This window comes from Nycticebus coucang, chromosome 2, assembly GCF_027406575.1.
Source record: "Nycticebus coucang isolate mNycCou1 chromosome 2, mNycCou1.pri, whole genome shotgun sequence".
Lineage (NCBI taxonomy): Eukaryota > Metazoa > Chordata > Mammalia > Primates > Lorisidae > Nycticebus > Nycticebus coucang.
The window spans coordinates 76,234,459-76,378,637 of NC_069781.1; the positions used below are offsets into that span (position 1 = coordinate 76,234,459).

At 40.0% G+C, this 144,179-nt stretch overlaps 2 protein-coding genes and 1 long non-coding RNA gene across 6 annotated transcripts; 2 read left to right on the forward strand and 1 right to left on the reverse strand.

Annotated features, from left to right (window-relative positions):
* Positions 1-8,935: 8,935 nt before the first annotated feature.
* Positions 8,936-41,338, reverse strand: VLDLR (very low density lipoprotein receptor). Of its 4 annotated transcripts, none has more exons than XM_053573886.1 (19): positions 40,913-41,338; positions 40,339-40,481; positions 28,390-28,509; positions 25,007-25,129; positions 23,498-23,620; positions 21,474-21,845; positions 21,251-21,373; positions 21,043-21,165; positions 19,695-19,814; positions 19,468-19,593; positions 18,831-19,002; positions 17,758-17,976; positions 16,088-16,206; positions 15,392-15,531; positions 14,926-15,067; positions 12,828-12,974; positions 11,492-11,572; positions 10,336-10,505; positions 8,936-9,576 (listed from the first exon to the last, which is right to left on the reverse strand). In XM_053573886.1, exons 2-19 carry the CDS (start codon positions 40,418-40,420, stop codon positions 9,541-9,543), a joined length of 2,538 nt encoding a protein of 845 aa, XP_053429861.1. In that variant the 5' UTR covers positions 40,421-40,481; positions 40,913-41,338; the 3' UTR covers positions 8,936-9,540. The 4 variants fall into 4 exon arrangements, with proteins under 4 accessions (XP_053429861.1, XP_053429889.1, XP_053429879.1 ...); XM_053573914.1 differs by lacking the exon at positions 40,913-41,338 and adding an exon at positions 11,897-11,980 and having other exon boundaries at positions 40,339-40,819; XM_053573904.1 differs by lacking the exon at positions 40,913-41,338 and adding an exon at positions 31,916-32,021 and having other exon boundaries at positions 40,339-40,442.
* LOC128597108 (uncharacterized) lies at positions 40,419-88,197 on the forward strand. The gene is made up of 4 exons (XM_053607168.1): positions 40,419-40,501; positions 40,691-41,343; positions 57,727-57,779; positions 88,096-88,197. Exons 1-4 carry the CDS (start codon positions 40,419-40,421, stop codon positions 88,195-88,197), a joined length of 891 nt encoding a protein of 296 aa, XP_053463143.1.
* Positions 88,198-122,106: 33,909 nt separating this feature from the next.
* LOC128573633 (uncharacterized) lies at positions 122,107-125,919 on the forward strand. Its single transcript, XR_008376503.1, has 3 exons — positions 122,107-122,797; positions 123,382-123,526; positions 125,615-125,919. It is a non-coding gene; the product is annotated as an uncharacterized LOC128573633 (long non-coding RNA).
* The last annotated feature ends 18,260 nt before the right edge of the window (positions 125,920-144,179 follow it).

Sequence of the window (144,179 nt, forward strand, 5' to 3'; positions counted from 1 at the left end):
CCAAGGCAAAAGAAGCTACATTGATTTTACCGGATATCTAAGAGGACTTGACATTGCGCACCAGTGGGTGTGCCACTTTTAGTGAATTGACGCTACTATGTGGGCTCATTGAAATCTTGGTGCTGGGAAGTTAGAACAGCAAGTAGTCTCTGTTCTTCCCAATCCTTTTTCGAGCTTAGGACCCTGAGATACAGGCAGTTAGCTGCATTCTCCCAGTGGAAACAGGTATTGGGGTTCATGACTGGGAAGAGGCTGCTTCTTCTTGAACTGTTAATATCTGGCTTCCATTGTGTGGCCCCAGGGATGCAGTTCCGCAACTCACCTTACTTCTTAGCCCACAAATTTTGGGTCTTAGAGGCTTTGTTTTCCAAAACAGTATCCATTTCTGTTTTTTTTTTTTTTTTTTTTTTTTATACTAAAGGGTCACAAGATGTTTTTGGATTTATAGGCTTACTATGAAAGTCATTTTTATTTGTAGCTGAATTAAGGCATTGTCTGGTGAATGGGGTCTCCTTACCGGGTAACCTTAGGCAGCTGTTTTCTTCTTCCTCCATGGGGACCTGTCACCTCAATAACACAGATGTTAGACTCAGTGACCTTGGGTGTCCCTTTTAACTCAGAAACACCAGGGTTCTAAAGTTTCTTAGGAAAAGCAGTTTTCATAGTTTTCCAATGTCTTCAGGGACCAGAATGGTAACCGGAAAAATATAAAGCAGATGGGTAGGCAAAATATGCTGGACCCTGTCTAAAGTCATTACATTAAAAATAAAATTGTGCCATTCATCAAGACATTCTGCCAGAGACTATTACTGGAGCTAGCATAGAAATCTATACTAAAATGTGTTTCTGGAAGGCTTTTATCTTGAAGATAGGAAAGAACTTGGTTTGAATAGTAGAAGCCCTTGTACTTTGGTGAACTGGGATATAGATTCTAGGCCAGTGATTTTCAACTGGTGTGCCATGAGAGGATCTTAGGTGTGCAGTGAAAACTTTTTAAAGACCATTCAATAAATTATTTTCAAAAGAAGTTTAAAGTATAGTAAGTATATTCTTTTTCTTTACTTTTTTTTTTTTTGATCAACATAATTTAAGTGTGCCACGAAAGTTTAACTATAGGTTCAAATGTGATGTAAGATAAAAAAGATTGAAAAACATGGCTCTAGGCCAGTGGTTCTCAACCTTCCTAATGCCACAACCCTTTAATACAGTTCCTCATGTTGTGGTGAGCCCCAACTATAAAATTATTTTCATTGCTTAGTAGCACTGAAATACAGTAGCCACAAAAATAATTTTATGGTTGGGGGTCACCACGACATGAGGAACTGTATTAAAGAGTTGAGGCATTAGGAGGATTGAGAACCACTGCTCTAGGCTCTTCTTTCCTTCTAAGAAGTTCTGCCTCTTTTGGGGCAGGGAAGAGAAGCACGGCTTTCCTTTCAGGTCGAGGGCATAGCTGAGATGAGGGGAGGCATCTCTCATCCCACCTACTCTCCTCTGGGCAGACAGCCTCTGCATATACCCACCATGCGAGAGACTGAGTGCAGAGTGGAGCCCACCTACTTCCACCCCCCAAGCCCAGCACAGCCCACGCACGGCCATCTACCTGGACCACTGCCAGAGTGTCCTAACTTGTCTTCCTGTTTCTACCCTTACCTCCCTGGAATCTATTCTCAACAAAGCAACCAGTGTGAGCCTTTTAAAATTGAGGTCATTCCCTTGCCCTCAGCCCTCTAAAGCTGTCACATGACCTAAAAGGCAACCCTGAATCCCAACATGGTTCTTGAAATCAACATCAGTCATCCTTGCTCCCTTCTCCCCTCCCACTCTGCCTTTGTTACCTCCAGCTACCAGGCCTCCCTGCTTTTCCATTGATGAATGAAGCACACTCTGGCCTCAGGACTGGCATCTCTACTGTGTAGGCTCACCCCTATCTTTCCTCCAGGTCTTCTGCTAAGTGCCCTCCTCCAGGGCTTCCGCTTTATCTAAAATAGCACCTTCTCTCCTCCTGTATTCCCTGAATGTTTGGTTTATCTTCAAGCTTTTATCACTGCTTGATTCCCAGGTGGGAGGAGCTCCAGGAAGGATGGGGCTTTGGCCTATCGTACTCTGACTGGTTCCACAGAATCCAGAACAGTGTCCAGCACATCGGAAGTGCTAAACAAATGAGTGGAGAAGATAGAGCATGTTTTGTGTGTGTGTGTAGGGCTGATCCACACATTCTTCCTCAATTTCATTAAAAGTTTAAGAAGTTTTTGCATTTTACCCTAATGCTCAGTCTAGGATATGGCAAGTATAAAACTGTTCTGGAACCTTCTGGAAACTGAGTCCCCAAGGGCTGAGGAGAAGTGCCAATTGCTCTCTAGTTATCTAAAACCATCCTCCAGTGTTTGGAAATCCCTTTTAGGAAACCACAGGGCCATGTGTTTGGGATCAGGCCAAAAGGCAAATTTGCCTTTAACTTTAAAGAACTAATCTTCAGCAAGTCTTGCATGTAAATGGGAAAATTCAAGAAAATGCAAACAATGACTAAAGGTTTAAAACCTACTCTCTGCCCTCAGTCAACTAGAGCTGCCTTTGAATTAGATGCTACAGGATCAAATGTTCAGAACCGAGATTTAGCATTCTCCCATGTTTCCCAATTATAGGCCAGTCATATTTGCTGAGCCTGGTAAATCAAAGAGCATGCTATACTTTCCCGAGGTTTAAGCTATCTTCTCAACAAAGTTTAAGTTTAAGCCATCTTCCCCCTCTGATTAAAAGATCTCTCTGAAAAAGTGGTCACCTATGCTCTTTCATCAGCAGAGGGTCACGCATGAGGTTTCCTGCAAAGCTAATAGGTACAGGACCATTAATCTTCTTGATTTTTTTTTTTTACTCAAAACAGACCTTCATATACTGGCCTTTTAAGGGGAGATTTAGCAAGCGAAACTTGCAAGTGAGATTTTTAATACTATAGTGCAGATAAAATCAGATCCCCAATGGACATAATTAAAGGACTTTAACTTTAAAAAAATTATCGGTGTTAGAGAAACAACAGCTATTATTTGAATCACTTTATATATGTTAAAAGAATCCTATGAAGGGGCAGCACCTGTAGCTGAGTTAGGTAGGAGGCTGGCCACATATATCAAGGCTGGTGGGTTAGAACCCAGCCCAGACCAGCTAAACAACGACAACTGTAACAAAAAAAAATAGCCAGGTGTTGTGGCAGGGTCCTGTAGTCCCAGCTAGTTGGGAGGCTAAGGCAAGAGAATAGCTTAAGCCCAAGAGTTTGAGGTTGCTGTGAGCTGTGACACCATGGCACTCTACCGAGGGCAGTATATTGAGACTGTCTCAAAAAGAAAACAAAACAAAAAACCCTGCGAAGGTAGGTGTTGTGTTTTTTCAGGACAGAACAGAAACTTGCTTGATTGTAAGCAGCATACATGCTCTCACAGCTAAGCAGTGGAAGAACATGCAAACTTACCCTCCCTCTGCAAAGCTGGTGAGGCCAACATCTCAATACCTCTCATTCATTAAGACCCACTGTTGCACTTTGGAAGTTTTTTTTGACAGTTTCTCTTTCCTTCAATTTACTTATATTCCTCCCACAATTTTGTTGGATCCTCTGAGTCCATTTCAAGGTTTAGCATGCAATATGAGTGAAACAACTGGGTGCTGTAACTTGGGGAAGTTTTAGGTGGAATATTTCTAAGTCTCACGAAGACTTTTAGCCTTATCGTGAGTTTCAGGCCTGTCTTGTCCTGCCACCCCGAGGCATCCTCCCTTTGGCCAGATAGTGCATGTTCTCAGTCTCCCACAGGGAGGGAGCTCTGGGCTGAACTAACATTCCTGGGTAATAGTAGTTTTGCTCCTTGTGTGGGAGGGTTAGAAAGGGGGAGTTTGGGAGGATGACATACTGTCTGCCTATGGCAAGGCACTAACTGTACTTCTAAGAATGGCAAGAAAGTGGATCTCTCTCATTCTTTCAGCCTGAAGAGTCCAGACCTGGGCGGCCCTAGTTCCTTCTCAAAAAGGGGTGACAGTCATCTTTAATGATTCAGTTGAAAGATCTGCATAAAAGCTTTTATTAAAGGTCTCTAGAAAAAGGAAAAGCTTGCAACAGTTATCTGAAAAATAAACTTTTATTTTAAGTGCAACGTACAGTTCATTAATAAAAGAAAAATATCTACAGTCAGCAGGGAGTAGATGTGTTCCAACATGTACCTTTAGAATTTTGAAGATGCTGAGAATGATAATTTGGCTGTATGCACTGGACTCCTGAGGCGAGATGTGCTCTTAAATCACATTTTAGCATGAAGTGACATTTAAAGAGGGCAAGATAGTTTTCTCAAGACGGTCATGTTCAAAATATTCATTACCCCTTGTGCATGTGTGTAAATGGAGAAATATCCAGGTCTCAGGGATAGATTTCAGAATACCTAAGTACGAATCCTGGAGTTACAGCATCATCGTTCAACTGGCAAGCCACAGTTCTTCCTGTATGAGAGCCTTAAAAAGTAAGAGTGATTGTGTTGCAGCTTGCTTTCCCCCAACATCTTATATACAGGAATGATGTTGCCTGTAAGTTCCTTTAGGGAATCTTTATCTTTTTCTTTGCAATCCAGTAAGCTACTTGTACCTCACTAGGATGGCTAAGGAAAATAATTCTGGAATGTCTAGAAGGCATGACAGCTAAGTTACTCTGTGCTGACCTGATGTAGCAGTGCTCTTGGCATGTACTTCCAGTACACAGCCATATTGGAAGCTGGCCACAATGGGCACTGAGCCAGCTGAGAAACTGCTGAAGCACCTGAAAATTGGTATTAAAGGGAACTCAGCTAACATGCCACGTCACGTCCTGCTTAACCTTCGTATAGTCCTGTATTCTCTTCTGAGAAGAGATGACAATCAACATGCGTGGTTTGTAGCCTCAGATATTACATATGTAAAATGGAGATAATACCTATTAGGGCTGTTGTAAAGATCAAATAAAAGACTCGAGAGCATTTAGCATAAAAGTAAGCATATCGTAAGAACTTAAGGGAAATTTAAAGTGCTTTGGTAGCCATCTGACGACTGTACTGGCTTCCAAATATTTGTTTCCATGTTCTAGGAAGTAAGGTGAGAAGACTGAGGCAGAAGCTATCTTTTCCTAAATTTTAGCTGGAGGTCTTATACAGGTGTAGTGAACATTTTGGTCAGGATCTAGTGCATGTTATACTTAGTGAGTAACGGTCCCCATAACTCTCACTGGTAACGTCACTTACCAGGCCCTATAGTGTGCCGAAATAAACGCTGAGGCCCAGCACTGAGCAGGACCTTCAGTAGAGACATTTGCCCTGCACATATCAAATGCCACACGCTGTGCCGAGCTCTTGGTGTGCATTTCACTGGACACTTACCACGTCACAGCGAGATAGTCCCTATCACCTTCAATTAGAGGGAATTAGTAACTTGCCCCAAGTACTACCCTTGAGACTGACACAAAGTCTGTGCCGTTAACTCCATTGCCCACTGCTTCTGAACAGAACCACCTTGCCACTCATCTGACTTCCTTAAGCACAGTTAAGAAAAAAAAAAAACACACCACATTTTTTGATGAGTCACAGGGTAACTCCCTCCCCACAGGCTATCTTAACTCCTGCCTCAATGTCCACTGATGGAAGATTTCCATAGACTCTGGTGATCCCACTTCATTCCTATTTCTCAGATGAGCCAGGCTCAAAAAATGCTAAACAGATTCTGGAGACATGATAGAGAGATGGGACGCTAACTTTATCGGGTGGTTAGTAGCTTTTCCATAGATCCCCAAATGCCAGGTCTAGCACCTTGCTGCTGATTTGTTCGCAGCTTCTCATGTGTGAAGGTAGATGTGAATGGGGTATATACAAAGTCAACTGATTATGCGTCACATGAAACTATGTTGAGCTGAGAATCTCCCATGATGGCTTTGCGAGAAGTCCCCGATGCCATTGTTTCATCTTCAAATTCATTCCTTCTATATTTGGAAACAAGTAGCTTGAAAAATTGTTTTCGACCTTTTCTGTATTCCTGAACTCTCACAGTTTGGGTCTACGACATAGCTGAAACATATCCAATTCTGTTTTAGCCTGATTCTTTGTGAAAATAGTTATAAAACTGAAGGGCTCAAATTTAGAAATTAAGATTAGCAAGTTGTATTCTTGGTTTTTAAACATAAGTTAGCAAAAAAATGTTATCTGCTCTTTTTTCAAGTTTCATCACCATGAAAAGCTAGGCATGTCAGTTTTGTTGGGATTCAGATAATAAACTGTGTCATTAGGTGAGAATTCTAGGACGTCTCTCCAGTGAGACCATATAAGAGTAAGCCTATATGTAGAATCTTTGGGTTTGGGGTGAAGAGACTTTAAGCAGGTCTCCCATACCCACCGTGTTCTTAAGAGTTAGTCCTTTCCGCTCACTGTAGTACTATGGTTTTTCATTTAAAACTCAGCTTCTCATTTTCTGGAAGGGCTGACTTCCAAAGATAGGAGCAGGTCCCAAAGTCGAAGCCTCCATGTTTTTGCCTTGTGTTCATTATGAGCCAAAGACTCAGAAACAACACCAAGGCTTTAAAATAAGTGTAAGACTGTTTTAAGGGAACTATGTGCACAACTGGTACTATTTTATGCCAAAAAGTAGATTTCAGAGGCCACGTAAACATTGGAACTCAGAGACTTGGCTGGATTTCTTTACCAAAGGCTACAAATCTGTTTATTCTTCTAGCATCATTCCTTGTAGCAATTCCTAAAGTCTCTGGAGGGCCCCGTTGTCACTGTGTGCGATAGGTTCATCTAACACCAAATATACTCCTTTAGTGTTTGATAAGCTTCACATTTTACCTCTTAATTAATTCTCTTCTACATTAAATTCCAGAGACATGGTAAACTTACAGCAACCCGTTTCACATAGGCTTCTTTGAGTTCTTGTCTGGGTGATAAAACAGATGGCTTTAGTCCTTCATGAGCTGTAATTGCATGCTAAATTGACTAGCAGTCGATTACCATGTAGCTATTCTTATCTCAATAGAAATACTTTGTTTCTTCAAATCAATTTGCACCTCTTAAGTTGAGCCCAACCTTGGTTTTTGGCAGGGAGGACAAGGTTAAAAAAGAGAGAGAGATGCTTTAGACTCTTTAAGGATTAGAAACTGGTATGCAGGTCCTAAAAGAACACACTGGGGACTGCAAAAGATGATGATGGAGAATAACGCTTTATTTGTAAAAACGGACTTTGGGCCTTATAGTTGATTAATACTGTATAATCCTTGCAATGGGACAGAAACACTGGTATCTAACTTTAAGCTTCTAAATGAGAATTTAGCCCTAATCCAACTAAAAAAGAATCAGTATTTTTTTTTGTCCCATAGCAGGGTCACAGCAGCAGCCAAATGAATGGACTTTAGAGTGTATGATGAGCGCTAACCTACTTACCAAACAGGTCCTTCAGCAAGTCCTTGCTGGCAGGCCGTGTCCTGCTCAGGGTGATGGCTGCGTGTGGAGCAAGCAAGCTGGGGGCCGGTCAGTCCACCTGAATGACCACAGCCTTTTCTTTCCATGTGCTTACCCCCACGCCTCCCATTAATAAGAAGGTCCAAGGGTATCTCTTCTGTTTCATTCATTTGACCAAAATTACAAGTAGGGGAGGGTCCATTAAGCAAGACAACAGAATCACCTTGTTCCTCACCTAGGATTATTCATTTTCTTGCTTAACCACAAAAAGCAAGATGCGAAAGACATGAGTCAGTGACTGCTCCATTCAGCTACTCAAAACATCTCTTTGCCCTCTTGCTACTGTGTCCATGAGTTGTTTAATCCCAGAGGAACTGCTGTACCATCTGCAGTCCACTCCCCACCTCACTTTGGACATATGCTCATGGTTCCAAGCCTGTGCCTTTCCTTGCTGCCTGAGACTTTAGGGAAAGAAAGGAATGGCCAACCTAGAAGAAAGCTCACTAAAGTCCTCGACTACTTTTTATTCTACTCAAACTCCTTATCTCCTCTTTACACCATAAGTTCCAAAATTTGTCCCCTGTAGGAATCTATCCTATCCCAGCTAGGCTAAAAATTTAGGAGCTATTACAATTCTCCAAGAAGTCACCTTAGAACAGTGGTTTTCAAACTTTAGTTTACATCAGTATCACCCGAAGGGCTTAAGAAAACAGATTCCTCAGCCCCTCCTCTAGGGCTTCTGATTCCACGTGCGCTTGTGGCCTGAGAACTTGCAATTCTATTAAGTTGTGGGACCACATTGAGAACCCTGCCTTAGGAATGGCACTCTCATCATCCTCAACAGCCATCTGCATGGTGAGACAGTCTAGAGTCCAGGGGTCCTCAATCTTTTTAAACAGGGGGCCAGTTCACTGTCCCTCAGACCGTTGGAGGGCCGGACTATAGTTTAAAAAAAAAAACTATGAACAAATCCCTATGCACATTGCACAGATCTTATTTTGAAGTAAAAAAACAAAACGGGACCAAATACAATCACACTGCCTCATGTGGCCCGCGGGCCACAATTTGAGGACCCCTGGAGACTTTCATAAGAAGAAAGCCCTTTCCTGTGCCTTAGAAGGCACTTGACTATACTTGTAAATGACAAAACATGGCATACAGACTTAAATATGAAGCAGCAGAAGTCACAGAAATCTTAGCACACATCTCTAGATCAGGAAGCCAGTTAACGAGGAAAGAGACTCTCCTATAAGCAAGAATTCTAGGTACAGGCTAAACTAGCTTCTTTTTACAAAATAAGAAATATTTGGGGAACAAAAGTTAAAAGGGTCTTTGTTTGTTAGTACTTGGGTACAAGAGAAACTAGCCCAATTATAGGTGTAGTTACACATCAAGAGCTGTAGCTCACATACACAGTTAGAACGCTTGATACTACTCAGACTGTTCATAAGAGTTCATCCCAGAGGAATAGGCACAAACCATGATTAAGCTGCTTGGTTTAATTATTTTAGCACTTGAAAAAAAAAATGTACAGTAGTTTGAACACTCAGTCTTTGCGAACCTCCATGGAGGTCAAAGATTTCATTCATAAGTACAAAATTAGTTTACAAATGTTTTTGGCAATTTCATCTTAGTAACCCGTTTTATCCTATTGCCATTGTCCCAACTATGGAAAAAGTTTACAATAATTTACATAGAAATATTTCAAAGTGCTTAAGAATAGTGATTGTTCTCTGGGATATTTACAGATGGCCTATACAACGTATGTACAGGTGGTATACACTATAGCACAAGTTTCATTGCTGGAATATGGCTTTCTAGGGAAAGTGCATATTTGGCCAGAGGTGGCAATACTGTCTAGAAATTTAAGGGTTACAGATACCTAGTAACCACATCCAAAGCTGAAGTAGAACATGGATAAGACTATTTACAAAAGTAATATAAAAGAGTCAAGCTTGATCCGCCCTAAGATTTCTTGATGTTCTTCCAGAAAGGAGGAAAAAAGAGACTTCAGCTGCTGGTTCAGTTACCACTGGGATGTGGGGTATTGTGGGGTTTAGACCTCAAAGGTCGAGACTTGTCTCAGAAGTCAAGCTAGATCATCATCTGTGCTTACGACTGATATCTGTGGAAAGGAAAAATATGAAATGAGTTTGGTGATAACTCACTGGTGGAAACTCTAGTCTTTAAAGCAAACCTTGCTGTTTTCATTGCCCGGTCAAAGACCCAATGCACTCAGAAAGATAGTCAGCTATAAAACAGTATTCAGTTACATCCCTCATGCATTTGATTTGAATTCAACTACATACCTGCTTGGTAGAGAGAGAAGACAGCGTGACTGATTCTGCCTATTCTAATTAATGATCATAAGCGTTGAAGAAAATGTGAGAGATGTATGTGCCAGGACTTGACCACCATTCATGTTTTGCCAGACAGCTTGAGAGGTGGGATAAGATATTTGTCTTCGTAAAGCATATTGTTACTTTGGATAAGTGAATCTTACCCAATACACTGACTTTAAGCCAATGCCTCTGTACATGAACCCTACTCATGATATGCTAATTTATTTTTGAGAATCCAGTAGGCAATGGATTTAATCATTTAAAAAAGGAACATTTATACGTCATTTCTATAACTGAAAATAGCTCCAATAATACAATGATGACCTATTTGCTATTCTGTATGGGTCAGATGCTGATCAATTGCTGGACTTATATCCCAACATGCTAAGCTATCTGATATCCAGGTAGTAGATGAGGTGTTTGGGGATTCCATGATTCTCATAACTCTTTCTAACCCAGGTAGCTCTAGCTCGAGTTAGTGGTGTCCTTTCCAGAAATTCTTACTTCAAGCCATGGTGTAGAAAGACACAAAGCTGACTTACTGCTGGGTATGTGTGTCCAACAGAAGCACTGTGTCTACCAATGTCTATCGAGAGGTCCTCTTCGGTGGTCTTCAAGTACACAGGATTGTCAAAGTTCATGCTTTTCATGTTCTTGTGTTGCCAATTGCGCCACATCAAGTAGCCACCAACTGCAGCCATCACTAAGAGCACTGAAAAAAGTTAGAGGATGCTTAAGCGACACAGATATAGTTTCATAATATGCAAAAAAGGTAATAATTAGGAATCCATGGTAATTGACAGTAATAACAATTTCATGTTTTATTATCCTATACGTAGGAGCTGGGCTAGCTACATCCAGGCAAGGGTAGAGTCCTAGGCCCCACCCCAGGCCCACTGAATTAAATGGTATAAGCTTCTGGTGAGCTACTCAAGTGTTCCTAGTGTATGTGTTAAGCTTGAAATCTAATAATTTAAGACAGAGAAGCTATTATAGCAAAGTCCCTAGAGGTCACATGTCTGATAATAGCTTTAGAGGTTCTTTCCCTTAGTTTTAAAAATTCTTAAACTCTTAACTACTTTTAATTTACTCTCTGCTAATTCTACAACTCTTCAAGAAAACATTTAAGCATTTATGCATCTCTGTAGGAAGTGTTAGACATATCTCAAAGACGAATAGAAAAGTATACTAGTTAAAGAGACTTATTATAAAAGGGGATTAAGCCAGGCTATCAAAGCTAACATAGAAAGCAATAAGCACCCTCTGTGTAACTGCAGAACATTTATCACTGCCAGTTAGCATTCCAAGGACACCACTGAAGAGTATAGTATAGACCAAGAGTGTCCAATCTACAGCTTGGGGACCATATGTTGATTTTGTGAGGGCTTTTTTTGCTTATTTGTGGCGTCAGGTATCACAAAAAGTATGCACAGATCTTTTCATTGCTAATTAGCTTTCATTAACTTTTATGTCTTGTGGCCCAAGACAACCCTTCTTCCAACATGCAGTAGAGAAAAAAAGGTTGGACACCCCAATATAGACCTTAGTGTAAACGTGGGAGAGGAAGTGAATGTAATGCAGGGTAACGACAGCCATGACAGCATGAGAGGCCATGAAAGGGGGTGGCTAGTGAACTGGCAATGCCCATCTGGCATCTAAGAAGTTTATCAAATCTAGATGTATAGGGAATCTACTTACAGAGAGGAAGAATGGCCCAGGCAGCAGAAGTCCCTTTTGGGGGCACGCTGACCTCTGATACTGCTGTGGTCACATTGATCCCTATAGAGGAATAAAAAAAAGAAAATCAGTTTAAAAGGATCTGAATTCAAATTTAGAAATTCACTCTACCTTTGTACCCAATATAGTTGTTCGGCATCTATGACAATTGTATGCCAAGAACTCTGGCCTAGAAGTATTTGAGTCCCATGCTGTAATAGCTGTTTTGCTGAGAAGTTCTCTAGTAGGTTAGATCAGGCTAAGATTTTCAGGTTACCAATCAGGGGCTGAATGAGTGGTTAAAGGCTGCATGAATTATTTAAGCTATAGTTACCAAGAGGGTAGTTGTTAGTTAAAATTAACAGTCTGCAGTACTGAACCCAATACCTCTAGGAACTAGTCCACTACTTGGTAAAATTTCTGTTGTGTTGGTATCTTTTGTCTCACTGTAAGTCACAGTAGGTGCAGTACCTGAATTATAAAAACTGAGAACCTGGTTAACCCCAAGGTTCCAGAGTGGCTAGTTGTTCAGTCCAGACAAGCTATGCAAGAGGTTATTTTAATACTGAGTGAAAGACACAAGCCACTGCTCAACTAAGTTGTATGGTTGATTGTCAAAATTTTGACAAACAGTAGTCTTCATACAAAAACAGCATTTAGAATTTGATAATTCAAACAGATGTACAGCCACACTTAAAGACCCCTCTAAACAATATCCTGGATTCTCGGGAGCTCCCAGAAATGTTCTGAAGATGCTCTGGGCCACCAGGCATACCAGTCTGTCTTGCAACTACTTTCTCTGTAGACTAAGCTATTCCCTGCCGTGACCCAAAATTAAGCTAATAAAAACCATATGGGTTCCTTGATCAAAACAAGTGAGTTTAATTTGCTACTTAATCAAAAGCTAAGAACAGAAGGCTAAAATGTAAATTTGGTTATTAGTATCCTCCACTGAGGCAATGATGTTTCTGGTAACCATGGCCTTCCTAAGCATAATTTCAGTTCTCCCTCTTTGGAGGAAAACGTGAAGACTTTGTTTAATTATCTGCAATTTGACTAGCTCAGTGCTGTTATGGGAATAATTGGTAAAAATTGGTTTGCAGTAGCTTGATATTTTAGTCACCTATAAACTCGTAGGCTGTAGAAAGGGGTTAAAACATGAACACCTGGCACATGACAACAGCAGATATGTTCTCAAGTCTACTCAAATAATTAGTGAAAACAAAATTCTTAAAAGCCAGGCCAGTTTTTGTAGCTAGTGTCTTATCATGTTGCCTGTTGTATGTCCAGCTGGTGGTTAAAATTCAAAAAGCCTTACTCTGACACTCTCGGCCATTTTCCCGAAGACTGTATCCATTGGGACAGGAGCAGGTATATTTTGGAGAGTGATCATTAATCTGTGGTGCTGGCAGGCACAGGTATTCACATCCTCCGTTCTTTGCGTCTTCTTCACACCAATTTTTACCTAGTTAGGAAAAAGCATTCTTTAAGATAGGCATTCCATATTTAGCCATTTAAAAAGATGGAGACTTTACATCTTTTGTGTTAACCTGGATGGAGGTGTAACACACTCTTTCTAGTAAAGCATCACATGAATGGAGAAGCAAGAATCCAATGTGCTCTATTCTAATATGAAGGCAGCAGACGAGCTAATACAAGGGAGGTAGGGGAATGAGCAAGTGGGGAGAGAGGAGTAGGGTGGGAGATGAGGTGTATGCACACCTCTTGGGGGCAGGACACAATTATAAGAAGGACTTTACCGAACAAATACAATCAGTGTAAACTAATTCTTTGTACCCTCAATGAATCCCAAACAAACAAACAAACAAACAAAAAAATGGTATTCCAGGGCCTGCTACATATAAACCTCATTCTAGATCAGTGATTTTCTTTAATTTTTAAAGATCATTAACTATTTTTGAAACAACATTATTTTTGAAACAAGTTCAAAGCATAGTGAGTATATTCCTTTTTACTCTTTTTTTTTGATCAACATAATTTAAGTGTGCTGTGAGATAAAAAAAAAACAAAAAAAAAAGGTTGAGAAACACTGTTCTAGATGTTGTTGACATGAATCCTTGGCCCCAGGTAGCTTAAATGTCTCGGCGCTGTCAAAACTTCATGTGAGAGCAGCATCGGTGAGGAGTAAGCATAAAGGTATAGGTAGTATGCTCTAGGGACACTCGATGTAAAGGGATTTCTTGGAGGTAAAACATTACATCTTCAACAGATGAGTGCCAAAGTACGGGAGGTGAGGGACTAGGAATGGCTCTCACTATTGGTCCAAGGTTTAGAGCAAATGCTCAAAGGAAGGAGACCAAGCCTGTTCTGGCTTTGTCTTGACTTATTCTGATAAAGCAGAAGGGAACTTGGCTATAGGGAGGGTTGAAGGTTGCACTTAGATGGAACCGTCCAAGTGTTTTGAGCATCAGGCAATATAGCCCCTTGGGTTTGCGAATCTACATAATCCTATACAAATATGTCTAAGGGGACAGGTAGGTAATATGGTTCAATTGTGTACCTACCTCCTAGTCATATGATGAGGTCCAAAGCCTCAGTACCTCAGTACCTTATCTGTGGATAGGGTATTTACAGAGAAATCAAGAAATAAAATGAGGCCATTAGCATGGGCCCTAATGCAGTATGACTGGCATCCTTATAAGAAGAGACCTAGACACAAGCAACTAGAGCAGTGGTTCTCAACCTTCCTAATGCCGCGACCTCGTGTTGTGGTGAACCCCAAACATAAAATTATTTTCGTTACTACTTCATAATTGTAATTTTGCTCCTGTTATGAATCGTAATGTAAATATATGATATGCAGGATGTATTTTCATTGTTACAAATGGGTCACGACCCACAGGTTGAGAACTGCTGACCCAGAGGGAAGATGATGTGACTAGTCACAGGGAGAAGAGAGCCACGTATAAGTCAGCAAGAGATGCCCCAAACAGCTCCTTCCTTCATAGTCCTCAGATCGTATGTTGCCAACACCTTGATTTTGGACTTGCAGTCTCCAGAATTTGAGATAATAAATTTATGTTATTTAAGAAAGACTGTGGTAGTTTACTATGGCAACCCTAGCAAACTAACAGAGAAAGTTTGTGAAACAAGAGTTACTTTGGGAGTTAGTACAGTAGTCTTAGTAAGAGACCAAGGGCACATGGAAAAAACAGAAATGGAAGTTGATCCTGGGATGGGGGAGATAGGAACTGAGGTCATGAAGCTTTTTCATAAAATGCCAGAAGTAAAAGAGATCAAACACCAAATATGCAGTATTTGAGGTAGGGTATGAGAGGGCAAATGTTCCATTATAAAGAAAGTTGAGTTGCCAAAGTAATACTGCCACCCAGCAGGGTGGTGTCATGCTGCTTCCCTTAGAAGTGGTTGTTAAAGACTGTGCTTCTCCACGGTACCTGATGGCTGTATAAGTTCATGATAGACAATGATGTCTTGGGCATCATTCAGGTTGTTGACTAGGGTGGCCAGCTCCGATCCAGTGAATTTGTTGGCACCATAGACTGCTTCATTTTCCCCATCTATCCAGTAGACGCGATCCTAAAACAGAACCACCCTAATCAGCAGGTATGCCCAGGATTAGAGCAAGTCAGTATTTAATTAGGGTCACCCCTATTTATTGGCCATTTAATGGACCAAGTTATTGAATGCTGATCCAGGACATCAGATATAAAACTGTAAAAGAGGCAAGTTCATGTTTCTTACCGTGCTTTGAGGAATTAAGACTCTAATTTGTACCAGATTTTAAGAGAAAGCAGTTTCTCAAGTTATGCTCTTTTGTTCTTCCCTCCTCTGTCTCTTCCTTTCTCCAAAGTGCTATGGTTACTCAAAGGTGTACACTTAGATGGGAGATGTAAGTATTACCTCGAATATGGTTAGTGCAAGAGGATGAGCTAGGAACTCCAGAGACTTCAGAACTATCCTACGATCTTGGCCATTCAAGTCCACGCTGGATAACATGTGCAACTTAGAATCAAGCCAATAGAGGCGGCTTTTTATAAGGTCTAGGTAGGAAAAGAACAGTCATTGTATAAGCTGTTATTGCTCCAGTTTCCATTTTAAATATCTAATGAATTCAATATTCGACTTTCATGGTTCCTTTTGCAGGGGTCCTATAAACCTTGTGTAGCAGCATGCAGAATCTGTGCCTGAATTCATTTTGGGGGGCTAAATGGGTACCTCAGAATCTCAAGGTAACTGACTTACGATATGTCACTCACATTATAGAAAATATTAAAAGAGGCTAGCATTTTGTTGTTCTTCCCTGAAGAGTCAAAAGAAAACTACAGCTTGTAATTTAGGAAGTGCTAGAAGTATCTGTGCCCAGAATATTTATATGGGAATCCCCAAGACCCACTGAATTCATGTTAAATCTATCAGGCCCTATGGACAATAGGCCAGCAAGCCTTTGTAATTGTGCTATTCCATTATTCTCATCGCAAATTCCTCCTATAGAAGGAACCAGAGAGTCGTCTTCTGCAGCCCAGAATTAACTATGGAGATAAGTTAAAGCACCATGAGGATAGCTGAATTCGTAGTTGAGAAGAAAGAAATACATACCAAGCGTTATCCCATTAGGCCACTGGATGTCTACTGTCACCAGCGGACGTCTATCAAATCCATTCATTCCTGCTTTTTCTATTTTAGCTGGTTCACCCCAGTCTGACCAGTAAACAAAGCTGGGAAGAATTAAATCAGAAATAATCCTTAGTGGTTTTGAAGGAATCAAGTGTGAAGCTTGAAACAAATGCTCATAAAGAATGAACAGAAAATTTAAGAGTTTCTCAGTGTGTGTTCTTGGGCAGCAAGCTATGCATCGCCCTGTGTGTCCCCAGGTCTAATCTGTCTCCTCCTTTCCTTCAACCTCAAGTGGAACTGCTACCAAGATGCAGATTTTCATAAGAACCCTTCACAGGGAAGACCATCACCCTTGAGGCTGAATCTTCAGATACAACAGATAACGTAAAGGCCAAGATCCAGAATAAGGAAGGAATTCCTCCTGATCAGCAGATACTCATTTTTGCTGGGAAGCACCTGGAAGATGGATGTACTTTGTCTGACTACAACATTTAAAAGCTACGCACTTTTCTGTGGTATATGTATACCATGGAATACTATTTAGCCATAAAAAAACAAACAAATCAAGTCTTTGTGGTTGTGCTAAAAAAGAAAAAAAGGAAGAAGTCTTACACCACTCCCAAGAAGAATAAATGTAAGAGAAAGAAGGTTAAGCTTGCTGTTCTAAAATTTCCCAAGGTGGATAAAAATGGCAAAATTGCCTTTGCCAAGAGTGTCCTTCAGGTGAATGTGGAGCTGGAGTTTTTATGGCCAGCCACTCTGATAGACAACATTTGCCACAATGATGTCTAACTTCCTGCCTTAATAACAGAAGATAAATAAATGTGTGTAAGTTAATGAAAGACATGAACTAAAAAAAAAAAAAAAAAGATTGATTCTCTGGAGACGAAGAGTAACACTTAACGGTATAAATTACGGGTAAATAAAATTTAACACTAAGAGAATATAAGCGCATTATTAATTGTAATCATTTATATCTGTCATCAGACAGTTATACATTTGTTTTTTAAAAGGCCAGTGCTTTCTGAAAGATGAATATCCTTTAAATTTTATGGTAGAGGCTCATTGTGTTCTAATGAGGCTCCATGGGGCCAGCTGTGATTACTACAGTCTGAGGTAGTTTAGGAAGTTGACTACGTCATTCAAATTTAGGAAAACACTTCAGTGAAATGTTTCTTAAAAGGCCTGCTTTTTTCAATGGGACTTTCAGACAGCTTGCACTTTCAGATGCGCTATGCTTACCAAAGTCCCTGCAATTCAGGCTGATACTACAGAGCTAACCCAGCAAAGTGTTCAGACAAAAATGAAAGACCACTTGCATACAAAATGGGTGGACAAAAGATTCAGATACAGCTTTTGGTGTACAGCATCAGAAATGCTATTTTGTGAATTGCTTTGTTCACAAAGCAATAATAACCAGCAGCCAAACAGGAGTCAGATGGGGGAAGATCTATCACATAGATGAGACCGTCCCAGTGTTGTTCAAGAGTATCACCACTGACATCTTGAACCAGAAATTTCTTGATTGTGGGGTGCGGGCTGTTAAGTCTTGGGATTTTAGTACCAATTCAGGTAGGAGGAAAGTTCCTAACCTATGCAGATACTATGTAGCATCCAAAAGGCTGCGGTGACAGAAAACACAGGGTACAAACCCGGACAACGGGTCCACAGCTATGGAGGCGGGCTCACGCAAGCCCGAGTTAAACAGGAACTTCCTCTTGGTTCCGTCTAGGGTGGCCACTGAAATAGTCTTAGATGCCGCATCAGTCCAGTAGATGGTCTTGTATACCCAATCAACAGCAATGGCTGCAGGATTATAGACATTGTCGATCATTTTAACATGTCTACCAACCTTGTCATCAATTGAGGCACTGAAACAGAATAGGTCACAAGAAATTTAAGAGTTTGATACCATCAGAGCTGGAGAACGGACTTTCTGCGTACATTTAACCATGCTGCTAACTGATGCTAAATTAGTAATACTGTGGGTTATGTAGTTATTGATATGCTTTTTGTATATAAGAATAACAAAATTCTAAGTGAAACTATTTGTTTCATTAGCCATCATCAGAATTTCTATAGTTTGCCTTAAGAAAAGGCTGCACTACCTTTTCTGTTTGTAGCAACAATGAACAATTCTCAGTTAACCATAGGGAAAGGGAAGAAAATATGAGAAATTAAGGTGTCATCTGTTACAGTCTTTCAGCTGTAATCATCTATTACTTCATATACAACTGTTTCTAATTAGGAACTGACAGCAATTTATATACATGTTTTTATATATAATATATATTTTATATATTATAAAAATATATATGTTTTATAATAATACCGGGTATCCCAAAGCTTGCCCATAAAGTCACCATTAAATAGGGAAAATGGGAAATTTTAGCTAAATGTTCCTTTATTTACAGTGGAGTCATTATAAAATTTTACAAAATATTTACAAAATATTCTCTGTGTTGACCACCTCTTTTTAATTTTAATAATGAACGTTTTATAAATATAGGTACATTTAGCTATAATTCCCCACTTTCCCCATGGAATGGCAACTTTAATTATGGGGTATCTCAAAGGTTGCCCGTAAAGATAGTATTAGATTTAATGTTCCCAGGGAAGTAGATGCGAGACCGGAGCTAGAGATAGGAGAAGCTCCTCCAAACCTTCCCACGGGCCAAAAGACAATGACTTAGCCAAAGACACCAAGAATGGAACTGCAAGTTACCTGAAGATGGCCTTTTGGCTTAAATCAGCCCAGAAGAGTTTCTGAGCAGCAATGTCAGCATCGAGAGCCACGGTGTTTCTCAGCTGTTCAACGAGTTGGATATATTCTTTCCTCTCTAAACCAATCTTCCTGATGTCTCTTCGATTAGTGAAGATTAGACTTGGCTCTTTGCCTGCAAGACAGAAGTTGGGTTTACTCAGTTTAGCTATAAGAAGGCAAGGCGCTTCTAAGTCACCTTTCCAACACAGGAGTAAAATAGTAAACATACTGCTGAACACCTCAGTAGTACCTGTCTCTGAGTTCCTGCCCCTGGCGCTGTGAGCACTTTCCCATTGTTTAGGGAGGCAGTCAACGATATGGGTGGCTGACAAGTTACTTATTCGAATGGCACTCAAATTTTGGAAGCAGACAGTAAGCAAACCTGGTAGGTACTCATGGTATCCTATGCAAAAGGAATGCTCAGGGCAGATGTTTGGGGGAAATACTTGCTATTTCATCTATACTGTTGCACTGAGTTTAGTAGCATTGTTCTCAAGGACTATTTATATTTACTTTGACTATTATAGTTACTGGCTGTACCTTTTATAAGCACTTACTCATAAAGGTACAAGAGCAACACCAGTCCAATTCCATTTACCTACTGCCTTGCACACGCCAGTGGCAAGATCCATTTGATAGCCACGACTACATTCACACTTGTAACCGCCTTTTAAGTTGATACAAATTTGACTGCAGATTCCTGGATTTTGGCATTCATCAATATCTAGGAGGGAAATTAGAATTAGTTTTGCTGTCCCCACACCTTACTAGATGTACGCTGCCCTTTCCCCTCCCCACAGGGCTAGGTTCCCATCTTCGACTCACCTCCACAGGTTTTCCTATCTATCAGCTCAAACCCAGCTGCACAGTCACATTCGTAGCCTATAACTAGGTCTTTGCAGATGTGGGAACATCCACCATTATTTACCAAGCATTCATTTACATCTGGAATAAAAAGGTAGCAAAGTCACTTGACAACCTATTCTCCATTGATATTTGTCTTTCACATTTATTAATTAATTAATTTTTGAGACAGAGTCTCATTCTATCACCCTGGGTAGAATGCTGTGGCATCATAGCTCACAGCAACCTCAAACTCTTGGGCTTAAGTGATTCTCTTGCCTCAGCCTTCCAAGTAGCTGGACTACAGGGCCTGCCACAAGGCCCATCTATTTTTAGAGACAGGGGTGTCACTCTTGCTCAGGCTGGTCTTGAACCCATGAGCTCAGGCAATCCACCCACCTCAGCCTCCCAGAGTGCTAGGATTATAGGCATGAGCCACCGCGGCCGGCCCCATTGGTATTTATTTTTCACATTTAAAATTCAGGCTACTTGTGATAACTTATCTAGCTGGCCTGGTCAACTAGTTAGACCTAATCATGTGTTTCATAGATATGTGTTGAGGATGGATTATCTCCTTGGCAAGTTACAGTTGGTCAAGGAGTATATAGTCAAGTTTCTCTCCTGCTGATCGATCAATGATCTTCAAAGAGGTTAAATTATGAACTAGTTTGTCACTGCTTGGGTTTTATTTATTTATTTTTATTTTTTTATTGTTAAATCATAGCTGTGTACATTAGTGCAATCAAGGGGTACAATGTGCTGGTTTCATATACAATCTGAAATATTCTCATCAAACTGTTCAATGTAGCCTTCATGGCATTTTCTTAGTTATTGTATGTAGACATTTGTATTCTGCATTTAGTAAGTTTCACCTGTACCTATTCTAAGATGCACCGTAGGTGTGGCCCTACCCATTACCCTTCACCCCCCTTCCCCTTCCTTGGGCCTTTCCCCATATTCTTGTGCTACAGTTGGGTTATAGCCTTCATGTAAAAGCTATAAATTAGCTTCATAGTAGGACTGAGTACATTGGATACTTTTTCTTCCATTCCTGAGATACTTTGCTAAGAAGAATATGTTCCAGCTCCATCCATGTAAACATGAAAGAGGTAAAGTGTAAAGTCTCCATCTTTCTTTAAGGCTGCATAATATTCTATGGTATACATGTACCACAAACTGCTTGGGTTTTAACTCGTAAGATTTTAATTCTACAATTGAACTTGAGTACATTAAAAAGTTAAACCAGGCATCATGCAGGGCCCTCTCAGCACTAGCTATGTTGGGTTGGATGAACCTTCCCATCTCTGAACTCAGCAACCCCTTCACTTACGACATTCTTTCAGGGGCTCATCACTCCAGTCCCTGCAGTCCTGCTCCTGGTTACATACTTTGCTGATATCTATGCATTCCCCACTTCTGCACTTGAATTTCCCAGGGCCTAAGCATTGATTGACTACAAAGAGAAACACAGAAGAGAGGTCCATCAGTGGGTCTGATCAGGGCAAGCTCTTGCCTAGCCACCCGGGAGAGACTCTTACCATTTTTGCAGTTGACTTCATCAGAACCATCTACACAGTCTCGGATACCATTACATTGCCTACTGCCGTGGATGCAGCTACCATCCTCACATTCAAACTGGTCGGGCCGGCAGGTTAGAGAAGCTACAAAGAAAGAGAATGCCATAGAACGAAGCCAGCCAGACTGTCCCAGCTGATACCCGGCAGAGAGCTGATGCACCTCGCTGCTAAGAAGGCTACTTACGGCAGTTGACCTCGTCACTGCCGTCCTTGCAGTCGGGATCCCCGTCGCACCGCCACTTCTTGTGTATGCATTCACCAGAGCCGCACTGGATCTCGCTGGCAGGGCACTTGGTGTGTATCACCGGCTGGCGGCCACACTGCTCAAGGGACTCATCGGACTGGTCAGAGCAGTCTGCATCATCGTCGCACACCCAGCTGATGGGAATGCAGGAGGAGGTGCTGCACTGGAACTCGTGGGCACCGCAGGTGGGTGGGGCACAGTCGAGCTCGTCGCTGCCATCGTTACAGTCATCCTGGCCATTGCATACAAAGTTCCTGGAGATGCAGCGGCCACTGGAGCAAGTGAACTCATCAGGGCTACACGTTATGTTGCCTAGTAAGAAAGAGGATGCCCCATTCAAAGTCACTGGGACTGGTCCTTGCAAGATTCTTGTCCCCAAACATAGTACACTGATATTTGATTATTAATCCTAGCTTAATTTAAAAGCTAAAATAGAGTTCAATCAAGAACAAGCTCCTGAAATATTAGGAAACTGTCTCATCATATAAAAAAATGCAGGTACACCGTGAATAAGAACATAAATAAAGGACCAAGAAAACAGTTGAAGACTAGAAATAAATTTGACATGAGAATCACACTTGACTCTTAAAGGGACAGTGATCAAAAACTTAAATTGTGACAGGGGATTTCATTTTGGAAGGCAGAGACTGAGTTATCCTTGAATCAACATTCTGCTTGTAAGGCCAGATTGCATCACTAGCTTAGAATATTATGCAACGCAAGGCTCATAGCAAACATTAAGACATTATCACCAAAAAGAAGTGAACCACATATCACTGTACATGGGTCCTTCCTTTTTGGTCCTTTAAATGAGGATCAGAATTACAAGTCTTAAACACTTTTAATATTTAAAGCCGTTGCCAGAGCTAGAATCACAAATCTAGCAACCAGTTATGCTATTAATTATAAGCTAGTCATACTAGCCAGTTTGTACTTTGACTTAAATTCCTGCCAAATGTATTAAGGCCACAATTTGGTGGTATTTAGAATAGAGACCACGACTCTCTTGGGAAGCAAAATCTAAATTTACAAGGGAAACACTTGGCAGCTCCAGGGCTTACCAATAAATACAGTTTAATTCTAGGATTGAACACTAAAACTCATTGGACTAGGTGCAGTGGTATTGACCTCAAGAGGTGACTTTTATGCACAAGACTGGTGTTAATAATGTAAGTGCCCTGGGCTCCAATATATACTGCCGTAACAGTATATAATCAGTATATAACACTCACCCTTGTCAGACCTGGGAGCTGGAGATTTTAGAGGCACCATAAAAGGGGCGGTAGCTTGAAAGAACCTTCAAAGTAATGTTTACTCAATCTAGAGATTTTCCCAAGGCTTCACCTTTAACATGGAACATTTTATTACAAATTTTCCAAGACCAGAAAGATGAAAGAATAGGAAAGAGAGTCACAGGAACTGTAACAGGAGACAAAGATATGACCAGTTGGGTAGATTTTTCTTTGGGTATCCATAAGCAAGATGTCAATCGTTCCTTCTGTGCCAGTTTCACTTTTGGAAAGGTTATGACCAAATCTAAGTTGGAAGCAAAGAAATGTGTGCAGGGTACTCGAGTAATTTATTCCAATAAGCCGATCTAGTTTAGACCTATGAATGTGTGCACGACCTTACTTCCTCGTTTTATTGAGCCCAAGTGAGGAAGGCCCTAACATAGTCCACAGAATTGCTGCTTCACTGAGCTACTTTTAAATATGATGCCTTGAAGGACTTACCTTCTTATTTCTACATGTCTAAAAGAAACACCAAGCAATGGTCAATTGCCAAGTGAATGTCTTGCAGAGTTTTAGGGCAGTTAAGAAGCTACAAGGAATTGAGCAGATAGTGAAGTCTCTGAAAAGTGAGTCGATGTAAGTTCAGCTTCATGCCTAGGTTAGCTGCCCCTACCCACCCTTCCTCGAGGAAAAGGGTCTTTGGGTTACGCCACTCAACACTGATCTTCTTACCACAGTTTTCTTCATCTTCGCCACTGTCACAATCATTTTCACCATCACATCTCCAGGACACTGGGATACACTGAGTGGAACGGGCGCCACAGCTGATTTCATTTATGCGGCATGTTCTCATATCTGTTGACGATATACAGTCTCAAAAGAGCCTCAGAATGGAGCAATGCAACGGTGCTGCGCCTGTGCTGCCTGGAAGTTGTAACACCTGCAACTCAGTGGCCTGGCATACCACCGAAACTGAACTTACTAGCTGCAGCCTGGGGAGCTCTTTCGCCAACTCCATTCCTTAGAAGCCATGCCAACCTGGCAGTGCACGTGAAGGCCTTGACCACGTCACTCCCTCAAGGTCCCATGGCCTGCTCAGCTCTTGCTTTTGTTTTACTTGGCATAGTTTATTGGCTGGCCTGTCCTAGATCACTATTTATCTGTTGGATATCAAGTGGGCACAGTGAAATTTGTCACCAAATTCCAACTTCAATAAAGGCCAGATGGTCGAACAGTTATGAAATCTTCCATTGTTTAGATTCCTTTATAGGCTATTTTCATGATCTTTTTTAGATTTACATCTCACAAAATAGGGGCATAATCTAATTATAGACTTTATGAGGTTATTTTCCACTAAAATGTGGGGCTGAATCTTTATAATATTGGTCAAGGTGAAGTATATTAATTACACTCCTCACTTCTTGCCTAGAAGATAAGAACATGCTTATCTTCCTTGCTGTTTGGTTTTCTTTTATAATCACATTTCGGACCTAATTTTCATTTACATTAAACCTTTTTTAGTATGTCAGCAAGCCTCTACTCCCTCGAAATGAACTCATGAACTCCAAGACTTTCTTCACCTTGACAATTGAAACAATCTCAGTTTATATGACCCCAAAACATCACCCACTATGGTCTCAGACTTTTTCCTGAAAATCAGCCTAAGAACACAGATATACACCTACCAACCTATGAAGTTTCTCTTATTTAAGAACAAGCTATCAGCTCACTGCTTTGGTAACTGTAGGTTGCATGTTTGTTAAAAGTCACTCTATATAGATCACCAAATACTAGCCACCATATGCCTTCAGTAATAGATTTTTAATAATATGAGAAAGTGTGCATCTAAAAGCTTATACTTGGCCTATAGGGAACCTCACATCTTGACTTAGCTTCCAGGACCAGAGTACCATCTGCTCACATTCATCATTATCAAACATTTGAAGTCTATGCACCTAGTCAAGGAGTTCTTAATCAAATCTGCTGGCTTCAGTCTTACGTATTCAACATTGAAGCTACCCAAGAGAATGTCAGTCTTGTTAGACCAGGGAGTATATTTGTTCAAGGAGACTGATCAACTGTTAATAACTTGACTGACCATGGAGTCAATTGGCCTACAGTTTCAGAATTTCAGAAGGCAGGCAAAGAAAAACAAAACCAAGTAGTAGATTAAGCAGTACTTAGAATGACGAGACACAGAACAGCTTGGAAAAGTTCAAGTCCAAAGCAAGTCACACTCACGGCACTGTTCTGGGCTTTCATCAGAACCATCTTCACAGTCAGGATCCCCATCACACTGCCACCGGTTGGGAATACACTGGCCATTGTTGCACACGAAGTCAGACTCAGCACATGTCTTCTTTACTACAAAAGTTTATTTGAAGCGTTAAAGTTGAAGGCACTTAGCCAAAACCCTTACCTTTGCATTAGGGCTAAAACTGCATTTTTGAGTTTAAAGCTGAGTCAATTGGCACTCAATTGCCAACATCCCGGAGAACTTGAGAAAAATCATTTTTGTTTTTCAGAGGAAGGTGCTTAATTGAGAGACGCGGAGGATACTGAAGTCATCAAGGGAAAGGAAAGGTGCCCACTGTTTTACAACCCAGAGATACCTCATATCTAACTTCCTGCCTGATTACCATGTTGGGATTAAGTAACGCTTTCATTTTCTTCAAAGGTTTTTTCTAATAGTTATTTAACTATTTTCTAAGCTTGACAACCAGGCATTACATTCTGTGACTGGATCATGGTGTACCTGTTTGTTATGGTCTGAATATTTTTATTTCCCCCCAAATTGTGTTGAAATCCCAACCCTCAATGGATGGTATTAAGAAGTGAGGCCTTTGGGAGGTCATTATGACACAAGGGTGGAGCCCTGTGAATGGGATGAATGTCCTTATAAAAAGTGAGAGAGTTTTCTCTATGTTCTCTACCACCTGAGGACAGTGAGAAGATGGCCATCTGCACACCAGAAACTTCAGGTCTGCCGGCACCTTGATCTCAACCTTCTCAGCCTCCAGAATTCTGAGAGATGAATTCCTGTTGTTTAAGCCACCCAGTCTACAGTATTTTGTTATAGCACTATGAACTAAGACACTGATTCAGGGGTATCTCTTAACAACACATGATAGAAGGTGCCAAACCCCAGGACTGGATATTGGCACCGCTACTGGTCTTCGGGGGCAAAGGAACTTATCTAGCAGGAAGGGAAAAAAACTCAAACAGTATAACAAGAGAGATCATATTTAGAATTCAAGAAGAGAAGATTTTAGCTGTTGGAGCCAAGGGGTAGGCTAACATCACCCAGCTAAAAGTCACTGAAGCTGCCAGTGCTCATATGCCAGACACTCTCTCCATTCTGATCATAGACTAGGAGGGTAAAGAAAGGATACTGGAGCTGGTCCTTGAAGGAGAGAGAGAAATTTAGATGTGACACAGAGGAAGTGAATTAGTAGGGTATTTAAGTTACCGATTACCTCAGACTAGCACTTAGTAGAGAATGGGTTGATGGGACCAACAGAAGCACGTGGCTTCTAGAATCTAAGGCCAAGTTGACACAATATCCCAGTTGGCATGTTTGACATAAAAAACCCTACTGAAAATTATATCCCAAGTTCCATATCAAGAGATGAGACAGGAAAAAAAAGGAGGTGGTGTTGGAAGTTTTAAGTAATTGTATAGCTTTTCTCGTCCACCAAGGAACATCTCCAAGTAAATATTCAGATCTTCCCTGAGTCATGCTTCTACCTTCTTTCTCTGCTTTCACACCTGGGAGACAGAGACAAATTCTGGCCAAGAATATGCTTAATTTTTCCCACCTCAAATGATCTCAAATATACATTTACCTCCTTCCCTCTTCCAAACCCTCATACCATCTGGCTAGCAGAGGGTATTTATGAAAAACTCTTTTAGGGGCTTGGTGCCTGTAACTCAGTGGTTACGGTGCTGGCCACATGCGCCAGGGCTGGAGAGTTCAAACCCTGCCTGGGCCCAGTAAATAATGACAACTACAACAATAACTAAAAACAGCCGGGCGCTGTGGTCCTGTAGTCCCAGCTACTTGGAAGGATGAGGCAAGACAATCACTTAAGCCCAAGACTTTAAAGTTTGTGTGAGCTGTGACTCCATGGCACTCTAGCCAGAGGAACATGGTGACACTCTGTCTCAAAGAAAACAAACAAAAAAAAAAACCCAACTCTTTTAGGAAAACCCAGTCCTTATACCCCAAGATAACACAGGTCAATTTCTACTGATTTAGTCAGATGATAAAAGAAGACTTCAATATAAAGAGAATTATTACTTTTTAAGGAAAAGTAATGTTTTGCCTAATATGATTTTTATAATAGGGTAAAAAGCTACTTACACCAAGACAACACTAGACAGGAGAAAGGACCTTCCAGGGAGATATTTAGTGAAAGAACTATATTACCTAGGTAACCCAGAAATAGCATGGAGCTCCATGTCTTGTGTAGTAGATGAAAATCTTAAGAGTTAAAATACAAATGATGGGAAAGTGTTACACAGGAAAACTACTCTTGGTCCTGAGATTAGAGATAAGTTTCTTCTCTGGGGCTGAAGAATGGACTTTCTATATATCCGAGGAAGCTACTAACCTGCACGTTGGCATAAAGACACTTGTGATGTTGTTCAAGAGATAGCAAGCAGAGGACCCTGTGTGCCACGATGTTGTATCCCAGTAAGGCCGTGACAAGATGGCAGTGATGAAACTTTCATTTAGCTCCTTACTTTTTTTCTGTATTTCTAGTTTGTGTAGTGAACATCTTCTTATAACATCTTTTAAAAGGTAAATAACAATGCTAACACCAATATTCATACACAATGTTGTTTCTGGATTTTTCAACATTGAACAAGGACCATAGAGCAAACTTCATCCTGTATCAAGGTACCAAAACGTGAGCTTGGTAAGTACTTCTCAGCTGTTCTGGCTTGATGTGACAAATGCATGCAGAGGCCTTTCTCACAAATGATCTTTTGATGGATGCTGACTGATGAGTCTGATGTTATACCCCATTCTCTTGGGGGAGAGAATGTCTTCCGCCCTGCTAATGCTTTTGAATTAGCAACTATTATAGCCAGAGAATTAGAAAAGAATCCTTATCTCGTCTTTGATCTGTGCTGGCTTATAGTTTCCATGTCAGGGGTTAATTAACCCCCTGAAACTTTATGGGATTTTCCTCATGTTCATGGCTTACTTGCTTTTCTGGGATCAGAGCCATTTGAGCATAACAGTAACAAAAAAAAAAAAATAACTTCTAAGCATTCTTCATCTTTATTTCTGGTCCACTTTTCCCTTCTCCCAGCCTCCTATAACCCATGTTTGCCTTATCTAAGATATACTGGGTCCTGTCATTTAAGAGAAAATCCACTTTATCGTCCATATTTTATACGCAAGTTGATAACCCCATGTTAAATTTTCAATTAATATATTCCTTTAAATAGGGAAGTACAGATTCTTTGGGTCCTGGTTCAAAGCAAATGCTAGGAATGGATTTTATTTTCCAAATATCAATACACTGGTAGGAACTAAGATAATATCATCCATTTTAATAGAATGCGTAAGTCCACATGAGATGGCAAGTGAGATCATCAAACTCTTTACTCACCACAGTTCTTTTCATCACTGCCATCAGCACAGTCTTCGTCCCCATCACATTTCCATAGGAGAGTAATACACCGGCCGTTGGTGCACTGGAATTGGGAGGGTTCGCATTTGGCTTTTCTCCCTAGAATCAGAAGGAAACACTAAGCAAGGCAAGGACAGAAAGGTGATAGTCAGAGATGCAAGTTACCCAAAACCCACGGACAGGGCCTCTTAGAGGACAGCTGCAGACTCATCAGGCTGTAACATTTTAGGGGCAGAGCTGGCTAGGTCTTGGGACAGTGACTGACAGCAACCGAGTTCTTTGCTGGGCACATGCTCAGACAAAATACTAGATTTCCAACCTTTCTTGTGGTGAGGCATAGCCCAGGGACTAAGTTCTGACTAATGGAATATAAACAGAAATGGTATATACAGCTTTTATAAAACATCCTTAAAAGGATAGAGGATCCGTTTTCCTTCCCTTTATTCCTTTCTGGTTCCTGAAAATTGGGCACAGTGGCTAGAATAATGATCTTGGGCAAATGAAACCAGATTAAGATAGAAGGAACCTGGATTGTCTAGAGACCACAGGGCATCACATCTGCTTCTGGGATCATTTCTCTCATTTGTTTAAGCCGTTTGTGTGGCTACAGTCACACAGTCAAATCCTAATCCTTTAATGGCATTTCTTGTCCATATCTCTACTTTTATTGATGGAGGATGTTCCTATTATAAACAAAGTAAAGGAGATTTCGAAAGGGCAGCAAGATGAGGGTAAAATAGAGGCTTCATACATGGTTCCTCATCTTAGAAACTGAGGTCTAACTGTAAAAAACATATTTACAAAATAGCTTCAAGATAAGATAAAAGGAACCAAGTATAGCTAAGAGGCAAGGGGGAGCATTTCTATTGTAAGGTAGTGCCACAGACCTGGATTCTATTTCTCTGAACTTCAGTTTCCCTATGCCAAATGTATGGATACTTAGTTCATATAAAGGTATGAATTAAGAATTATAAGTATTTTAGTTTTTTCCCCTGGCACAGGACAAATAATATTCAGGTGATTCCTATCATTAGCAGTGCTGTCCTCTTTGAGAAAAAAAGGTATTAATCTGGTTGCTTAAAGCAAATATGCTGCAAATATTTGAGAAAACTAGTGAAATCATATAGTTGATGCACATTACTTAGGGAGGGTTTCCAAGCAGAAAGCCTTCCGACTTCCTGCCACCTTTCAGCATTTGCAGCTGGGGCCTGCTGGCCTAAGAACTGATACTACAGTGACAAGCACGGACTGGAACGCTTGTGTTATGTGCACAACACTCTAGTTGGTGTCCCTAGTATCAGTTACTCCCTGCTGTCTGGGAGCATTTTGTGTTTTGTGGCTAATTCCTGGGAAATCAAAATTTGGCCCAACTCAAGATTACTGCATGGGTGTGGTAAACTTCTTTCCACATTAAAAATATTGCTTTAAAAACTGTATCTACAACTCTGCTCCCAAGAGTCTAGTTAAGCGGGGACTCACCTACAAGGCAGTATGGCAGAATGGCACTTTCTACCTACATTTTATAATACTTACTCATTCCTCGAATATAGGCTGTAAGATGCTAGGAGTTTAGAGGAGGGTAGAGATTGTTGTCAAGAAGCATCACCTGTTCATTTTTATGCTGTTAAGCAAAATAAGAGGTCTCTGGTTGCCTCCTTCTTTCTCCCCATTGCCACTGAATTCTCAGTATATTCTTATTCTCAATGCTGGGGGGTACTTGTTCTAGGGGCCATTTGCCATAGTTCTTTAACCTTGCTACCTTTGAGGACTGTGAGAGTGGTAAGAATCTTCTGTACTTTATTAGAAAAGTAGAGAAAGAACAATTTGTAGTCAGAGAATGTAGGGATAAATATACTTGGGGCAAAAAATAGGTGGCCATTAGGATACTGCAAAGCTCTGAAGGTTTTAGTTACCAAAGGTTAAGTCAAAATGAGATGTAGTTAGCAAACTTCTAATCAGAGTGAGGTAGAGACCTAAAAATAGATGTCAAATGATAGTTTTCTCTTCAAGGTTAGGTACTGAAAGAAGACCTCCTTAAAAAATGAGTTTTAAAGCTGCAGATTTTATAAACACCCAAACTGGCCTGGGATTAAATGTAGGCATACAGACAGCACCCTAAGTCTGATATTTAGTCCATTATCACCTTGAAGAGGGTCTCTGAATTTAGCTGTAGTATACAAGCTATCAACAGTAATAAATTACATAAAAATCCCAGCAACTGCTCCAGAGTCTATACTGCTCAGGGCAAACATCATTTTCTAAGAAAATATCTTAAGACAAAAAGGAGTTTAATTTCTACCTTTTTTTATCCCTGATATTTCCACTTTCCCCAGGCTTCTGCCTGATTGTCATAAAGCTGTGTTTTGCCGTCACACACACAGACACTCCATTAGGAAGGAGGAGCAATTGGTGTTAGGAGTACAATGCTCCACTGAAACATCCTTGCTTGTTGAAAAGAGCAAGATGGGGTGGGGGGTAGGAAGGGAAGCTGGCTTTATTAAGAAAACCTTTAAAGAGAGGCAAATAAAGACCTTAAGCTTTATGGCTATGCCTCTTAGTCTCTGAATTTTCTAAGTACTTTGTTCTGAAAGATTGCTATTGGGCAAAAATGATCCCTAGTTTTAATTCTCTGCTTCACGCAGAGCAGGAGAACTCAGACACTAAATCGCACGGTGAGGCCCGGTCATCAGACTGTAACACTTTTTAAGTTTTCTGTTCAAGTTTTAAAAGGGCTCTGCCTTTCCACCTCTAGTGCTCAACCAGATTGCCACTGCACAGGGCTCCTGGAGAACGGAAAACACCAAATGAGTTAAGAAGCTTTTGGTTCCTGAAGCTTTGGGGATTATAGGACTGTGGCCCTGTAGTGTATTTCCATCCATGAAAGTTAAGTCTCAGGCTCAGTATTATACTTTCTACAAAGTGAACAAGTTGAGCTTGAAATCATCTGCACCCGAGGTTCTTTTAATTCTTAGATTAAGCTAAAACTGATGACATCTCAAATAATAATAATAATAATGATAATGATAACCTTGGAAGTAGAAGTGTTAGGTACTTATCCCATGTTCTGTCTGCTCAGAAAAATGAGAAACGGGGGTAAAATGCAAGTTTTAATAGGTTCCTCAAAGCCATGGGATTTCACCTGCATGCCTTATGGCCAAAGGGGTGGCTGAAGTGGGAAAGAAAAGCCACATACCAGCAGGGGCCCTGTGTGTTCCACCTGTCTCAACCAACAAGGTTTTAAAAGAATATTAGATTTTTGTATAGGAATTTGGAAAGGGTTCTATTGCTTTAAGAAATTAAACCCTCTAGGTTTCCTTCTAGATATTTAGAAGGGTCAGGGGGTTGGATGTCACTTGTGCCTACTCACTTAAGTGACTATTTAAATTTGTAATGAATGAATCCCCAAAGTGTCAAAGAATCCCTTGCTTTTGCTGTCACTTACATAGACAGAATCACACTACGCAAACTTACATCAAGGCGCCCATGTCCCAGGAGCCTTGCTTACCTAAATTGTTAACGCTGCTACCCAGACATGTTGGCAGTTCACTGGCTCCAAGAAATTCAGGGTTTTTAATGCATATGGAAGTCAGCCTGCTGTTGTCTAATTGTCCCTGCAAGGGTTAATATGGGAGAACAATATGTAAGCTTTAGTAAAAAACTGCATTGATCTTACAGTACATACCGAGCCGAGTCTTTGAGACGGGCTACAAATTTCCCTGCTGGGCTCTGAGCAGCACCTTGGCAGGAGTGCTCCAACATGCATGCCCAGAAACAGAGATGGTGTCTCTGAGGATCAGGCTCAGAGTGTACTTCAGCCTGCACAGAGGGGCTCATGCTGCCACACTGCTGGGGCTACCAGACCAAGCCCTTGCATCTCTCCTGCCCTTCCTCATTGCTTGACCATAGAAGTGTTATCATCTGCTGGAATTTCTTCCCTCTGTTTGTTTTGGCACTTCTGGGGCCACCAAGGGCATTTATTTTTAGTCTAAATCACTTCTACTGCCTGCCACTTTCATGCCAATCTTTCTATTCATAGGCTAAAACTCCTTTTAGGACAAGCATATTCCTGAGTCAGCAAAGAAGTTATCCTACAGGGAAAGAAGTTCACAAGAGGCAAAGTACCACAACAGGAGTACCAAGGGAGAGGTTCTGAGCTATCATCCACAGAGTTTGTATTCTGGCTTTAAGCTCAGACTCTGAAGCAGTGTAACAAGCAGTTTTGGGGACACTAAAGCTCTTAAATATGTGGGTTGTTTCTTCTGATTCACCAGAATAAGTGAATTTTACAATTGACAATTGTCAAATGGTTTTTTTCCTTTACATTGGATTGAGATGATCTTAAGAATCATGGATAAATAAATAAGATGTTTTGTGTTGTTGGCTCAGAACTGGTCTAAGACTTCATATCTCTTAACTTTTAAAATTTCCAATCCTACATGGTCGTGTCTATTATTCACCTTTAATAGATCAAGACACCTGTTCAGAGAAGGGAAATACTTGCCCAAGATCACTGTGGGCAGTGCTAGGATTTGAACCCAGGCATTCTGGCTCCAGATACTGAGCATTCGAATAAACTAGAGTACCAAACTCAGGACCACTCAGGACTATGTGTTTCTAGAATATTCTGTTGAATTTAATCCAGAAGTAGGTATTTTTGTTTGTCAAGATGATCTCTCCATAATACAGCCTTATTCCTGAGATAGAGCCCTGCTTCCCTTCCTCATTCTAATTAAAAAAAAAAAAAAATGCAGCTAGAATTTCCTCAGTGGGTCATCTAGAAGAACTATGGCTCCTGGTTTTCTTGTTTAGGGCTCACTGGTCAAGTCAGAACGAAAGCCCTCCACCTGATATACTTGGGAGTTCGTGCCTTTGGGGGGTAAACTAAGTCAGCTCTCAAGTTTCAGTATGTGTCAGAATCTCTTGGAAGGCTTGTTAAAACCTATAAAGTTGGGGCTCAGTCCAGAGATTCTGATTCAGGAAGTCTAGGGTAGGGCCAAAGTTTGAATTTCTAATGAGTTAATGTTGACACTGCAGCTTTCAGGCCATACTTTGAGAACCACTGCATTAGACTTAAGAAGCTATGCTTCAATCCAAACTGGAAGTGTCTACTGATTTTCAGGGCTGTAAGATATACTATTAATATTTACCCCCATATGCCCTCATGTCTATCACTGGATGGACATAGAAGCTAAATGCCAATCTCTTATGACAGACACAATGGTGAAAACCTGAGCAGTTCTTAAAACTGCTATGTAGGTAAAATTTGTTTGGATGCATTCAGAGGCATGCATAGTAAAGAGGTTCTTCTAAAATCTATCTTCCCCTCCCTGTTTGCTCCCGTCACTTACTCTAAATCAGCAGTCCAGAAATGAGCACAGACTGGCCTCGAACAGCTGGTCATGGAGCAATGGCCATACCCAAGTCCTCATCTTTCACTTACTCTAAATTTAAGTCTCTTGTTCATCTGCCACATTCTCCACCCAAATCAAGATGGTAATTCACTCAAATAACTCAGAATGGCCAGAAGTATCAAGGACGGGATCACTTCCTGGTTTCCCACTGTCTCTAGGATTGAGTAAACTCTCTACTCATTTCCTCAGACTTTTCCCAGTCTGCCACCACCACTGTCTGCTCGGGCTGTACTAGCTGAGTTAACAGCTCCAGGGGGACCCCCCTCACCTAGCCATGCCTTTATGTCCCATGTGGCTGCTCTGTCTTAGTTTGCTCATGTTATTCCTGTCCACTTATCCACCAGGAGGCAGCTGAGACGAAACTCTTGGATGAGGCCCTCACTGCCTTTTCTTGGCAGAACTGGTTATGGTCTAGTTATTTTCTCCTAGTCCCTGTCCACAGCCATTATGGCCTGTGAAGCATTTAGCCACCCATTTCCACCTTTCAGCACAGCGATCCCATAAAGCAGGCCTGCATTTTATCTTTGTAACTTAGGACCTGGTGCCTGACATCCAGAGAGTCTCTAAGCACCAGTTAGTAGTCTTGGATACATAAGTGATTTACTGGTTCACTAATAAGCTGGTCTGAACTAAAGCCTTTTGTCAAACTTTCTTCCCAGTTTTTCTTAAATTGAAATCAAGTGTGACCAGCTATCTTACTAGTTAAGAGTACTTGGAAAGAGTCTAAGTTATAAAGGCTCTTGTTCCTTATACCTATGAGGGTATATTCACTTTATCTTTACAGCACTTTTTCATTTAAAAACAGTACATCAGGCGGCGCCTGTGGCTCAGTTGGTTAGGCGCCGGCCCCATATACCGAGGGTGGCGGGTTCAAACCCGGCCCCGGCTGAACTGCAACCAAAAAAAAAATAGCTGGGCGTCGTGGCGGATGCCTGTAGTTCCAGCTACTCGGAAGGCTGAGGCAAGAGAATCGCTTAAGCCCAGGAGTTGGAGGTTCCTGTGAGCTGTGTGATGCCATGGCACTCTACTGAGGGCCATAAAGTGAGACTCTGTCTCAAAAAATAAAAATAAAAATAAATAAATAAAAACAGTACATCTTTATACACTTGTCCGTCAGAATGAGTGTGTATGTGTGCTAGCCTCATTTCCATGTGGGTAGAGAGGTCTGACAGCAGTGGCTAACTGGTAAGGTTAAGAGTTTGATGTATCAGACCCAGATTTTTACCTCTGACATGTTTTCATGCTCTTTGGCAATGTTGACAATAACCCACTGCTGTTTGAATTTCTGTAGATGATCACTTTTGTAAGATCATCTACAGAAATGGAATAATTTCTGGCTATGTCACATTGAAGTCTCAGTTCTTAGTGTTTTTAGGCAACTTCATAAGCTATAACCCAGGTAGCATGTGAGAACTCCAGCACTCTTCAGCTGCTGTCTGTCTCTTTTATGATTAAGTCTTTAAACACTAGATCTGCTCACTCCTATTCAAAGTTTCTATTCTATGCTGTCCTTGGATTATGATTTCCCATTTTGACTCTCCCACTAGATTAAGAGCCATCAAGGAAGGGACCAACCCTGTGGTTGCTGTATCCCCTAGGACTGGTGCCATAAGGTAGGTGTTCAGTACATGTACTTCAAGCTGTTTCAAGTAGACATACAAAGATCAGCATCAATCTACATCTTACGTAGTTAACCTACAGATCCATTAACAACTCAGGTCTTGGGAAGGCTTTTTAAGAAAATGAAAGATTAGAAGCAGTCAATAAAATAGGAACCCTGTTTATTCACAATATTTGGGGGAAATAGAACAGATGAAGTAACTTGTAAATGTTGTCTGTGACCAAAGCCTTATTGTCTTTCTTGCCTAGCATATTGCAAGTCTCCCAATCCCATGGCCAACACTGTTTCTAGATACATAAAGGCTATTAGCCAGTAGGGCCAACCCAGATGCCCTGAGGTGGCAAAATCAGCCACTCTAGCCGGAAGCCACATCTTACAATTTCTCTCCCAAATTCTCTCTTAAATTCAAGGCCATGCATACTCCTTCCTTCACTCATAGAGAATCTCTAAGATACAAAGCAGGCAAAAGATCTCTAAGCAAACATTAAGACATTCTAGCAGAATTTCCATACTTAACTCTCACAGCACCTAGCAGCCATTGTTTTGCTTACTTTACAACCTCAAAATAACTAGCAGGCTCAAGACTTCCTAGGAAGCAATTAGAATCTGGAAAAAAAAAAAAAAGACTTCCTAGAAGACTACATGCAAAGGAAAAGTGCCAAATTTAAGGAAGTGATTAAGCATTGCTAATGCAGAAATCTAAAATCTGAAATGTTCCAAAATCTAAAATTTTGGGGTGCTGACATGATGCCGCAAGTGGAACATTCCATAATCGACCATGTGATAGGTCACAGTCAAAATGCAGTCAAAAAACAGTCCAAAGTTTCATGTATAAAATTATTATTGCATAGAATTACCTTCAGTCTATAAGATGTGAAACATAAATACACTTCATATTTAGACTTGGGGCCCATCCCTAAGATATCTCAATTATGTACATGCAAATACCCCAAAATCTGAAAAAAAAAAAAAAAATTCAAAGTCCACGCAACACTTCTGGTCCCAAGCATTTTGGATAAAGGATACTCAGTCTGTATCGCCTGCCATCTCATTTGGTTCCTGCAGTACAGTTAGCCTGTCTAAGTAGTATTAACAGCGTTTAGAGTTTATCCTACAAGGCAACAGAAGAGCTTAGAGACAGACACTAATTTAGATTGAAAAATGCAGATTCTCTTCAATCTTGTCAAATTCTGCCCCATGTCCTCAGAAAAGCTGTCGATCTTCAGATTTCCTAGCCAAAAACTCTTCAGATGGGGGAAAAATTATCTCTGGACCACTTACTTCTGCTCAGTAAGTACATCTTACTTATGACCTCAGCACAAGGTATTTTTGGACTGTTTGCCTTCAAAGTAGTGTGTCATGCTATGGCTTAAATATTCTCTTGAGATCAATTTAGAAAGGAACAAATTAAGCTATTTTGAATGTATCAACTAACCATGTAGAGAGCACCATCAAGAGAAACTATCTTTAAGGCAGGTATTTTTTAGGGGAAAGATTATAGACCTTATCAAAATTTCTTCTAGGCTAGTTATGTGAAGGTGGCTTTCCAAGGGAAGGTCCCTATCCAGAGTGAATGTAATCATGTGAGGTCACGAAGGCAACTGCCTCAACTTAATCACTGTGTCCTCTACTGAAAAGAACTTTACATTCTGTGAGAAACAGAAAATGATCTAGATATTTAATAGAAATTATCTGTATTCTTAGGCTTAGTGCCAAGTCTTGTGGATTATGGATCAAAACCTGAAGCCATATGGCTGGGTACTCTCTGTTCCCTTGATATTACGGGCATATTTTTATTCTAGTAGTTCTGTTAAGTATCAGTTTGCTATTCCTCCTGGAACGGAAGGGGCTTGTAACTATTTTTCACCTCTTGCAGAAATGTAATAAAACTACTTAAGTGAAGGCAAGCTTATGATTACTCAGTTTCACAAATGACAGAAACAGTTGGATCGGGTCTATACTTCTTTTGGGCATGGAGGCTATCACCTTTGCTAACAATGTTTAGCACTGAAACATACAGTTTGTACAGAAGTTGTAACATTTTTCAGCTCTAATGAACTTGACCTTTATACATGCTTTAGGGTATCTGGGGGTGGAGGTAATAAAAGCAAAGAATCAGAATGACACAGGCCAGGCTTATATGTAAATGACACCTGAAATGGGCAAGAGGGTGATTTAGGGAGTGAAGGCACTCCAGACTTCAAGAAGCTCCCACTGCCAGTGAGGACTTGGCTAGAGACCCTCCTTTAAAGAGTCCTTGTTCACATGCTCAAGTTACTGATAAAGCTTACCATCATCTTATCTTCCTTTGGCGCTGAGTAAGTCAGGTTTATTTTCCCCTTGCACTCCAGTTTCCCACCTCCTGGTCTACCCATAATACCAACCCACTCCCCACATTGGGAGAAGTTTCTACTCTCTTGCTGGTTGCTAGCTAAATATCTGATTATCTCTCACAAAACTCTGGTTCTTCTAGACCAGTGGTTCTCAACCTTCCTAACGTTGCAATGTATTTTCATTGTTAAAAAGGGGTTGTGACCCACAGGTTGAGAACTGCAGTACTAAACTCTGGCTTTAAAGAATATATAGTAATCCAGATCTTAATCTTGACTACCTAGGCTGGAGGGAAATATCCTAGAACCCCTAGGTCTTTTGAAATTAGGTATACTAATTACTCCTGTTGGCCGTACTTAAGTTCCCTGCCAGGGTCTTGGGGCACACTTGCCCTATACTCAGGTATTTGGGGGCAGCACCATGTGATGGTGAAGAGAAGGGTCAGCAAATCAGTCCACATGCCCTGGGACTTTGAACTTGAGACAGAAGCAGGTCTGGGTTGACTTAGGATTAGTATGTGTATCCTCAGCCAACTCCAAATTTCATCCAGTTCTTAAAGGAACCATCTCTTTTCCTTTGAAGAATTTAAGTTTGTTTGCATGGGCTTCTGTTTTCCACTGCTCAGGGCATGTCACCTATTTCACCTGTGACAAAGGGAGCAAAAAGGATTCTCATCTGCCTAATACAAGGTGAGCAGAGGGCTGGCTTTGACCTACTCATTTCAGCAGTTTAGGTGCATTCCTAGCATTCTACAGGGTAAAGCTAATCTCTGAAGGAAAGTTATTGTATCTCAAATTCCAAGACTATGAAAGAACACATAGCAAAAATGAAACTTGTCTCCCACCTTCCTGGACAATAATCAGTAGTTTATGATACGTGTATACCTAAGAGTTTTGAAATATTAAAAAAGTATACTGCAAGTCATGGCACTGTTCTGAGAAATCTTTTAATAAGTTAGTATTACTCATCCATTAATGATTAATGTTAGCGTCTGAAAACTCTTGCTAAGCAGGGCTTTTCTAGGCTCTTAGACTTGGTACGAATCAGACTCCACCATTTGCTACATACTCCTCTTTTTCAAAGAGTCCAGGCAGGAAAAGGCCTTTGAGAGAGCAGCCCCTGGGAACCTGTCCGCGCTTTTTACGTTCCTTTAAAGATAACACTTCTCAGGCTGCTAAATTACGAGCCAGGGGGGCCACGTGACCAAGCTAAACGTGATCTGACCGCCAACCAATCGCAGAGGGCAGAGAGGCCAGTCCCCCCTTCACACGCTCCGGACGCTCGCAACTGAAGGGCAGGGTGCATTTGGAGACTCAAAAACCCCAAGTATTGCCCGAGAGGCTTCTAGACCACATACCTGAAAGTTTGCGCTCACTTCAGGAAACACGTGACTGGAGACCTGCGGCTCCTCAGCCACCGGGCGACAGGAGCTAGGGACTCTTTGGAATGGGAATTTAGAGCAGGAGCAGCTTTTTGTCCTAGTTCCCTAGAGCTGGCAAGCAAGCCCGAGTGTCACGTCTTAAGATCGCCTTTGGGAACTCTCTTAAGGGGCTTCCTTCGTCTGCCCAGGAAAGTTCTGAAGCTCTAACTGGGAGAGCGCCTCCAGACCGGGCAGGGCTGCCAGGCCCAGGGCAGCACTTCGGGGACTCGCAGCAGTCCCGCCGCCCTTCTTAACAAGACACAGCCACACACCAGGTCTCGCGCTACTCCTTGGATCTATTGTTTAGAATTAAGGCTAATTACAGTCACTAGATTCGGACCCAGTACCTCTTGAGGAAATGTCTCGGGGAACCAGGATCAGCAAACTAACCCGATTAAGTCCTGGTTCCACTCCCCTCCCGTTCAGCTACCCGGGAGACCGGAGAGGTTTCCCAATGCAGCCCGAGGGGTGGGAAAGAGGTGGGAAGAAAAGCTCCGAGGGGAGTCCGGCTACGCTCCTCCTCTCCCCGCACGCCGGAGCCGGACGCCCGAGGAGTCGCAGTCTGGGTGCGCAGGCTGCGCGCTGCCTCCTGGCTGCCGCCCACCGAACGTGCGCCCGCTCACGGCTGCGGGAGGAGTCGCTGCCCCGGCGCGCACCTGGCACCCCGCGTCCCCGAGGTCGCCCGCCTTCACCCACCGTCCGCTCCCAACCTCCCCGAGCTCCCGAGGGTCGCGCCCCGGGCTGCCGCGCACGTCTCGGCCCTCTGCCTCCTTCCTAACACTCCGCCTGGCAGAGGCGGCAGAACCATTGTTCAATGGCTCAGAAGCCCACGTTCCCCAGCCACTGTCAATGGAGTGAAAAACCGAGGCGAAGCACTAGCTTTGGGGGGAAGAGGTGTAAGGGAATGAAGACTAGTTTAGGTGAGTCTTTAGGACACCGTAAACCCCACTGTCCCCCAAGCCCGTCTCCCTTTAGCCGTGGCGCTGACAGCTCAGAGGCGCCACCAGGGTGGGGAGGAAAGAAGGCGAAGAGAGCGGAGAGGCGCCTCCTAGGAGGGGGGTGAGCAAAAAGAGACCCGCATCTCGGGGTCCCTCGGCGCTCCAGCTGGGTCCGGGCCCCCCACGGAGGGGCGCATCCTCACTCACCGGTTCCGGTGGCGCCGCTCTCCCGGGGCGCCCAGCACAGCGCGAGCAGCAGCCAGAGCGCCCAGCGCGCGGACGTGCCCATGGTGCCCGCCTGGATGGTGCCGCCGCCGTTGCCGTTCGCTCCGCACAACAAGTTACCAGCCCTTCCGAAAGGAGGAAGGAGGTGGGGGCGGGGAGGGGGAAGGGGAGAAGGAGGGGGAAGGAGTTGGGGGGGGAGGAACAGAGCCGGGAATAAGAGGGCACCCCCTCCCCTACAACTTGCAGAATCTCCTCCCCACCAGCCAACCCACCACCCACCTCCCCGGGCTGCAGCAGCAGTGCAAGCTGAGCCTGCGGGCAGAAAATAATGCAGGCGCTGCAGAGGAGGGGAGGGGAGGGGAAGAAGAGGGGGAGGGGAGGCGAGAGCAGAGAAGACAGAAGAGAGAGGAGCCGGCAGCGGAGCACCCACACTGGCGGCGGCTGGAGCGCGGGGTGAGGAACCGGGAGGGGGCAGGAGGGGGAGTGGTCAGCTGGCGGGGGGGGGGGGGGAGCGCGGCTTCTCCAGCCCTCCTTCCCCTCTACGCGCTCCTCTTACACGCAGCCGGGTGCCTGGGTCGCGGGTGTGCGAGTGTGAGCGTGGGTGCGTGAATGGCCGTGGCCGTGGCCGCCAGCCGGGTTGCTTCAGGGGCCCGGCTGCTCAGCGCGTCCGCCCGAGGCGCACGGGGGCCCGGGGCGGCCGCTGGTTGGCTCACGCGCCGCCCTCGCCTCCAATCCCCGGTGCCTGTCCTAATTTCCTGATCCAGGGAACCTGCCGCCGCAGCAGCTGTGCGCTCCCTACAGTCATTACTGTACCCTCCCGGCAGCGGCCAACAGTCAAGGCAGCAGCAGCAGTTAGCGCTGATGCAACTATCGCGGCTATTGCCACCGCCTCCCCACTAACCCGGCTTGCAGTTGGGGGGCACTTGCAGCTTCCAGGGGCAACAAGCATGTCTCTACCCCCCTCTCCTGCGCCCCTAAGAGAGGCTGGTAGGTAGTAGCTTCCTTGGGCCTCCTCGCTCCACCCAGAAAGTGATGAAGAGGAAGGGGGTCCAAACGTTTGGGCTGCTCTGATGTGGGACTAGGGATGCCTGTCTCAATTGCACGCTGAGATGCCATTTTGCTAAGAATTAAATGTGTCTTTAAGAGAGAGAAAGAGAGAGTACACGCGGCTGTGGCTTGTCCTCCGTAATAGAACAAGACTAAAATAACCCAGTCTGGGATGAGGAGGAGGGAAATTGCCAGCTCAGCTTTGCATTCTCTCATCAGTGATTATAGTTAATTGCTAATTGCAGAAAATGATAGTTCGAGGGCCTGTAATTAAAAGCTTAACCTTTTCTTGTTTGGAAGAGGGGGACCCGGAGGTTTATTCTTCTTGGTATACTTTGTAACATTCAGTTACAAGACTTAAAGAAAAAGGGGAGCAAGGGCCAGAGGCTCCCAGAAAGGACTGATTCTGGTTTAGTGCCTGACAGTACCCGAGCCTGTAATTTCTTTGTGTACTTCACTTCTCTTGCACACCTTGCCCTAGTGGAGGTGAATTGTCTGCTGTGGTCTGTTTAGCATCTAACCAGAGTGGAAGGCACACTGAGCTATTTCACCTTCTTAAATAAAGGATATTATATACATACATATAGATTTTATCTGGAATGACTCAAACTTGCCATATATCAATAATACCACATTCTGAGTTTAATGGTGATCTGAGAAGTGTTGGCACTGCCTAGCGACACTGTCCTTGCCCTGATCCTCTCATCAAGGCTAGCCGTCAGATGGGCTGTTTGTTAGGAACTTACTATACCCAGGAGATAGAGGAGAGAAAATACAGAGTCGGGATACATTGTGGTGGGGCCTGAGGATGTCCAGAGTGTGACTGCTAAACATGATGGGACTTAACTCATAAGCATGGATGGGGATTCTGAATGCTATTTTGGAATGCTATTTTGCCTACCCTGTGGGTACATGGCTGATGCAAACTGCGACATACACATACAGAGAAACAAGTGAAATTTGTTTTATCACGTGTAGTAGTGAAGATGCATGCTGGTGTTAGTCATCTAACAGGCATTGAGATGTAGTGGTTAAACCTCAGATATATGGTGTCATCTATGTTCTTGGGGTTCAGAAAGGGCATCTGCTAAGCCATGTTACTTTATAGAAGAGGAAAGAGGTTGGATGGAATCAGTGTGAAAAGGTACAGCATTAATAAACAGTCGTGCGGTTGGATTTTAATATTTTACTCAGAGATAAATGTACACTACAAGCTAAACACTGATACGGGATATGGTATAATAAGACTTATCTTTGACAAATACGTGTTATGATTTATCTTTCTCCAAAATTACATAAATAAACTGTTAGTGAACTTAGCTGCAGCTCTGTGTTCAATCCTGTACTATTTTTGTTGAATCAGAAGAAAGTATAACCTTTGGTTCCATCTCTGGTTGGCTGTTAACTTGGGAAAAATCACAGTGCCTCTCTGTGCCTGCATTCTGACCTAGAAAATAAAAACAAAACCAACCTATATGATATAAGATTGCTCTGTGGCCTTGAGGACTAGCTCTCTGCCAAGTGTTGATTATTAGACGAAAAAGGTCATAAGGAGGAATATGTTTGATTAAGATAGAAAGGAACCAATAACTAAAAAGATACATTGATCATAAGTGGAGGCTGATTTTGTTGAACTAACTGGGCTCAGAGAGGTTAATGCTGCTGGATCCCAGATGCCTTCAGATAAATGCATAGGCAGTCCCATTCACTCCCACAATCTACCACATGAATTTATGTGTTGAAGCAACATTCCTTGAGCATCCCTAGGTAGCAGGCATTGTGCAAGGCACTAGAGAGGTTTACGAGGGGAAGTCTAGCCTCTGCTGGGGGAGGCAGATGTAGGAGCTATTGGTGTACCCTATATACAGCATTGACAAGAGAGGACCAAGATGTTGTAAAATCACAGAGACTAAGCAGTGATTTGGCTGTGAAACGAGGGTATCAGAAATGACTTGCCAAAAGGTTTGTCTCTGGGCTGAGTATACTCATCAATTTTAACAATTAATTTGAATTCTTCTTACTTTTGGTCATACGGTAAGATGGATTTTCCTAGCCCCTTTATATGTGGTAGTTGGTGGGGGTTAGCCAAAGTTAGCCAAGTGTTAGCCAAAGACTAACTTTGGTTAGTTATTTGTGAGCCTAAGTTAAAGGATGTTACTTTCAGACTGGAGCATTTAATTCAGAGTGAGACCCTCTCTTTTTGTCTGCATGGTGACAAGAAACACTCAAGAGCTGGCTGCTCCAAAAACCCACTGAGGCCTTCCATCCAGTGTTTTTTAGAAGGATCACTGACAAAGGTCTGAAAAGTGACTTATTTGAGGGGTGGGATAGAGTAAGAGTAGAAGAAGAAAAACATAGTTAGAATCCCTGCTAGTGAGGGAGTACTTTAAAGAAGGCGAGGAAGAAGCTACTGTTTGCATAGTGAGAAATGTTCCTTTAATTCTTTCATGAAATTTCTCTCCTCAGTCCTTTGGCTTTATTTCTTTGAACAGTATTTTCCAAACGTGCATAATCCATATGAGTCACTGGCGATGTCTGCAAAAAGTACAGATCTTAAGCTCCTCCTTGGAGATCCTGATACAGTATGTCTTGGGTAGAGCCCAGGAATCTGCAGATGTAACCCTATCCAGTTGATTCTTAGAATTAGTCATGATTATGAAACTGTTTTGGAGAATGCCTTCTTCAATGAGGTGTTAATTGCGAAGCAGTTTTACTTCTGTCAAATGTGTGTAAATGTATTTGTCCAATTTCTCCTAAGGAAGTAGGTTAGAGCCCATAGAATATGCTAAGGTTGATGCTTTCCTTTTTTTCTTTTTTTCTCCTTCAAGGCCCTTAGACTAATAAATATCGGCATCAGAAGTAATCTTCAAACAAATTACTAGTGTTTTCTACTCTGTAGCCTCTGTAGCCTCAGCATAGAAAGTAAGATGTGAAATTAGCTGTCCTCCTCTCGAGTATTTTGATGGTAACTTCCCAGGCCTCTGTTGCATTGTTTTCTAATTGTATGACAGCTCAGAGATATGAATAGGCTTTATACCCACTTCCAGGCTTCATGGGTAGGACCTAATGGTGTAAATCAGTCAATCTTAAATTTTAGCTTCTGTCAGAATCACTGGGAAGGCTTGTAATACACAGATTTCTGGGCCCTACCCCCAGAGTTTCTGATTAAGTTTGGGATAAGGTCCAAGAATTTGCATTTTTAACAAGTTCCTGGATGATGTTGATGCCACTGGTCAGGGAACACATTTTGAGAACCAGTGTTCTAAACCCATCCACATAGCTTTTTTCCTCAACTGCTCTGACTGGTTGAGGGGCCTCCACCTGTCAGTGTCTGTTTTTCTGGCTACTCTAATTAGATGCTTCAGTGCTAAGCACACGTGTCCAGCTAGTCCAGTTGTAGTGAAGCTCAGGACTTTTGCTTGGGACTTGTGCTTAGAAAGTTACTTCTAAGTAATGGGATATATGGATGTAAGGCCAGACTGCTCTTGTCATTTACTTACCATGTAGAGAGCCAATGCAAAGAGGACCCCAACTCATGGAGAAGAGGAAACTTCAGAAAAAGCACCTAAACTTGTAAGCCTGAGCCCAGGTTGGCTTGTCCTGAAAGCCGCCATTCTATGGGATTTCTTCCCTTTCTGAGCCAATAAATCCCCTTTGTTATTTAAGTCAGTTCCAGAGTGTCCATCCTTTTTTCTTCTCTGCCACAGATTGGAAGAAATGTTGTCTTGGGTCACATAGTAAATGAACACACACTAACCAAAGCTGGTGCACCCATAAAAGGTCAATATATACTTTTCACAGTATCTGACACCACAGATAAGCAAAACAGTCCTCACATAATCCACATGAATTATTAGAATGAATTTTCTCTTACTTGCTACCTAACTGATGGAGGTGCTTAGTAAAGTAATGGGCAAAATTCCACCTGTGGCAACCCAGTGGAAAACACACACCTAATCCCTCCTGAAGGGTATTTAGAAGAGGAATACAGATATTAGTAGGCCTGTCTTGAGCACCTGCTTTCTTGTGCATCCTGGCCAAATCAACTCCCCACCCCCACCTCAACCCCAAATCAAATGCTTAGTGATACATGAACTTATGATACATGAACCCTGTTTAAGGATTACAATCTGGTAAAAACAAATTTTTGAAATCCTAAGGTCAAACATAACTTTGCAGACTGCTTTTGAATAATTTCAGAAAGCAAAACCATGGCCAAATGTGGTAAAAACAGTTTATGTCTGAAGAGAAATGGGTTGAGTAGGAGACCAGAGCAGCAGTTCTCAATGGGGAGTAATTTTGCCACCACTACCCCCCAAATCCCCCAATAAATGTTTGCCAACGTCTTGAGACATTTTTAATTATCATGCATGGGGGAGACTATACTACTAGCATTTAGTAGGCACAGGCCCGGGACGCTGCTGAATGTCCTCAGTACATGGGATGGCCTCCGCAACAACAGGTTATCCTGTCCAAAGTGTCAGTGGTGCCACAGTCAAGACATCGAGTCGAGCACTAGACTGATGGGAAGTCACATGACTCTACTGCATGAGCTTTTTATATGGAGCAGGGTAGAGAGATGTTGTTTTGGACTTGGGCTGCCTTATTGAATGTTGTTATGTCTTAGAATAAAAAAAGGACAAACTAGGCTTTGTCCAGCGAATGATAGATGTGAATGCACTGTCAGAGGAGGCAATGGGTGGATTTACAGACCTGGGAGATGGTAAAGTAAATCACAAGGACTTTGCACTTGAAGTTGAAGTAGGGGAGTAAAGAACACATTCTGGGCTGTGTTGTGAACTCATCAGTGTCTTTCCTTTATCGTGTAAAGTGTAGGGTTTTGTTTCTTGTGTTTCCTGATGTGTGAATGAGGTGCTAGGCCACTAACTTTCTAGAAACTGATAATTAATTCCTATGATTCTGGCTCCAAATTTGATTGTTCTCATTTGTCATAAATGCAATTTATAGGAGGTTTTGGAATATAGAGCTATAGCATTTAAAACACTCTTACATGGAAGTTTCTATAGAAATGAAAGAACTGCGGCCCCTTCTGAGGTAGCTAAGGATAGATTACTCATTAAAACCTAAGAATTTTAATCTGCAATTTATGAGAAATGCAGCAGTTCTTTAAGTATGTACCATTTCACCATGATAATTCCATTTTTGAATTTTTAGGAATTTTGTAGAAGTGGATAGTTGACATATCTGATGCTTTCTTACTGGGTTATGAGTGAGGTTTAAATTTATATTATACTGCTGCTCATACTCCTTGAAGGGCTGCGTTTCTGAATGAGTATGCCTCCTTCTGGACTGCCTCTTGGGAGGGTTTTGTCCTAGCTCAAAGACTGAGGAGTTCTAATGCTGACACCCACCATATTTGGAGAGTGGAGGGGAAGCCTAGTTATGTAAGTAATTCAGAATTGTTGGAAGGTAGAATGGCTTACAGCGGGAGGAGATGCTGGAGAGGTAGACAGTTCAATTAAGAAAAGTATTTGTATATTTGGATGTGAACTTTTATCCCAAAAGCATTTTAGCAAGTCATTAATTTTTTTTTTTTTAAGACACATAGGGCCTCTCTCTGTTGTCCCCACTGGAGTGCAGTGACCCAATCATAGCTTATCATAACCTCAAATTCCTGGCCTAAAGCCCTCAGCTTCTCCAGTAGCTAGGATTATAGGCACACACTACCATACCTGGTTTATAGTTCTTATTTTGTATAGAGATGAGATCTTGTTATGTTGCCTAGGCTGGCCTTGAACACCTGGCTTCAGGCAATTCTGACTCAGCCTCCCAAAGTACAGGGATTACAGGCATGAGCCACTATGCCCAGCACACTGAAGGGGGTTCGTCAAGAAATCATGGGATTGGATATGGGTATTTAGAAATACGACTATCTGAGAAGGTACTTGTTTCTGTATGGGATCCGGAGGGCACCCATGTAGTACCAGAAAGTCTTTGAGCCTTGAATAAATGCAGGGAGGCACTGTTGGTTAATGGTGAAGAGAATGCTGAAGCCCATCTTCCTGGGTTCAAAACCTGGCTCTGGCACTTACTAGCTGTGAAATCTTAGGCAAATTATTTAACTTCTGTTTGTACCTTAGCTATTTCACCTGACAAATGGGGATAACAAGAGTACCTGCTTATGAGGATTCACTGTATTCATATAAATAGAGCCCTTAAAATAGTGCCTGGCATGTAATAAATACTGAATAATTGCTTCCTGTTATTGCTAATAATGACTTTTTTTATTGTTTTATGATGATGATCATCATCAGTAGTTCCAATTTCAAAGAGAGCCAAAAGCATTGCAGCAGTGATTTTGAACTGGTGTGCCATGAAAATTTTTAAAGATCATTAATTAAATTATTTTCAAAAGATGTTCAAAGCCCAGTAAGTATACTCTTTTATTTTTTCACTGTTTTTTTTTTTTTGATCAACATAATTTAAGCATGCCACGGAAGTTGAACTACAGGTTCAAGTGTGCCATGAGATAAAAAAGGTTGAAAAACACTGCATTACAGGTATAGGCCCAGGATTTGAATGATGTAAGGCTGTGTTTTTCTACCCTGACTGCAGCTTGTAATCTCCAGGTTTTAAGACTATCAACACTAGAACAGCTCCCTCTAGGCCAAATGGATAACAGTGTCTGGAAGTGGGGCAATTTTTATCTTCCCTGGTAAGGTTAATATGCATTCTGATTGAGAATCACCTGGTGTCAAGCCTGAAGTTCTGGCCCCCAGATAGTAGAGAAGGAAAACCTTTCAGTGAAGTTTGAATGAGCTGCACCCTTAGGGAGACAGGGATGTGGTGTTGGCTGTTGCAGAAGCAACAAGTGCAGTTCCTCTGCTTGTGTTCTATAATAGTCTCTCCCAGTTCTTGCTTTGTGCATCCTGCTCATGGCTCATTATCTCACATCCAGCTAAATTTTTCAGCAGTAAGAGAGCCAAGGACCATGGGAGGTCAGAAGCTGGGTCCAGCCAGACCAATCTCATGCCCTTACAAATCAATTTACCGACAAGGCCTTGTTGAGTACCTTCTGTGGGACAGCAGCCTGTCAAGTGACTGGAGGGCAGCAAACAGATAGTGATGTGGCTGCTCCTAGGGAGTATTGTTTTGTTTGCTTTTTCTGCAGGAGCCAAAACTTAGGCTTGTTTAAGTGGTAATTGACAGTCCTTTCTTCTCAGGAAGTTACTCTTGGATTTGCTGCCAATAGGAAGTGTATTATTTCTCAGAGCACTATAGCATTCATTTATCGAGTGCCCACTCAATTATGAGGCATGACAGAGTTTGCCATCTAAAAGAGGAAAGACCACTTAATGATTCCTAGAGTCAGAAGTCTGGAATAAATGGATAGACAGATCAAAGAGTTAAGGAGATTCCATTGTAATTGGAGAAGCTCTTTTAGCAGCAGCAGGGTCTTCCGCTGTTGAAATCTTAAAGGAGGCTTGAGTGAGTTGTGTGGGAGAAAACGTATGTTATTGAATATAGTGGATATATTGAATATAAGGAAAAGTGATTTTCAGCTGTTCGTCTTATAGAATATAGTGGATATATATTGAATATAAGGAATAGTGATTTTCAGCTGTTCGTCTTATAGAATAACAAGGTGCAGGCTTTTGGTGGTTTCACTAACTATAACAAGAGCATATTTAAGACCTAGTAGATTAGATTTCTATTTCCTCCCACCCCCAGAGATATTGAACTCTCTTAGAAGGTATGTTTATGTGGAGAGACGGGAACACTTCTACACTGCTGGTGGGACTGCCAACTAATACAACCTTTTTGGAAGGAAGTATGGAGAATCCTCAAAGAACTCAAATTAGACCTCCCATTTGATCCTGCAATCCCATTACTAGGCATCTACCCATATGGTATAATCCTTTTATCATAGGGACATTTGCACTAGATTATTTACAATGCTCAATTTACAATCACCAAAGTGTGGAAACAACCTAAATGCCCACCAAACCAGTAATGGATTAACGAGCTGTGGTATATGTATACCATGGAATACTAGTCAGCCATAAAAAAGATGGAGACTTTACATCTTTTGTATTAACCTGGATGGAGTTGAAACACATTCTTCTTAGTAAAGTATCAAAGGAATGGAGAAGCAAGAATCCAATGTACTCAATACTAATATGAAGCCAGTAGATGATCTAATAAATGCCCACATAAGAGAAAAATTCAAATCAATTCAAGGCGGGGGGTGGGTGAATGAGGGAGCAGGGAGAGGGGAGGAGGGAGGGGGATGGGTGTGCTCCCACTTAATGAGTACAATATTAGGGTGTATGGCATACCTCTTGGGTGTGGGACATAATTATAAGAGGGAACATACCTAACAAATGCAAACATTATAACTTAATTCTTTGTACCCTCAAAATATTCTGAAACAATTAAAAAAAATTCTGAATTACCTTTCAGACAAAAAAAGTTTATGACAGCAATTTTCTGGTGTCATCGTCTTTCTGAATGGACAAACCTTGCATATGAGGGAAATAAGAAGCTTTACTCTCTGGGATGTAGAATCGATGGATGGTTTATGGTTATTGACCCAAATTAAAAGACAATTTATGGTTAACAACCCAAATCAGACCTTCTTCCTAAATTGACTTGGGCTTGCTTTTGAAGAGCATAGGTCAGAGTTCTCGCTGTCCATAGAGGTGGAGAAGGGAATTTTGGGAGTTGAGATGGAAGAGCCTGAGGAATGAGACATACCCAAGACTGTTTATTGACTCTAATAATAGCCTTTTACATTCTTAGCCATGACACCACAGTGTCACCAATATCCTCCTTTGCAATCAAAACTTCTTCCCTGCTAAAAGAAGTGTCTTGAAGGCAAAAATTATGGTTTAAAAAGTACCATGTACTTGTAGGGCCTACCATGTTTGTGGAATAGAATTGGAATATGGGAAGAAATCTTTTAATCACGTTCCCTGGGTAAACTCCAAGAGAATACCTTTGAGGGAATATTTATTCCAAGAAGGATGGATCATTGTTTAGTTTTCCTTCTTTACATTTCTTCCTTCCTCCCTTTGTCAAAGACTGCAAGAAACAACAAAGAGGGGATGGAGAGAGAGTTGGCTGGCAGAAAGACTGCTCAGATTCTCCACGGCAAGTCTATGAAGGTCATGGAAGATCTCTTCTCCCCTTCATAGTGACTTCATAGACATTGTTTGGCTAGAGAAGCAGATTTCTAAATATGAAACAAATAGAATGAGTGCGATGTCTTATGTAGGATGAGAAGAATGCCTTTCTTCTGAGTAGGTTCAAAGAACTCTGCAAACATGACATCAGTACTCCCTGGGAGCAGGCTTGGGACTGACTCTGAGGAGAATGATCCCTTTCCAGCAGTTTGGCAGAGCTCAAGCACAGATCAGTGTCCCCAGTTTAGTGTATGTGAAGTGTCCCTTGATTGAGTTCTAAGCCTCAAGTATGGAAGAGTGGCATTAATACTTAATGTAGCTAGATGAAGCCTATGTGAGATCTCTTGATGAAATCTATATCTCATGCTTTGAAAAGGCAACTGTACATTTTTACCGTTTCTTATTCTTTTCTCCAAATGGCCACTTTTAGAACTTGCTGTCCTTGAACATTTGTTTGTGAAGCAAGGCAAAAATAAAATGAGAACAAGACAAGAGATATCAAGTGGTGTTTGTGTTATCAGACGCAGCACCAAATTGGATCATCCCAGGCGGAACCTGGAGTCCCGGGAATATTCCATGAAAGGGGAAATGAAAACATCCATTTTCTCTCTGTTGTTGTGATTAGGATCTTGTAGCAAAATGCAGTAGTTATAAATTCTAATAATTTAAGAGAAATTTTAATAACTTCATGGAAACTTGAAGGAAAAATAAAGCAGTAGTTAAAAATTGCAATGGTTATAACTTTGTCTTTGCAAAGAAATTTTGATCGCATCCACTGAAGTTGTTGATTTCCTCCTATTTTAATTCTTTTTTTTTTTTAAATTAAATCATAGCTGTGTACATTAATGCAATCCTGGGGTACAATGTGCTGGTTTTGTCTACAATTTGAAATATTTTCATCAAACTGGTTAACATAGCCTTCATGGCATTTTCTTAGTTATTTTGTTAAGACGTTTATATTCTACACCTAGTAAATTTTACATGTACCCTTGTAAGATGCACCATAGGTGTGGTCCCACCAATTACTCTCCCTCCACCCATCCTCCCTCTCTCAACCCCTATCCTGTCTTCTCTTTGGTTTTCTTAAAAACTCTCAGGAGGCCCAATCTAAGGAAGGAAATTTATAGGATACAAAGAAGTAGAGTTATGTTGTGTATACAAATGGGGACACTGATCTGTGCTTGAGCTCTGCCAAACTGCTGGAAAGGGATCATTCTCCTCAGAGTCAGTCCCAAACCTGCTCCCAGGGAGTACTGATGTCATGTTTGCAGAGTTCTTTGAACCTACTCAGAAGAAAGGCATTCTTCTCATCCTATATAAGACATCACACTCATTCTATTTGTTTCATATTTAGAAATCTACTTCTCTAGCCAGACAAGGTCTATGAAGTCACTATGAAGGGGAGAAGAGATCTTCTGTGACCTTTATATCATTTCCTCAAATCAAGTTCACTTCAGGAGACGATTCACTGGAGAAATTATCAGAAATATTGCAGCAAGGATTATTTGGAAATTGAAGGTGGAAACAGGGACTATTTATTAGCTCAAACTCTCTTCCCATTTCCTTTGGTTCTGATATGAACTGGGTTCAGTTTATTTATTTCTAATAAGTCTAATGTGCTGCCAGGTAGAGTAGCTCTTCTACTAAAATCTTACTTTTTCTTTTCTCTTTTTTATTTTAAAATTTATTGTTAACATTATTTTGACTGACAAAGCATGATTATATACATTTATGGGGTGCAAGTTGATGTTTTGATATGTGTAGACAATGTGGCATGATTAAATAAGACTAATTAATATATCCATCACCTCCCTTACCCATCATGTTTTGATGAGACATTTGAAATGTACTCTGTTAGTTATTTTGATATATACAGTATGTCATTATGGACTATGGCCACCCTTCTGTGCAATAGATCATAGAATCTTTTCCTCCTGTCTGTCTGAAACTTTGTTCGCTTCCATCAATAACTCCCCCAGCCTCTGATAATCATTAGAAACTTTGCTTTTTTAATCACCAAAGTATCTCTGGTAGGAAATGTTACTGGCCATTTAAATCTTGCTTAGCTGTAAATACTTATCCTGTGTCTGGACTTGGCAGTGTGCATGTTTGAGTTTACAACCAAAGTAGCTAGTCGACTGTTCCTCTCTTGTGGGTATCTGGATTTGGGGAGGGCTCTTTTCATTTTTCTCCCCAAATACTCCCTGGTTAATTAAAAAACCCATCTTTTTCAGGGGGATGGTTGGTGAAAGTCTTTGATTTATTTGGATTAGATAGGAGACTGTAATGTTTTGTGGTATCTATTTAAAATGTCACTGCCAAATTCATCTTCTCAGCTTTTCTTGTTGTACAACAATATTCTTACTAAAACATTTTCAGTATCTTTTCTTCTATAAGCTAAATAAACCCCTTAGTGTGGGCACTCAGAATCCCCTGCCCTCACTATCTGTGTGAGGTTGTCCTTTTTCCAGCCCAGAAATGCCTGTTACAGTCATATGTTTTCTTAAACTTATCTTTGATCTGCTCTAGTGTCAGGTGGAAATGGATCTGTGAAATTTTGTTATTATATGAATGTCATCATAATAAGATTGGGGATTTTGGGGATTACAGAAACTTTATTATTTATTTGCCGTGCAACTTTGCCTTTCTTTTATTATAAATATAAACTTTAACTTCATTGACATTCCTATAATATTTGGGACCACAGCCATGGAGCACACAGCATGCATACACCTAAAGGGTCTTTTTTTTTATTTATTTATTTTTTTAAAGGGTCTTTTAAATGGCTAAATGAGGGCAATCTGTACACCACCTATACTTAACTGTGTCTTCTATAACCCACTGAAATTCCTGCTGGAATCAGAACTCAGACCCCCAATGCTTAAATCCTTGATAAAGTTCTGTCTTCTCATAGCAAGAACCTCTCATAAAAGTAACACTTTATGCTAGAATCCTTATGTAACAAGGCTGGAAGCGTCTAGGACCAGGTACAGGAGGTACCTATCTTATACTAAAGTTTTTCATGGAAAAATGTTAACAATAAGATCCTATCTACTATGTGTAATTTTCACCATTGAATGTGACTCTGTGGTACTTGTTCATGGATATGGATAATCTGGAACACACGCCAGTCTTACCATATGACTCCAATGGGCAGGTATGGGGGTGGCCATGTCTGTCCCATGTCTGAAGCCTGGAGATGTTCCACTTGGTAGTAGCAAGTACCAGTGTTCCAGGTTGCAGGTGACTATAGCTATTGTCCCTTACAGAGCTGATTGCACCTCTCAGATCTGCACTGGGGTTAGCTCTGAGAGGTGGTGCTTAAGAAAGCCATTTTGCCAGAGCTGCCCTCAGAGGAGTTCAGAGGTATCTTTGGAGGAAACTGATAAGGCGCCCAGTGTTTGATAAGGGAAAGAAAGAATGGCCTTTGTCAAAGCAAAATGGGATTTCAGAGGTGAGGGAGGCCTTAGCTCTCCTACTCTGGTAAGGAAAACAGACTCAACAGTGGTGTTCTTGAAATTTCTGACTCTTCCCCAGGCTCTATAGGACCTTGGAGTTCAGGACTAAAGGGACACATAAGCTAATGGTGGTTGATAATTCCAATATGAAGTTTGCAGTCCCTAGACAAGATTTTAAATTGCCTAGGCATGTTCCATTAACGAGCAGCTGAGAAACTAACAAGGGAGGTTTGTGTGTAAGTAAAGTGTGTGTGAGTTGTGTATGTGCATGTGTATGGGTATGTGTATGGGTATGTGTATGTTAGAAGGATTTCTGGCCCATGTTGGATATAAAGTGCTACCTAAATTGTAAACAATATTCTCTCTGTCTAGAGGGTGACTTAGTTATCTTGCTTAACAAAGAAAAAATAGATCTTCTAAGTGGCATGATAGAAGGGCCTTGTTTGACTCTGAGATAGTTTTACAAAATTTTCTATTTCATCATTTTCATCTGGTGTGAACTGTGCTGGCATTTGGATGCAAAAGCTGTTTTCCTCCAGGCTCTGCCATTCATGAGCTCCGTGTCCTCCTTAGTGTCCCTTAGCTCCTCTGCGCCTCACTTTAAACTGCAGAAAGTAGATAATCCTTGCATTTCTTCCCGCTCCAAAGAGAGAATGAAGGCTGGGCGTGGTGGCCTGTAATCCTAGTGCTCTGGGAGGCTGAGGTGGGAGGATCATTTGAGCTCATGAGTTTGAGACCAGCTTGAGCAAGAGTAAGACCTACTAAAAAATAGAAAAATTAGATGAATGTGTGGCGGGCGCCTTGTAGTCCCAGCTACTCGGGAGGCTGAGGCAGGAGGATCGCTGGAGCCCAGGAGTTTGAGGTTTCTGTGAGCTATGCTGGCACCACTGCACTCACTCTAGCCTGGACAACAGAGTGAGCCTTTGTCTCAGAACAAACAAACAAAAAATGAATTTACAAGTAATTATCAATTGTTTAGGAGAAATGTGCCATGAGATTTTTTTTCTGTGACATTGTGTTGATGCTCAGAATTCGAAATTGCAGGGAACGGAGGGGTATAGAGCTAAGTAAATTTGCATATGTACTGTAATGGCCCTCCTGGGAAGGAAGAGGACCCAAATTTCTCCACTCCCTCTCCCTGTCATTTCAGGCTACAGGAACCTTCAGAGTGGAGTGGGCAATCTGATACATTAGGAGCATAAAAATGTCTCTGTATCATAGTATTCATTGGGGTGTTATCAATGGCACTGGATCTTGCCTTGCTCCAAAAAGCAAAGGATTCTGCCTTGAGCAGATGGCTTGGGCATGTGAAGCTAAGAAGAAACCAGGTGGGAGCCCAAATCACTTGGCAAGGGACACCCTCAGCTGAGATAACACTATGTAGAGAACCCTCCTTCCTTTTACCTGAGGATTCAGGTTGCCTAGCAAGGGGGTTGCGCTCTGTTTGGTGGGAAAGTAAAGTGATTCTCAACACTGTCAGTTGCACTGCATATAAGAAATATCTCAAAATGCCTTTTCCCTGTTCTGAAATGAAAATCATATATAATCTGTATATACGTATGTTAGCTGCAAAAAATCAAAATAATATCCTGAGTATAATATAAAGAAAACATAAATGGAAAACAATTTGTAATAAAGCAATATGACCTAAACACACCAGAAGATGACATACAGGGGTCAGATATTGCATGTGTTTTATAGAGCCTCTGTGAATGTGGTAGCCGACTGATAACAGGTATAGTGGATTGGAGACTATCATGTGACAAGTAGTATAGATGTTAATGATATGATTTTCTGAAATAGTGGGGCATAATCAGTGATGTTCCAAGTAAAATAAACAACAGTTTTCCCTTTAGTGAACATGGTAGTTAAAGTCCTAGAAAATTCAGTTATATTAAAACTGTAAAAAGTAATTTGTGCTTACATATGGAAAAAATCAGGACCTTTGCTTAGATAATTATAAAGATGGGGGACACCCTTATTGCCTAGTGGAACATCTTTGCATATGAGGTATGTGGACCATTTTCTTTTGATGTGTAGGATGTATCACTTGCTTTGCAGGATATCTAGAATCCTAACCCTGCCCTCTCAAAGCCAGCAACCTCTAATCATTATGACAACTAAAATGTGTCTTCCTATTTCTAAGACATCCTCTGGAGGTACAAAATCGTCATTGAGAAATGCTGGAGTAAGAAGGCAGCCTCACCCAAATGCTCCAGACATAGCTGGAAGTGACCTCCAGTGAAGGAAGGGATAGCCTATGGGGAATCTTTTTGAATGTCAAGGGACACTTGATTTCTGTCCTAATTTTGTTTTCTAAAACAACTGTCTTCTGTTGGAAGCTATGAGGGTCTTCTGGGCTCAAAGGAGCATGTCTGAGTTCTGGCTTCAGGGTCAAAATGGAAAAAAGCAGGACTAACAGGCCCTATGCCCATGAAAAGTACCTGGGACTTCTTAGATTTATGGGGGTGGTAAGCCAGGGAAAGAGAATTTAAACTTTTTACCCTTTTGGACAAATAGGATCCCAACCATGTCATGTTACAGGCATATTTTTGGAAGTTGGACAGATCTGGGTTTGAATCCTCTTTCTGTCTTCTTGTAGCTGTGAGACCTGGGACAAGTACTCAGTGGTCTGAGCCTGGATGCTAAAATGTCTTAGTCTGTCCCTGCTGCTATAACAAAACAGAAATGTATTACTTATCATTCTGAAGTTGGGAAGAGAAAGCTGAAGGCGCCAGAAGAATCAGTGTCCAGTGAGGGCTTGTTCTCATCGACAGTGTACTCTGGACATCCTCACATAGCAGAAGGAGGAGAAGATAAGCCCCCCCGTCTTCTTATCTGGGCACTGATCCACATGCCCACCTTCTACTGTCAGACTTTGGGGATGAGGATTGAACATGTGAGTTCTGGGAGGATACAAACATTCACACCACTGCACCTACCTTGAAGGCTGGTGATGAAGGATAATGAGAAGTTCAAGATCTTTAAGAGCTTTGTATAGTTTCAGGCACAGAACTTAACTCCATTTAACTGTTGTTGCTTATGGTAATACAGTCATTTGAGGCTCCATGGAATAACCCTATGACAAGTTACAGCCCTGTTTCAGCAAAAAAGGGTGGGAATTTTTCTAGAAAGTCATTTAGGAGGAAAACAAGCCTGCTGTAAATCATATTGCATGGAATATTTTAAACATCTTCTCTCTGACTCTTAATACTTCAGAGTATTTGCTCTTAATACTTGGTGCTGAGTTCTGAGGGATCTCTGAGTGACTGAGGTGCCATGATGATTACACAATATCTTTATGCAAAAGGAGGTCTGTGCAAGCTCTGCCCTGGAATTACAGGTTTGTCATCTCATGTTGACTCATCCCCAGCTAAGCAGACTTAGAACCCACTGCTACTCTATGTAGAAGGGCCCTGGAACAAATATTCATGTGATTCTTCTTTGTCTACCCTCATTTCCTAAAAGGTGCATATTAATGTGTACATACGCTGATGCAAGACAGGCAATCAGGCACTCTCAGGAACACACATTTCCCCAGGATAAACCATAGGGAAAAACTAGTTAGGTGTTATGGTGGGCATATGAAGATGCTTAACACACAATGTATATTTTGTCAGCTTAGAACTTCTTAAAAAGATCCAGCTTTCTTATGGAAAACAGCCCAGGATTCCTAAGAGAAAGTATTGAAGGTTGGAAAACTATCTTTCCTTTAACAGTGTTGTTTTGCCAAAGAAGAGGCTGGCTGTCATTTTCATTGAAGATTGAAAGAGTTCTGATCATATGCTTCCATCATTCCAAGGGCTTAAAAAAAAAAAATGTATCCTTGGAGGCCAAGGTGGGTGGAAGGCTTGAGTTCAGGAGTTTGAGACCAGCCTGAGCAAAGCAAGACCCTGTCTTTACCAAAAAAAAAAAAAAAAAAGAAAACAGAAAAACTAGTTGGGTGTTATGGTGGGCATCTGTAATCCCAGCTATTTGAGAGGCTGAGGCAAGATCATTTGTACCCAAGAATTTGAGGTTGCTGTGAGGTATGACAACACAGTACTCAATCCCAGGGCAACTAAATGAGACTCTGTCTCAAAAAAAAAAAAAAAAAATTGTTTTCCTATATAACAATAAGGCAAGTGCTTTTCTATGACTGTGTTGTTTCATAAAGACAATTTTAAAAACAAGACTACACGATAAATGAGGACTAAGGAAAGAGAAATATGGCAGAGTTAATATAGAAAACATATACCTATGAATAAAAATTTGGCTCTGGGTTTCCAAGTGACCAGGCAAAGAGGAAAATCCCATTTGGTTGCATGATTTAAAAAAATGAAGTTTCTTAGAAGGAAGTTCAGTTTTCCCTGGCACTGAGAACAGAAGTCAGTTTTCCCACAGTTACTAATAAAAAGGATACTTTGAGCTCTGATGACCAAGTTCCTCAAACGCTCCTCAGTGACGAAGATGGAATTGTGTAGAACTGCTTTGTATGGCAAGCTCTTGTTGTTGGCATTTTGCCAGAGTATAATTCTATAAAGGAAAAGAAATAACCTTCAGGCAATCTTCCATTTACACGATTCATTTTCAACTGAACTTTGGTAAACTGTTGAGCTGAGTGGAGTTTGAGGTCATCTCCAGTGAGTATCTGGAAGATAGCTCTTCTCAGCCGATCTGAGAGCGTAGAGCCACAGGTGTGAACCGCTCACAGAGCTGGGGGGAGATGGAATTCCATTATAAATGTAAAAAGGGAGGTCACTGGTGTGGAGGAGAGGGCCACTCACCTCTACACATAGAGGGGCAAGTGCCTCAAAGACAAGGCAGAAAATTTGGGGGGAAGGGAAAGATAAAAAAAGAATGATAATTTTATTACCTCACGATGACTGAGAGTCACAGCTTTGTATGTTTCCTTTTTTTCTCCTTGTAGATAATGTTAACAGGAGCAGACTGTACATGCCATTTTCTATCATTTCTCCCTCATCCGGGAAGCATAAAATAGGTTAGTATATTATATATTATTGGGGTGTGGTGGGTGCTGTGGTAGAATTCCCACCATGGCTTCAGGCCTTTCATAAAGTGCCTTTTATATCCTCACGCCAGGAGGAAGTGATGTTTTAGGAAAATTAGAAAAAGAGGCTGTTTAAATGGATCATGAATCAATCAAGGAACCAGAGGAGTGATGGGAGGGGAGACTTGAGTGTGGAGAAGACTTGAAAAGGGGAAATAACTATGAGAATTTAATCACCCCCATGAATGTGAGATTGGGGATTCAATTTTACATATACCTCATGATGGCACAAATGTACCCCCTGGAATTGTTAAAAAAAAATTTAAGTATGTTTAACATCTGCCCTTTCACAAAAAGATGTAAAAACAGAACACTAGTTGGGTCAATAATAATATGGTGGTATTTGGCAAATTTTTTCTCTTTTAAAAGTAATTTTCCAGAAGTCACCTTTTTCATGGTCAAGATTAAGTATCTATTACTTGTGGAGGGAGACACCGTTGTTTACATTCAAACTAGCCCCCTATGCAAATATGTATTAATAATCTACTGCTATCTTTGTTAGATTTTGCCTTTCTCCCTGAAGTAAAAAATTTCAGATGCTTAAATACAACCTTCAAGATTCATTGAAGGCAGGTCTGGAATGACCTCTAGGTTGTGATACTCCGTTTTTGACCATATACAAATTTGTTTGTCCCTTCCTTGTATTGCTTTGAAATGTGTCACTTATTCCTTTTTTAAACTGAATTACCTTCTGTTCCGTAAAGGGGGAGGGAGGTAAATGCATTTCCTTAAATTGTGGTAGTTTTCAGCTGGCCAGATGCTGTGGTAATATCCCACCTTCTCCAGAGACTGAAGTGTGTCTGTCATGCGAGGAGGCCAAACTTTTACTTTTTATCATTGGTGGCTTATGGAAGTCAGCCCCAGTGTGTATGATTGCTTTGTTCTCTGACAGCCTTAGAAGGTACTGGGAGGAACCTGTCAGTAGGTTGTCTCAGGCAATCCCTTTCTACAGTAAGAAATTTCTTTTAAAGAAATTTAACTGGGCGGCACCTGTGGCTCAGTCGGTAAGGCACCGGCCCCATATACTGAGGGTGGCGGGTTCAAACCCGGCCCCGGCTGAACTGCAACCAAAAAATAGCCGGGCGTTGTGGCGGGTGCCTGTAGTCCCAGCTGCTCGGGAGGCTGAGGCAAGAGAATCGCTTAAGCCCAGGAGCTGGAGGTTGCTGTGAGCTGTGTGAGGCCACGGCACTCTACTGAGGGCCATAAAGTGAGACTCTGTCTCTACAAAAAAAAAAAAAAAAAAAATTTAACCAAATGCAACTTTAACCATCTAAAATCTTTCCTGATAAATGAATGTAAGTATCTGAAAAGACACAATGAAATTAGCAACTTCCAATTGATTTAATTAAACAGCTGGGATTAATGAGAGAGGATGTATTCTGCCTGCAGTTCTGAAGCCTCCTTCATTACCTACTGTTCACTTAAGGAAAGGAAACAATACAGATTTGGAATTTTTTCTTCTCTCCAACACTGCAGATTTTATAAGCTGCTACTTTTACTATTGGATATTAAATTCTTATGAGAGAAAAAAAAAAACCTTTCTTTATGTCAAAAGGGAATGGATTTTTGTATTTCTAGCATAATGAATAGGCCACCACCAGGTGGTATATTTGTATATTGTTCATACTTGGATTTCAGAAATGTAAATGCAATATATGTATCCCATCACAAAAAGGTCAATTTCCTGCCCAAACTGTAAATTCTGAATTCTTTTCTGTTCATGAGCTTCTAATTTCCCTGCTGGACTATATGAATGATTTAAGGTGTCTTGTGGGAGGTTAGGTGGTGACCTGGGGTTCAGGTGGTGCACCATCAGTGGATTTATCCGTGGACTATAACTCTTGTCTCTCCTTTGCAGATTCATGTAGGGCTATTCCTAAAAGGACTTCTCTAGGCCTTTCTCTATTTACAGCTTCTAGAACTTTATCTTCATTCATCCCTTATGGTGGGCACTTACTGCCTCTGAGAGAGCTGGCATTCTGCATCCCTTTACTGTGGGGTTCACTAATAGCCTCAGAGAGCCTTTCAACGTGGAAGTTCCCTCCACTCTTTCCTTCCTCATCATCCTCCCTCCCCTTCCTCCCTCTCATTTCCCCCTCTGGTCTGACCCTCTCTCTTCCATCCTCCCTCAATCTCATCATTTTGGGGTATTTTTCTTTTTATTTTGATATATTCAAATAATATAGCCAACCTATGCAAAATTTATAATTAACATTTTTAAACCATATTTTAATTTTTAATTTTTTGGGGGGGTTGCTTTAGTTTTTTTGAGACAGAGTCTCACTCTGTTGCCCCACACTAGAGTTCCCTTGTCAGTCGTAGCTCACAGCAACCTCACTCTCCTGGGCTCAAGTGATTCTCCTGCCTCAGCCTCTGGAGTAGCTGAGTCTACAGGCTCCTGACACAATGCCAGGCTAGTTTGTCTATTTTTAGTAGAGAGGGGTTTTACACTTGTTCAGACTGGTCTTGAACTTCTGAGCTCAAGCAATCCACCTGCCTCTGCCAAACCTTCTACTTTAATTTTTTAAATAAAACATTATAGATACAATTAAAGTCCTTTTTGATGCTCAAGCCTCATTTTCTTCCTCTTGGCTTTCCTAGAGGGAACACCTGTGAGGTGGCTCATGAGGCTGAAAGATTCATCTGGTGGCCTGTCTTTGCCCAGCAGGATCACCAGGCACCTCACAGAAGGCTATCTTCTGGCTTCCTTGGGTCATTAGTTCATTGTGTCCTAAATGGGGGCTGCGGATGGTCCAGAAGCAAATTTAATAAGATCTGCTCTCACCAAAATTGTATGGAAAAATAAGCAGTTCAGTGTGCCAATAGGTAAACTTGTGAGGAAAAATCAAATACTGGAGACATTAGCAGAATTAATGACCACTCTTAGTTCTCCTTTCCCTTCCAGGAAATCTGACTTGAGTCTTCAGCATTTCTGTTCTTATTCTTTATAGTTCTAGCTCGCTCGCTCTTTTTTTTTTTCTTATGTATTTTAATGTCTGCATATCTAGCTCTGCCCTCATGGCTTTTTGTTGATTCTCTGGCTGTGTGATGGTGTGACTTTGGTGTTCTTAAATCCACACCATCTCTGGACTCTACTTAATTTAGTTAAACTAATTTATGGTCTCTATACAGACTCCTCATTCTAACCTCTCAAGGCTGGTTATCCACTTGCCTAAAATTTGACTTTGTCTCTAGATCTTCACAGCTTTATTCCATTATTGACAATTCTCAGGTCCATGAGGATAAGTGGGCACCCAAGAAACAAGACACCAAAGCTTAGCAGTGCCAAGGAGTCTGAAACCTGAGATGTCGACATCAACTCCAGTGGGTGACCTATTGCCTACCCAGTCAGATCTTAGGAGAAGTGATGTTGAAATGGGCCAAAGTTCCAAGATTCTCTTCTAGGTCTTTTTTTGATGTCGAGTTGGGAACTGAAGCCCCCGCTTTCCAGGGCTCCAGGAGTCATTGACAGAGATACAGAGGAGGAGACTGATGATGCTGGACTAGTGCTGGGGGCATGGGGGGTACCCCCTGCTGTCCTGGCTAGACTGGCTCCACCACCTTTTCAATGTGTGCAGTGGTTAATTTGCAAGCCTCTTCATAAAGAGCAAAACTTGTTATGCTTCTTTAAATCTAGCCTTTCTTCCTTTGGCTTCTTTCCTTTAATTTTTTTCCTCCTCTGTCTTGACTTACAGATCAGTTTGACTTTCTTTCCTATGCTGAATCCAGTTAAATTGTCATCTTAGCCAGTGAATTGTAGTGACACATAAACGGGGAAATGGAAAATATGGATCTGCCTTGTTTAAAGCCTGCCAAAATTTTCATTATCCCTCTCACTTTTCATCAAATATCATGGAAATAATATGATGGGTAATAGACTTTAACAGGCAGCTGAACTTCAGGACTCATGTTATAGAAGATTATATTTGCTCTAGGAGAAAAAACTTGATTTGGTCTACAAAAAGATAATATGGCTAAAAAACAACCCTCTGTTTATAATTTTTACATATCCCATTTTTAGCTCTCCTTGGTCTTCTAAGCCCTCTAGTGATTAAACGTGTGGTCTGTGAGGAGGCATTCTTTTTATTTTTATTTTTATTATTTTTTTTATTAAATCATAGCTGTGTACATTAATGCAATCATGGGGTACCATACACTGGTTTTATAGACCATTTGACATATTTTCATCACACTGGTGAACATAGCCTTCCTGGCATTTTCTTAGTTATTGTGTTAAGACATTTATATTCTACATTTAGTAAGTTTCCTATGTACCCTTGTAAGATGCACCGCAGGTGTAATCCCACCAATCACCCTCCCTCCGCCCATCCTCCCCCCTCCCTCCCCTCCCTCTCCCCCTTCCCCATATTCTTAGGTTATAACTGGGTTATAGCTTTCATATGAAAGCCATAAATTAGTTTCATAGTAGGGCTGAGTACATTGGATACTTTTTCCTCCATTCTTGAGATACTTTACTAAGAAGAATATGTTTCAGCTCCATCCATGTAGGAGTCATTCTCATGCATGACTATGAGAACTATGACATTCTCAGTCATAGTTTCCTCTATGCCGTTAAGCTCTCTCAATTCAAGGTTAAGATGGTGTTGGAGGACCCTCTTATCATTCCCTTTTTCATGATTTTTAAGGAAAACAAACTTAAAACATTAAAAAAAGCAAGACCAAAATGAAAATGTTCCTCATCCTCTTAGAAATTAGAAGATGCTCAAAGTTCAGATTGCTACCCAGACAGCTCAGTAAGCACTTCTTCCTAGCAGCAGCAAGAATATTGGGATGGATGTCACTGGAATATCTGTCTAGACTCTAATGCTGGCCCCAGGCAAGTCATTTCATCCCTTTGGGCCTCAGGGTTTTTTGGTGTGTAAAATGGGGATTGATGAAACAAACCCATCTTAGGTTGTTATGATAAACAGAGGTTCTGTGTGAAAGTGCTTAGCAAAGAGGTTGGCAGAGATCTGCCGCTGGGTGTGGCTGATTCACAGTTCTGCTGTGTTGTTGCCTCCTTGCCTCCCCCTTCTCTTCCTCCTCCTCCTGCAGTGCTTCCCAGCACAGCCTTGTCCTGGCGCTTCCTGGGTTTGATTTTGGCTCCACCCATTCTCTATGTGTTACCAAGGACAAAACCTTTCACCTTTCTAAGGTTGTTTTCTGCATCTGGTTGCTAATGATGCTAATAATGTACCCAAGTTCATTTACAGTTGTGACACGGTGCCTGAAGCATAGTCAATGTTCAGTAATTGTTTATTGCATGTACAACATGATCATTACTAATTTTTCAAGAGTCAAAGTCTTAGATCCCTGCTAAATTTCTGGGGTGCTGGCAGAGTTGAGATGGAGGCAGGGCATGCTACCTATAGTTTAAATGAGTAATTAACGGCTTTTCCAAGAAGACACTGCTGTCTTAATTTGTTAATTTGAATTGAAGTGAAATCACAGGTCTGCTCTAGGTCCCGTTCATTCTATTACAGTCCCCATTTCCCCCCTACTGTTCTTGGATGATGACAGTGTCATGGGAGACCCCTTTACAGAAGCTGCTCTTGAGTAGGCTGGGAGGAGGACAGCTGCTGGCCTCCTCCCCTCTCCTCTCCCTCCCACACATAAATAGATCAGAGGGGGAAATGGCCACTTGGGGTGTTGCCAACCAACCCCTTTGCTAATTTAGTGAGAATTAGCTGACAATTGTTCGAAAGCAAAAACAGCCTCTGGGGTCCATGCTGAAGAAATGGTAGAGCAGGTGAGAAGTGCCCAGAGACCAACTGCCTGTTTTAAGGGTTTTACAGAGCTTATTTACATTTAGCTCCTTTGCTAGGCCTCCTTAGGACATAATCTAAGCCTATAGACTCTCAAATCACACTGGCTCTTAGTTTGGCTTCTTCCATGCACTAATTAGGCTGAGCCTAATCCTTATAAGGTGTAATATTCCTCTATGTGTCCCTTGGTAACTACCCACCCCTTCTGTCTATCGCATTCAAGCCTCATTACTTGAATAGTCCTTATGCAAGGCTGAAAAGCAAATAGCAGGAGGCTTTCACCCTTCAGAGCAAGCATAGTCCGGTCCTTTTGTGAACTTCTCAGCCGATGTGTTGTGGACATGGAGGCTTTCCTTTTCCATCTTTTTCTATAGCATGATGATTCAGACTGGACTCTTGTCCATACCCAACAGAACCTATGAATATTTTGCTGACATGTTTTAAATTAGAGGGTTATACAAGTTATTACCTCAAGTCATCAAAACAGCAATTAACTCAATAACCATGACATTAAGCCAGCCATTTTCCCAGGGAATGTAAAACTGAAAACCAGTGCTGCAGTGGGTTTGGCTCAGTCATCATGTTGCATGAAGCAAAACTCAATATCGCAAGTGTGAATACTGTAAACGTTATAGTTCACAGGAGACATAAACTAGCTCTCTTTGGGGGAGGAAGATCAGTGGGACAAAGAAAATAAATCTCCTTTTTTTCTGATTGTAGAATTAACACATCTATATGGATTATTTGAAAATTATATGAAAGGGTAAAAATAGACATTACCAATACGTAATCCTACTGTGATACTGCTGTTAATACTTTAATGTATTTGCTTTTTTGTGTGTATGTACATTTTTCACGTAATTTGAACCATACCATAATGTGTACATGTGTATCCTACTTTTACATAAACTTCATTAGTGGTTTCTCATTTTTGAAGACTTTTGAAAGTATTTAACACAAATATGTCAGGCTATTTAATTGTACTCTTATTGGGTATTCTTACTAATAAGCAATGTTTCTGTGAACATTTCAGAATCTTCATCTTTGATTCTTGCCCATTTAGAATATATTCTTAGAAAAGCAATCAATTTGTTTAGGCATATGAGATAGTGCTAAATTGCATTTTGGACAGTGATACTCATTTCACTCATTAGTGTTTATGTGTACCCCCAATGTCACTGTATCTTCAATGCCATTGGCTATTGTTTTCTTTCACCCAGTGGTTCTCAACTCTGGCGTCACTTTGGAATCAACACAAGAGCAAATAACAAGCAGCCCTATGCCTGGGCTCTGCCCCATATCATTTAAATCAGAATTTCTAAGGAGTTGGGGGGTACTAAGGCATTTGTAACCTTAAAAGCTCCCAAGTAAGTCTAGTTGATAGAAAAGGATCAGAGCCACTTTACTAATTGGGTCAATGAAAAATATTCTACTTTAATACCCATTTGGTATCAAGACAACTGGATTTTCATATACTTAGGAACAATAACACCATTCCTGAAACAAAATAGCACTCCCCTGCCCCAACCAACCTTACCATCTTACCAATTACTTTTTAGAATAGTTATGCAGAGTCTTTTCTACTTTTGTAATATTTTATCTAAGTTTTGGAGTATTGAATTTCATTTGTCTTGTTTTTCTCATCATAACTCAATTGATCGTCAAGTATTTCATTTATTTAAACATTTTCAACCCCATAATATGCATGGTCAAATGCAAGGGTTTCTTTGTGTCTTAGTGTGGCATTATTTTTTCTTATCTTTATTTTTTTTGCAGTTTTTGGCTGGGGCTAGGTTTGAACCTGCCACCTCCAGCCTATGGGGCTGGCACCCTACTCCTTTGAGCCACAGGCACCACTTACCCCCCTTATCTTATTTGTTGCTTGGTAGATTAAAATACCAAAGGAGACTATAATAGTCTACAACTTAAGCCTGCCAATTTTGATGAAAGTTCATTAAAGCTCCAGACTTGTTCTTGGTCCTGCTTTGTTGATCCATTTAATGCAGGGGAGATTCTTGCACTCACCCTTTAGTGTAAGGTGATGAGTAAGTATTGTTCTGCTCTTTCTGGAATTATTTTCCTGTGTGTGTGAAATAAAGAAAGGCAATATTTCCTTCTCTCATCTGGTGATCGGACCTCAAAATCTGATGGCAGATAATCACTATAAGATATTCTTTTTTCCCCTTTCTCCCTATTCTTAGGTTATAACTGGGGTATAGCTTTCATGTGAAGGTCCTACATTAGTTTCATAATAAGGGTGAGTACATTAGGTACTTTTTCTTCCATTCTTGAGACACTTTACTAAGAAGAATATGTTCCAGCTCCATCCATGTAAACATGAAAGAGGTAAAGTCTCCATCTTTCTTTAAGGCTGCATAATATTTCATGGTGTACATATACCACAATTTATTGATCCATTCGATGGGCACTTGGGGAGGGAGGGGGGAGGGAGGGGGAAGGAGGGGGACTAATGGGATTACACCTGCGGTGCATCTTACAAGGGTATATGTGAATCCTAGTAAATGTGGAATGTAAAGGTCTTAGCAAAATAACTAAGAAAATGCTACAAAAGCTATGTTAACTAATGTGATGAAAATGTGTCAAACGATATATGAACCAAGTGTATGGTGCCCCACGATTATACTAATGTACACAGCTATGGTTTAATAAAAAAATAAATAAATAAATAAATAAATAAAAGATATTCTTTTTTTTTTTTCAATTTCAAATTAACATGAGGGTACAAATTTTTAGGTTACATGGTTCTCACTTCAAAGGTAAATGTCAAGTTGTAGAAGAGCTCTTCGCCCAGAGGGCATGCTGAATGTCCTCACATTGTGCACATTCGGTGAGATCTCCCCAACTGCCCTCCCCATCCCTGCTTTCTTCTGCTTCCTCCCTTCCCCCCCTTGCTAGACTGTATTTGTGTTTTATCATTTGTGTGGGTGTATAATTGTTTATATACTGGTTTCCCATTAGTATTGAATATATTGGATACTTTTTCCCCATTCTTGAGATACTTTACTAAGAAGAATATATTTCAACTTTATCCAGGTAAACATAAAAGATGTAAAGTTTCCAGCTGGTCTTATGGCTAAGTACTACATGGTATACATATGCCACAGTTTGTTAATCCATTCATAGGTTGGCATTGGGGTTACTTCCACAACTTGGCAATTATGAATTGAATTGTAGTAAACATTCTGGTGCAAATGTCTTTGTGGTAAAATGATTTGGTACTTGGGTAGATACCTAGTAATGAGATTGTTGGATCACATGGAAGGTCAACTTTTAGTTGTTCGAGAATTCTCCATATTTCTTTTGATAAAGGTTGTATTCATTTGCAATCCCACCAGCAGTGTAGAAATATTCCCTTCTCTCCACATCCAAGCCAGCATCTGCAGATTTGGGACTTTATGATGTGTGCTAATCTTACTGGAGTTAAGTGATATCTCAGAATGGTTTTGATTTGCATTTCTCTGATGATTAATGATGATGAGCATTTTTTTCATGTGTTTGTTGGCCATTAGTTGTCTCTTCAGAGAAGTTTCTAGTCAAGTCTCTTGCCCACTGATAAAGGGGGTTGTTTGCTTTTTTCTTGTTGATTAGTTTGAGTTCTCTGTAGATTCTACTTATCAGGTCTTTGTTAGATTAATAACATTCAAAAAATTTTCTTCCATTCTGAAGGCTGTCTATTTGCTTTAGTTGTTGTACCTTTAGCTGTACAGAAAGGTTGAACAAATCCCACTTATTTATTTTTGGTGTTGCTGCAATTGCCCGGGGGTACTTCCTCATAAAATCTTTTCCCAGGCCAATGTTTTCAAGAATTTTCATAGAATTTTGATTATTTCATATCTTAAATTTAGATCTTTTATTCAATGAGAATCAACTTTTGTCAGTGGTGAGAGATGTGGGTCCGGTTCCAGTCTTCTACATGTGGCTAACCAGTTCTCTTAGCACCATTTATTAAATAGGGATTCTTTTTCCCAGTGCATGTTTTTCTTAGGTTTACCAAAGAACAAATGATATGTGTCTGGGTTCATCTCTAGTTTGTCTATTCTATTCCATAAATCTATGTCTCCATTTTTGTGCCAGTGCCATGCTGTTTTGATCAGTATGGACTTGTAGTATAATCTGAAATCTGGTAACATGATACCTCCAGATTTGTTTTTATTTCTAGGAATTTCATTGACTATTTGGGATTTTTTTCTGGTTCCATATGCAAGCAAGTACTAGTTTTTCAAGTTCTTCAAAGTATGACATTGGTGCTTTGATGGAGATTACATTAAATCCGGAGATTGCTGTGGGTGGTATAGACATTTTAACAATGTTGATTCTTCCCACCCATGAGCATGGTATGTTCTTCCATTTGTTAACACCTTCTGCTACTTTTCTTAGGGTTTCATAGTTCTCTTTATAGAGAGCTTTCATATCCTTTTTTAGATCTATTCCCAGGTATTTCATCTTCTTTGGCACTACTGTAAAAGGAGTAGAGTCTTTGATTTTCATCTTGCCTTAACAATTGTTGGCATATATGAAGGCTACTGGTTTGTGGGTATTGATTTTGTATCCCAAGATGCTGCTATATTCCATGATCACTTCTAAGAGCTTTGTAGTTGAGTCCCTGGGGCTTTCCAGGTATAAGATCTTATCATCCACAAAGAGCAAGAGTTTGACATCCTCTGTCCCTATTTGATTACCCTTGATAGCCTTCTCTTACCTGATTGCAATGGGTAGGACTTCCAGCACTATGTTGAATAGTAGTGGTACAGTGGGCATCCTTGTCTAGTTCCAGATCTTAGTTGATCTGGAATGCTTTCAATTTTGCTCTATTTAATATGATATTGCCTGTGGTTTGTTGTAGGGTGGGCTCTATTAGTTTAAGAAATATCCCACCTATTTCCTTAAGTGTTTTTATCAAAAACCATGCTGGATATTATCAAAAGCCTTTTCTGAATCAATTGAGAGAATCATTTGGTCTTTGCTTTTGATTTTATTTATGTGGTGAATAATATTTATGGATTTATATATGTTGAACCAACCTTGTATCCCTGGAATAAAATCCACTTGATCATGGTGTGTGAGTCTTTTAATGTATCACTGTATTCTGCTTGGTAATATCTTATTGAATATTTTTGCATCGATACTCATTAATGATGTTAGTTGATAGTTTTCTTTATTTTCCAGGTCTTTTCCTGGTTTGGGGATCAGGGTGATACTTGCTTCATAAAATGTGTTGGGGGGGGGATTCCTTCCTTCTCTATGTTTTGGAATATATTATGTAATATAGGAACTAGTTCTTCTTTGAAAGTTTAGTAGAATTCTGGTGTGAAAACATCTGGTCCTGAGCTTTTTGTTTTTTGGGAGATTTTGTATAGTTGATGCTATTTCAGTGCTTGATATAGGTCTATTTAAAATTTCTAATTCTTTATGTTTGAGTTTAGGAAGGTAGTGTACTTCCAGTCACTGGTCCATTTCCTCTACATTTTCATATTTCTGGGAATAGTTTTTTATAGTAATTGTTGAGGATCTCATGTATTTCTACAGTATCTCTTATATTTCCCCTTTATTGTTTCCGACTGACGTTATTAGAGATCTTACTTTTCTGTTTCTCATTAGTCTGGCCAAGTGTTTATCAATTTTATTAATCTTTTCAAAGAACCAACTTTTTGTTTTCTTATCTTCTGAATGATTCTTTTGTTTTCAATTTCATTTAGTTCTGCTCTAATTTTTTCAATTTCTTTTTATTTTGCTGAGTTGGGGTTGGATTGTTCTTCCTTTTCCAGTTTCTTGAGATAGCCCATTAGTTGTTGACTTGCTCTCTTTCTATTTTTGTGATGAAGGTATCTAATGCTATAAATTTCCCTCTTAGGACTGCCTTTGCACTATCCCACAGCTTTTGAAAGTTTGTGTCTTCATTATCATTTTCTTCCAGAAATCTAATGATTTCCTTCTTAATCTTGTTTTGACCCAGCTATCATTCAGCATAAGGTTATTTAGTTTCCATGACTTTATTTGAGTATGAGGATGTCTGTTGTTATTGAGTTCAACTTTTATTTTGTGATAGTCTGAGAAGATACAAGGAATATTTCCTGTTCTTTTGAATTTGTTAAGTTTAGACTTGTGTCCTAAGGTATGATCTATTTTGGAGGATGATCCACGGACCGATCAGAAGAATGTGTATTCAGAATGTGACATGTTGTGTACATGTCTGTTAAGTCCATTTGTTCTAGGGTCATATTTAAGTTCATTATTTCTTTGTTTATTTTCTGCTTGGAGGATATGTTCAGTATTGCCAGAAGGGAGTTAAAATCTCCACCTATTATAGTGCAGGAAAATATAATATTGTTCAGATCAGTTAGGGTTTGTTTTATTAATGAGGAATAGTCAGGTAGGGTATGTAAATGTTAGTTATTGAAATCTCTTCATGCTTTGTGCTCCCCTTGACAAGTATGTAGTGTCCATCCTTGTCTTTCATTATTATTATTATTATTTGGTTTAAATCCAATTGTATCCAAATAAGATTGCAACACCTGATTTTTGTCTGATTTCTATTTGCCTAGATTATTGTTTTCCATCCTTTCACCTTGAGTCTTGTTTTATCATTTGAGGTTAGGTGTGTTTATTGGAAACAACAGTTATCTGGCCTGAGCTTTTATACCCTGTGAGCCAGCCTTTGCCTCTTTAGAAGAGAATTCAAGCCATTCACATTAATTGAGAGACTTGATAGGTATTGTGGAGTTTTGGTCCTTTTGTTTTTAATAGGTCCAGAGCTTATTTTTATTCCTTTCACCATTGTAGAAGCTAGGCTTTGTTCTTTAATTTCTGGGTGAATTTGCTTTGGTGGTGGACTATCATGCTGATCATTATAAAGAATGGGTCTGAGCTATGAGATCCTCTTGAAAGTCCTTGTTTCTTCATTTCAATCTTGCCTCCAGGCCTGTATCTTACTCTTCCACAAAAAAGAGAACTTCCTTGTGTACCTAAGTACTCCCCATATTTTCTTGCAGCCAAGAGTCATGATAATGATGAAATTCTGTCCAATTAAATGTAAACTAAATTATGTTGGGGGCCTTGGAAATAGGTTCATTTTCTGAATAAAGGCACAGTTATTCTGGAACTCTTTTCTCTGAATTATAGTCCTGAATTCATATGTGATGGCTGAACTTTGTGGTCATCTTATAATGTGAGGTAAGAGTCAAGAGAAATATCAAGGATATGGTGGAGACACAGGCTTTCCCATTTTAAGCTGCTAAACCAACACTAACCATTACTCACATGGACATACATGAAGAGGCCACACCCTTAGTTAAGTCCATGTTAGATGAATTTTCTATTACTTCCACTGAAAGCATTCCCATTTCACTCAAAAGTTAGTCAATATCACATTTAGCCATTGAGTGTAGCTTGCTGTTTCCTGTTGGTACAATATAAAGGCTGAAGTATTAAGGTCAAGATTGTTTCTAAATGGGATGTGGTCCATCCTCTTTACCTTCCTGTTATGGTCTTTTCCCTATAGCAATGGTCAGACTTGGACCAGAATTGAGTTAAGAACTGGGGGGAGTTACTTCTTCTTCTTGTCTGTCTCTGATTCTGTTTATGGCTTATTTTGCTATTAGGTCAACTTGCTTCAGCCTAAAGATATTTAGGCTTGACTCAAATATATAGAAACAAATGAGGGTTGGGTGATTGTTCTATAACAACATTCTACGCTTTCAGTTTGCACTGGGGCCCTCCAAACCCACATTAAGGAGGTTATTTTCTTCTGAACTGTCATTGTTTCTTAGTGATTTCTTTCCTTTGAATCTTTTTCTTTAATCTTAGATATTTATTTTTCTTTCACATTAATGTGAGGGTACAAACAATTAGGCTATAATGTTTGCATTATTAGATAGAGTCCCTATTATAGTTGTGTCCTTCATCTAAGAGGTATGCCATATACCCTTAAGTATCTTTCCTTTAAATCTTGGTAAGGTAGGGAGGCTGGTATCTAAGGCAGGATATTGGTACCTCTTGCCTGATTTTGACACACTTTCTTAATTGTGTCTTAATGATGTGCCTTAATGATTAAAATAGTTTTGGTAATGAATGTAATTTGAGGGTACATATATTTTATTCTGTGCTGCCAACTGTTATGCTACTGCCTTAATTGGTTTTGTTAGAGTGAGCTTGAAGACTGGGGTATATAAAACAATTAAAATCTTTTGGCATTTTGCATCAGTCACTGAGGCATCATAAATTTTTGTTAGGCTATGTGATATACATATTTACTGAACACAAGTGGTTAGATTTATGTGCATTCAACTGAGGGTTGGCCAAGAAAATGCAAATATGTGAGGTTAAAGAGAAATATATCAAATGTCATTGCTATCATAGCTATGTCTTGGATCAAGTTGGAAAATAAAGGTAAATTTAATCTTAATATATCTTGCTACTGTGTAATCATCATAAGCTTTATCTATTTCAGATGTTTAGCTGAGAGATTTGTAGATGGGTTTTATGTTGTTTTCTAGCTGTTCACAGTTTATTTATTTATTTATGTAGCAATTAATAGAAGTTGGTCAGTATTTTGCTACTACATGTTGCTTCTGTCAGCTTAAGTATATGGAAGTATGAGAAAAATATGTGTAATTACAATTCTGTGCTTGAACAAAAATGCTGAAATAAAGATCTGATTTATTTATAACCAAGAATCACCAAACTCATCTTTTTCAGTTGTAACATGTATTGGACTATGAGAGCAGTTATGAAAAAGAGCTTTTTTGTAGCCTAACACATATTATTTGCTCACTGGAGCATACTTTTACATAGTCTTTTCACCATAATTCTAACTCCATCTGATTGGAAACAGCTTGATCGTGGAAAGAAGGGAGCCTTACAAAATGTTATTTCCTAGCAAAGTACACAGGAAAAGGTTGCACAGGAAAACCCAGGTAGATTCTTTGCAGACTGACACATGGGATCAAATAGTAACCTTTTTGAAAGAATGCCCTTGCTAATAAGGATCTTTACCTTTAATTCACTTATTTACTTTCCGATTCCATTGTGGCCAGATAACCTGATGAAAGCTTCAGCGTAACGCCTTGATTTTAAATCTATCAGGGATTTCTGTCATCTACCCTACCCCCTAGATTTATTGTATGTCCCAGGCATGTTTCCAGGTGAAAACTGGGTCAGATCTCTGTAAGACCAGGATGTGGGTGAAAGAGAATGTCACTTTCTTGACTCTTCACATCTTTTAAGAGATGTTTTGACTTCTTCCTATCACTCAGTGGTGTGGCAAAAAAACAAAACAAAACACACCCCAAATCAGACATCATTCTAGGAACTAGCTGCCAAATCTTGAAATCCCCCAACCTTAGGCTGGTCAGCAAGAATGCTCATTTGCAAAGGGGCAGTGTTTTTCTCCTGCCGACACCATAATCATTGACAAGTCCTCTCAGTATTCTTGGGAAGTAGATAAGTAATAGTTACCTTACTTTTTTACAGATAGAGGAACTAGTAATAGAATTAAATTTCTCAGTTTTGGCAGCTGTTATTTAAGCCCCATTCTGTGTTTCCATTCAGGCTCCGGGTCTTTGCTCTGTTCTTAGCTGGTGCCAGAGGAAGGTAGTCAAGCCCCATCACCTGGTTGGCCTGTGAGCTCAATTCCTCTCTTCCCAGTCTCTCCTTGTTAATTATCAGCACAGACAACCTCCAGTGTGGTAAGACTCAATAAAACCCTCACAGGCCTCAAGCAACGAGGAAAAGGAGTTAAAAAAAATATGCCATGGAAGCTAATTGTATGCTTTTAATTAATTGCTCCAATTAGTCTTACTCTTTTCAGTTATGCTACTCTATAACAATGTCAGCTAGGATGCTTTTGGAAGTGGAAATTGCTGTAATGGTCAGGTACTTGTCAATTAAAACTCTTACTATATGCAGTTAGCCTCTCTTTGTGTTTTCATGACAATGCTGGAGAGTGTGACAAGTGGCATGGATGTGGCCTTACCACTACTGCAATGAATGGTGCCAGTGCATTTTCATCCTGTAATTTTGAGAGCATACACATTTTATTATAGAGAAGTATACATAATCTAAGATAGCAAAATTAATGATCCTTTACATTTGGTTTAATGTTAAATATTCTTTCCTCTTTGTCTATTAAATTTTGACAAATAATAACGAAGAGTGGATGGTGGATACTTAAGGGCTTGGAGAAAAGTGACTTTCAAACAACTCAACCAAGCACTTTGGAAGCATGTTTGACATATAATTGATATGACTTCTTTTGTGGTTAGCATATTTATTCATGCATCACAACCAGAGTTCTTTTTATTTTTTTCTGAGGAGGGGCAGGGAGTGAGGTTGGAAGAGCTACATGGGGGACAGGGAGTGAGGGAGAGGGACGCGGGGAGGCTGTGGAGGGGTGGAGGGATGGGGAGCAAGCACTAGTCTGGAAAGTATTTCATAGCTAGGGTTTTTTAGGATCGTATATAAGAAAGATGAGGTTAGGTGATCTTAGCTGCAAACCTAGGACTCCTGAAAGTTTTTACCTTCAAATATTCAGCCTTTTCCTTCTGTACTTTAAAATTTTACAGTACAGTAAAGTTTGCTTTCAAATAGACATCAGGCAGTATGAGAGTTATATATAATTATTAAATAATTAGAATTCTTTTTATGCAATCTGTTTTTTTAAAGTTATTGTGAATTATTACAAGCAGACAGAAAAGTACACAAAACATATAAATATCTAGCTCACAAATTATTGCAAAATGACTCTTGGTCGAGAAGGAAAACATTGACAGAAAGCCAGAAGTCCTTCTCTTATATCCTCCTCATCACTCCTTCCCCCTCTGAAAAGGCAGACACTTTGACAAAATTATTTCATTGACATCTAGATTTTATTTTTTTCTTTTGAGAAGATGTCTTTTTGTCTCATTGCTTCTTTGGAAATAATTTTCATTCATTCATTCATTAAATAGGTAATTTAAACTTTAAAGTATTCCTTAAATTTATTACTTATTGTAGTTAGAGTTTATAGAACTTCTTGAACCTACAATCTGTTGTTTTCATCATTTTGGGAGATTTTCAGAGACTATTTCTTCAACTTACCTTTTAGTTTCATTCCTTCTCCTCTTTTCCTCTTAGATTTCAGAAGTATCTTAGAGTTTCTCACTATTTTCTCTATCCTCTTACCCTCTTTTAGAAGTATTTTCCAACTTTTTGTCTCTTTATGCTTTAGTCAGAGGTTGTTTTTTCCTGATCTTGTCTGCTAGCTATAGTTTATTAAGTCTCTCTTTAGCTGCATGTAAATTGCTCTAAACTGTTTTATTGATGTCTTAATTTTGCTTATCATGTTTCTCAATTATAAAAATTTTACTTAGTCCTTTTATAACCAATATGTCTTTTAAAAAATTATTTCTATTCTGATCTGAATTCCATTTCCTTGAAAGAGTATATACTGTTTTGTTTTTATGTTGTCTATGTTTCATTGCTATTCATGCCATACCAATGAATGCCAGAGAGATGATACGGTATTTCTCCAGGCAATGGTATTCAGTATGTTCTTGATAAGACAACAACAACAACAACAACAAAAGAGCCAATTAATATTGTCTTTGGATTGGTTTCAAGAATTTTTTCTTTTTTCTAATAAAAAATTATGATATACACTGAAATTTAGAGAAAACTATATGAATCTAGAAGGCCCCATCACCTACTTTCAGGAATTGTCAAGAAACCATAATAATTTTGAAGTTTATGCCTGATAAGCCCAATATCTGGATCCATTGTGGATCTGTTTCTATTATATGTTGTTTCTGTTGTTGCCTATTCTTGTCTTCCTGCTATTACTTTATTAAATTTCAGAAATTGCATTGAAAAATTATTTGTATAAGTAATTTGGTGTCTATGATAATTTCTTCCTGCAGGGAGGGTTTATGTCTTCTTAGTGTTGGGCAGTTTTTGCATCTGGCATTATCATAATCCAATTTTAGGGATGAAGATGATTCAACGTTGACCCCAAGTTCCTAAGAAAGCCACTCCACTTCTGGTTCTCCAGAAGGTTGTGGGTTGTCTCAGGATCTCTTACCAAACCCAAGAATTCAGTGTTTGTGACTTTATCCCTTTTATCTGCCTTTCCCTGAATTGGTAAATGACCCTCAAGGAAAATCTCAGACATTGGATCTTTACTATCATGCCAGCTCACCAGTGCCATCAAGCAGAATATGTGTGTGTGTGAGTAAGTGTTGGGGTGTATGCCTTAGTCAGCAGGAGTATTGACTCAAATCTACCATTACCAGGAGCAAAAGTCTATTCTACAGATTTCTTAAATGGTTTCTCATACTGCTGTCTTTTATACTAATCAGTTTTATTTTTTTATTAAATCATAGCTGTGTACATTGATATGATCATGGGGCATCATTCACTAGCTTCACAGACTGTTTGATACACTTTAATCACACTGGTTAACATAGCCTTCCTGGCATTCTCTCAGTTACTGTGCCAAGACACTTACATTCCACATTTACCAAGTTTCACATATACTCTTGTAAGATGCACCGCAGGTGTAATCCCGCTAATCCGCTTCCCTCTATCCAACTCACCCCTCCCTCCCGTCCCTTTCCCCCTTCCCCCTATTCTTAGGTTGTAACTGGGTTATGGCTTTCATGTGAAAACCCTAAATTAGTTTCATAGTAGGGCTGAGTACATTGCATACTTTTTCTTCCATTCTTGAGATACTTTACTACGAAGAATATGTTCCAGCTCCATCCATGTAAACATGAAAGAGGTAAAGTCTCCATCTTTCTTTAAGGCTGCATAATATTCCATGGTGTACATATACCACAATTTATTAATCCATTCGTGGATCGATGGGCACTTGGGCTTTTTCCATGACTTAGCAATTATGAATTGGGCTGCAATAAACATTCTGGTACAAATATCTTTGTTATGATGTGATTTTTGGTCTTCTGGGTATATGCCCAGTAGAGGGATTACAGGATTGAATGGCAGATCTATTTTTAGATCTCTAAGTGTTCTCCATATCTCTTTCCAAAAGGAATGTATTAATTTGCATTCCCACCAGCAGTGCAAAAGTGTTCCCTTTTCTCCACATCTGCACCAACATCTCTGGTCTTGGGATTTTGTGATATAGGCTAGTCTCACTGGAGTTAGATGATATCTCAAGGTAGTTTTGATTTGCATTTCTCCGATGATTAAAGATGATGAGCATTTTTTCATATGTCTGAAGGCCGCGCACCTGTCTTCTTCAGAGAAGTTTCTCTTCAAATCCCTTGCCCAGCCTGTGATGGGATCCCTTGTTCTTTTCTTGCTACTATGTTTGAGTTCTCTGTGGATTCTGGTTATTAAACCTTTGTTGGAGACATAACCTGCAAATATCTTCTCCCATTCTGAGGGCTGTTTGCTTGCTTTACTTACTGTGTTCTTGGCTGTGCAGAAGCTTTTCAGTTTGATCAAGTCCCAGTAGTGTAGTTTTGAAGCTGCTTCAATTGCCCGGGGGGGTCCTCCTCATAAAATACTCGCCCAGACCGATTTCTTCAAGGGTTTTCCCTGATATACTAATCAATTTTAAAGGGAAAATTGAATTGTAATATACAATGATTGCACAGGGGTTCATTGATTCCTGTATCTCCCAGTAAGAATTTATTGATTGCTATTTCTGTAAATTGCTAGCTTCTTTTTGTAACTATTCTTTACATCTTTTCTTCTCAGAATTACATTACAAATAGACACTTTCCCACTCTTTGGTTTCCAAAAGGAAGCACTGGTAGAAAGTTGTAAGGTAAGAGTACGGAAGAGAAGTCAAGATATTTTGCCTTTATTTTTGCTTCCTGTGATGTCTGTAACAGTAGCTCCAACTCTTCCATATCCTAGGTCTCACTGGCAGGGCCTGAGTTGTTGCTACACTCTTCTTCCTATTATCTTCCTCATCCATAAGCATCATAGAGGCTTCCTGCTGTTTTTAACTTACAGGTTGCCATGCTCTATTTGGCTTCGCAACTGTTCTATAATTGTAGAGTTCATTCTCTCTAAATTCCCACTATTTTAAAGACCTGGTGAAGTTACTTTGTCTATAGAGTTTTGCTATAATATTAAGGATACAGTACATAGTCCTCATCCTCAGGAACGGTGACATCTTGATAAAAAATAAAAGGCATCTGTGTAGGAAAAAATTACAGATGACCACATGTTAGTGTCAAACTTAATTATTTAAGTAAGAAGGTTAAAGTAGCCCAAGGAAGTTACTGAAATTCCTCATGACCTTTTGGTGGAGGCAAGGCAAGGTGGCTATAAAGAATGTCTCATAGAACAGAATAGAAAATACCCCAGGTTGAAAATTGGATCATAGATAGAAATTTCTGGTAAACAAAATCTTTGTTCAAAATCTCCATGTAAAGGTAGCCTTTGAAATTATTTCTGATTTAAGCTACTGACACAGATGAGAGTGACTTGGTGATTCTCATATGTGCTTTGGAAAAGTCTTTAGTGGCATTTTCAATCTCACTAAACGCATTTGGTCTTGCTGGTCCATAAGCTTGAACTCCACTAGAAATTTACTCGTCATTCATTGCAAACAAGCTGTCTTTTTAGGTGCTACTCACAGACAACTCTCTGTGCAATAAATGGTAGTCAAAAAACATGTGAACAAACACCTATTTTTCCAGTGAATAAATGGTGCATGAGGGGGCATATGATGAGATATTTTTTCTAAGCCAAAATATTACTATACTTCTGGGTGGACTGAGGCATCTGAAATAAGTTAGGAAATGGAAAATATAGTGATAGTAATAATTTGGATCTGGATTATTACCGTGAAGCTAATTTTTATTGTGTTGCCAAGCTGTGTTCAAACCCAAGGCTCTAAGGTCAACATACCTCTCAGTTTAGTGTGTATTATCTTCATACAGTCAGTGGAAATGAATTTGGAGACAGATCTGAGTTGGAGACCTGTTTTTGAACCTTTTTAGGTGTTTGATCTTGGACAAAGAAGAGTTTTGCCTTCCTTATCAATAGATTAGGAAGAATAATGCAAACTCTCTTAGAGGCTATTGTAATAATTTAGGTGAGAGTGCTTAGTAAACTGTCTTAGAAATGCAGCTATTTCTTACACATATGTTTGCTAGCTGCCCTGCTGTGTCTAACCTACTATGCTTGGTCAGGTAATAAAACTTGCTGGGGAGAGAGATAGCAAACACCTAACTGCACTACATAAGAACCTTGCTTATAAGACAGACCAGGAGCAGTCAGGTCATTTCCTTTCTTGCTTTTATTATTTTTTATTTTTTGATTGCCACTCCTAAAGTTTTGGCACCTGGCCCACAGATTATTTGTATTCATTAAGTATATTACCCATCTGACGTGTTTGGCTCTTCTCCAAAGGTGGAAGTTGAAATCAGTAAATGGTCTCTTTATTTGCTTTATTACTAATCTCCATTTCCTTTCCTTGCTTACATCTGGAACCCTCATAATATATACATGACATAAAATGTACATGAAATAAGTCATTACTCATAGCGTCCTTTTTTTTCTTCTGTTCAGAGCCCTATTAGGAGTTGATAATCTTAAAATGTCATCTCCTAAGCAGGCTTCCCATGAGGTATTTCTTGATCCCATCCTAGTCACTCGTTGTTAAGCCATCTTCTGAAAAGTCATAGCAAGTCTGGGTGTGGTGGCTCATGCCTGTAATCCCAGCACTTGGGAGACTGAAGCAGGTGAGCTCACAGATGTGAGACCAGCCTGAGCCAGAGCAAGGCTCTAACAATAGCTGGGTGTTGTGGCAGATGTGTGTAGTCCCAGCTACATGGGAGGCTGAGGCAAGAGAACCATTCAAGCCCAAGAGTTTGAGGTTGCTGTGAGCTATGACATCACAGCACTCTACTGAGGGTGACAAAGTGAGCCTTTGTCTCAAAAAATAAAAAATAAAATATAAAATGAAAAATAAAAAATCATAGCAAAACAGCTCTGGGAGACAGATCCCTACAAGCATCTAGCTTCTCTTACTTAGAATAAATATTACATTATTTACTCTGAGAATAATAGTTTTTTGCAGTTTATACTTATCTGTCACCCAACCACAGTAATAATATGTTTGGTGTGAACTGCATACTAATTGCTTTTATTATTCTAGAGGTTTCATTAGCAACAGTCCTCCCTTGCTCCCAAATCTCTCAATCTCAGAGGAAGGGCTAGCATCTAAAAATACCATCTTAACTCTAGCCCTGAAGACAAAATAAATGCTAGCATCTACATTTCTGTTTACTTTCCTCTTCTAATCCTTCAATCATTCACAACAAAAATCCGTCCCAAAGGGAATTCTTTTCTCTTTAAGTCTGAGAGAGCTTTAAGATTCTTCTCTTAACTCAGATGCCAGGGACAATTGAACACTTTCCCTCTTTCCTTAAATTAAAAAAAAACACACACAAACCTCCCAACAATTATGGCTTGCATCACATTAATTTTGTTAGACAGTTTTTCATTATTAGCAGCCTAGAAAACGAATACTGAACTTCCAAATGCTAAAATTTAACTTGGAGTTTGAAAGTAGGTAATGATGGTACCTGAGCAGTTAAAAATCAATGAAATAGTACCTATGGATCATATTCAGATGTTTAAACAAAATTTAATCAATCAGGTCACAGGACATTAGAAGCAACTGAATCAGGAATGGAAGTATAGTTGCCTTGTGTCTGGTCAGCTCAGGGTGCCATAACAAAACACTATGAACTGGGTGGCTTAAGTGACAGGAATTCATTTCTCACAGTTCTGGAGTCTATGAATCCAAGATCTAGGGTGCTAGTCTTATCAGGTTCTTGGTGAGGGCTCTCTTCCTGTATTGCAAATGGCCCCCTTCTTGAATGGCCTTTTCTTGGCGTGTGCACATGGAGAGAGAATAATAACAAGCTCTTGCATGTCTCTTCCTATATTGGCACTAATCCCATCATGGGGTGAAGACCCTCATGACCTCATCTGACCCTAAGTACTCCCGAAACACCTTACCTGTAAATATCTGCACATTAATATTTGGTTAGGAATTCAACATATGCATTTGGGAGAGGACACAATTCTGCTCCTAGCACCTTACAAAGTCAGATTACCAATCGCATTCAAAAGAAAAAGTAGTTGCTTAGGGAAAAACCAAAGACAAACCATTAATAATATTTTATTTTGAAAAGTGGCCATTTAGTGCAGGGATATGTCCCTCCATTGAGGCCAGTGGTTCCTGAGGGCATCATGATTACTAAATATTAATAATCTTGATTCTCAGTCACTACGAACTATCTTCAGTGTCCTTTGCTTAAGGGGGCAAGGAAGAGTATAGTCTATTTCAGAATTACTTTTGTCAATGTATCCAAAGTTTTGGCATACCTGCAAGTTGCAAATAATCACTTGAAATATCCATTTATGTGGGATTGTTTGTTTTCTGAAAGTTGGTAAATCTTATGCATTAACAAGAACATCATATTTTCTAGGATCAGTCAATAAGATACATTTTCAAAGAACAGTTTTCTTTTGGGTGGCACCTGGCTCAAGGAGTAGGGCGCTGGCCCCATATACCAGAGGTGGCAGGTTCAAACCCGGCCCCGGCCAAAAACTGCAAAAAAACAAACAAACAAACAAAAAAAAAAACAGTTTTCTTTTCAACTGAATTATGCTATAGCTAATAAAATTCAATGTTGGTATTTCAGTCACTGAAAACAATCCATTAAATTCTTCACCACCTAGCACTAAGATTGCACAAATTTATTATACTGTTTTCTTATCCAAACACATCTATGCATGACAAGTCTTATTGGCCTTTAATTTAAAGGTGATAAGTAATACAGATTAGGCTTCAATAGAAGAAAGGACTTATGTTTGATCACAATTCTTTCACCTGAGCCAAGGAACAATGATTGTTGACTTCTGTCCTGTTAATAGGCGTCTGCCAGACTCTGTGTTTGCAATAGCCAGATTTCCTTTATTATTACCTGCCATGCTTACCAAGCAGTCAGCATCCATCTCCACAACAAGGCTTATTTTTGCAAAGGTCCAGAATACTTGAGTCAATTGGCTGTAATTCCCTATATCAATCCTTTCCATAAAGATGGCTCTGCCAATGGAACCATAATAATTGAAATCATTTGGCCAAGGCTCCCATATTCTGGATGGAATTTGGAAAGGTACAGTCAGCTTCTGCCTCTATAATTTTCTTTTTATATATGTTTCTACATCTAGGAAACCCCCATTTGGCTGACACATCCCTTTAGCCATATTAAAACTTTTGAGGTCTTGTCTCATCTTGTTGGCAATGGTACTGGGCTATTTTGTTAAGGTGACACTGCCGATCTTGGTTACGAGCCCATTATGTCCTCATTCTGGGGTTTATGCCTGGGTATGATTTAAGTCCTTTAGATCTGTATTCTTGAGAAGGATGCCTCTCAAGAGGAGGACCCCTAAATCAACATGTACTGAATAACACTATGTACCATGTGCTTTATTTCATATCTACATTGAATCTATTAGCAAATTCTAATGGCTCTACCTAAAAAAAAAATCCTGATTCCATCTGATTCTCCTAACCACATGTGGCCTTCTCGATCTTTAAGTGGGGCCGTTTGACTGAATCCAAATTTTACAGGACAAATTCTTTTAATAAAGGAATTTGTTCTGTGAAGTTTGGATTCAGGTGATGGCATGCATTTGGGGATTTGGAAGGTCTTGAGGCCACAGATTCCCCACCCCTAAATGGTCTCCTCACTGGGCTCACTGCTTCCAGTCTTTGTCTATTGGTCTGTTTCAACATGGCAACCAGAATGTGCTCCTAAAACTCATGTATGCTCATATTTACTCTTCTGTTCAAATCAGCTAACCACTTCCTATAAGAGAATAAAATCTAAATGTTCATTCATTAGCAGCAAAGCCCTATATGATATAAGGCCACCTGTACCTTCTGCCATCTCACCTGGCTCACTCTGCCTCCTCTACCTTCCTCCTTGTGGTTCTTCCAGTAGGACATGCATGCTCCTGCCTAGGGGTGTCCACATTTACTGTTCTTCTCAGGGTCAGGGGCGTTCTTTCCCTTTCATCCGTGCATATCTCATTCTCTTGCCTCATTCTATGCTCTGTGTCTATGTCTTTTCATTGGGGAAGCCGTCCATCCACAGGCTATATTACTCACCATCTCCCCTAGCCCTGCTCATTTATTTACTAATTCACTTATTGTCCACATCTCCCCAGCCCCCACCAACATGTAAGTCCCACCATGGCTATTCAAAGATATATCCCTAGATCCTAGAACTGTGGCTGGCACTTTATATGCCCTTCACAAATATATATTGCCTAGTGGATGGAATGAATCCTCATTTAATCCTCAGTTCTTTAAGGGGTTAGTTACTGGTTATTTTGCTTTGATAAAGTGACAAAGCAAGTTCACTAACTTGCTTGGAGGATGCAGCTACTGTGAGCTGAGATTTGTCTTTATAACCCCAAATTCAGTGTCCATCACGGCACAATTTTAACCCCATCTAGTGATGTGGAGCTGTAGGGCAAAGGTAGTGAGTGCTGCTGAGCAGCGCTCCAGGACTTACCCATTAATGGTCAATGAATGATTAGGTTATAGGTGATTGGTTTAAGGGATGATTAGGTTACAGGTGATTTGATAGTTGATGATGAAACCCCTCAAGAAGCTAAGGTGTGGCCCATCCACATATCTATTAGTGGAGATTCCTCAGTCTTAATGTGTGGGATAAGAAGGTTAGTTTTCTCTCTGGGAGGCCGAAGTTGGTGGATTGCTTGAGCTCAGGAGTTTGAGACCAGCCTGAGAAAGAGCAAGAGCCTGTCTAAAAAATATCCGGGCATTGCGGCAGGCACTTGTAGTCCCAGCTACTCAGGAGGCTGAGGCAAGAGGATTGCTTGAGCCCCAGAGTCTGAGGTTGTTGTGAGCTATGACACCATGGCATTCTACCCAGGGTGAGATGGTGAGAGTCTGTCTCCAAAAAATAAATAAATGAAATAAGTTTAGTTTTCTGTTCTCTTTATATTCTGTTCTGAATGAGTAGGTAGAAAGCTTGCTGGGTAACTATGAGCCATGGTGTTGTAGTTGTTATTCCTTTTTTCCCCACTCCATTACAGATAAATAACCAAGTGATGACAAGAACTAGAGTACTGTATTTGTAGTCTGGGTCCAGGGCCAGAAGACAGAAAGTTAACGAGATCAGAACCATTCATTCAAGGATCAGAGTGGAGTAACCAGCCACAGGTCAGAATCAGACTGTTAGACATTCAATTTTCAAGATTTTCAGCAACAGGCTCTTCTTATCAGTGGATTACTGGCTCGTCACAGGAATGCCTGGATGGTATTAGAGCACTAGAGATGAGCTGAGTTCTCTCATTTGCCTTTTGTTGTTGCCTCTTTGGTCAGGGCAAAGGCAGGGAGGGTCAGATACCAGGCTGACCCACAGATGTGACTCCTGAATACCCTCTCCCAGCAGTGGAGCATCAAGAGAGCTCCCTGAGTAGCTGCTAGTTTATGTTTTGGTAGAGGTTGTCCCTGCAGGGACAGAGCTGTCTCACAGATTGATGCCATTTGTTTTTTGTTTATGTGTAGATAATAGTTTACAGACTTCGATCTCTAATTTTAACTTAAATGGCTGCAAACACAAGTCTGTTGAAACACCAGGAAATAAGTAGTTATACATAAATATGTTTTTAAAAATTAAGGGTACATGGCTCGGCGCCTGTAGCTCTGTGGCTAGGGCACCAGCCGTATACACTGAGGCAGGTGGGTTTGAAACCAACCCAGGCCTATTAAACAATAATGATAACTGCAACAAAAAAATAACCAGGCATTATGGTGGGCCTGTAGTCCCAGCTACTTGGGAGGCTGAGGCAAGAGAATCACTTAAGCCCAAGGGGTAGAGGTTGCTGTGAGCTGTGATGCCACAGCACTCTACCAAGGGCAGAAAAAAAAAATTAAGGGTACAATGGGCCCAACATAAGTCAGCATGTGGTGATACTACTTAGGGGCTAAATGTGATTCTGGAAAATCAGATGAAAATAGGAACCTGGCATGAGGTGCTTTTCCCCTGCGTCTGTCATTTTAACCATATATCTTTACAACAACCATTCCTTATCAGGTAATGCAGGATATGTTGGCGATAGATGCCAGATCCAGCCAGTCCTCCAGAAGCTGTGGGCCACTTTTGCCTCTTACATTTCTGTTCCTTTCAGCTTTCAAGAATTCTAAAAGGAGACATAAAACATTGAGGTAAATGCAAATCTATCTCATGAAAATTGAGAATTAATTGAGAATGAAAACTAGTCTGAAGTTAGTTTATCTGTTAATTAGAGGAAAAATAAAGAGAGCTTATCTTCTGATTCATGTTCTTTCACAGATAAAGAAGGGTTCTAGGCAATCAGAGAGAAGACATTAAGATAAAATAGATACAAACATATCCCATTTGTGCACTTAAAGCTGTGAAAATATTTATCTATACATTTTGTGCATCTTCTATGTGTGTATGTGTATTTGTGTCCCCTTGAAATTTATATGTTGAATTCCTAAGCCCTCGTACCTCAGAATGTGCCTATCAATTTCTTTGGACACAGGACCTTTAAAGAGATAATTAAATTAAATGAGGTCATCAGGGTGGGTCCTAATCCAACATGATTGTTCCTTTTACGAAGGTGAGATTAGGACACAGACAGATACAAAAGGAAAGCTGTGAGGAGATACAGAGAAGGCCAGAGAGAGAGGTCTGGGAGGAAACCAACCCTGCCAATATCTTGATCATAGACTTCTAGCCTCCTGGACTATGACAAAATAAACTGTTTAAAGCCACTCAGTCCATGGTGCTTTGTTATGGCGGCCCTGGCAAACTAGTATACACACACACACACACACACTCATCCACCCACCCAGAAATTATCAGGACTCTTGTCCAAAAGATTTTACAAACCCAGAAACTGCATGTCTATTTTAAGGCTAGTTTAGAAATAAATATCTTCAGGTGCCAGATCATGCTGTGTTTGCTAAGCTCACTGATGGGAAGAAAAGTAATTCTGGCTGCATACTCTAGATAATGAATATCAGGGACTTTATGTAGCCTCTAGTTCATTCACTCAGTGAATGCTTTCTAAGCTCCGGCTATATACCAGGTATTGAATAGGTGTAAAGAGGACAAGGATGAATGGCACAGGGATTTGTCCTGGGCGGCTCCTGTGGCTCAGTCGGTAGGGCGCCGGCCCCATATACCGAGGGTGGCGGGTTCAAACCCGGCCCCGGCCAAACTGCAACCAAAAAAATAGCCGGGCGTTGTGGCGGGCGCCTGTAGTCCCAGCTGCTCGGGAGGCTGAGGCAAGAGAATCGCTTAAGCCCAGGAGTTGGAGGTTGCTGTGAGCTGTGTGACGCCACGGCACTCTACTGAGGGCCATAAAGTTAGACTCTGTCTCTACAAAAAAAAAAGAAAAAAAAAAAAAAAAAAGAAACTAGCTCTAGGGCCGCGCCTGTGGCTCAGTGAGTAGGGCGCCGGCCTCATATGCCGAGGATGGCGGGTTCAAACCCAGCCCCGGCCAAACTGCAACAAAAAAATAGCCGGGCGTTGTGGCGGGCGCCTGTGGTCCCAGCTGCTCGGGAGGCTGAGGCAAGAGAATCGCGTGAGCCCAAGAGTTAGAGGTTGCTGTGAGCCGTGTGACACCACGGCACTCTACCCGAGGGCGGTACATTGAGACTCTGTCTCTACAAAAAAAAAAAAAAAGAAAGAAAGAAACTAGCTCTAGATGGCTGATGGTGCAGCGTGAGAAGTATTCTGACAGCACATGAAGGGAGCGCCTATCCGAGCAGGGTGGTGGTTCCACGTTTCTGTTTCTACCTCGGCTGGACTACACTTGTCCTTTTCCTTGCGTATTTCTTCTATTTTTAAGTCTTTGTTTTAATTATCGACCTTCTTTAGTTCCTTCCTCTTTTTCTAAATGACTAAACCTTGGATAACAACAAAGGAATCACAGTAGTTCGGTTAGGCCCCCAGGAAGTCATTCAGAAACCATGTTGCAGTAAATCAGACTTTGGGTTAACTCTGACCTGGAGTGTTATCTGTCTGACTCAGTTCCAGAAGACAGAACCACCTCCTGTGACCTCTTCCCCTGTATTTCAGGCCATAAATAGGTGCTGGGTTCCTGCCAAGTTGGGTCACTGTGGCTCATAAGGGACTCTCAGTTCCTTACAAACATTACACAGCTGTGGGATTACTATGCCACCCAAGGTGACTCATAAATCTGCCCCTCTTAAAAAGGGAATATTAGAAATGTCACCTGCTGGCTATCACGGTAATGCAGTCAGCAGCTCTAGCTCTCAGCTGACTGCCCAGAAGAAACTTTTAGAGGAACTGAAATGACTAACACTTTGATTTACCCTAGGCAAGTACTGGGAAGTAAAGTAGAACTTGTAGATATTTTTAATCTAGGATTGTGATAAAATAGAAATGATGTTTGAGATCTACTTGTATTAGTCTGGGTTCTCCAGAGAAACAGAACCAATGGGATATCTATATTTCTATATCAAAATTTATCTATATCTAGACAGAAAGAGAGAGTGTCATTTGAGTTAAAGAATTTGCTCACGTGATTACAGGGCCTGGCAAGTCCAAAATCTACAGGCCAGGCCAGTAGACTACAAGCTCCAGCAGGGTTTCTATCAAGGAAGAAGTCCTTCTTCTGTGGAAAACCTGAGTTTTTGCTCTAAAGGCCCTCAACCAATTAGATAAGACCCACCCACATTTTGGAGAGTTAATTTGTTTTACTTAAAATCTAATTATAAATGTTCATCTACAAAATACCTTCACAGTAATATCTAGAGTAGTGTTTAAGCAAAAAATGGGGCACGATAGCCCAGTCAAAATGACACATAAAATTAACTATCACACTACTTATAGTAGAAGAAGTAATCTGAATTCTTTGTCATGTTATTGGGGGATAAAAGTCAATGAAGGTCCTCTGTCACACAAAATCCTCTAAATCTTCTATTTCTCTTTCTTCAAATGCCTTAAGTCTTGGGGTTGGGGCCACTGCTTCATGAGGCCGGTAAGTCCATCTTTAGGTAATTGTCATAGTGGTCAAATCCTTGCTTGAATTTATTTAATCCCAATCCTTCTCCCTATAATTTTCATACCTTAAGTGTAATTCTGCTGTCTGGAACAACAATGAAGCAAGATGAATTTTGGTTCATCTTAAATAACATTCCAAAGTGTTCTGTGGGGTATTGATTTTGTGTGATTTCTAGCTAGAGAGTGGGGGAGAGAGAAAGTTTTGTGATCAAATAAATTTGGGAAACATTTCCTACAATCTCTTGCTTTGGAAGATTATCAGGATTTACATTATAATCTTTAAAATCCTACAGCAAAGAAGCTAATGAAACTAGACTTTAACTTAGCATTTCTCAGACACTTGACCTTGAAAAATCCATTTTCCTCTTTTTGATATCATCCTACAGAACAGAAATCAAAATTTTTTACCTAAGACTCTGAAACCACCAAAAAAGCCAAATCTTTAATTTAAATGCACTGTCCCTCTGGTGTCTCTACACCATGTATGTATCAGGTAGCTGCATTATACAACAAACCACCCCAGTCCTCAATGGCTTAAAATAAGAGCCATTTATTATTTCTCCCAAGTTTACAATTCACTGGGTGATTGTGCTGTCTGGGATGGTCTTGACTGATCTTAGCTGAGCTTATTTATGCATCTGGAGTCAGCTGGTGAGTAGGCTGGGGGCTGACTGGTCTCGTCTGGCCTTGGCTGTCATGACTCAGCCTTGTTCTATATGCCTCTCACATTGTTCCAGGGGGAAAGCCCAGAATATTCCCATTGTGGTGGCAGGGATTGAGGAGAGAAAATGAAAACCTGCAGGCAAGCATTTTTCCAAGTTTCTGCTTGCAACAAGTTTGCTAAAATTCTGTGAGCCAAAGCAAGTCACTTGGGCAAGCTCAGAGTCAGAGTGGTGTGACACTACAAAGTTGTAAGGCAAAAGGAGAGAATATGAGGTGGGCATTAAGAGGGGCCATTGGTTATAGTCATCTAAGACAGTCGTCAAATGCAATTTTGAGAAACGGTGCCAAAAGGCTGCATTGGAGTTAACAGAGGGAGCGTAGTAAAATGCAGGTCCTCCATCCCCACCTCAGAGATGCTCAGAGTAGGGATGGTTACCCACAGGTGAGGAGTCAGGTCTGACTCTTTGGTTTGGTTCTCTCTTTTGTTAAACAATGTTAATTAAACTCTTACAATGATAAATTCCACCAGGGATTAGAAAGAGGTTTAAGATGAAGATGTTGGTGATTCTTCCCAATGAGCTTCCAGTCTCAGGCAAATAAGAAGTACGTGTGATAATGTAAATGGCAACAGGTCAGCTCTCAATCCTATTGCTTCCATGACTCCCCCTCGTCCTAACACTGTCCTGGCTTATGGGACCCCTGCAATTAGATCATTTTCTGAAATGGTGACTGACACATTTTGTTATGTGTGAGCCATATTCTCTGTCAAGGAAGGCAGCTGTGGAAGAGGGACTGAGCCGATGGTAATGCTAATTTAGTGGATGATTCCCACCAAAAAGACCCAGGATGCCAGAGGTCAACAGAGTAACTACTGGAAATGGGTTGACCATGAAGATATATTAGTTCCAAGCCTTATCTGCAACTGAATTTAAAAATGATATTTCTTAAATATGTATACATTTTTCCCCAAAATGTTTATATATTGTTATGACTAGCGTCATACAGACATTACGGAATTTATCATGTCTAATTAATTGTGTGTATATGTGTCAACCATTAGCAGTTAGTGAATATACAACTAACAGCTTTTACATTCAAAAGTTGGGCACTCTACTAGTTTATTGGGTGGCTGACATGACAGATGTTTATTTTCTCACAGTTCTAGAGGCTGGAAGTCCAAGATCAAAATACCAGCAGAGCTGGTTTCTGGTGAGGCCCCTGTTTCTGGCCTGAAGACGGCAGCCTTCTCTATGCATGTGCACAGGGAAAGAGTGAGCTTTGGTGTCTTTTCCTCTTCTTAGAAGGACACCCGTCTTACTGGATTCAGACCCCAACCTGATGATTTCATTTAGCCTTAATTATCTCCTTAAAGGAGCCACCTCCCTATAGTCACATGGGGGTTAGGGTTTCAAGATATGAATTTGGCGCACTATAATTACATCTTTATAGGCTTTCATGATCCTTCCTGTTGTAGACTGTTGCTGAATATAAAATGCCCTCACTGCTACTGCCATCTGGGACATCCTCCTAGTTATGATCAGACCCCAGAAGCTTCCCTCCCTCATTCTTTCAGAGTGAGGGCTCTCAAACATTTTTGGAGTGTAGCTGTCCTATCTGGCTCAGAAGATCCCTTGGCTTCTCTGACTCATATGTTCCAACTAGATTATGTAAAGCATTGGGGCCCAGAATACATGGATTGTATGCTTACTTTAAAATAATAAGCTTATGCATAGATTTTTACATCCTAGAACACTGCAATATAAATTTTAATAAATAATTGTATTATGTTCATCTTGGTCATATGCTGCAACTAAAAATATAGCGAGCAAAATTTCCTCACATCATTAATGAATGCACGTGCATATGTTTTCTATTTTCTTTACCAGTAAGGCCATAGCTGATTAATATCTGAATTGCAGGGCCTTTTTGTCTTGGTGTAGCTACTGGTGCATTAAGTCTCTCAAGTTAGCACATGTGTTTCACTGGACACTAAGAGAGCACATGATAATGGCATAGTGGTTAAGAGGAGGGACCCAAAGCAACAGTCAGCAAGCAGTGGCCCACAGGCCAAATTGTGCCTATTGCCTGTTTTTATAAGTAAAGTTTTATGAGAACACAGCCATCCCCATTTGTTTATGTAGTGAGTATGGCTGCTGTGGGCCTACAACAACAGGGTAGAGACTGTATGGCCTACAGAACCCGAAATATTTAGTATCTTGCCATTTACAGAAATAGTTTGCTGGCCTCCGTTCCTTAAGTTCTGGCTCTGCAGGTTTCAGTTGTATGATCTCAGGCAAGTTAACTAGTTTCTCTGTGCCTTAATGCAGATGGTAATATAGGATGGCCATAAAATTCATGTGCAATTTGTAACAGTTTACTATTTAGTAATAGTAATAGTTCATTGCACATGAATTTTATCTATTATCTGTCTCAAAGGGGTGTTAAGAGCAACACATGGACATGGAAAGGTCTGAGCCTGGGGCCTGAACTAAACATTCAAACAATAGTCGTTACTAATTAAACAATGTACCACAAACTAAATCCATAATGAAGATGCTAAACTATGAGGAATTTATAATTAAAAAGGAAAATAAGCAATAATTAAAAACTTGAACAACTCAAGCCAGGCAGAAGGGCTCATGCCTATAATTCTAGCACTCTGGGAGGCCAAGGCAGGATGATTTCTTTCTTTTTTTTTTTTTTTACAGTTTTTGGCTGGGGCTGGGTTTGAACCCGCCACCTATGGTATATGGGTCTGGTGCCCTACTCCTTTGAGCCACAGGTGCCACCTGGCAGGAGGATTTCTTGAGCTTAGGAGTTTGAGACCAGCCTGAGCAAGAGTGAGACCCCATCTCTACTAAAAATAAAAAAAGAAAAATTAGCTGGGCATTGGAAGACTGAGGCAATTTGATCTCTTGAGCCCAGGAATTTGAGGTTGTAGTGAGCTATGATGATGCCACTGCAGCCCAGCTAGAGAGACAGAGTGAAACTGTCTAAAAAGAAAAAAAAAGAAAAAGAAAACTTGACCAACTCAAATCAACAATGGTGAGGTTCCTTTTGAAGTACCCTTTCTAACGGTCTGTGAAGCTACTGAATGATGCCCCATGATCATATCAATGTACACAGCTATGATTTAATAATAATAAAAAAAAAGAAGTACCCTTTCTAAAAATCTGGAGAAATTCTGTTTATATTTGGGATATGCCCAATGGAAGCTTTTGAACATTGGCAAGCATTGGTTGGCACTAAGCCATTTTAGGAAAATACAGAATAAATCCTTGTTAAAATCTGGCAACATATTAAGTTTAATTTATTAAAAATACATTTAGTAACCCTTAATAATTCACTTAATATTTACTAGTAAATAGCCTCTAGCTATTCCTAAAAATAGAATTCAGTGGAGTTAAATTATATTTTAAATTCTGTTCACAGACTATCAGATTATACTCTGCAGTTGTCTAACCCTAAAGTTTTCCTGACTGCTTATTGGACAGCCATCTGGTTCATGGTTCAATAAAAGCAAGTCATAGATCCAATTCCTAGTTATACTGTAAGCTTGAGTCTCTCCTATGGTCATTGGCCAGCTATGGAAAATTTGCCCCTGAGGGAAGATTCAGTAGTATTACAAGTAGTTGGGTAAGCATAAATATTTTAGCCTCACCAGAAAATATATCCCAGTGATGAGTGGTAGGCCAGTAGCATTATGTTTTGTTAAGGAAGTTCATAATCCAACAGAGAAGAGCAGTGGAGGTTGCTCTCTAGCCTACCTAGATGTTATGTGAAGTCATTGGCAATTATTTACATAAGGGGTTAGTTTTGCAATTGCATGGGTAATACCAAAGTAGCAGTCAGAATAAAGTAAATATTAAATTAGAAGTAGGAAGTTCCTTGTTGAATCCATTGGTAATGTGGGTCCTTATCATTATCCAAAGTTTCTGCACAAAATTTCAAAATGAAATACAAATAATTATTAACCCGTGAGCATGACTGGAGAATAGCCATCAAGAATGATTACTCAGCAGCATGGCAAGAATCATTCACTACAGTGAACTCTAATTATATTTTCTTTTTTAGATATTCAATAAATTTTTCATTATTATTTTTTTTTTTTTGAGGCAGAATCTCACTATGTCTCCCTCAATAGAGTGTGATAGCGTCACAGCTCACAGTAACCTCAAACTCCTCGGCTTATGTGATTCTCTTGCCTTAGCCTCCCAAGTAGCTAGGACTACAGGTGTCTGCCACAACACCGGCTTTTTATTTTTTTTTTGCAGTTTCTGGCCAGGGCAGGGTTTGAACCCACCACCTCCGGTATATGGGGCCAGCACCCGACTCCTTTGAGCCACAGGCACTGCCTACCCAGCTATGTTTTGTTGCAATTGTCATTGTTGTTTAGCAGGCCCAGGGTGGATTAAAACTGGCCAGCCTCAGTGTGTGTGGCTGGCACCGTAACCACTATGCTACAGGCACCAAGCCAGATTTTTTATTTTTTATATTTTAAAAAGTATTTATTTTATTTCAGTGTATTACAGGGATACACACATTTTGGTTACATAATTTGCATTTGTACATTTGAAGTCCATGTTATAAGTGTGCCCTTCACCCAGAATGTGTGCATTGCATCTGTTAGGTGTGAGTTTACTCTACCCCTCCAACCACCGATCTCCTACTAAATTTCCATTGAGTTTTATTTCCATATGCGCACATAAGTGTTAATGAACTAGTTCCCATTTAGTATTGAGTACATCTGGTATTTGTTTTTCCATTCTTGGGATACTTCAAAATTAGAAGACTGTTCTCCAGTTTCACCCAAGTTCTTACAAAAGATATTCAATAGATTTTTTTTTTTCCAGTTTTTGACTGGAGCTAGGTTTGAACCCGCCCTGCCTGGTATATGGGGCCAGTGCTCTACTCCTTGAGCCACAGGCGCTACCCTTCAATAGATTTTTTAAGACATTTTTTGGGGGGGAAGTTTCATATTCACAGCAAAACTGATGGAAGGCACAGAGATTTCTAATATACCCTTATCCACACACGTGAGTAGTCTCTCCCATTATCAACATCGTCCACCAGTGTACATTTGTTACAGCTGAAGAGCTGACATTGACATACCATGATCACCCAGAGTCCACAGGGTTCACTATTGGTGTTCTATGGGTTTGGACAAATGTATGATGATGTGTGTTCACCATTATATTATTATACAGAGTAAGTTACACTGCCTTAACAACCCACCTATTCATCCCTCCCTCTCCCCTATTTCTAGGAAACCACTGATCTCAGGGTTTCATCTTTTGCAGAATGTCATATAGTGGGAATCACATAGTATATAGTCTGTTCATATGGGTTTCTTCATGTAGCAATATGCATTTACGTGTCCTCCATGTAATTGCATAGCTTGATACCTCATTTCTTCTTAGTGCTGAATAATATTCCATTGTCTGGATGTACCACAGTTTCTTTATCCATTCACCTACTGAAGGACATGTTGGTAACTTCCAGTTTCTGGCAATTGTAAATAAAGATGCTTTAAACACTTCTTTTCCTATTTTCCTAAGGTGAAAACTTAGAAGATTGATTTTCCGTACTTTTCTTTTCTAATATGTGCATGCCGTGCCATAAATTTCCTCCTTAAAACTACTTTCACTGCATTTCAATACATGATAAATTGTGCTTTCATTTTTTCTCGGGCCAAAATATTTAAAATTTATCTGGTGATTTTTTTTTTAATCCTAGTGTTATTTACAAGTATGTTGTTTAATCTTCCAAGTATTTGGGGATTTTTCTAGCTATCTTCCTGCTATTTATTTCTGGTTTAATTTTCTTCTGGTCTGAGAGGAGACATTGCATGACTTCTATTCTTTTTCAATTTATTGGACTGTGTTTTATGGCCTAGACTGTGATCTATCTTGGTAAATGTTTCATGGGAGATTGACAGGAGTGTACATTCTGCTGCTGCTGGCTGAAGTCGTCTATAGATGCCTGTCAGATACAGTTAGTTGATGTCATTGTTGAGCTCAGCTGTACCTTTACTGATGTTCCTGTTGGATCTATCCATTTTTTATATAGGGGTATTGAAATCTTTAACTATAATAATAGATTTTTCTATTTCTCTTTGAAATTTTGTCATTTTTGCCTCATGTATTTCGATACTCTGTTGTTAGGTGCTGCATTCACATAGAATTATTATATCTTTTGGAGAACTGACCTCTTTATCATTTTGTAATGCCCTCTTCATCCTTAATTGCTTTCTTTTCTGTGACGTTTGCTCTGCCTGAAATTGATATAGCTAATATTGCTTTCTTTTGATTAATGTTAGCATGCTATATCATTGTTCATCCATATACTTTTAATTCATGTATATTTTTTTACAATTTTAAATTGCATATGAACTTTATGGCCACTCTGTATTTAAAGTGGTTTTTTTGTAGATAAAATGTGATTGGGCCTTGTTTTCTGGTCCACTTTGATAATCCCTTTTATTTTTTATTTTATTTATTTATTTATTTTTAGAGACAGAATCGCACTTTCGTACCCTCGGTAGAGTGCTATGGCGTCACAGCTCACAGCAACCTCCAGCTCTTGGGCTTAGGTAATTCTCTTGCCTCAGCCTCCCGAGTAGCTGGGACTACAGGTGCCTACCACAATGCCCAGCTATTTTTTGTTGCAGTTTGGCTGGGGCTGGGTTCAAACCCACCACCCTCGGTATATGGGGCTGGTGCCCTACTCACTGAGCCAGAGGTGCTGCCAAATCCCTGTCTTTTAATTGGTGCGTTTAGACCATTGACATTCAAAGCAATTATTAATGGATGCAAAAATATAGTGAGATAATTAGAATGAATAATATTTGATACCACAACAAAGTGATATACTCAAACAATAATTTAGGCTATACTTTAAAATAACTAAAAGGGTGTTTGGAATATTCCTAACACAAAGAAATGATAAATGCCTGAGGTAATGGACACCTCAATTACCCTGATTGATTAATTCACATTATATGCTTGTATGTACTTTGCATGTACTTTATAAAGATATACAACTCTTATACACCCATACTAATTTTAAAAAAGAATAAAATCTCCCTAAACAAAAACTAGATTATTGATATAGCTGGATTAACATCTATCATTTGTTGCTATTTATTATTTTTCTCCTTGTTTTGTTCATATTTTTATCTTCTATGCTTTTTCTGCCATTTGTGGGTTTTAGTTGACCATTTTAAATGATTTTATGTTCACTCCTTTCTTAGCATAATAGTTGCACTTATTTTTTTTTCTTTTGGTTTTTGTAATGCTTGCTCCTAGAATTTGCAATATGCATTAACAAATAGTCTAGGTTCACCTTCAAATAATACTATACTGCTTAAAGGTAGTCTGAGTAAGTACCTTATAATAATACAGTAATCCTCTTTTCCCCCACCATGCATTTTATCTTTGGTGTCGTTCATTTCACTTACACTAAACATACGTATACATGTATGTTTGTATGTGTATAAACACACATTAGCATACATAACCAAATGCATTGTTGCTGTTATTTTGAACACGCTATTACATACTGTTATCAATTCAGGATATGAAAAATAAGTTTTTCTTTTACCTTCACTTAATCCTTCTCTGATGTATTTCCTTTTGTTATGTAGATCTAAATTTCTGAACTATGTTAATTTCCTTTTTTCAAAAGAGGTTATTTAATTTTTTTGAGGAACCTTCATACTGTTTTCCAAAGTGGCTGTAGTGATTTACTTTCCCAAGTGTAGAGTACAAGAGTTCCCTTGAAAATAGAATTACTATATGATACAGTAATCTCACTTTGAGTATATATATACCCAAGGGAGTTGAAATAGGTACATCTGCACCCCCATATTTATTTCAGCATTATTCACAATAAGTAAGATATGGAAGTAACCTATATGTCCATCAACAGATGAATGGATTAGAAAATGTAGAATATATATAATGGAATACTACAAAGCCTTTAAAAAGAAGGACATTCTGCCGCAATAATATGGATGGAACTGGAGGACATTATGATAAGTGAAATAAGCCAAGCACAGAAAGACAAATAACTGTACACTCTCACTTACATGTGGAATATAAAACCGATACTCTCATAGAAACAGATAGTAAAAAAAAATGGTTTCCACAAGCTGAGGGGAGAGAGAGAGATAAGGAAGGGAAGATGTTAGTCAGAGGGGACAAGCTCCGTTAGATTAGAAGAATAAATCTCTATTGCACTGCATGGTAGCCACAGTTAGTAATAATATATTGTGTATTTGAAATTGCAAAACAGATTTTTAACATTTTCACAAAGGATAAGTTAATTAGCTTGATTCATTCTACAATGTATACATGGATCAAAACATTACATTTTACTTCAAAAATATGCACAAAAAAGACATTTTTTAAAATAATTAAAAATTAAAAAAAATCTACTTTGAACATTTCTTCCAAGGCCAGTCCACTGGCAAGAGATTCTGTCAATTTTAGTTGGTTTGAGAAAGTATTTATATCTTCTTCACCTTTAAAGTATAATACTACAGAGTACAGAATTCTAGGTTGGTCTTTTTTTCCCCTTAACACCTGAAATATTTCACTCTACCTTCCTCTTGCTTGTGTGGTTTCTGAAGAGAAGTCAGATGTAATTCTTACCTTTGTGTTTCTTTATAGGGAATGTCGCCCCCATCCCCAACCCTGATTTCTTTCAGAGTTTTTTCTTTATCTTTTATTTTCTATAGTTTAAAAGTGATATGCCCTCTTGGGGGTGGGACACAATTATAAGAGGGACTTTAACAAATGCAATCAGTCAGTGTAACCTAATTCTTTGTACCCTCAATGAATCCCAAACAATCAAAAAAAGTGATATGCTTACTTGCAATTGTTGTTTTTATTTTGCATTTATCCTACTTGGTGTTCTCTGAGTTTCCTAGATTTGTCATCTGGTACTTGATATTAATTTAGGGGAAATTTTCAATGATTATTGTTTCAAATACATTTCTTCTGTTCCTTCCTTGGTTGTCCACTGGTTTTCTTTTTACGTGTATGTTCCACCTTTCATAGTTGCCCAGCATATCTTGGATATCCTGTTTTGATTTTGTTCTGTCTTTTTCCTCTTTGCTTTTCATATTTGGAGGTTTCTGTTGAGAGGTTCAGAGATTCCTTCTTCAGTTGTGTTTACTCATGAACCCATCAAAGACATTATTTCTGTGACAGTGATTTTGGTCTCCAACATCTCTGTGTTTCTGTCTTAGAATGTTCACCTTCCTGCTTATAATGATCATCCATTCTTACAGGCTATCTGCTTTAACCATTAGAGCCTTTAGCACATTAATCACAGTTGTTTCAAATACCCAGTCTGATAATTTCTACATCCCTGCCATATCTGAGTCTGATTCTGATGCTCATTCCATCTCTTCAGTATGTCTTTTTTTGCCTTTTAGTATGCCTTGTAATTTTTTTTTTTCTGATAGCTGGAATGGCATCCTGGATATAATAAACTGCTATATATATGCCTCTAGTAATGTGATGGGGAGCTATCTGGGAAGAGGAAGCATTGTCCAGTCCTATGAGTATATCTCGAACTTTTAATGAGTCTGTGTCTCTGAACTGTGAACTTCACAGTTTTCCCCCCCACTGCCCCTTTAGGTGAGACAGGGTGGCTGAAGAGGGATGAAGTGGGTATTTCCTTTCCCAGAGGTCAGTTAGGCTCTGATAACACCACAGCAGTGTCTGGTTAAATAGTTTCTCCTGATGGCAGGCCTTGCTAAAACAGAACAAAATGCTCTGAGTATTCCATATTGTTCGTTTTCCCTTCCTTTTGCTAGAAGTATGATGAGATTTTTCTCTACCTACAAAAGTATGAGGCACCCCCCTCACTAGGTCCCCGGGGAGTTGTTAACTCTCAGGCTCCTCCAAACTGAGCCTCCAGCAATTGGTCAATTACAGTTTATGTCTCCTCCTCTGGCACAGTTGCCCTAGGTTTTTGCTCCCTGTCTATCTCTTCAGTTTAAGAGGCAGCAGTTTTCTCTGTGATTGCACTTCTCTTACAGATTTAAGAGTTGCCCAGAGATTCATTCTCCAGCTGTGTTGTTTGCTTATGAGCCCATCACAGACATTTTTTTCAGTTGTTAGGAAGGAGTAGCAACTTCTAAGCTCCATATACATGGAGACAGGGTATAAAAGTCTCCAGTAGATTTTTAAAGAAGACAACGGATGTTCTTGCCCAAAATACTCCACAGTAAAATCTGCTCTTTTCTTTCTTCCCACTCTTTGTTGGCAGCCTGTCTTTGGTCCGTGAAAATTTTGGCAATGCTTCTTTGCTTAGTTCTTCCTTTTATGTCTGTTTTATTCCTCTTATTCTCCTTCTTCCTGTAAATCTACTAACTTTTCAGTTTACTCTCCCTCCATTAATTTTATCATTCTTTATTCTTGTTCATGAAGACACCTTCCACACACACCTTCACTTCTATCAAGATCCAATGAAAATGAGCTGTTCATGCCCATTTTTCCTCTAGGTCAGAAATGACTAGATAATGTATTATTCAAAAGAAGATATAAAGGAATGTATTGTGGGTTTATACTTCTTGCTTATCTTGCTTGGTTTATAAAACAACATTTGTCTTTTCCTTATAGAAGAAATATCTGTCTATCATAGAAAGTTTGGCTAAAGAAAGAAATCGAATAAATGAAAACATAATTAAAATAATCCAATACTCACAGGTGACCACTGTTACTGTATTCCTTTTCTATTTTTTTAAACATTTATTAATATACACACATAGTTCATCTGCTAAAAAGTTATATCATACCAATAATCCATACAAAAAGCATTTACTAGATACAATGCCAAGCATTTTAAGTATATTATTTAATTTAATCATAACCTTATGTGGTATGACCTATATTATTCCCATGCTAGAGGTGATGAAATAGGGTCCAGAGAATGAAGTTAGATGACCAAGGTAAGTAAAGGTAAAAACTAGATCAGACAAGATATAGTCTGGCCACAGTATTAATCCTATGCTAATTTGGGCATTATATTGTTCTATGAATATTGGATTTTACTACTTAAATTGAATGGATTAGGGATTAGAGAATTAATTTTTAAAAACATAATGGGTTTTTATCTTTTGAACAAACAATTTAATGTATATTAATTATGATTCAGAATATTTAAATTTCCTTAGTGCCTTTCTTGCCTCCATTAAGTGGAGCACAGAATTATTTCCCATGTAAAACACTAAAAACTGAACTTTGTTCTTGCCATTGTCCTTGTTTTTCATTTCTTATTTACTCAAAAATAAAAAATAAAAAATAAAAGGGAATTCTGGGAAGATGGATGACTAGTAGCAACCCTCAGCAGAGGCTCCTGAGCAGAGGAAGAAAAACTGGACAGAATCAGACTCTATGAAGCCAAAAGTGGGGAGCTGAGCCAAGAAAGAAATTTGGCAAGGAAGAGCTCCAAGGAAGAGCATTCGAGAAAACAAATTACATGTACAAAACCTATCAACTAGAGGACAGGAGACTTCTCCTCCAAGCAGGAGGCCTGCCACAGGCTATCTGAGAGCTAGTAGGGAACAAAAAAACCTCTCATTTTACCTCACTGGAGAGAGCAGCTAAACTCCATGTTTCTTTCTCCAGAGAGGTCCCACTTATGAACATAGACGGAGAGAGTTTCAAGGGTCTTCAACAGTACAATTGGAGTCAGGGATCCATACTCCCACCCACCAGACTCAGTTCCACCAGGTATAAAATTGAACAGATATTTTCCCCCACAAGTCCAAACTTCCAGTCCACCCTTTCCCCTTCTCATGGCAGTCTTAAGTTCTGCCCCTGCAGGGGGCCAAACACAGAGTGTTTGGTCTTATCCTGAGAGATCTGGGCATAGTGTGGATGGCCAACTATCAGGACAGAATCTGTGACTAACGGGGAAAAACTAGGGTATGGAAAGAAAGGGATACTTGGTGGGAGGAGGAGCAGTCCCCTGGTTATGACTTTGCCCAGCCAGTGGTGGTGGTTTGGACTTTGGTGGCTGGACTTTGCCCAGCCTTGGTTTGGGCTGTGTCTGGTGGGACTGAGTGCAGAACCCCTGGCTCTGACAGTACCCACACCCGGAGAGTGGTTGCCCCATGTGGACTGAGTTTGGTAGACAGGGCTGGTCCCCAGCCCCAGCTGGGCCTGTGAGCAGAGGCTTGCGAGGCATGGAGTGAGACCTGAGAGTAAGGGTGAGCAGAGGCTTACCGGGTGAGGACTGTGACCTGCAGGTGGAGTGCAGTGTCCTGACTCTAACAGAGCCTGTGAACAGAGAGAGGCTTGCCAGGCAGTGGACTGAGACTGGCAGGTGGGGCATGGTCCCCTGACTCCAGCTGGGCCTATGAACAGAGAAGCGGAGAACAGTGTGGACTGAGTCTGGTGGGGGGGAGTATGGATCCCTGGCTCCAATTGTACTGTTGGAGACCCTTGAAACTCTCTCTGTTCATCAGCGTTTGCACTGCCTGAGACAATTTAATTGGAACTCATGCCTGGGGCTGTCCACTCAGGGACATTATGGGGTTGACCTTCAAAGTTCTGTAGTGGAAAAGAACTGAAGAGTAGAGGCTGGGTGCCACAGCTGTTTATATCTCTTCATAGTCAAGATTTAAACCTTATCCTGTGGTTTCTTAGGATAGGGTGGAGGTAGGCTGATACCAAAACAGAGCTAGCTTGCACTGTCTCACCAAGTAGGTCCTCAGAGTTTCTGGCCAAAATGGTGACAGGGGCCTTTGTAAGGTTGTAGGAGATAAGCCACAATTACAAAGCCTAGAGTTTGGTAAGGGGCTATCTCTACTACTTGGGATCCCCAATTCAATCTCACTCTACCAGTTCTAATAACCAAATGGTAGAAAACAAGCATGTTGCAGACCCAACAGAACTCTGGCAACATGAATAACCAGAGTAGATCAACCCCCTCCCCTCAAGAAATGACAAAGGAGATACAACTGAAGATACCATGCATAGATAAATGGCAGCAATATCAGAAATCGCATTCAGAATATGGATAGCAAATAAGATAAATAGAATGAAAGAAAAGATAGAAATTGAATTCCAAAGGGTAGTTCTAAAGTTGTCTCAAGAAATCAATGAATTGAAAGCCCAAGTCACCAAAGATATGGACATAATGAGAAAAGAGATACCAGAGCTCAAGGAAATGAAAAAGTTTGTTAAGGAGCTCAAAAATACAATAGAATTCCTCACTAATAGAGTTGACCAGGCAAAAGAAAGGATCTACGAAACTGAAGGCAAAGCTTTTGAACATTCCTAAACACTCAAAGAGGCAGACAAATGGAGAGCAAAAACTGATCATTCCCTGAGAGAATCGTGGGATCACTCCAAAAAATCAAATATTCATCTTATAAGAATTCCCAAAGGAGCAGAGGATGGTTCTAAAGGTACAGATGCTCTACTCCAAGAGACTGTGGAGGAGAATTTCCCAAACATTGCAAGAGATATATAACTTCAGATAGCAGACAGTTTCAGAACCCTAGCAAGACTCAATCCAAATAAAGCATCTCCTAGACACATTGTGATTAACTTTGCCAAAGTTAAGATGAAGGAGAAAATTCTGCAAGCAGCCACACATAAGAAAAGCATCACCTACAAAGGGAGAAGTGTCAGAATAACTGCAGATCTCTCAGCCGAAACATTTCAAGCCAGAAGAAGATGGTCATTGACCTTCAATCTCCTAAAACAAAACAACTTCCAGCTCAGGATCCTGTAACCAGCTAAACAGAGTTTCATTTGTGATGGTGAAATCAATGTGAAAATTTAATGACATAGACATGTTGAAGAAATTTGCCATAACTAAACCAGCTTTCTAGGATATTCTCAGACCCATCCTCCACAATGACCAGTGCAATGTTCTACCTCCAAAGTAAACTCACCCAGAAATTTTTGAACAAAACCCAACTTCACAGTGGTGAAAGGATTAAAATTATCCACTGGACATCCGAAAATTATGACACCCAAAACACAACCAGGCTTATCAATTCTCTCAATTAATGTGAATGGTTTAAATTGTCCTCTAAAGAGGCACAGGCTGGCTGACTGGATACATAAACTCAGACTGGATTTCTGCTGTATACAAGAATCTCACCTTACCTTAAAGGATAAAAATAAACTCAGGGTGAAGGGATGGACTTGTATAATACAGGCAAATGGAAAACAGAGAAAAGCAGGGGTTGCAATTTTAGTAGCAGATACAATTGGCTTTAAACCAACAAAGATAAAGAAAGATAAGGAAAGTCACTACATATTTGTCAAGGGAAACACCCAACATGAAGAGATTTCCATAATTAACATTTATGCACCCAACCAGAATGTTCCTCAATTCATAAAGCAGACCCTAATGGATATGAACAACTTGATATCTTCCCGCACTATAATAGTTGGAGATTTTTACACCCCTTTGACAGTTTTGGATAGATCCTCCAAGAAGAAACTAAATAAAGAAATATTAGACTTAAACCTGACTCTAGAACAAATGGACTTTACAGACCTCTACAGAACATTTCACCCTATTAAAACTGAATATACATTCTTCTCATCAGCCCATGGGTCATCCTCCAAAATAGATCACATCCTAGGACACAAGTCTAACCTCAATATATTTAAAAGTGTAGAAATTATTCCTTGTATCTTCTTAGACCACCATGAAATAAAAGTTGAACTCAACAGCAACCGGAGTCTTCATACTCAAACAAAGTCATGGAAATTAAATAATCTTAGGCTGAATGATAGCTGGGTCAAAGATGAGATTAAGGAAGAAATCACCAAATTTTTGAAACAAAATGATAATGAAGACACAAATTATCAAAACTGTGGAATACTGCAAAGGCAGTCCTAAAAGAGACATTTATAGCATTGGAAGCTTTCATCAAGAAAACAGAAAGAGAGGAAGCCAACAACTTAATGGATCATCTCAAACAATTGGAAAAGGAAGAATATTCTAACCCCAAACCCAGCAGAAGAAAAGAAATAACCAAAATTAGGGCAGAATTAAATGAAATTGAAAACAAAAGAATCATTCAGAAGATCAACAAAACAAAAAGTTCATTTTTTGAAAAGATTAGCAAAATTGATAAATCTCTGGACAACCTAACCAGAAATAGAAAAGTAAAATCTCTAATATCATCTGTCAGAAATAATAAAGGAGAAATAACAACAGACATTTCAGAAATTAAAAAAATCCTCAATGATTATTACAAATATCTCTATTCCCAGAAATATGAAAATCTGAAGGAAATGGACCAATACCTGGAAGCACACCACCTTCCTAGACTCAACCAGAAAGAATTAGAAATCTTGAATAGGCCTATATCAATCACTGAAATAGCATTAACAATATGAAATCTTCCAAAAAAGAAAAGTCCGGGACCAGATGGCTTCACATCCAAATTCTATCAAACCTTTCAAGAAGAACTAGTACCTATATTACACAACCTTTTCCAAAGCATAGAAAAAGAAGGAATACTTCCCAAAACATTCTATGAAGCAAATATCACCCTGATCCACAAACCAGGAAAGGATCCAATAAAGAAAGAAAATTGTAGACCAATATCATTAATGAATATCAATACAAAAATATTCAATGAGATCTTAGCAAACAGAATTCAACAACACATCAAAAAAATTATACACCATGATCAAGTTGGTTTTATTCCAGGGTTACAGGGTTGGTTCAAATATGCAAATCTATAAATATAATACATCATATCAATAAAATAAAAAACAAAGACCATATGATTCTCTCAATTGATGCAGAAAAAGCCTTTTTGATAATATCCAGCATCCTTTCATGATCAGAACACTTAAGAAAATAGGCATAGAAGGGACATTTCTTAAACTGACAGAGGCCATCTATAGCAAACCCACAGCCAATATCATATTGAATGGGATAAAATTGAAAATATTTCCACTCAGATCAGGAATGAGGCAAGGATGCCCACTGTCTCCACTGCTATTCAACATAGTAATGGAAGTCTTAGCCATCGCAATCAGGCAGAGAAGGCAATCAAGGGTATCCAAATAGGGTCAGAGGAGATCAAACTCTCACTCTTCGCTGATGATATGATCCTATACCTGGAAAATCGCAGGGACTGAACTTTGAAACTCTTAGAAGTGATCAAGGAATACAGCAGCATCTCAGGATACAAAATCAATACTTAGAACTCAGTAGCTTTTATATGTGCCAACAATAGTCAAGCCGAAAATATAGTCAAGGACTCTATTCCTTTTACCATAGTGTCAAAGAAGATGAAATATATGGGAGTTTACCTAACAAAGGACGTGAAAGATCTTTATAAAGAAAACTATGAAACTCTGAGAAAAGAAATATCTGAATATGTTACCAAATGGAAAAGTACATGCTCATGGCTGGGAAGAATCAACGTTGTTAAAATATCCATACTTCCCAAAGCAATCTACAGATTCAATGCAATCCCTATTAAAGCACTATTGTCATACTTTAAAGAACTTGAAAAAATAGTACTTTGTTTTATATGGAATCAGAAAAAACCTCAAATAGCAAATACATTACTCAGAAATAAGAACAAATCAGGAGGTATCACATTACCAGAATTCAGGCTATACTATAAATCTATAGTGATCAAAACAGCATGGTACTGGCACAAAAACAGAGTGGTAGATTTATGGAACAGACTAGAGAACCAAAAGATGAACGCAGCTACTTATCATCATTTCATCTTCGACAAGCTTATCAAGTGGGGGAAAGACTCCCTATTTAACAAATAGTGCTGGGTGAACTGGCTGGTGACTTGTAGAAGATTGAAACTGGACCCCCACCTTTTCACCATTAACAAAAATTCATTCTCATTGGATAAAAGATTTAAACTTAAGACATGAAACTATAAAAATACTAGAAGACAGTGCAGGGAAAACACTTCAAGAAATTGGCCTGGGAGAATATTTTATGAGGAGGACCCCCGGGCAATTGAAGCAACACCACAAATACATTACTGGGATCTGATCAAACTAAAAAGCTTTTGCACAGCCAAGATCACAGTAAGTAAAGCAAACAGACAACCTTCAGAATGGGAGAAGATTTTTGCAGGTTATGCTTCCAACAAAGGTCTGATAACTAGAATGTACAGAGAACTCACACTAATCAATAAGAAAAGAATAATCCCATTTCTATGTGGGCAAGAGACTTGAACAGAAACTTCTCTGATGAAGACAGGCGCATGGCCTACAGACACATGAAAAAATGCTCATCATCCTTAATCGTCAGAGAAATTCAAATCAAAACCACTTTGAGATATCATCTAACTCCAGTAAGATTAGCCCACATCACAAAATCCCAAAACTACAGATATTGGCGTGGATATGGAGAGAAGGGAATGCTTCTACACTGCTGGTGGGAATGCAAGCTAATATGACCTTTTTGGAAAGAATTTTGGAGAACACTTAAGGAACTAAAAGTAGACTTACCCTTTGATCCTGCAATTCCTCTACTAGGCATTTACCCAGATAATCAAAAATTATTTTACAACAAAGGCATTTGCACCAGAATGTTTATTGCAGCCCAATTCATAATAGCCAAGACATGGAAACAGCCCAAGTGCCCATCAACCCATGAATGGATTAACAAATTCTGGTATATGTACACCATGGAATACTATGTAGACATAAAAAAGATGGAGACTTTACATCTTTTATGTTTACCTGGATGGAGCTAGAACATATTCTTCTTAGTGAAGTATCTCAAGAATGGAAAAAAAAGTATCCAATGTACTACTATGAAATCAGTATATAATCACCTACACACTCATATGAATGGCAAAACATAACTATAGTACAGAAAGTAGAAAGGAAGAGGAGGGAGGATATGGGAGGAGTAGGGGTATTTGGGGGGACCTCACCTAACGTGCATGATGCAATGGTACATTTTAAAACTATTAGGAAACGAGTATAATTGTGATGGATGTGTTACTTAGTTCAATGTAAGCATTTCACATTGTATATTGAATCAGTACCCTGAACCCCATAAATGCATCAATGTACAAAGTTATGATTTAATAAAAAATAATAATAATAAAGAAGAAAAAAGAAAAGAAAAATACTGAGAAAGAGGGAGGAGGAGAAATCATCTCATGAACCTACAAAGGTTCACATTCAAATTTTGCCTTCACTGGTAGACTGATCGTTACACCCTAATGGATACTACATTCATTGCCTTCTTTCTCATTCTACTCTCTTAATTTTTCCCTAATAGTATCAATTATGAAATGAGCAAAAGTTAAAGTTCTCAGCTAATTTAGCAATGTCTGAGAAAATTATGATTTCCCTTATGATACAGGAAGGATTAAATTTTATTGTTTTTATGGGCGGCGCCTATGGCTCAGCGAGTAGGGCGCTGGCCCCATATACTGAGGGTGGTGGGTTCAAACCCAGCCCCGGCCAAACTGCAACCAAAAAATAGCCGGGCGTTGTGGCGAGCGCCTGTAGTCCCAGCTGCTCCGGAGGCTGAGGCAAGAGAATCATGTAAGCCCAAGAGCTGGAGATTGCTGTGAGCCGTGTGATGCCACGGCACTCTACCGAGGACAGTAAAGTGAGACTCTGCCTCTACAAAAAAAAAAAAAAAATTATTGTTTTTATTATTTTATTGCTTATTCTGAATGTCACATACTATGTATTATCAGTAGATAGTAAATATTTTGCTTATTATCAGTGGCTTATATCTTTTATAATAATACTCTACCAGAATGTTATTGGAAGTTCTTTTGTGACAGCCTGGATGGAACTGGAAGCCATTCCTCTACATGAAACATCACAAGAATGGAGAAACAAGCACATGTGCTCAACACCAAACTGGAACTAATCCATCAACACTTAAATGCATATATGGAAGTAAATCTCAATGAAAATCAAACTGGGGCAAGGGGGAAGGAGGAGATGGCTAAATTCACACCTTTTGGGTACAGTACACACTATCTAGGTAAAGGGCACAGTTAATAACTTTGACTCAATCTGTACAAAAACAAAGTTTGTAAACAAAACATGTGTACCCTTAAATATCCTGGAAAATAAATCACCACTCACACAATAAAAGAAGTTCGATCACATATAATGTGTCACCTATATAATGTGTAAGAAAATGTTTTATCTATAATCATTATTTATGTGTACTTTTAAAAAACTGACACAGAATCTGATACTGTTGTCAAGGCTAGAGTGCAGTGCTATCAGCCTAGTTCACAGCAATCTCAAACTCTTGGTTCGAGCGATCTTCCTGCCTCAGACTCCCAAGTAGCTGGGACTATAAGCACCTGCCACATCACCCAGTTTATTTTTCTATTTTCAGTAAAGAAAGGGTCTTGCTCTTATTCAGGCTGGTCTGGATTTCCTGAGCTCAAAGGACCCTCCTGCCTTGGACTCACAGAGTTCTAGGATTGCAGATGTGAGTCACTGCACCTGGCCACACGTGTACTTTTATAATCTGCTTTACTATGTAATGTCTTAGTGACTTATATATTTTTAAGAGCTGCATAATTCTTGATATCTTACGTAAGTATGTATTGTTTATAAGCATATAACTTGTATTCCTCTTGTGGATGAGCTGCAGGGGGAATTGTTCTAGCACTTTTTCACACTATTGTGATTTGTTTTCTGGATTTCCTAAAATGTTAATGCTGCTGCTTTTTACTAAGATACCAGAATAAATAAGGATTCAAAAGGGTATTCTTGCAGAACCTGATTTCAAATGCTGAGTAGCAAGTTTAATAAGTGTTAAGATTTTATGCTGTAAGGGATATGAAATATGAGGCAAGATTACTCATTTCAACCCCTTCATTTTATCGATGAGGCAACCAAGATTGTGATTTGCCCTAGGTCGCCAGCTAGAAGTGAAGCGTCCTACTGAGCAACGGCCAAGTCTTCTGCAGTATATTAAAATAGGAGGCATTTATTTACTATATTATTCCTCATAGTTTTTTGTATTTAGAGAAACTACCTGGAAGATTGAACACTTCTTTACATCCATGGTCTCTGAATCAGTTTCCCCTCCTCTCTACCACCTTCCAGAACTTTTACAACCAGAGGTCTGTAACACCACCCAATGGTCAAAATTTTGAGCTACTTTTAGACTTGCAAAAAATTGTAAAAACAGTACAGAGAGTCCCAGCATACTCCACTGTTAACATCTTACCTACCATAATGTATCAGCCAGGAAATTAACACTGATCCAGTACCATAAACTGAAGGCTCCATTAGAACTTCACTTTCAAGCTTCCCACTCATGTCTTTTTGTTCTTGTCTAGATTCCACATTGCATTTCTCTCCAGGCTCCTGTGATCTGCGACACCTCCTCACTCTTTCCTTGTGTCTTGTGACTTTTATACCCTGAGTAGTACTGATCCATTATTTTGCTGCACGTTTCTCAAGACAGGCCTATCTGGAATCTCCCCAAGATTGGACTGAGATTATCCATCTCTGTCCAGAACACCACAAGGATGGTGCCTCATCTTTCTAGGTGCATCAAATCATGACATTGATGATGTCAACATGTATTGGTGATGTTGGTGTGGGTTGCCTGGCCAAGTAGGTGGCCACCAGGCTTTTCCACTATGAAGTTATTTTCTTTACGGCCAAAGATGAAACAGTTTAAGCAACAAAATATATATGGTAGTATGGATTGTTGCCTATAAAATAATATAAATATTTATGAGTTCATAGTAATATAAACAATTGGTTAAATAGCTATAGTCAATTCTCATTCATACTAGTTACGTTTTATAAAGTCACTGTGGGAGACACCTGTAGCTCAGTTGGTAGGGCGCCAGCCACCAACTGGTGGGTTCAAACATGGCCTGGGCCAACTAGAACAGCAATGACAACTGCAACGACAACTGGAACAAAAAAATGGCCAGGTCTTGTGGTGGGCGCCTGTAGTCCCAGCTACTTGGGAGGCTTAGGCAAGAGAATCGCTTGAGCCCAAGAGTTTGAGGTTGCTGTGAGCTGTAATGCCACGGCACTCTACCTAGGTGACAGCTTGAGACTCTGTCTCAAAAAATAAAAAATAATTAAAAAATAAAGTCACTGTGAACAATGGATTAGTAAATACTGAACCATTCCTCTAGAGGAAATACAGGTTGAGGTTTCTGTGAGCCACTGGTCAACCAATCAAGACATAATCTTGTTTCGTGTGTATTTCTGTTTAAAAAACTTATTTAATATATTTTGTTGATTCATTAACATTAGACTCACAGTCACGGAGCCATAACTCAGGCCTGACTCCAGCTTTTCTAATAGTATTTTCTCTGTAAGGCATATCATGGCTTTTTGGAGTTTGAGAACACTAGACACCACCTCAGCATGAGGCTTGGAGACAGTTTAAACAACAAAATGACTAACAAAAAGCACAAAAATAGGAAAAATATGGCACTGGCCGGATTTTACTCAGATTCTTACTCAGGCTGGTCTCCATCTGCTGAGCTCAGGTGATCCACCCACCTTGGCCTAACAGAGTGCTGGGACTGCAGGCAAGAGGACCACCTGAGCCCAGAAGTTTGAGGTTGCTGTGAGCTTTGACACCACTTATACCCAGGATGACAGAGTGAGACTCTGTCTCAAAAAAAAAGAATATGGCAGCACTAACTAGACTGCAAAACAGACACTTTTTCACAGGATGAGAGCTGAAACAAGGAGACAGTGTCACCTTGTTTAAACTCAGTTGGGAATATGCACATTGTGAACACAAATTGTTTTGCTGTTCTGTGCGTGTCTGTGAATGTTCAACAAAATCCCATGAACATTGATTTGGGGATTACAGATAAATTTTAGCAAGTAGGTGAATTCTCAGATATGTAATCCATGAAAATGAAGATTTATTGTATATAGAGAAGCGGCGGCTTTTTTTTTTATAGTAGGATTCCAATTAATAAATGTGAAAAGAATGAGAGATGTAGAAAATTAACACCAGGAAACCTCCACACTGGTGACCGATGCAGATGAATCCACTGATGAAAACTAAACAGAGGGCAGAGACTTGAGGAACAGAGAAATGTGCATAGTCTCAAGTTTCTCCCTCTAAGATATTTGTTGACTACAGGGAGAAAATATAGCAAATTTCTATTTATTTTAAATTCAATACTGCACCATTTTTATTAGTATTTATAATAAGATATTGACTAAAAACGCAGATAAATAGGTAGCATGTGCTCAAATTCTTGCTAATAAGGGGCCTCCATATTTTTTTATTGAATTTCTTAATAATTAGCTAGTGTTCAAAGCCATTTATATATAATGGGTCAAAAGTCAAAGATGTCACTACTTCATCAAGGGTAGACTTAGGACTTTTAAGGACCACTGCCTCTGTGAAATCATCCCAGGTGGAGGTAAGCACTGGTTCTTTGCCATTCCCCTGTGCCTATGTGAAGAGACTATTATTTTTATATATCCAGTGACAAACATATTGACTCACACATAGTGGGAACTCAGTACACACGGGATTGGGTACGCTCAGGGTGGTATGGCCGTAGGCAAGGGTACGACAATACATATTAAGGAGTGATACAGGATGGAACAGGACAGGGTCCAAGATAAATACCCTGAGTATGTTGTGCAAACCCTGTTCATTGTTTTTCATACTTGAGTTTTTGTTCTTGCCATATTTCTGGGTGCTAACGTTTATCTCCTGCCTGTGATGAAAACAAGCATGTCCTTTGTGGTATTTAAAGGCACATGGAAATGAAGACAGGCCTTTTTAAGTACATGTGGTTCAGGGGATTTTCTTATTCCACATGTCTTAGTTCAGATGTGACCTTAAGTGCTTCATTCCCATGCCTGCCTGTAAGCTAGTAATGGTGCTACTGCTGTCACTCATGGCAAAACAGATTTGTGGCTGCATTAGAGATTTTATGAAACAGCTTATCTGAGAAAGCTCCCAGTGCCAAGGTTGGTTCTGAGCATTTGTGTTGCAGGTTGAACTAAATGTATTAGTCAGGGTATCTCACTGGGGTAACAAACAATTCCCAAATTCCAGAGGTCCAACATCATACCTATTTTCTTGCTCATGGAACAGTCCCGTGCAGGTGTTTTCACCTGGATAGTGTTTCAGGAACTCAAGCTTCTTCTATCTAGTGGCTCTACCTGCTGCCAGGTGCTCAGAGTCCTCTCCCTTCAGCTGGTAGACTTCCTGGGCCAGGTTCAGAAGTGGTTTTTTGCCTCTGCCCACATTCCCTTGTATATAAACAAATCACATTTTCACACCAGTATGCAAGGCATACTGGGAACTGTTGTCCAACTTTACAGGAGACAAAAGGAGGCATTGTTTGGTGACAAGCTAACCAGTCTCTGTCTCTCCAACTCAGCCTGGCATCTGTCCTCTGATTCTCATGTCAACTGTTCTTCTTACTCTTCTTCATTGTATTCATTCATCACAAGTCATCAGTAATATAAGGGGCTCCCACAAAAGCCAGTTGATGGGAGTTGTAAAGAAAAATAAGGTTCAGGCACACTCTGGTATTTAATCTCGTTAAACCTTGTTTGTCACAGTATTCAAAAATCATGAGATACTTATTTTTAATTCTATCATCCAAACAGAATATAATATGATGGCATGACTCCTGTTCCACAAAATATTTCGAGCTACTTAGGTTTCTGAGGTTTTTTTCCCATATAATTATCAATATTTGTGACTCATTCAGTTATTTACATTTTGGAACCAAGCAGAGGCAGATATCTAAGATTTAAAGAAAATGTATAAAGAAAAAACTATAGTTTCTCCCTAAATTTACTTTGTCTTGAAAATTTAGAAAATGGTATTTATTTATTTATTAGACAGCTGGAGAATTTAGAACCACTGGTCTAGTCTCCACTTATCTATAGACATGGTACTCCTTTGTCTTAGTGTGTAAGTAATTCAAATTTAGGAAATTTATTTAACAAAATATTTTTTCTACCTCCCCAAAACTCTACCCTTATTCACCTAACTCACCAAATCTTCTTTTACAAAAATTATTTGGCTAAATTTTAAATCTACTTATTTATAGAAAAGGTTGAAAATACAGGTAAGTGAAAAGACAAAAATTAGAAATGTTTATTATCCTGCTTCCCATGGATAAAATCCTGTTAAGATGATAAATGCATTTTCAGTCTTGTGTGTGTGCATGTGACTATAGTATATGTAACCTTTTATAACAATGGGATCATTTTGAGCATACAGTCATAAGCTTAAAAAATCTATTTTCTAACATATTAACTTTTATATTGACCATCTTTTTACTGGAATTTCATTTTGAGCATACTAAGAGTAAATAAATCAATAGATTAAAAAGCAGTGACTGCAAGAAATTGACATTTGCACCTGACATGGGATAATAGAGGGGAAATAATGTAGAAGTGAAGAGAATAGCTGAGGGCATTTTGGTGAGTCAGTCCTCAGAACTGGGTTTAAATTCAAAGTCAACATAATAATCATAATCATGTAAATTATTTTGTATGAACAAAATAGTTTTAGTTGAGTCAATAGTTTCAAACACTTCCTTGTAAAATAAAGACAGTACCCATATATCCCAGCTTTACAACTTAACTAACTGCAATCCTCATGCCCTAGGTTTTCTAATTTGTGAATGGGCACAATGTTAGCACCTGCCACGTAGGGCTATAGTGTGAATTAGTCAGTGCATCTAAAATGCCTGGTATAGTAAGTGCTTGATAATTATTAACTATTGTGATACTATATGAATTTAAAAACAGTAGATAGTAGTCTTTCTTTATAAGTAGAATTTAAATCAGTTGTTCTCAACCAGGAGCAATTTCGTGCCCCACCCCCAGGGGCTATTTGGCAGTGTTGGAAGAGATATTTTTGGTTGTCCCAATTGATGGTAATGGGGAGTTGCTTCTGGCACCTCCCCAATTGAGGCCAGGGGCGCTGCTGAATATCCTGCAATGCAAGGATAGCTCTCCCCCAATCATAGAATTATCCTGCTCTGATTACCGTTAGTGCTGAGGTTGAGAACCCCTGCTTTAAATATGTATTCTGTTGCTGTCATGGATGGAGAAAGGAATTGCCATGAATGTCACATGCTTAGGAAGTAACCTCTCTGATCACCAATGTCCATGTCTCAGAAAGAATTTAATAGTACCCAGTTGACTTGGGTTTTGTAGAGATTAAATGAAAGATTATATTTATCTGTTTTATAAACTTACACACTATGCAAGTACTAGTTTGCTCTAAATCTCTTTCTTAAATCTTTTTCATTATTGCACCACTAAGGAAACTTTTTAGACTTTTTAATAAAAATTGCATCCTCCTCCCATGAAATTTTCATATCATGGATATGCTGTGTATCTGTTTGTGCAGTTGGAGAAGGTGAGGCTTGGAGGGCCACAAATCATTGTGATAGGTAAGATGGGGTTTTTTTGCCTCCCCAAAAACAATTTTTACCCCTTTGGGAAAATACTGTTACCACTGAGAATGCATATTCTAAATAAAAAGGAGTGAATTCTAAAAGTAAAAAGTTTTTTTTTTGTTTTTTTTTTTAATGATGGTTAACTTACTTATTAAATTAAAAGTGGCTTAAAATCCCCTGTTCCGGATTTGGGATCACATTGAGACACAATAGAAAACAAAAATGATGCTAATGATTTAAAGTGCTCCAGGCATTTAAAATGGACAGCAGTGCTCATACAGAGGAATGGAGACTTAGTGGATTATAAAAATGCAAAAATAAAATCTGGCAAAAGCCAAAAATTGAAAAGAAGACAAAAGCTTTCTAGAGAGGGAGTTAATCTGAATGTTAGCTTATCATAAAAAGGAAACATAAAAGAAGAGTCTGTGGGGATCAAAGATGGAAGGGAAATTGTGCCGGATAAGGAAGCTGAAGGAAATAATAATGAACTTTTCTTTTTTTGTAGGTCAAAGTCACGATATTAACTAGGTATCTTTTTTTTTTTTTTTTTTGCTTTGTTTGATAAGGAAAGATTAAACAACTAAATCTGCAAAGTGAGAAGCTTGTCATACATTGGAAAAAATTAGAAAGGCAGAGCCTGCAGGCTAACTACCTGGTAATCAAGCGGGATCTGGAGGGGATCTTTCTGTTGTCTGGCCTGTTTGTAGCTATTTCCTTTGTTCCTGACTCCCCCACCTCGCATTTATAAATCCTCAGCTGAAGGCTCCTCTGTGAATTTTCCATTTTTTATTATTATTATTAAATCATAGCTGTGTACATTAATGCGATCATGGGGCACCATACACTGGTTTTACAGGCCATTTGACACATTTTCATCACACTGGTTAACATAGCCTTCCTGGCATTTTCTTAGTTATTGTGTTAAGACATTTATATTCTACATTTACTAAGTTTTACATGTACCCTTGTAAGACAGGCTCATGGCCTACAGACATATGAAAAAATGCTCATCATCTTTAATCATCAGAGAAATGCAAATCAAAACTACTTTGAGATATCATCTAACTCCAGTAAGATTAGCCCATATCACAAAATCCCAAGACCAGAGATGTTGGCGTGGATGTGGAGAAAAGGGAACACTTCTGCACTGCTGGTGGGAATGCAAATTAATACATTCCTTTTGGAAAGATGTTTGGAGAACATTTAGAGACCTAAAAATAGACCTGCCTTTCAATCCTATGATTCCTTTACTAGGTATATACTCAGAAGACCAAAAATCACATCATAACAAAGGTATTTATATCAGAATGTTTATTGCAGCCCAATTCATAATTGCTAAGTCATGGAAAAAGCCCAAGTGCCCATCGATCCACGAATGGATTAATAAATTGTGGTATATGTACACCATGGAATATTATGCAGCCTTAAAGAAAGATGGAGACTTTACCTCTTTCATGTTTACATGGATGGAGCTGGAACATATTCTTCGTAGTAAAGTATCTCAAGAATGGAAGAAAAGTATCCAGTATACTCAGCCCTCTGTGGATCTTCAGTCTCACGTATTATCACCACATCTACGGATGCGCTCCTCTTGTCAGCTCAACCTCCCAACCTCTTAGCAGTTCTTGTGGGCTCCTACTTTTTCACTTTTGCTCTTACTCAAGACCTGCATTTGGACTACCTTCTTGGGGCTTCGTTTTCTATCTTTACACCCTGTGTTCCATTTAATTCCAACTTCCTCACACTGACCCGAAGAGGTAGAAAGGAGCCTTGCTTTCTAGGTGTGTTCACAGTCGGTGCTACGTACCTTGAAGGTAGAATTCTTTATGCTGATTTTTGTACCAAGGAGCCAACATTTGGCCCTAGAGCTTGGCTGGTGCTTAACACACATTCAATGAAGCAAAAGAGGTATTGTTTTCCTCCTTGTCCTTGTGGACAGCGGCCAACTTCATAACAATTCTCCCTTCTCTGGAAGCTCAGAACTGATTTGGCTAGTTCTTCCTTGAACTCTCACATCTGTTCACTCCGGTTATAGTTGACCAGAGCTAGTCTAAATCCCCATCCCGGAGACACTGAGGAACTCAGGGTTATGGCTAAACCCCCGACACATAAATACAGGAGTTGTTACAGTGCTGTCTTGTGGATTGAGACTGGAGAAAACTGGCCTTCTAAGATGACACTGTAGTCACTATACAGAGAAGAGCAGACAATGCGGGAGAGAATCCTGAGGGATTCCGGGCTATTCCTAAGTCTGGATCGTGTTTCTGAATTTGACTCCATGAGATGGCTTTATACTCTTATAATAAAATCCCTTTAGGTCAAGTTGGTTTCAGTGATTTATAACTGAATGTTCTATCACTATGTCAAATTTTCAGGTTTCCTATTTCAAAAAAATGGCAATAGGCAGAAAAAATATATAAGGGAGAGAGTCCAAACTTACTTTAAGAAGTATAAATAGGAATCAATTTGGAATCTTCTGGTATTCAAGTAGATTTGGGAGAATTGGTGGACTAATGCTGAGGGGCTCTGTGCATTGCTGGTTTTAAAGTCATAGGGGGCTTTGCCTTCGAAAGGAAGGAGGAGCATGAAGAAAGCAAAATAATACAGGTGCCTGGAAACCACAGACAACAGCCCAGGACAAAGCACAGCATGGAATAGCACAAGTCGGATATGTCAGAAACCTGGGGGTCACTCCTCAGCGCTGCCTGAGTGTCAGCCTCTCTCGCAGTCTGTGCCTGGGTCCACGTGTTTCCTGTCTACTGGCTCTTCCTCCCATCTCCATCACCCTGGTCTAAGCGACACTGAGTCTCTTAACTCTGGCCGTGGCTTTGCAGAAGTAGACTGTTGGCCTCTGCTCTTGCCCCTGATTACTACCCGTGCTGTGACTAGAGTGATCTTCTAAAATTCCTAACTGATCCTGTCACCCTTTCCAGGTAAAGCTTATAGTGGCTTCCTTCCTTCTTCCTCAGCAGGCCCCCAAAAGGGCAGCCCTTTTCCCCCCTGTCTGGTCTCAGGACTGCTCCCCTCCTCTCCTGTATTTCCTGACCTGGCTTCTTCTCCATCCTTGCCTGGACAGGCTCCCTCTGTTATGGGGCTTCTGCACACATCATCCCTCTCCTAAAATATTTTTACCTTCCTCCTTTACCCAGCTTTTCTCGGCTTCGCAGACTGGCCTGGTACCTCCTGGCACAGCACTCTGCACCCATCCTTTTGACATTTGCTATTGTAGCAGGTTTACTTTTACTCCCTGCCCCTCATTCTTTGGTGGTCCTTCTGTTCTTCTAGACCAGTGTTTCTCAACCTTTCTTATCTCACGGCACACCTGAAACTATAGTTAAATTTCTGTGGCACAGGTATAGTTGATCAAAAAAAAAAAAAAAAAAAAAGCATAAAAAAAGAATATATGTACTGTGTTTTAAACTTATTTTGAAAATAATTTAATTAATGTTCTTTAAAAATTTTGGTGGCACCCATAAGATCCTCTCACAGCATAGCAGTGTGCCGTGGCACACGGGTTCAAAATCACTGTTCTGGACTTGTAAGCTCCACCAGGCAGGAAATCTCTGCTTTAGCCTGTTGTTTTAGTCATAGCACCTAACAGAATGCCTAACAGGGCATCAGCAGATATTTGTGGGATGAATGAATATGAGGAAAGGTAAAAGAAGTGAAAAGCAAGCAAACTAACTGAAAATAGGCAGCTTCTACCTTCTAGACATTTTTTCAAAGATTGGGTGTATAATTCAGCTGTCTGTAACTCATAGTTTCTCTTAGGTACCAGGCTCTTCATAAATAGTGCTACTAATAATACTAAAACCTTTTTACAAATAGGGGTGTAAGGCTCGGTGCCTGTAGCTCAGTGAGTAGGGTGCTGGCTACATACATAGGAGCTGGTGGGTTCAAAAGCAGTCCAGGCCTGCCAAACAGCAATGACAACTACAACAACAAAAAAAATGGCTGGGTGTTGTGGCAGGCCCCTGTAGTCCCAGCTACTTGGGAGTCTGAGGCAAGAGAATCGCTTAAGCCCAAGAGTTTGAGGTTGCTGTGAACTGTGACGCCACTCTATCAAGGGCGACATAGTGAGACTCTGTCTCAAAACAACAACAGCAACAACAAAAAACCAAATAGGGGTATAAGGTTATCAGTAAGTAAAATATAAATAGTTTTAGTAGTACTCCTAGGCCAGCCCACAAAGACATGTTTTTAAGTCATATTATCTCTAAAATAGTAGTTTTAACCTCTAAAATCTACTAAGCCTCTATGAGCCCCGAGAAGGACTTGGAGGGTATGGAGGGAAAGAGGCTTCCAATTAATAATAGCTCCCCGAGCTCTGTGGAAGAAGGCTCTCAGAGGCATGTCCTGAGGTCTACAGTTCTGGCTGTGAGCAGGGATGGGGCCAAGTGATGGCAGTGGAGGGAGCTTTGGGGAGCAAATTGCTCCTGACCCATGACCCCTTACTCACTCAGGTGCTGTGGCTGGCTGGGGTCCGTTCCTTTTCCTTCTTCTGTCCATATGTCCCTTTAAGAGTGCGCTTAAGTAGAAAGCACATCCTACCCTGCTGGAGGAAGACCTTTCTTTTAGAGGTAGTTGTACTATGGTGCAGGGATTTCTGTCTAAACATTGATTGCCAAGAGGAAGCAGAAGAAAGAAGGTTCCCAGGGCAGAAGGATTGGTACAGAAGCCCTCGGGGAGCAACCAAGCAAAGGCACTTTGTGGAGGTGATGATACACGTTGATCACGGGAGAGAAGGGTGGCTGGCCCTCGGGGAATAAAAAGGAAGGAAGGGAGGCAAGAGAGATTGCAGGCCACTTGCCTGAGTGAGGGACACGAACAATTCTGTTTTTAATGACCCAATTTTCTGACAAATATTCCCAGAATGTACCTCAGGAGAGAGGCCAGTTGCTTCAGGTAAACCTTACTGTAGAATTTCAGTTTTATTTTAGAAAGAATAGTCTGGCTGTAGACTTAAATAAAATCTAAAGTCTAGAAAATATGAAACTATGTAAACAATTCCATGCTCCCCTGTTTTCATGAAATGAGAGAGTATGCAGTGCTCTGGCAAAACTTCTTTACTGTCGAAATTCTAGGAAAGAGTAAAACACTTGCTATAAAAAGAGCAAATCCTGTAGTTAGGCTCATGACTTTAAGTTGGTATAAGCTACCTGCTAACACTTTAGAGTATGACCTGTTTGTTACATTTGAAAGTGAAACTGGGTATGAGGTCATTTTTGTTTGTATAATTGGATTCTTTAGGAAAATGAAACATTCAGGCATATGGCAAGAAAGGTCTCAGAAAGCAGCTTCTGTACTGTCCCCTGGTTTCAGCCCCCCACACCCTGGAACATATATGAGGATATTCTGGTATTCTGAGCACTAGGCCAGTGTTTCTTCACTTGAATATTCTTATATTTTTCTTGTAGGCATACCTATAAAGTGAACAGAACTCTGTTATTTTTAGAGGCATTATTATAACAGTATTTCCATCATTCTAATTTTACTCTTAAAGTGATCACCCTTGTATATCATAATTCAGATAAGAAAATTAAGTGAAAAAATTGAACAAAGAGAATTGCTTAAAGTTAAATATAGAATTCTTTCAAAGAGTTTTGCCAATACCATCCATGCAGTAAGAAGCATTGGAATTCTGATGAGAACTCATTTTGGGAAGAATTCATCTCTACTTTCCCTTTCCCTCAGGAGAGGGACCCCACTGTGGATGCTGGATTTAACCAGTGAACTGAATACTTGAAACCAATTTGCTGGTCTGAGAAGAGGTTATTGATTCCCACAGCATGCATATACTTGGAAAATTTCTTTGTTTAACTCTACATGGATGATTTTTGCCTCACACTCCTTATGTCAGGCAGACCAAGCGAGGTTTATAGACAATCCTTGCTTTAATAAATTTTTCAGAGGAGGTAAAAAGTGTTTAACAGGTCTGGGTGTTGCCTTGAGTGAAAAATACTGTATGTGCTTCTCAGAAAAAATCAGGTTAGGCAAGGAATTTTTGTTTTAAGCATGTGCTTTATTTTGAGGGAGATGTTGGGAGAGAAATGTCTGTGCCTACAGTACCAAGGTGATAGTGGTGGTAAAGGGTAAAACATAAAATCTTGTGCATTTGTATTTTTTTTTTTACTAAATAATAAAAATTCAACTGAATAATTAATGTTCAAATCTTTGGTGGGCAAAAATGAACAAAAATTCAGCACATTTGAGGTCAATATCCCTTCTGGACATTGTTTAAGAACATATGTAAGGTGGCAATACCATGTTCCCCTTCATAGTTTGGAAAAGTGGGTCCTACTCCTTTCGGAGTCCTCACCTCTCCACTTTTTCTCTGTGAACATTGCTGTTGGCCCAGGGAAGTTTCATTCAGCAGAAAGTCTGACACTTTGAACCAATTTGAGCAGCCTTGTTAGCAGAAGGAAATGATTCATTTTTCCCAATCATCATTCATAAGGTGATTATTATGAGCAAGTCATCTGATAAATCCACAGCCACTGGGGAGGGATTTTGGTTTTTTTTTTTTTTTTTTTTTTTGAGACAGAGTCTTACTCTGTTGTCCTCGGTACAGTGCTGTGGTGTCATAGCTCACAGCAACCTCAAACTTTTGGGTTTGAGTAATCCTCTTGCCTCAGCCTCCTGGGTAGCTAGGACTACAGGTGTGTACCACAATACCTGGCTAGTTTTTCTATTTTTAGTAGGGATGGAGTCTTACTCTTGCTCAGGCTGGCCTCAAACTCCTGACCTCAAGCAGTCCTCCTGGCTCAGTCTCTCAGAGTTAAGGTGTGAGCCACAGTGCCACCCAGGGGAGGGCTTTAATTTGCGACATGGAAAGTCTCTTACTCGTTAATGTGCAGAAACATCTCTGCTCTTCACCTGTATAGGTTTACAATGGAAGATAGACTCTATGGGTACTTATTGACTTGAATGGAAGGGTCTTGCTAACATAGGGAGCTATGTTTTAGAAATGAAACTCTTCATCTGGGGTGGGTAATCTTTTGAGAAACAAATCTAGTTAATATTTTTCTCAAACATCTGCATCTTTGTTTTGTTTTGTTTTTTCTTTTCTTTTTAATTGACAAATTCCCTCTCTCTCTTTCAGGCCCCCTGGAAGACCATCCTATGAACCACAGAGGGTAATTGAAACCAAAGAAATGACTCCATCACTTATCCAAAGCACACCTCTAGAGGCAAGGAGGAACAGAAATCTCAGCCAGCAGGGCAAGAGAACGGCCACATGTGGACAGGTGGCAGCATGAGAATGTTTAATTGCTTGTCATGTTATTAGCATGTGGAGCTTGTGAAGCACATAGCCCCAACTTAAAGCCTTGTGTTATAATTTTTTAGGTGGTGCAGCAGGTATACCATCCATGTAACTAAACTAAATATATTGCTTTTTTCTAAATATCATGTACTTTGGTGATTAGAAGCTTGGGGATCCTTTTGCTGAAATTATTTTCTTTTTCTTTTTCTTTTTGAGACAAAGTCTCACTTCTGTTGCCCTGGGTAGAGTGCCATGGTATGATACCTCACAGCAACCTCAAACCTCACTCAAGTGATCCTCTTACCTCAGCCTCCTATGTAACTAGGACTACAGGCACCCACCACAATACCTGGCTAGTTTTTCTATTCTAAGTAGAGATGGAGTCTCACTTTTGCTTAGGCTGGTCTCAAACTCCTGAGCTCAAGCAATTCACCTGCCTCGGCCGCCCAGAGTGCCAGGATTACAGGCATGAGCCACTGCACCAGCTTCTACTGAAATTTTTAAAGAAAACTCCAGAGAGTCAACAGTAACTTTAAGGCTGAGGCAGCTTTCAAGAGGTAAGATTCATCATCTTAGTTATTCGGGTCACCTTGAGATTTAATCTCTGGGCCAGCCTAGAGCTGGTCGCCTGGAACTAAAATGCAGAAACACAAGAACAGGGAGGAGTAATTACTGTGAAGGAAGGAATGGACTGACATCCCTTCTCGCTCCAGAGATGAAGTACATTTAAAGGGGTGGGGAGAACACTGCGGCTGAATATTTTTAATAGCTGATTTCCCTCCTCTGGCAGCTCCAGTTGCCTCTGTCTCTCCCCCTAACCACATTTAGGCATCATTTATTGTTATCAGGATGAGAGTAGCTTCACCAGAGGACAGAAAAAGAGGGCTTCATTTTCACAAATCAAGACCCTGAGAATACTTGGCACTGAAATCCTAACCTGACTTGGAGAGGGGTATCAAGCCCTTGGTCCAACCTGAAGTTTTCTAGGTGCTCCCCTGAGGCAGTGAGGAGAAGGCTGGAGCGAGGGAGGGAAGAAAGCTGTTAGATGCCTGTTAGGAGTTGAGGAAGAAGGGAAGGAAGGAGGAGGAGAGGGAAGCAGAGAGAGCTTTTAGACACTGGCAACCTCTCCTCTGATCCCTAGAAAAGGAAAGTGGCAGGTAACAGAAGGTGAACATGGATCGGAGTTGCTGTCACTTTCCAGCACAGCCCAAGGAGAATATAAAACCTCAGAACAGAAATGGCTGAGTGGTGTCCAGGGACAGGTGATCTGAGCCAGCTTCAAAGAGGTGAGTCACCCCAACACAGCTCACATGTGTTAGAAGGATTCTTCTGGGCTCAAAAGTGCCACCACAGTGGTAACAAAAAATACCCATGGGATTTCCTGGTGCTCCCATGGCTGGAAAGCGGTAATAACATCTTCTATGCCAACAAGGGGCTTGGCAGCAGCTGAGAGAAGGTGTGCTACACTAGAGGAGTCTTGTTCTTGGGGACAGCTGAATAGCAAAGACCCACTAGGAACAAGCACAGCTCAGCCAAGATTGGTGCAGAGATAGCATCACACAGTAATCCCAACCCCTGCTGTCCTGGTACAATAGAAGACCCCTGGAACCCAGGGAAAAGAGCAAGGGTGCAGAATTGAGTGAAATTAAAGTCCCACACTGAAGATAGGCTTGGAAAGGTAAGTCATTATGGAAAAAGAAGTGCATTTCTTATATAATTGTTGAGTGATATCTGAATCCCAAAATAAAACCATTCACTCAATCAATAAATTCAAAAACATCCAGACATATCTGATAAAACCACTTAGCTCTTCCTTTCTGGAGTTTAGGAGAATTTTATACGTCCTAACACAAATGCTGATCATTGTTATGAGCTAGATTGCGTGCAGTCCCTCAGGTTCACCCATGTAGCTCAGTCAGCGTTGCTTACTAAGTGCCAACTACATGCAGTTCCTGGGTTATGAATCAGATAGGTTCTGAAGGTTTGTTCTCTAGTTGAATTTGTATGGAAGTTGGAATGGGTACACTTTTCTATTTAGTACCTCTAATAGGTTCTGTTTGTAAGTGTGACTCATATCTCATTTGGATGTTTGTAACTTGGGGACTTTAATCACCTCTGTTCATAAGTGCAAGTTGTATATAAGTTGAATGTTTGTAACTCAGAGACTACCTGTATGTGGCTGACATTGGCCTAGGAACTTTCACCATTTTCAGCCTGTTAGTCCTTGAAACAACATCTGGGAGTGTCGGTATCATTCCCATTTTGCTGGTAAGTAAATTAAAGCTCAACAGAGTGAAATGCAAGAGAATCCTAATAGATGTTGAGCATTTCCTGCATGAAGGTTGCAGCCCCATTTGGGTGGTAATGCCCTGTTCCTTTTTCCTTCTTCTCCTAGCAGTCCCTTCCTTTCCTTTGAGCCTTCTTTACACTGTCCCCCCCAGTGCTACTGCTTTGGATACTGGTCCTCTTCCCTTTTTTTGTCATCTCCCTCAGTTTCCAAGGCACAATTCAAATTTCACCTGTTCCCAGACACGTTGAAACCTCGTAGCTGTTATTAACTTATCCACCTTCCTGTTCTTTAGGGCCTCACATGTTCATTATAGCTCTTTATCAACGTTAGTATTGCAGGATTTTGGTCATAGCAGTGTCAGATGCTGGCTTGGAAACCCCAGAAGAGTCCATCTTGTGCGTCCTCAGCACCTGCCATGCATTCACCATCCTGGGCTGTGGGTGCTTTGGTGCCTGGTATATAATAAAGCCTCAACACATATTTGTCAAACTCAATTAAAATTCTGTAATACATAGTGAAACATGAAACAGATGCTTGAAAGAATGTTTAACTGTTCATGTCTTTGAGTCCTTTACTTTTCTTCTTTTTCCTTTATTTAAAATTATTTTCAAACATATGAAAATAGTTTAAAGAATTATTTGCTGAGCATTGTGTAACCACAACCATCTTGCTTCTATAATATACTGTCTATTATATTTATATTATTTTATCTGCCCGTCTATCCATTCCTCTATCTATCCTTCAATACATAGTATTTTTTCCTGCCTTTCAAATACATCCAATGTTTGAGACACCTTTGATTTCAGCAGCAGATCTGAGATTAATTCCTGAATTTAGCCCTTATTCACGGTGTGATCTGGGGGGTATTATTTTACCTGAGTCTGTTTCTCCTCTGTAAAATGGAGGGTGGGCAATTATGTTTACTTCATAGGTAGTGGTGGGGATTAAATGAGATGATGTATATAACATTACATACACATAGCGTGTGTTCAATACAGGACAGCAAGACAAGAAGAATAGCATAACTATTTCAGCTGTAGTTTTGATTTGCAATGACTCGTACTTCTGGTGCTCTTTCTTCTAGCCTCTTCATTAGGCCTGGAAAGAGAAGAAATTCACAGGAGACAATCAGTCTTCCTTAGCTCTTCCTTGGTTATGAGCAAGAGATGCCTGGATGTAAGAGGTAAGGAAGAAGCGATCTGGGTTTTGGTGTGGATACTGCATTCTGAATTCCCTGGAGCAATTTAAAGTCCAAAGAGCTAACAGCAGAATCACCAATTATCTACTTTCACCCCCAGATGTGGCAGATCTTAATGCTTATCTAAAATTTAGAAGAACCTTTGTTAAAAATGGAGATGATTAAGAGAGAATGTCAGAACTCTACCATAGCCCTAAAAACCATGCCCTGAGCACTTTGGTGCGGGGATGTGCATATTTTCTGAGTGTGAGCTCCCCACTGTTAAGGGTGTAGAATATCCTCCATTCATAGCACCATCTTCTAATCGTTCTCCAGATCAGCTTGCCCCTGAAATGGCCCTGGAGAGCTATGGCTAGAGAATGGAGGAGGGGATCACTTTCTCTGTGGCCTCAGATCAGGCAGTATTTGGGGCATCAGAATGTTGGAAAAGGGAGATCTCATCCTTTATTTTCTGCCTGTGCTCTCATCATGCCCAGTTATCACAATGCCCTTCACAACCCTTAGTTGAATCACGGGGAGTACACGATGTTATGAATCTCATGGTGTGAGTATCATGCATTCATGATGTGAATATTCCTGGTGTGAATATCATGGTTTGAATAAAATTGTGGGGTCCATCCATGTGAATTGTTTTCTGCAGCACACTCAGAATTGAGACTTCTTAATTTCAAATTTGTGTTAGTGTGTACCAATATAGTCCCTAGATGAATTGGAGAATGTGTGATGTCCTTCATTGCTTGACAGTTTGGCAATTTAGATGACATGTTACATTAATCTGTGTAACTTTTTGAAAAATACAAGTGCCTGCTTCCCCTTCCCCAAGCCTCACTCCTCATCCTGAGACTCAGTGGGTCTTGAGATAGCCCACTGGAATCAACATTTAAAAAATCTCTATGAATTATTCTACTTCACCCTCGTGGCTAAGAAATGCCTCTTTACTGTAAAGCTGTATAGCTCTTCTTAATAAAAACAGTGAGAGTTGAAGTGTGTCTTCTTCTGAGATGCAAAATCTTCAATTGACCCTTTCATTTTTGCTTTGTTTTCTATCCGTTAATGGCTATAAAATGGAAAACAGGCTGAAATAGTGAGATTACAATATTTTCAAAGTTGAGTTGATTGGCTGTAAGACATAAAGAAAACCCAGGAGGGCACTTGAAGAGACTCTCAGCTAATATAAAGAAGAGCTAGTAAAGGTTATCCCAGCCAGGCAGGAACACAGTACTGAGATTAGCAGGGAAGGGTATAAGCTAGGACAAGAAGACAGACACACAAGAGGAATTACTGTATCTTATCAATTTTAATACGTAAGTATTTTGTATCTTAACATCCAAGGCATCAGTTGGCCTTGTACTATCGGGACATATTGTCATTGCCCATGAAGCAAAAATTTTGTTGTGTTTCATGATGGCATAACTAGACCCTTCAACTCCTCAAAGTTTCAATCAACAAACTATTAAAAATAAAATCCTGGTTGTTGTTGAAGAATCTATAACTGTTTTCTTCTGGTTAAATCAAAAAAGTAACACCATCAGAGCTTTTAGATTGTTAGTTGGTTGGAAGAAAATTCAAAGATAATTGTAGAATACACTTTTTAAATAAGCACTGCATTCTCAGGCCTCCTGATAACATAGATATCCCAGTATCTGTGAAAAGAGGAAACAAATAAGTCAATGTGCGTTGAGAAGTGATCAGAAGAGTTGCACTCTAAATATGAAAAAGTTTAAGGTGTAGCTAATTGGCAGCATCTTTTTCTCTTTTAATGGCATGTAATAAGAGGAGAATATTGAAGCAGATCTGAACTCCAAAAAGTCCCCTGGAAAAGGTATTTGTGAAATCCTAGAGGATACCCAGTGAATCATAGACCTGTGCCTATTTCTATAAAGGCCAGCAGCTACCAGGTGTGAAGAAAGAAAGAAGAACCAACATATATTTAAACAATAATAACCTTTAAAAAGAAAAATGGCTAGGTTCCATTAAGAAGTCATTATTTATTTTTATTAGAATGTTTTAAAGAATTGTTTAGTTATGTGAACAGGAACTGATGGATGTACCCAGGTAGACTTTCAAAAATCTTTCATAGGATCCTTCCTGGGGACAGTTAGAACAACACAACAGAATCACCATTGAATTAGGATTGAGTGGAGGCCGTTTGGAGGTTTGGTGTCTTTTAAGGCCTCTAAATTTGTGTTACAGGATGGTAACATCTAGAGCTGGAGGTAAGCTTTTCATTCCCCTCCTCTTGAACTGAACTGCTCCTGAGAAGTGGTCATTTTTTCTATACTTAGAAACCTTGTTGTAGAATCCCTCAAGATCTGTAATTCACAAGTTTCATTCCTCTTCCATCTGCTTCCTTTTAATAACTTGAAAAAGCTTTCTTATAAGCCCTAGGCTGCTCCTCTCCAGGCTAAACATCCTTTTCTTCCAAGGTTTCTCACAGTCTGTTTCTTTCAGATCCTTCTCTTCTTTGAGTCTTTCCTCCAAATATCCTCCAATTTTTTGACATCCTTTATAACTAGCTAACAAAGGTCCAATTTGTTCAGGAATCTTAATTATGCCTATTTCCATGGTCATTTATCACCAGCACCCTTTTCATTCTCAAAGCGTCCTGATTAGAACAATATCCTATGTGGTCAGCCTACTTACAACCGAATGAGATATAGTATCTAAGGGTAGCTTGACCAGCAAACATAAGGGCAGGGCTTTCACCAACCTAAGTCTTGATTCTCTACAAGTGTAGCCAAACAGTTGCATTAGGGACTTGGGCCACATATGACACCATTGTTTCATGTTAAGCTTCTGGCCAACTACACCCGATCCCATGAAGCCACATTTTCCCTAGGTCATTCTCATGCTGGTGGTTCTTTAACATTTGTTCCTACTAAATTTCATGATGTTAGGATTCGACTCATTGTCTAGTCTGTCAAGAACATTGTTATCCAAAATGCTGGCTTATCCCTTCCCACCTCCTAGTACCAGAATATATAATCTCGTTCGTCTGTATCATTATCCAAATTCTTGAATTAAAATATTACATAATAAAATCTTGGAGAATTTTTCCTCTTTTACGGTTTTCCCCCATTCACATCTTGGGAGTCATTTAACATCACAAACTCAATCATAATACCATTTACTTCTGGCCTTGCACAAAAATATCTGGGAGAACTTAACAAATGCCTTTCAGAACTTAAGATGTATAATGTAGAATGCCTTTTCCTAATCTATGCATCCAGATCCTGGACCTAAATAAATAAACATATAAATAAAGTAAAAAAAAAGATGAAAAAAAGAAATTTAAACAGAAACTGAGCGAAGTCTGATATGACTCTTCAGTGAGTGCACTTCTTTTATTTTACCCCCCCACAGGGTCTGGGGAATGTAACACCTGACATGCAGAGTAGGTCAGTGATCAATGAATATTTGTTGATCCAAGCACAATTTTTTCATTGAAAAAAGAGCAGAAGATCTCGCTTATGGCTCTTGCTGTGAAAGAAGCTTATTTCTTTACACCTGTCAAGGACATCTGCTTTGGGAAGTCCCCCACACAGCATAGGTCCACACCAGAGTATAAATTGACTGTTCGCTAATCATGTAAATATTATTGCTGAAACGAAAACATGATTGAGGCTGGAAGTGTGAACTGAATGCAGAAAGTGCCAACTCTTTAATGTAAGCAATTAATTAGGCCTCATCTTTAAGCCTGGTGATAGGTCCCAGGGTGTTAATCAAATCAAATATCACCAGCTGCTGAGAGAACAGGCTCCTTCAGGAAGCATCCCGCATACCGTGGGGAAGAGAGAGATGGCAAGGAAATGGATTTTCTGAGGCTCCAATGGCTAAGGACACCTAAAGGGGACACCTAAAGGGGAACTGTGGGAAACCATTATGTTGGCAGATCAAATACTGTCAAATTGGCTGAAATGATGTAAAAAGTCTAGATTTGGGAGCCACGCAGAATGCGGTTCAACTCCTGATTTGACTTTTTCTAGCCTTGGAAAGTTATGGGATCTATCTGACCCTTAGTTTCTTTAGCTTTAAAATGGGGGTGACAACACCTATCTTACAGTGGTTTATAAGGATAAGGGACTACATGACAACAACCAGGGCAGAGCACAGCCTCTGGGAAGGATTCTGTATGGCAGTAGGAAGGAAAGGGAGGGTGGTTGTTAATTATTGACGGGGTTCTGGTCCCCACTCTGCTGCTGATTTGCCCTCTTTATCCTTGGGCCTACCCTTGAACTTCAGAGCTTGCTCTTCCCTATCTCTGAAAGGTCAGAAGTGGACTGTGGTGCTGCAAGGCTGACTGCCCAGCATCCTGTGATGGGGATGAGAATTGGGGCAATTTTGTGATAAGTGGAGTAAAACATGGGCAAAATCTACCTATATGTGGGAGGGACATCAAACAAGGGTGACATCCTGCAGGGAGTTTTATTTTTCCCACCCCAACCTGTCCTCCCCCAGGGCAGGTTGGAGGCCGCCTGAGGAACTCAGGCCACCATGTCCTGTCCTCACCACACTTGGTTGGCTGTCATCACAGGTGAACAGGTGGCCTGAGCAAACATGCTCCAGGTAGAACATGTTTGTTTAGGGCAGGGGACACTCAGCATCATGACAGGGTGCCTTGAGGGAAATAGTAAATTTTGAAAGGTAGAAAGGGCCTGTCATGAACTATTTGAAATATTTAAAATAACATTTATTTTTCTTTTTTTATTTCAGATTTGTACACAGTTGATTCAGAGCTATGGACATGCAATAGTTTAAAGGCCACCGCCGCAAACAGTCTGTGTATGTCCTTCCAGGTGTTTATATATAAAACAGAAATGACTTCACACCATCACTCTATCTCATAGCATACTTTTATGGATATTTTTTTTCTCCCTTCCTCAATAATGCTATTTAAGTTCTGGTGGTTTCAAATAATGCCTTCATTATTCAGCAGAGGTTGTCAGAATGAGACCCTTGCACCTAGGGGCAAGTGTAAGGGATATTAGAGAACAGGAAGAAATCTTATAATTTATATTTATATTTTTGCCTCTTCTTTTTTAAAAAAATTATGTGTGTATGTGTGTATTTCATGACATATAAAAGTATGTCTGGAGGTAGGGAGTCCAGAGCTGGGACAGCAGTTCAAAGAACTAAAGCTTTTTCTGGCCTTCTGTTCTCCCACCTTAGAGCACAGCCTCAGCCTCAAGCTTCAAGACACCCACTGTGTGTCTGGATCTTACATTCATATTTCAGTAAGAAATAACAGGAAAAAGTGAAGGGCAAATGGTTTTCTCCTAGTGGCTTTTGCATTTTAGTCCTTCCTTCTCATTGGTCTAATCAAGGGAAGGAGGGAAATGGAAACATTTTAGCTTTTCAGTCTCTGTGGCAAAGGGAGGCAAGGACATAGGGACTTGTGACTTGTTTGGGGTAGACGATCCATAGGGTTTGCCACAGTCCTTTCCCCAGAAAGATGCATGCACTTCCTCATACCCACCTCATAGCCAACTGCCAGGCAATGTCAGCATTTTTTCCTCTTAAATGGAGGTGGAGGAGAAGCTGCTCCATAGGCCAAATCGAGACCCACCACTGGAATGGATGCTGTGTTCGGCCTAAAGCCAGGGGGCATGAGAGGAGCCATGGGGGAAGGGAGAGAGAAGAGAAAAAGAAATTGTACCAAAAAAAAAAAAAAATTGTACAAATAGGAGAGGCAGATAGAGGAAGCAGAGTGGGTATGTGGGTTTGAAGGTTAGAAGTAGCAGATTTGAAATAATAGTAAAAAAGATATATGAGGTCTGACAATTAAGTTCGTAAATTTGCCAACATGCACTTAAAAAAAACAACCCAGTAAGCTTTCTTTCTTTCTCTCTCTCTCTCTTCTCTCTCTCTCTCTCTTTCATTTGTTTCTTTTCTTTTCTTTCTTTCAAGATGGAGTCTCACTCCATCACCCTCAGTAGAGTATTGTGGTATCACAGCTCACAGCAACCTCAAACACTTGTGCTCAAAGATTTTCTGTTGCCTCAACCTTCCTGGTAGCTGGGACTACAGGTGCCTGCCACAACACCCAACTATTTTTTAGAGATAGGGTTCCTGAGCTCAAGCAATCCACCTGCCTCAGCCGTCCAGAGTCCTAGGATTACAGGTGTGAACCACTATGCCCAGCCTCAGTAAGGTTTAATAACCTTTGTATATCAGTGTCTCACAGTTGTGTTCATGTTGATGTGTGCGTGTCTTGCTAAGTGACATTCATTATTGTTGTTTGTTTTTGTGTGCTGTCATGTGAATGTCAGAGCTTGAATTACAGCAACAAACAACATTAAATTTCTTGTTAAACTTGACAAGAGTAAAAGTAAAATCAGGGATATGTTAGTCCAAATTTATGAGGATAATGCCATGAAGAAAATAGCAGTGTACAAATGGATTAAACATTTTTCAGAGGGGAAAGTGTCACTGATAAAGAGAGGTCAAGGCAGCCAGTAATAAGCAGAACTGATGGAAACTTTTCAAAAATTTGTCCAATTGTATGTCAAAATCATCAGCTAACTATGAGAAACATAGCAGACCAAGTAAACCAAAAGAAAAACAAGAAAATCTTAACTGAAAATCTTGGGCAACAACTCATAGCTCTTGCATCACGACAATGCACCAACTCACATGGCATTGTCTGTGAGGGAGTTTTTATTCAGTAAACAAATAACTGTATTAGAACAACCTCTCTACTCTCCTGATCTAGTCCCCGGTGACTTTTTTTACCTGAAGATAAAAGAAATATTGAGGGGAAGACATTTTGATGACCTTAAGGACATCAAAGATAATATGATGGCCATTCCAGAAAAAGAGTTCCAAAATTGCTTTGAAGAGTAAACTAAGCACTAGCAACAGTAGATAGCTTCCCAAGGGGAGTACTTCAAAGGTGACCATAGTGATATTCAGTAATGAGGTATGTAGTATTTTTTCTTTTTTTTTTTTTTTTTTTTGTAGAGACAGAGTCTAACTTTATGGCCCTTGGTAGAGTGCCGTGGCCTCACACAGCTCACAGCAACCTCCAACTCCTGGGCTTAAGCGATTCTCTTGCCTCAGCCTCCCGAGTAGCTGGGACTACAGGCGCCCAACATTTTTTCTAGGATGAGTTTGCGACCTTAATTGTCAGACCCTGTACAATGACTAACAAAGGGATGGGAGAATGTAACAGTATTACAATGGAGAAAAGACAACCATTTAAGTATCTGAAACTTATAAGAGAATGCCAGAAGTGAGCTCTCCAGCGGGACATGCGTAGGGGGCAGAGGTGGTGGTGGAGAAAGACACGATATAATGCAAAGCTGGAACAAAATCCTCTTCACTTGTGTACTGTCACACAGCATTCACTAGGAATCCAAGGGGCTTACCAGAAGGTTTGGCAACTTGGAGATTTAAGGTCTAATAGAGAACACCCTAGTTTTGATTCCAAGTGCCCAAAGAGGTAAGCAATTAGAATGAATTTAAGAGTTTTACCTGTATCTAAACAAGAGTAAGACTTGGTAAATTTTGTGTAAAAAGTAACAGTGGTTTTTAGATTTGGGTTCTAGAGTCAAACCACCTAGATTGAGATCTTGGCTTCACCATTCATTAGTTGTGTGATTTGGAGTCAGGTTACTTCACTTCTCTGCCTCCATTTCTTCATCCATTTCATAGGGATAACTACTTCATAGGATGGTTTTAAGGATTAAATGAGACAATCTTTGTAAATTTTACCACAGGGAATGACACTGTAAAACATTCTGAATGTTCTAGAAACACATGAATGGATAAGCAACACTTTTCCCTCTCATTAGTTGTATATATTTTCTTTTGAATTTACACACCAGTATCATGAGCTTACCTAGAAGCTTGGAACCATTTTTAAAGGTAGCTCGCTCTGAAAACAGCATGAATTCCTAAGACGGGGTTTACCATCTTTTTTGCAGCCATTAAATGGAATAATATGTAAGAGTGATAATTACATGGTCAAACTTCTGGGTCTGAATTTTCACTTACTGGCTCTGAAACTTTGAGAAATTGCTTAACCTCTTTGGGTCTCAGTGGATTCATCTGTAAAATGGGTATTCTGTATTGTTTAAATGAGTTGATAACATAAAAGCTCATGTACTGGATGAGGTTGTGTGCATCTGCAGTTGCTACTCAGGAGGCTGAGGTAGGAGGAGTTGGAGGCTGCAATGAGCTATGATGGTGCCACTGCACTCTATCCTAGGGCAACAGAGTGAGACTTCATCTCAAAAAAGAAAAAATAGGTAAAGTGCTCAATGCTAGCTACATAGTCATTGACTTGCACTGTTAATCAAGCATTTTCTCAGAACAGAAAATGGAGCAAAGAGGTGAGATCATGAAGCAGTTTTATTCATCTTATAAACATTTTACTGAACTTCCAATCTCATAATTTTCAAGATGAAATTTTGAAGGCTGTCTGTTTCAGGAATGCTTTTTCATAGTCAAACATTAAAGACAGTGAGGGTCTATTCAAGTGGAGCTGACAAACACATGGCACACCCACCCCCACACCAGGACCATGGCAGACAGCATCCGCCCTCCATGACACTTACCTACTGAGTTCATAGCCTCCAAATTTTACTCAATATGATGCTCCAGACAACCATTGTCAATGTGAAATAAAACTTAATTTCTAATATGCTCCAGTATCATGTCTTTGTAAACACTTTCCCATAGAAGATGAAGAAGTTGTAAATTTTCAAGTAGATGCCTTCTATTGAAATTCCAATCAAACTCTTAACAATGAGAGATAATTGAATAGGTAGGGGGAGTTATATAAAAAGAGAGAAAAAAAATTGACTGACATTACCCATGATCTATTATTTGTGCTTCTTTGGAAGATGCTGCTAAGACAGATGATATTGATAGATGAAATTTAAAAAAAGATTTTCTGGAGTCAGAGGAAATTGTTTGGCATGTGGGTTCTTTATCCATTGACTCAGTGACTAACTTTCTGTAGAGGTAACTAGGTAGCTGGCATCTTTCACTTTAAGAGAAAGATGCAAATGGCTAAATGTGAAGATTGTTCCTAGATGTTGATTGTTTGGGGTACTCATTTAACTCTAGATGCCAGAGAATCTTTCTTTTTAATTTTAGATTTCTATGAAGGTACAAATGATTTGGTTGCTTTGTCTGTGTTTGTTAGGCAAAGTCCAAATTGTAGTTGAGTCCTTCACCTAGGAGGTGTGCCATATACCCATATATTGTGCTCATTAGGTGAGAACTTAATGTCCCTCCCTTCTGTTCCCTCTTGGGAGTGTACTTGTTCATTTGCTGGTTTCGTATTAGTATTGAATACTTTGGATACTTGCCTTTCCATTCTTGTTATACTTCACTGAATAGACTGTCCTTCAGTTCCATCCAAGTTAATACAAAAGATGTAAAGTCTCCATCTCTTTATGAATTCATGCAGTTCAGCAGAAAGAAGTAACAGACTCTATAGATATACCCATAGAAAAGTATACTGGTCTTAAACGCTCTACTAGATGAAAAAAGAAACAGATTCAGGTTTATAACAATAATGTTTGCCAATAGTCAAGGCCCAAACATTTATAAAACTGTAAGTTTTATGAGAATACTTATTAACAAAGGACATGGTTGCCTTGGGGCAGCAGAGGAATAGGAATGGATAAAGGGGAAAAGATTATACCCATTGAAAAGTATGATAACTCAGCCTGAGCATCTGAAATTAAAAAGTAAAGTTTAATCAAAATAGATGAAAGGGGAGAATTTTCAAAAAAGTATTCAAATAATTAAACTGTAGCTTTCTTGGGAAATTATTATTAATTAATTTATTTATTTATTCATGCATTCATTCTCTTTATGTTTCCAGAAAGCATTTAAGGATCCTTAAATAAGTATCTTAAGTAAAACAGGATGACTATATCTGGGTGGTGAAGCATAACAGGATGCATAGAGGACTAAGGAGGATAAGGCAAAGCAGTGTGAGGGTAACACCTAAAACTCACACCAAAGGGACCAGTCGATCTGCCAGAGTCGGATCTCAGATTCCTGCTAAATTGTCCGGCAGGCAGTGCAAAGAAGGAGATGCCCTCACGTAGGTGCCCCTCATTATCTGTAATAAGAGCTGCCATGAAAACCACTCAAGTCCTAGAAAGCAGCACGCATTTCCCATTCTCAGATCAGAGAGAAATTTTTCCCTTGGGCTCTTCTAAGGAGGGCACTGTGTAATGAAATAGCGACCTAGAAAACTAATTTCTACAGAAAGACTCATCTCAAAGCTATATGGAAAACCAAAATGTTAATTTACTCAAACAGACTTTGGGCTCCTTGAATTTCCACAAAATAACCAGGTTTTAGTTTCAGATTAGATCAGGAAACGTTCCTAGATGTGCAATAAACCTGTGGGCCAAAGATACTGGATTTGGTCATGAACCACAGGGCCAGGAATCTCTGGTCTTGATAGCTAATGAAAGGGAGGAAAAGGGATTCTTTTTCCAGTTTTTGGGAGTGCCACTGACTATCTTTGTGCCCCTGTAAGAGGGTGGGTGATAAGGAGAGAATGTTTTCCTTTTCTGGAAACACTAGAAACAATTTCAGCAGCACTTAAATTTTTATTGATCAAAAGCCAAACAGAGTCATTGTTGTAGGGATCATGGAAGGTAAGTCTATGTGGAAATTTGTGTCACCCTAAATGTGAAACCAACAAAAAGCAATGCATAATAGGACAGTTTAGTGGCAGGCATCTGCCCTAAGAGATAATCTCCAAATAGACATTTGAGGTGTGTGTGTGTGTGTGTGGGTGTGTGTGTGTGTGTGTGTGTGTGTGTGTGTGTGTGTGTGTGTTAGAGAGAGAGAGAATCTTACATTCAGGTACATTCTGGTTTGGGAGGAAGAGTAGTTCATCAAGTTCTTTTGAAGACATTTGAAATAACCCCTGAGCACCATCTAATTATATTTGATTTTGTATTCATCAAGCAACCTCTACTTATTAATTCAATTTCCAAGAGTCTGAGGAAGGAAAGTATGGTAGATTGATGCCAAATAGCTGTAACTCTTTCCCTTCCTGTACCAGGGCTCCATGCAATGTGACTCTGCAACTCATCCCATTGATGGGTGGAGACTATTTCTTTGCCCCTCAAATACAGCCTTGTGATTTGTCTTGGCCAATAGAATGTGGTGGAAGTGATGGTGTGCCTGAGTCTAGGTCTCAGGAAGACTTGAGTCTTTCTCTCTCTATCTTAACCCTGCACAACCACTATGAGAACACACTCAGGCAACCTGTTTAATGATACACAGAGCCCATTTACTCCTTTTTTTTCTGACTGATTGCCAGACAACACCAGACATGTTGGTCAGGCCTTTTTAGATCACCCAGCCTGCAGCCCAACCACTGGATGACCATGAGAGACTGGCTGAGCTCAGGAAAGATCACCTGAGCCTGGCCCAGATCGGTAGAACTTTCCAGCTAATCCTAGCTATGTGAAAAGAAAAACAAAGACTCACTTGCTTTAAGTCTTTGAGTTTTGGCATGGTTGTTATGTAGCTAACTACTGTAGGAGGGGATCCTGATAGGATAACTTGGCATGTTAGTTTGTGTTTCAGGATCTTAGAAGTCAGCAGGGAAGTTCCTGAGCACTTGAGTAGCTCTGAATAGGTGGTCAAAGCTGAATTTCTAGGCTGGTGAGGAAGAGATCCTGCAGACAAGTGACTTTCCAAACACTCCCTCCTGGGTTCCCAGCATGTGTGAGGGGAAATCCACATGGCTGTCATGTGAGTAAAATGTCTTACAATTTAAGGCACCCATTTCTCCCTAGTTAACACTACAGAGAGGTGTTTTCTCTTGAAATATCTTTACTTCAGTTGCTTGACTAGCTCTGTCAGCCCTCAGCAGTGCCTCTCTCAGAGCAGGTGTTTTCCACGCTGTTGGTCTAGTTGCTTCACCTCTCATCGGGGAAAAGACCGGGAGTTGTTCACAGACATACCTGTCATGAGGGAAGCTGGGAAATACCAACTTTTAATTGGTTCTTCAGTGGTTTCTGTGACCAGTTATGACCTCCTGATATTTTCTTTTCTTTGAGTTTTGTCATCAATTTTATTGTGAGGAATTTAGCTGTGCTCTATGTTCAGGGCTGGGGGAGAGACACAGCTGCATCTTGTCCACTCTCCTGTGAGCTGCCAGCATCTCTTATGCTGAGGCTGAGGCTGATGACTGCCATTCCTATTGGGCCTGCCAATCCTTTGAGAGCAGGAACAGAGGCCTCTGGGATTCACTAATGACACCTGGAGAAGTGCAACAGGAACACTGCTGTCTTGAGGACGCCATTGTGAAAATGTGTCTGTCTATGTTGAGAAAGAAATCAAAGATAGCTTTCCTTTCGTAAATGAATGCTAAAGGAGTAGTATCAGAATTCTCGGGATGTCCTCACAGGACAATTAGCAGGATTTAGAATTCAGTTCCTAAAATATCTGTGAACTCTGAGGGTATTTTTGTGAGATTAAGAATTTCACACAGTCTTTCTCCTTTTTGGAAACAAAAAGAGTCCGAGCATTATGGTGAACGATTCCTGGAGTGAGAACAGAGTGCCTGAATTTGAGGCACACTTAGCAAGCATCCTTGCCCTGCCATGCTAACTGTGTGCTTCATGGCAAGTTACTTAGCTTTCCTGAGACTTCATAAGGTGAGACTGGTACTAAACTTGTCATAGGAGTAAGTGATTTAAATGGGTATAATTCCTAACATAGGACCTGCAGCAACTAACATGATAAATGGTAGTTCTTTTTTCACCTTTTCTGACTTTTAGTTTTATTGCTGTTTGCCTGCTTGCTTGTACATTTTTTACTCTCCAGAATGAAGGGAAAGCATGATGGCATTTATTCAATTTTTTCATTTATGTAAATGTGTAGCAAAACAATGGTCCAAATTAAAAAAAAAAAAAATCCCAAGCTATAGTCATAACAAGATGCCTCATTATTTCAAAGATGTCCTTTCTGTTCATTTTCCTGTTTACACTATTTTAAAAAGCACTTAATTTCTTTACACTTATTTTTTGAAAATCATTTGTGCTATTTGCTTTTCATTCTCTAATTAATGTTTCCATATAGTTGGAAAATTCTTATTCCTTCCCCAAGTTATTAAAAAAAATAGACTGGTATGAATTTTCATCAGCTTACCTAGAATCACTTGCTTCTGAAAATAATGTCAATCAGGCTATTTCTAAAGGTGAAACAACCATTTTCCAGGAGAAGCAAAATTGAATTGTAACCCATCTTGTGTGTTTGTGCCTGTATTGGTGGATATTTCATACAGATAACTATGCCAGTCCTTTGTAGTATTTGGCCAAAGCAGAATATGGTAAGAGAACAGTCAAGAAAGTACTCATAGCAGAGGAAAGGGAACTTGTCTTAAGTGGTCAATTGCTACTTCTCTCTCCTTATGCCAGGCTCTTCCCAGATGTTGCTGTCATAACCCCCACTTCCACAAGCAAGCATTTTAATCTTCCATATTCTGAACAGTAAATGGGAGCCCCAAGATTTCAAATGGCTTGCGTACAGACAATGAGTTTGAACAAAGGGCTGCTTGACTTTCAAGTCTGTGTTGTTTCTGTTCTCCGCAGTCTGTAAGGCAGTGATTCTTACCCTTGGCTACACATTGGAGTCATTTGGCAAGCTTTAAACAAATAACAGTGTCCAACACAATACTAAAGAAGAACAAAATTGGAAGAGTCACATTACACAATTTTTTACTATGAGGCTTTAGTAATCAAGACAGCATTGCATTGTGAAAGAACAGACACAAAGGATCAATGGAGCAGAATAGAGACCTCAGAAATACAGTCACACAAATATATTCAACTGATGTTTGACAAAGGAGCAAGGCAATCCAAGGATTTCTGTTAGTACCATTCCCACTTTATGAAGACCTGGGAAAGCTAAGTAACTTGCCATGAGGCATACAGTTAGCATGGCAGAGCAAGGATGCTTGCTAAGTGTGCCACAAACCCAGGCACGCTGTTCTAATTCCAGGAATCATTCACTATAATGTTCTGACTCTTTCATTTCTAGAAGGAAGAAAGGATAAGCTTTTCTATGCATAGTACTGGAACAACTATAAAAATCCTAAGTTAAAAAAAAAGAAAAAAGAATCTAGACCAGTGGTTCTCAACCTATGGGTCATGACCAACAGGAACTGTATTAAAGGGCCGTGGCATTAGGAAGGTTGAGAACCACTAATCTAGACACAGACTCTGTATAAGACCACAAAACTGTTAGAAGAAAACATAGGCAGAAGGCTATATGACCTTGCTTTGAAGAGTTTTTAGATATTACTAAAAGAGTGCTTTATAAAATAAAATATTGTTAACTTTATTAAAATTAAGAACTTCTATGAAAGACATGGTGATAATAATCAAAAGACATGCCACAGAATAGGAGAAATATTTGTAAAACATGTATCTGATAAAGGACTTCCTTCCAAAATTTATAAAGAACTCTTAAAATTCAACAGCAATAAGCAATCAAATTTTAAAATGGTCAAAGATCTGAACAAAGTCAACAAAGAAGATATACAGATGGAAAATTAGCATGTAAAAGGATAGTCAGCATCTTTTGTTATTAGGGAATTGCAAGTTACAATAATGAGATATCACTAATCAAAAATGGGTAAAATTTTAAAATTTTAAAATCAGTTGCTGACTAGGATACAGGAGATCACATTTGTTGCTGGTGGGGATGCAAAGTAGTACAGCCACTTTGAAAGACAGTGGGCAATTTTTCACAAACCTTAATGTTGTCTTACTGTATTTAGTGATCAAACATATTTACAGATTTGAAAATCAGTAAATCAGTTATTTACTTCAAAACTTATGTCCATATAATAATCTGCTTGTGAATGTTTATCTAAGGTGAGACAATTAAGTTGGTGAACTCATCATAGAAAAAGTGCTATACACCTAATTGCTGAATATTAGTATGGTCACCAGATAGCCAAGAGGAGTGCTTCAAAAGAGACCATAGTGATATTCAGCAATAAGGTTTATAGCATTTTTTCTAGGAAGAGTTTGTGAAATTAATTGACAAACCTTTGCAAGATGACAGCTTTGACGGCCATTCCATAAAAAGAGTTCCAAAATTGCTTTGAAGGGTAGACCAGGCTCTGGCATCAGTGCATAGTTTTCCAAGGGGAGTATATGGAAGGTGACCATGGTGATATTCAGCAATGAGATATATAGCACTTTTTCTTTCTTTCTTTTTCTTTCTTTTTTTGAGATAGAGCCTCATTTTGTCGCCCTAGGTAGAGTGCTGTGACATGACAGCTCATAGCAACCTCAAACTCTTGGGCGTAAGTGATTCTCTTGCCTCAGCCTCCCAAGTAGCTGGGACTACAGGCGCCTGCCACAGTGCTCGGCTGTTTTTCTGTTGCAGTTGTCATTGTTGCTTAGCTGACCGGGGCTGGGTTCAAACCCAACAGCCTCAGTGTATATGGCTGGTGCTGTAAGCACTGTGCTACGGGCACTGAGCCTATAGTACTTTTTCTATGAGGAGTTTGCAAACTTAATTGTCTAACCCCATAGGAGCTTTATTTATAGTTGTCAAAATTGAAAGCTACCAAGTTTGTCCCTTCATTAAGTGAATGAACAAACTGTGTGAGACAATGGAATATTTTCATCAATAAAAAGAAATGCACTATCAAGCCACACAAAAAAATAGTATGAATCTTAAATGCATGCTAAGCAAAAGAAGCCAGTATGAAAAACCTACACATTATATGATTCTAATTATATGACATTCTGGAAAAGGACTATAAAGATGGTAGAAAGATGGTTTCCAGGGGCTTAGGGGAAGGGAGAAATGGTTGAATAAGTGAAGCATAGGAGATTATCCAGGACAGTGAAACTACTCCATAAGACACTGTAATCATGTTTACATAACTTTGACGCCTTTGTCAAAAACCATAGAACTTCACAGCACAAAGAGTGTACCTTAATGTATGCAAATCTTTCAAAAATCATTTAGGGGATTGGAGGATCCCAGGATGAAATTCAGAATTGTGACAAAACAATCTAACAGTTTTACAAATATATCAAACTGCCTTACTGAAGAGTGTGAAGAAAAAAGGTGCTGACCTAGCTGACCTAAGCAACTTTAGAAATGAATGGAGTCTGTAAGAGCTGTACCTAAGCACTCTCTCTAGTTGATGAAGTCACTTCCCGTGGGGGCTCAGGTTAGCATTGCTGATGCTGCCATCCATGTACGATGGAACTGAACAGGAAGTACCTGGATGAACAATGGTGGAAGCTGCCTTTCTTACAGTTGGTGTGGGATGTTACTGACAAGCAGAAGGAGGGGGCTAACATCAGCCATGTGGTGGTGGGTCAGTGTTGGAGACAGCAGTGTGAACTCCTTTTGGCTTAATACAGGTAAAAGCAGTAGAAATATCTGTAGGTATGTGTATATGCACATATATTTCCTTGGTTTGTCAGCTGAGAGGGCCTAGAATTAATCACACCCCCTTAGCAATGAGCACATCTAGCAGTAAGATCTTGGTTTCTAATATCATTCTACAACAGAAGGGACCAGAGCTTGGATAAATGGCTGATGCTAGCTTAAAGTAAAAGATGTACAGTTGCTCAAGGAGCATCTTCTAGTACCAAAAAACAAGGAAGTGATTGAACACACACACACACACACATACACACATGTATGAACACATAATAACAAGGATATGTTGAAAAGGCAAAGAGGCAAATGAGTGGCCAAAGTTGTAACATTGAACAGCAACATATAGTACTGGATTGAAACCCAAAGCGTAAAGTAAACGTATATGGGTCCATACTGACATGATTGAATTATTGAATAAATAAATAAATGAAGGAGAATAGGCAAATTTCCTATGCTAACAAACTCCCGATGATTTATGTAGGCCCTCATGGAAGTGGAACATAACTTCTCATTTCTTCAGTGTGGACTGAGCATAGTCACTTCCCTCCAAAGAGTACAATCTGGAAAGAGAAAAAAAGAATAACTCGCTACTAGAAAAATGTGACATACATAACCTCAGCCTGATGATCAAGGTCAACATCAACAGTGATAAGTCTGGTTGTTAGCATTAGTATTTGCCCTTGAGCTGACAAGAATGGCCCTTTCCTTCTATGGTCTGTCTTCTCAATAGCAAACAATCACAGTCTAATCTTGAGAAAGGCATTAGACAAACCCCCAAATGAGGAACACCTTACAAAATAGTTAAGGTCATCAAAAACAAGGGAAATATGAACAGTATCCCAGCCAGGAAGAGCCCAAGGAGACACGATGACTAAATGTAATGGGGGATCCTAGATGGAATCCTGGAAAACAAAGAAGGATACTAGGGAAAATCTGAGCGTATATGAATAAAACATACACTTTAACAACATATTGATACTGGATCATTGATTGCAACAAATGTACTATACTCACATAAGATGTTATAGATAGGGGAAATTAGGTGTGAGGTAAATGGAAATCCTCTCTACTACCTATGTTATGTTTCTGTAAATCCAAAACTGTTATAAAATAAAGCATTTATTAAAAAAAATTTTTTTTTATAATGACTGGCTACCATCCTGAGATTCTGATTTAATTTGGTCTGAAGTGTGGGCTGACCCTTGGGACTTTTAAAAGCTCCCCAGGTGATTCTGATTTGTCTCCAGCAAGCTATCACTCTAAGGGAATAGTTTCTACAAACAAGTTGCTTTTTCTTCTTTTTATCTTCTTGTTTTAATTATAACAAATTCTCTGCCATTATCCCTGATGAGATAACAGTGTGACTTAATGATTTTGGTTGTTTGACTGCAATAGTTCTTTAAACGTACAGCCAGGGAAACTGAGCTTAGAGAATAATATTTCCCATTAAATACAAAATCTTGTCCAAGAAGCTTGAAACACCAGAAGGGGTTTAGGGAAAGGGACAGTGAGGGGCAGATTATGCTAAATGTGAGTTTAAGTCTATACATGGTGGGAATGCCTTTATTTTCCCTGTACTGTTCTGTATATACTTGGAGTTGAGGTATCACCTAAATTTTAAGAGCAAAGTGTTTATGTTTGATTAGATAGTAGCTTTCTTCTCTGGGGTTTGATTGTGACAAATGAGATGAAAGGATTACCTGCTGGAAAATGCAGCATAGAAGATCAGGAACCAGGAACCGGTTTCCTTGTGCAGGTCTGTTTTCCCATGGCAGCCCAAGCTCCTGAGACTTCTTACCTGGTCCTGGAAGTGACTGAGGACCAGATTCTACAGACCTCAACCACCATTTTCCTGACCTCTCTTCACCAACATTGGTGAAGTTCACATTGGAGAGAGGGACAGGAGAAGTGAAGGAGTCTTGCTTCCTCACCTGCAGGCAATGATGGCTTTTCATTTGGATTTTTAGTGAGGCTATTCTTAGACATACACTATTTGCGTAAAATCCTAACAGGCCAGGAGATTGCTCCCAACACATTAAGGTAT

Excerpts from the sequence above, each read along its gene's own strand:
- LOC128597108 (XM_053607168.1), top strand. The coding sequence starts at position 40,419 with ATGGTGCCCGCCTGGATGGTGCCGCCGCCGTTGCCGTTCGCTCCGCAC. Across the intron at positions 40,502-40,690 it reads CTTCCGAAAGGAGGAAGGAG|GCGCTGCAGAGGAGGGGAGG; the intron begins GTGGGGGCGGGG and ends AAAATAATGCAG. Across the intron at positions 41,344-57,726 it reads TGCGCCCCTAAGAGAGGCTG|TGTTGTTTTGCCAAAGAAGA; the intron begins GTAGGTAGTAGC and ends TTCCTTTAACAG.
- VLDLR (XM_053573914.1), bottom strand. The coding sequence starts at position 40,420 with ATGGGCACGTCCGCGCGCTGGGCGCTCTGGCTGCTGCTCGCGCTGTGC. Across the intron at positions 28,510-40,338 it reads GAGCGGCGCCACCGGAACCG|GGAGAAAAGCCAAATGCGAA; the intron begins GTGAGTGAGGAT and ends TTCTGATTCTAG. Across the intron at positions 21,374-21,473 it reads CAGTGACGAGGTCAACTGCC|CTTCTCTAACCTGCCGGCCC; the intron begins GTAAGTAGCCTT and ends CTTTCTTTGTAG.